The sequence below is a fragment of the Rutilus rutilus genome, assembly GCF_951802725.1.
Source record: "Rutilus rutilus genome assembly, chromosome: 19".
Lineage (NCBI taxonomy): Eukaryota > Metazoa > Chordata > Actinopteri > Cypriniformes > Leuciscidae > Rutilus > Rutilus rutilus.
The window spans coordinates 12,660,068-12,804,246 of NC_140232.1; the positions used below are offsets into that span (position 1 = coordinate 12,660,068).

The 144,179-nt window shown below is 38.0% G+C and overlaps 8 protein-coding genes across 10 annotated transcripts in view; 4 read left to right on the top strand and 4 right to left on the bottom strand.

Annotated features, from left to right (window-relative positions):
* Nucleotides 1-1,103: 1,103 nt before the first annotated feature.
* magixb (MAGI family member, X-linked b) lies at nucleotides 1,104-92,422 on the bottom strand. Of its 3 annotated transcripts, none has more exons than XM_084389156.1 (19): nucleotides 92,167-92,422; nucleotides 67,473-67,762; nucleotides 63,451-63,567; nucleotides 51,277-51,396; nucleotides 49,156-49,329; nucleotides 36,341-36,524; nucleotides 35,406-35,476; nucleotides 33,255-33,320; nucleotides 32,818-32,985; nucleotides 31,255-31,789; nucleotides 28,751-29,318; nucleotides 28,575-28,638; nucleotides 27,529-27,906; nucleotides 7,581-7,781; nucleotides 6,637-6,704; nucleotides 6,388-6,534; nucleotides 5,393-5,531; nucleotides 4,215-4,302; nucleotides 1,473-2,609 (listed from the first exon to the last, which is right to left on the bottom strand). In XM_084389156.1, exons 1-19 carry the CDS (start codon nucleotides 92,247-92,249, stop codon nucleotides 2,603-2,605), a joined length of 3,468 nt encoding a protein of 1,155 aa, XP_084245282.1. In that variant the 5' UTR covers nucleotides 92,250-92,422; the 3' UTR covers nucleotides 1,473-2,602. The 3 variants fall into 3 exon arrangements, with proteins under 3 accessions (XP_084245280.1, XP_084245282.1, XP_084245281.1); XM_084389155.1 differs by having other exon boundaries at nucleotides 2,423-2,609; nucleotides 4,199-4,302; XM_084389154.1 differs by lacking the exon at nucleotides 4,215-4,302 and having other exon boundaries at nucleotides 1,104-2,609.
* Nucleotides 92,423-94,035: 1,613 nt separating this feature from the next.
* Nucleotides 94,036-105,427, top strand: gpkow (G patch domain and KOW motifs). The gene is made up of 11 exons (XM_084389281.1): nucleotides 94,036-94,253; nucleotides 94,372-94,544; nucleotides 96,511-96,650; nucleotides 99,236-99,342; nucleotides 100,481-100,688; nucleotides 101,675-101,807; nucleotides 102,644-102,806; nucleotides 102,892-103,015; nucleotides 103,244-103,313; nucleotides 103,413-103,498; nucleotides 104,624-105,427. Exons 1-11 carry the CDS (start codon nucleotides 94,072-94,074, stop codon nucleotides 104,750-104,752), a joined length of 1,515 nt encoding a protein of 504 aa, XP_084245407.1. The 5' UTR covers nucleotides 94,036-94,071; the 3' UTR covers nucleotides 104,753-105,427.
* Nucleotides 105,428-107,203: 1,776 nt separating this feature from the next.
* Nucleotides 107,204-115,568, bottom strand: pqbp1 (polyglutamine binding protein 1). Its single transcript, XM_084389634.1, has 7 exons — nucleotides 115,461-115,568; nucleotides 115,212-115,278; nucleotides 114,994-115,105; nucleotides 114,654-114,754; nucleotides 113,935-114,162; nucleotides 113,767-113,845; nucleotides 107,204-107,566 (listed from the first exon to the last, which is right to left on the bottom strand). Exons 2-7 carry the CDS (start codon nucleotides 115,276-115,278, stop codon nucleotides 107,392-107,394), a joined length of 762 nt encoding a protein of 253 aa, XP_084245760.1. The 5' UTR covers nucleotides 115,461-115,568; the 3' UTR covers nucleotides 107,204-107,391.
* A 790-nt stretch (nucleotides 115,569-116,358) lies between these two features.
* Nucleotides 116,359-124,313, bottom strand: pold2 (polymerase (DNA directed), delta 2, regulatory subunit). The gene is made up of 11 exons (XM_084389633.1): nucleotides 124,144-124,313; nucleotides 123,779-123,994; nucleotides 123,573-123,694; nucleotides 122,577-122,700; nucleotides 121,274-121,388; nucleotides 119,307-119,505; nucleotides 119,131-119,211; nucleotides 118,703-118,860; nucleotides 118,502-118,629; nucleotides 116,705-116,806; nucleotides 116,359-116,603 (listed from the first exon to the last, which is right to left on the bottom strand). Exons 2-11 carry the CDS (start codon nucleotides 123,990-123,992, stop codon nucleotides 116,443-116,445), a joined length of 1,404 nt encoding a protein of 467 aa, XP_084245759.1. The 5' UTR covers nucleotides 123,993-123,994; nucleotides 124,144-124,313; the 3' UTR covers nucleotides 116,359-116,442.
* Nucleotides 124,314-124,727: 414 nt separating this feature from the next.
* On the bottom strand, nucleotides 124,728-132,040 carry sf3a1 (splicing factor 3a, subunit 1). The gene is made up of 16 exons (XM_084390360.1): nucleotides 131,923-132,040; nucleotides 131,711-131,800; nucleotides 130,671-130,780; nucleotides 130,356-130,554; nucleotides 129,956-130,213; nucleotides 129,783-129,857; nucleotides 128,865-129,015; nucleotides 128,162-128,358; nucleotides 127,939-128,056; nucleotides 127,542-127,849; nucleotides 126,604-126,843; nucleotides 126,287-126,494; nucleotides 125,554-125,714; nucleotides 125,360-125,461; nucleotides 125,149-125,220; nucleotides 124,728-125,034 (listed from the first exon to the last, which is right to left on the bottom strand). The coding sequence occupies exons 2-16, from the start codon at nucleotides 131,756-131,758 to the stop codon at nucleotides 124,933-124,935; spliced, it is 2,349 nt and encodes a 782-aa protein (XP_084246486.1). The 5' UTR covers nucleotides 131,759-131,800; nucleotides 131,923-132,040; the 3' UTR covers nucleotides 124,728-124,932.
* Nucleotides 132,041-132,106: 66 nt separating this feature from the next.
* LOC311279096 (coiled-coil domain-containing protein 157-like) lies at nucleotides 132,107-132,389 on the top strand (the record flags this gene model as incomplete). Its single annotated transcript, XM_084390365.1, has 1 exon — nucleotides 132,107-132,389. The coding sequence occupies exon 1, from the start codon at nucleotides 132,138-132,140 to the stop codon at nucleotides 132,387-132,389; it is 252 nt and encodes an 83-aa protein (XP_084246491.1). The 5' UTR covers nucleotides 132,107-132,137.
* Nucleotides 132,390-132,810: 421 nt separating this feature from the next.
* Nucleotides 132,811-139,839, top strand: LOC311279094 (uncharacterized protein). Its single transcript, XM_084390361.1, has 8 exons — nucleotides 132,811-132,983; nucleotides 133,154-133,609; nucleotides 134,042-134,246; nucleotides 134,316-134,393; nucleotides 136,475-136,647; nucleotides 136,811-136,987; nucleotides 137,082-137,244; nucleotides 139,231-139,839. Exons 1-8 carry the CDS (start codon nucleotides 132,825-132,827, stop codon nucleotides 139,581-139,583), a joined length of 1,764 nt encoding a protein of 587 aa, XP_084246487.1. The 5' UTR covers nucleotides 132,811-132,824; the 3' UTR covers nucleotides 139,584-139,839.
* Nucleotides 139,840-140,298: 459 nt separating this feature from the next.
* Nucleotides 140,299-144,179, top strand: part of LOC311278858 (uncharacterized protein) — an 8,326-nt gene continuing 4,445 nt past the window's right edge. The window contains exons 1-6 of the mRNA XM_084389950.1: nucleotides 140,299-140,459; nucleotides 141,217-141,385; nucleotides 142,747-142,803; nucleotides 143,017-143,157; nucleotides 143,252-143,298; nucleotides 143,422-143,483. Of these exons, the coding sequence (XP_084246076.1) occupies nucleotides 141,307-141,385; nucleotides 142,747-142,803; nucleotides 143,017-143,157; nucleotides 143,252-143,298; nucleotides 143,422-143,483 (386 nt within the window). The 5' untranslated portion in view covers nucleotides 140,299-140,459; nucleotides 141,217-141,306. The remainder of the gene's footprint in view (nucleotides 140,460-141,216; nucleotides 141,386-142,746; nucleotides 142,804-143,016; nucleotides 143,158-143,251; nucleotides 143,299-143,421; nucleotides 143,484-144,179) is intronic.

The following is a 144,179-nucleotide window of genomic DNA, read 5'->3' on the forward strand; positions in this document are numbered from 1 at the left end:
TGCTTATTTCAAGGGGGTAAAGCACAACAGTGTTGCACAAATTGTTTCGAACATGAAATCTCAGGCTATACTACTGTTCAAAAGTTTGGGGTCTGTAAGATTTTTTGATGTTTTTGATGTTTTGAAGTCTCCTATGATCAAAAGTACAGTGAAAACAGACATATTACAATTGAAAATTACTTTTCTCTATTTTAATATATTATAAAATATAATTTCTTGAAATGGCAAAGCTGAGGTTTCAGCATTATTACTCCACAAAGTCACATGATCCTTCAGAAATCTTTCTAATATGCTGATTTGCTGCTCAAGAAACATTTCTTATTATTATCAATGTTAAAAACAGTTGAGCTGCTTAATATTTTTGAGGAAACCAACATATTTTCCCCCCGTATTCTTTGATGAATAGGAAGCATTTACTTCAAAAATACATCTTTTTAGTAAACGTCTTTACTGTCACTTTAAAAGTATTATTAAAAAAACATACTGACCCTAAACTTTTGAAAGGTAGTGTACAATCATCATTCAATATTTGCTCTGTAGCTAATGAAATGTGAGCATACAGTCTCATCTTTCCATGGTTTATATGGAGCATTGTTAAAGATTAAAGAGAGTTCACACAGTGGTACAGAAGAGGAAAAACAGCTGTGCAAAAGGTAAGAACTGGACTCAAGCTACCATTAAAGATAAGAAGAATATTTGGCCATAAGCATGATCATCTTGTTGCATACGAAGTCAACATACTGTAACAGTCTGGCAGAAAAGTAAAAGATGTTGTGTTGATCACGGCAGACCTTCTTTATGGAGGACAAAGTGGAAGAGAGGAAGAGAGGAAGAGAGAAAGGCTTGAGAGAGCGAACCGGAGTGGGAGTGTTCAAAAATTACTTAAACGAGCAGAGAAAAAAAAAAATATATATTCATATTTTCCTGTAAGTGGTATTTGCCTGGGCAAAACTCGTCACCATGATGCTAGGTTGTTGTATATGGTTGCTAGGTGGTTACTAAGATGCTCAAAAACGTCCTTATCTTTTAAACTTGGCAACTTGCTATTGTGTACGTTGAATATTGCTGCATGGCACAAATTACTTGTTATTTTCCTTATTTTTAAGTCACCTTGGATAAAAGCACCTGCTAAATGAATAAATGTAAATGTATGTAAACTGCTTAATGGCCAGATCGAAAGAGATTTTTTATTACTTAGAAAAGGAACAGAACAGCTCTACTAAATTTATCGCAAACCATTCATCCATGCATGTTTATCGTTTAAAAAAGTTTTTTTTAATTTAATTTTATTTCCGCTCTTTCGGTGAAACGATAGACTTCTCTCATGTAACGTATGGCTTTCCTCAATCACTTAGTTTACTTAAACCTCTCTGCTTTCTTAAAATCGACTGCAAGCTTGCATTCAGATCTACCTCCATCCAATCAAAAATCAGAGAACCAAGTCTCCGGCCTTCATTTGTTTTTTTGTTTTTCCATAATCTGTTTCACTCAGATGTACGTCACAATACCGAAGAAAAAGATCACTTCCGTTTCATCGCGACTTTAAACACAAGTACGAGCAACAGTAAAAGAGATCATAAATCATGTTTCAGTTCCTCTACCTTTCCCTACCATTCGAATCCTCTCAGCCTCTCTAATGATTCTCTTTGAGCTGGGTTTTAGCCAGGGGCCTGGAAGTGGGGGGCCCGGGGCCCTTTGTGCGGTTTTTGAGTTATTCAGATACACAGAGAGACCAGAGATACTGGCCGCAGACATGCTACACTCAGACACACTGGCTCCTGACTCGGACTCTGTGTCGTCGGACGGCCCAGACGTGAGGAAAGAGAACGGGGCCCGATTGAACTCAGCGTCCCCTGCTGGCCCTTCCGGTGAGAGGCCAGATAAGGGTCGAAGTGTGCGGGGCTGAATGTCTGAAGGTAGCACACGGACGCCCAAATAACGCAGGCGCTTATGAAAACTAATTTCTTGCTCGCCTGGAATCCCTCGTTCAGTTTTTTTGTTCAGCTCCCACTCAAGCCCTTCCTTATTCACCATTATTTCTCTTTCCCATTCCCTGTCGCTCTTTGATTTCCTCTCCTCCTCCTCCTCCTCCTCCCATTCTTTGTCTTTCAGCCTTTCTCTCTCTCTCTCACACTCATCGTCCTCCTCATCTTCCTCCCACTGCAGTTTAGGCTCAGGAAGTCTCTGTTTATTGATGGTTTGTTTGTTCTTGCTCTCGTCCCCTTTACTCGTTCTCTCCACCCGTCTCACCCTCTCTTCGCTCTTGCTCCGTCCTGACCTGTCTTCCCTTCTCTCGTTACCTTTTTCCTTTTTTCTCCCATTTCTTTCAACACTTCCCTCCAAGTGTTCTTCACTATGCCCTCTAAGTGTGTTTCTAGGCAAGCTCTGTGACCTTTTGTCTCTCGACCTTCGCCCCCCGCCCTCGAGACCGTCAGGGCTTTCGCGGTCTCCTCCGTCACCTTCCCTTCGTACCCTCCGCCCTCGGTTTGTCTTCCCTGGTTTTTGAACGCTGGATTTGGCATCCTGTCGAGCACGGCGACGGGTTACTGAAGCCAAACCCGACTGCAGGGCCTGGGGTGAGGAGGAGACGGCTGTGACGGCATCAGGGTCTGAGAGTGAGACGTAATGGTGGAGAGAAAAGAGGAAAAATGAACACTGTAAGAATTTACTCACCTGATTATGTAACATTATTACAACAAACATTGTTAAAAAGTGTTCAGTGCTTCTGTTGCAGGCAAGATATTTGTGTGGAGAAATATTTCAGTAACTCTTGTTCAAGTAAAATGGTAAGTGAATTACGGTTTAGACAGTTATGAAAACCAATCACAACGAATGTTCCGGAACACTTCAAGTGTTTCGCTCGGGTCTTTTGTCACCCTCTTCAGCGAGGACATTGAGGTCATTCTGAATGTGCCGTGTGCTTCACTTTTAAAGCTGCGGCTGACTCATTAAAACTAAAAGCTAAGAAGCTTTTGAAATGCAAAAGAGTCTGTTTGATATGCTAATAACGATCCAATTAATTATATGCAATAACTCTGTTATTGCATGACATAACTTCACTATTAAATAATACAACAAAACCTAAATCATGTTTAGAATTACAATAAAATCAAATAACAAAATAATTGCCAAAGGTAACATCATTCTTAAAAATACAGATTCCAAAGGACACACGTTTCAACCTTTCACCACACCTTTAGTATGAGGAACAACTTTTCTACAATGGAAAGAGTCCATGGATGTTAAAGGTTGACGGAATTATCACGAACAATACGAACAAATAAGAACAATAAAGAACAATGTTTTTATTTCTTAAATGGGGGGTGATATTCATTTGGTTTCCTGCAGTTTAAATCACTTTCTCAACACTCGGAATAATCAGAATCTAAGCAGGAAGATTTCATAACCAAAATGTCTAATATAATTGGCTAATAGAATGTATAAGAGCTAAATGCATTTTAATGACTGTTCCAAATTAGATGATTTAACAATAGCCATTTGCAGTCTTTGTGTGGCAGAACTGAAATATCATTAAAGGGATGAAATAAAAGCGCAACACACCATTGATGGTTTAAATGGTTACGAGAGGGCCAACTAAGGGCTTCTGCAGAGTCAAAAGACATCTCTGTAACATGTTTTGTTTTCTCTCATTAAACAAGGAGCTGAATGCACTGGGAATGAATGAACAACATTTTAATGATGCTCCCTGACCCAAAAATTCTGTAATGAGGAATTTTCCTCCCATTGGAGCAACTGAAGCTTGAAGTACCCACTAAATGCTATGCATATTTTGCATGCTTTAATTGGCTGTCAAAATAATGTAATGTATCTTAATCATGTTCATTTGGTTAGTTTATAAGCATATAATTAATTTGATTATTGAATTTTAAATGATTGACAGCCATATGATACTAAAAAAAAAATCATGCAATCAATTGGAATTTTTTTTTATCTCTTGACAACCTTAGAATAATATAATGCAAGTTAATTAGCTTCATCTGGAATTACCAACAAACATTACAGATGTTTTTAAATCATTGCCTCGTCTGTCATACTGAATCACAAACAGGTTGACATCACAGTGACTCTTGGTGTATTATTAACATATGACAGGGAGACCGGGAAACACGGTCAAAGACGTTTAGACGACAGAGAAATATGAGACAGATGTAGAGAAACAGTAAAATGGAGGACTAACAGGAACAGCTACCAACCGCGTATTTTCTGTCCTTCCAATCACATAGAAACACGGTTCGCCCAGCTTGGAGTTGGTCATACAGAGAGAGAGACTGGAGAGCTCCACTAAAGGAGGAGGAAAAGAAAGAGGGAAAGCCGAAAGGATGAAAACAAGGAGTTAAGGGAGGAGGAGAGTGAAATAATAATAAAAAAAATGGTTCATAGGAAATAAAGGAAATGAAAGATCAAAGATGTAAATATAGAGAAAGCAATGAGATAAAAATAAGGATGAAGGGCAAATCAGACGAGATGAATCAAAATTAAAAGCAAATTAGTAGAAGCGAGTGTAAATAATTTGTTAAAAATACACAAATAATGAAAAGGGATAGTAATGAATTTAAAAAAAATTAAACCAAGGAGAATAGAAACAGGGAAAAGTCCAAATAAAAAAGCAGAGAACAGCGGTTAGTAAACTAATAGATACAGAGATTTCCATAAGAAGACAAAGACTGTTGTATAAAGACTATTGACTGATGAGCTTTTAACTTTTGAAACAGTTGGGTCATTCTAAACGTAACCCTGGGTTATCTTGATACCCTGTTTATATGCAACATGTGGTGATTCAATGACCGTCCAAAGCATGTGAATATGAGCCCTACAATTGGCTGACACCACACTGTTTCACACTGTGCAAGTTTGGCAAAAAAAAAGCGGTGCTAACCCTGCTTCTAAATGATTAATTACAAGTGTGAAATATTACTTTACCCGGGGTTAAAAGCAGGATTTAAAACAACGATAACCCAGGGTTAAGCACAGTGTGTAAAGCCCAATTCAAGTCTACACATTCTATATGCAAGTCTACATCTACACAAATATTTTTTATTTTGAATTATTATCAGTAATTTGTTTTATTATTTATTGATCATTGGTCTACTTGATAATTTTGCTTTAGCTGTTTGAAAAAGCAACAAAGAAGCCACAGAAGGCTTTGAGATAGTGATTTTACCATGGATAAGGGGATTTTACGCTAACACCGGCCCTTTACCACAGTTAAATCACTGTTACATACAGCCTCTCATGGCTTATTGCTTTATACATGATCATGTTATTTGATATCTGGTGACTTCATGACTTAATAGCAATGTGAATATGACCATCATGTTTTAGATGTTAACATTCGGGTTATGTTCAGCTGACTTCTGACATGTTGTCTTACCGTAGTCAGGGACGTATCCATTTCCTCTTTTGAACACGAGGTGTATCCTGGTTCCTCCGGTCCGGATCTGCTCCACAGCCTGACTGTGAGTCATTCCTGTTGTACTGTCTCCATTGATCTCCACCAGCTGATCGCTCACCTACAGCAAACACAATTACAATCGAAATGAGCTACAATTGTGTTTTTGACATGATTTTTTTTTTTTTACAGTGAATAAACATCAACATTTATACAAGCACTATATGCCTTAGATTAAAGTATATAAGTGCAATGAAATACATTTGGGCAATAATAATGAAAATATTTTCTAATTTGTTTTCAACATTGATAATAAAAAAAAGAAAGAAAATTGAGCACAAAATCAGCAAATTATGATTGTCAGTGTCACATGTTCAAAAGGATCACGTGTCCCTGAAGACTGGAGTAATGATGTTGAAAATTCAGCTTTGTCATCACAGGAATAAATTACAATAAATGTTTTTACTGTATTTTTGATCAAATAAATGCAGCCTTGGTGAGCATAAGAGACTGATCTTACAGACCCCAAACTTTTAAATGGTAGTGTATTATAAAATGGCTGAAAATGTAGGCCTATACTTTATTACACTTGCTGTCCCCAAAAAGTAACATTTTGCAGCCTCTAACACACACACACACACACACACACACACACACGCACGCACGCACATTATATGCACACCTGCTACACACCTGCTTATATCCATCTAAATAAGGACGTCCTTTTGACTTCTATTGTTCTTAAGGTAACTATAATTACTACAGACTACCTTAACCCAAAAATAAAAAGTTAGAATAAACCCTTTCTTATTATTTAGTCTCTTTACATTTTTCTAAAGGCGTATATATATATATATATAATATATATATATATATAATTTTATACCCAAAAGTAATTAGTAAATTGTTACTATTACGAACAAATTACAAACAAATGTGTTCTATTGTATCTATAGATCAAAGCCACACATCTGCACCTGTATTTTGTGGCTGCGTGAGGCCGGTCCTCCCTCCATCAGTCCCAGCACATAGAGTCCCATGTTATATTCACTTCCTCCTCTCAGACTAAAGCCGAATCCAGTTGGCCCCCTCTCTAATTCCACACTGTAGTACCGTGTGGCGTCCTGCTCAAAGAGGGAAAAAAATGAAAAAGGAGGGAGTTATTATTCGTCACTTTTTGCCACACAGCTTATGTACAGGTATTGTGAGGTAAAGGTATTGCCCACCTTTGGTTTTGACCTGTGAGTTTTCCTGTTCTTATAATCAGAGTCATTATCTGCTCTCTCTGAGGAATCTGACGGGAGAAAGGTATTAGGATACAATTTTGTTACACTGTTTATTTATATAATATCTATATATCTATAGTAAAAAGTAAAAAAGATTAGTATTGAACACACAAACAAACAAACAAACAAACAATAAATATTTATGTGTCTCATATTTGAGCTTTCTCAATGTAGATGTCCTCTGTCTAGATTCAATCTCTGGACATTCAACCAGCAACCAACTTCATGAGCTGCATCCTCGGATACATTTAAACAGTATTGAAATTGATATGGCATTTAGGCTATTATATATTATACTTTTATATTATACTTGTAGCCTATTTGTCCTCCACCATCTGAGGGAAGATAGGCATTAGGATAAGTTTTTGTTTTAATATTATCAACAGCTAATAGGCTCTATGCACAATCGCTTCCGCGTTTTGTCTCAGCCCGCCCAGTTACATCCGGTGCTGCGTCGGAAGCCGTTTTTGCATTCAGTGGAGATAATGGCAAATTACACTCGCTGTTTACAAGAACTTCCAGCGGTGAATATGAATGATGTTAACAATATTGTGAGGTAGTTAGCTGTCACACCCAAGAGTAAGAAAGAGAAGATCTTTAAATTATATATTTCGAGCTACATCGACAACTTTGAGGGTGAGTATTCTCTCATATCATGCGAAATCCAACTAGCCAATCGGTTTGTCGTTGGAAAATCGTTGTGTCCGTTTCTGAGAAAATGAATTTTATGAAAGTTTTGCCGCTAGTACACTTCGCTATAGAACACACTATGCGGAAGTAAAGACGCTGGCTGAGATTCTACCGGAAATACGTCAGCAACGTTCGTGCATAGAGCGTATTGAAAAAATTACACCATTTAACGTTATATGAAGTAATCCACTTACGAGCGCTGGCGCGGGGTACGATGGTCAAGCGGAGTGTGTTTCCAGCTCTCCTCAGGATCTGAGCCAGCTCTCTGTGAGGTAAATTCACCACTGATCTCCCATCCACCGCCTCCAGACGATCCCCAGGCCTGATCTGACCGCTGCGAGCCGCCGGACTGCCTCTGCGTACCGTCACAAACCTGTGAGGCAGCAGAGACGCTGCTGCAGAAGAAACAGAGAATATTCATTTAACATCAAGAGAGATGCTTGACTCTGCGAACCCTGACAACACAATATCAGGGTGTTTAGGGTGGAGCATTGTTATGTGTTGCTATTGTGTTGTAAGAAGGAGTTCTATATGGTTGCTAGGGCACTGCTTAATAGTTTCTTACTGGCACTTATCAGAGAGAATCAATAATTGAAGTCTGTCTGACATTTTTCTTTTAAATAAGCATTTTTATCAGGCTCCTATGTCAGGATCAGTAAATGCACTTTCATGGCAATGAAAAGGTTATTTGTCAGTTATTGAAATGTACTGATAAGAGTAGCATAAAAATGCTCATTTAAAAGATAAATGTCAGACAGACTTAGAGGTTTTTGCATCTGAAGTCTTCAATTATACATCTGATAGACTATAATTTCGTTGGGCAAAGCAGAGTATGAATGAGACAGACGGAAGAAAGAGAAAAGAACAAGCAGGAACTGAAGATCTTCAGATTTAAAAAAAAATAAAAATTGTGTGTTAAAAGCTGGATGGCGGAACATTTTCTTCAACTGAACGACTCCAAAATCCTTGATTTTTATCGGGTCATTTTTGACCCCATACTCAAATTTGATAACAGATCAATTCAGCTGTCAAATCAGCATTTTTCTTCAGCTTAGGATGATTGCCAAAATTAAACCTTTCCTCCCACTCAATGACTTAGAAACTATTATTCAAGCATTTATTTCATTGAGATTGGACTATTGCAACTCAACACAAAGTTCTGTCACGAAACTTTAGATGGCGCAGGCTAATAGGTCCTCAACTCAACCTGCTTGCAATCACATCATTCTCTACAGGGAACAGCTGATTGGTTCCTGATGTATCAGTAGCCAATGAGCTTGCGTGCTCAACCTTCAAATACTTGGTTAGCATTTGCCTTAGCAGTGCAGCATGCTTTCAGACACCCTCCACCTTCCCTAGCTCCACCTGTATAGATTCGGGAAATTCATGTGCGCTATATTATTCAGCAGCAGCATGTCTTACTTGCTCACAGCAGTGTGTCGTGTATGTATTGGCAGTAGCAAGTCCAGTTCTTGCTCTACAGCAGCAATAACAGCAGCAGCGTAGCAGATCTATTCCATTAAGAGCAAATATATCAACATTTTAAAACCATTAAAAACCATTACCATGCCAAACACTGAGTCACAATACAGAATTGTATTTAGGGGTCTCTCAATCTTGTCTATCCCATCTCCAGTTGGTCCAAAATGCTGCAGCCAGACTTATAATTGGCACTAGAAAGAGGGAAAGTAGCACACCCGTTTTTGGCTCCAAAGTCTTTGAATGGTTTGACACCACACTATTTATCTCTCTTACTATCAGACCAATAGGTACTTAAGGTCATCTAATACTCTGTTGCTGTCTGGAGAGATGTGCTTAAAACTTAAACTTAAGGGGGATCATGCTTCAATCTTCCTCTTCTGAGTGGTTTTTAAATATTTGCTTAAGGCGTATCTCTTTACAATGGCTTATGAGTTAGGGTTACCAGTCCTGGCACTATTGAGAGTGTAGTGATTGTTTGTATAATTTATTGATATGTGTAATTTAATTTTTCTGTCTTGTTTTGTGTAATACCTGTTTATGTATTGCTATTATTGTAATTTACTTGCCTGTGCAGCTCTTTAATCAGTTTTGCCATTATTAAATAAAGAAATAAATTAAAATGAACTAAAATCATATTGCATGATAATTATCCCCTATGTGTACGATGACAGTTAGCAAAGACTTGCAGAAAAACACACAGATAAGAATAAAGATGGATTATCTAAGGGGAAGCAGATAAAGAAACCTCTATGGAGATTTCTCTCTCTGTAGAGGAATGGGAGAGATGATGGATGGAGGGTGGAAAGAGTAAAGTGGGAGGGATTCAAATGGGACAGAGAGAAAGATTGCGAGAGAAAGATAGAGGGAAATTATTCATCAGTGTGGCAAGAAAAAAGTTACTCTCTCTCATTCAATGTCAAACTCTTTCCAGGGTGGCTTTTAAAGGCATCCATCATTAATATACGTCTGAATTAGAGATTCTGTCGCTGCTGCAGATCCTCTCAGAATGTCACCTACAGAAACCTGACGCAGCTCGCAGTCAGATTATCAATGTAGATTTAACGTAAATCCTTACAGTCGTTAATATCACAGTCATCGTGGTGCTGATATGATGTTAGGGATTACAGACAGATAAAAGATTACAGACTTCTGATCTGGAGCTAAATACAGAAATGAGACCTTTTGCAGATTTTTTTTTTTTTTTTTCAAGTGGTTTACTTGAAGTAAGGTATTAAACCAATTCACATGAGATACATTTGAATAAATTATTATAAATTTGGCAAATACTAATAATTGTTTTTATAATTTATGGTGCTTTACATTCTAGACAGTGGCGGTTATTATAAATCCATACTGTTTTCAAAGCTCTAAATCTTTTACATGCTTTAAGTGAAATCTTGAAGACAACTTTTTACATGCTTTAAATAAAACATTATGTTGTACGTTAGAAAATATGGATAACTTTAGTTCTTATGAAATTTGGCAAGGACAAAAATGCTGAAAAAATGTAATACTTTCAATATTCAATGTTAAACATTTGAAAACAAAAATGAAAAACAAATCAGAAGCAAAGCAAAAGAAAACAAAACAAGGAAACACCATTTTAATTTTTTTATAATTTTTTTAAACAATTTTTCCAAAAAATAGTGTATTTTCTTTTAAAACGTACTCAAATAATCTTTGTTTTATTTGCAACTTCGATTTTATTTTATTTTTACAGTGTAATATACAGAGCCGCGCACATGACATGCAGACAAAATAATATAAATTGTGGCCACTATTTACTAATTTGTTCACTCGTTTTAGTTAAATCATGGCCACTAATTAAGAATTCGTTCCAATGACTTTTTAGTAAATCGTGGCCATATTGAACTCATCTGTTCCCTCATTTTGATTTAACTAAAACAAGGGAACAACGTGGCCATGTTTTAGTAAAACAAGGGAACGGATAATTAAAACGAGGGAACGAATTAGTAAAACATGCTAGCGTATTAGAAAGTTGCAGCAACACAGGTGAGGTGCATCATGGGAACTTTTAAACAGTATTTTACATGAATGTGCTTTCCCTCAAACATCTAGTCCAACTCATCCAATAAATAGTCAATATTCTGACTATCACTGTATGTACTCTATCTAAACACATGCACCTACATTTGTTACAGTTGTTAGTTTGCTAAATATGTTCTCTATTAAAACCGAACCAGCTGTTGAGTCTAAACTGGAAGTTTCTTAAATCAATTAGCAGGGGTAATGTCTGTGTACACATAGAGAAATAATAATCCAAAAGTCACGTACAGACACTAAAGGGAAATGACCTTGTAAATCCACATCTTTGTCCCTAAAGTCAATCTGCCCGTCTCCATTAGCGCACGCCATTACCAAGAACAGAAACTTGTCCTGTGCCGACCTACTTAGAAACACACACACTGTTGGAGGCAAAAATATTCACATGCCCACACACATCTCTCTTTCTGTCCTGCCTCTATTTTCTCGGGGATGAACCTCTGTAAGCAGAGAGCTGAGAAACAGAAATCTTCATTGATGTTTAATGCTGACTCGCTTTAGCTCAAAGGGAAAAATTCATGCTATCCCTGAGGGGATATCTGTAAGAACTAGCATTAGCGTCTTGGATTAACATGACTTTCTATTACGTTTCTGGGCCGATGCCAGTGTAAGATCTGCCTAGGAGGTGTTGTGCATTACAGATTCTGCTTTTACTCAAAACACTAATTGACTAAGACCATAATGTTAATGACAATCCAAGTACCATTTGACTTTTAATGTTGCCTGATTGGCATGTTAAGTGTCTATGATAAGTTCTATATTCTACACATTATAATGTTACATAAACATATAAAAAGCAGTTGTAATTGAATCTTACGTGACCATTTTCCACCATCTTTGTGCACTGTACATTTAAGACTTATACGTTGATACGGGCGGTCATGTGGATTAATTGTGGATAAATGTGTTTGCTAAATGATGTTTATGTGATTATGGTTTCTCAAGTTCAATAATTAATCATTTTGACCTGACTTTTTGAGGGTTGGCAGGCATTTTAATGGTTAAATGTCTGGGCTGGTAAACCCAAAGGCTCAAATCCCATAATGGGAAATATAAGAAGAGAAAAGTGCTCGGAGTTCCCATCACTAATCTGCTTGTGAGTAAAGCACTTACTCCTGATTCCTCTGGAGGGACTGTTCCCGACATAAAAATAAGTCACTCTGGATAAGATGGCAGCAGTATGTTACGTAGAGAGCCTATATGTAATGCATTCATAATGCCTTATAATACAGCTTACAATCAGATGTTTGAATAATTATGGAAGCTTGTTTCCGCCACAAAATAAAAAAAATTAAATGATAATTGCGACTTTTTATCTCACAATTGCGAGTTTACATCCTGACTTTATTTCTCAGAATTGCAAGATACAAAGTCAGAATTGTGTGAAATAAAGTCGCAATTGCGTGTTATAAAGTCAGAATTGCGAGATATAAAGTCAGAATTGCGTGATATAAAGTCACAATTGCGTATTATAAAGTCAGAATTGCGAGATATAAAGTCAGAATTGCGAGATACAAAGTCAGAATTGCGAGATATAAAGTCACAATTGCGTATTATAAAGTCAGAATTGCGAGATATAAAGTCAGAATTGCGAGATATAAAGTCAGAATTGCGCAATGACATTTTCTCAGAATTGTGAGATATAAAGTCTAATTCTAAGGGGGAAAAAAGACGGACTTTTTTTTTTTTTTACCTCAGAATAGTTTATCTCACAATTCTGACTTTATAACACGCAATTGCGACTTTATATCATGCAATTCTGACTTTATATCTCCCAATTGCGTATTATAAAGTCAGAATTGCGTGATATAAGCTCAGAATTGCGTGATATAAAGTCGCAATTGCGAGGAAAAAAAGTCAGAATTCTGACTTTATAAGACGCAATTGCGACTTTATTTCACGCAATTCTGACTATATCTCGCAATTCTGACTTTATAACACGCAATTGCGACTTTATTTCACGCAATTCTGACTATATCTCGCAATTCTGACTTTATAACACGCAATTGCGACTTTATTTCACGCAATTCTGACTTTATATCTCGCAATTCTGACTTTATAACATGCAATTGCGACTTTATTTCACGCAATTCTGACTTTATATCTCAAAATTCGGAGAAATAAAGTCAGAATTGCGAGATGTAAACTCGCAATTGTGAGATAAAAAGTCGCAATTATCTCTTAAAATGTTTTATTCTGTGGCGGAAACAAGCTTCCATAAATAATAACCACAGATATTATAAAATAAATGATAATACTTATCAAATATATGTACAGTACCGTCCAAAAGTTTGGAGTCAGTAAGATTTTTCGGGAAAGAAATGAATACTTTCATTCAGTAAGGGTACGTTATATTGAACAAAGTGACAGTAAAGACATTTATAATGTTACAAAGGATTTATATTTCAAATAAATGCTGTTGTTTTAAACTTTCTAATCATTATAGAATCCAGAAGAATATTTATAACAGTTAAAAAATATTAAGTAAGCGCAACTGTTTTCATTATTGATTGTAAGAAATGTTTATTGAGAAGCAAATCAGCATATTAGAATTATTTTTGAATCATGTGAGACTGAAGACTGGTGTAATTATGCTGAATAAATTAACTTAAAAAATAAAATGAAATAACAGCTATTACCAAATCAAATCAAATCGTCTTAGAAATAGTAATACTATTTCACAATATTACTATTTTTGATCAAATAAATGCAGCCTTGGCAAGTATAAAAACAATTTATTTTTTATTTTTTTCAAAAACAATTTTAAATATTTCCTACTGTAATAAAAATATTGCCCATTGTAATTTTGTATCTCATATTTCCATTTTTTTGGGCATAATGCTAGGAATATTCCACAGATGTATTCAAGAGAGGAAAAAAATTAGTTGTAAATATTGTAAAATTGTAAATATGGAATTAACTTGACTTACGTGACTTTTATTAGTGAGATTTAGACAATCGCTCTTTCAACTCGTGAATTAAAAGAATTATGTTTATGTTATGGTCAAAAAAGTCTTCAAAGATTCAGTTACTGTAGAATGACTAAATGTATAAATAAATGACTGTTATTTCCTAATGTGATATTAATAAGACTTTAGTTGTTGTAAACTGCTTTGCAAATATATTTTGATGACACACACACAAAAAAAACATGTTTCTACCATAAAACGTATGCATTTCTGTTGCAGAGAAAGTAAAACTGAACTACTGTCTGACTAGCCAGCAGAGTTCATTTGTGTTCTCCACTAGACATGATTCAAATGTTATTGAAACATCTGTTATGACAAATCACTAAATTAATAAATGACAATGAATAAAGTCCTTTCAATACGAGAAAGTGTAAAGCTGAGAAAAACAGACAAGTAGAGTTATGAGTGGAGTGGAAGAGAGTCGTAATCACGGCTGTCACAGAAAATCATTAGTTTTCACACAATGCAGCATCCAGTGTGAGTCATACAGATTCAGCCTCCGGAAACACTTGAGCGCTGAATGAGAGTGCTGACGACTGACGTGTGTGTGTGTGTGTGTGTGTGTGTGTGTGTGTGTGTGTGTGTGTGTGTGTGTGTGTGTGTGTGTGTGTGTGTGTGTGTGTGTGTGTATAAAGAGCAGACCACATTTACATTGGTTCGGAATCATTGTTGCCAAGACAACGTTCGTGAAACATAAGCCACCTTTAACCTCTTAAAACTTTTTCATCTTTCATCTGTTCGACCTCTCCTGCATCTTTATTTCTTACCCTTCATCTTCTTCCCCCTCATATCAGCTGTCACTTCTTTTTCCTCTCATTTCTTTACATTACCTCTCCATCCAATACCTCCATCCCCCATCCTTTGCTACTCTCTAGAGCACAAACTCATTCAGCTGTAAACAAATTACAGTCAGGGTTCAAACATTCACTTTTTGATGTCAATGCCAATGGCGAGCGAATTGGGAAAATTGAACAACTATAAATGTTTCTTACCAGCCATTAAACTGTGTTTTTAAAGTATCTTAAATAACATATAGACTGCATCCTCGTGACAATCGGTTTATTTAGCTGTTTTTCAGTAAATATGTTATAATAAATAGCGCAAGTCATCGTCTCTTAGCAAAATGACACCAGGCACAAAAACATCAAGACATCGTGATTCATTGTTACTCATATTTGGTCATTTGGCTCACCACATGGAGTTTGTGAACATAAAAAAATAAAAAATAAAACTAGATGAGGATAACCTGCTGATGGTAAAGTCATCAGACGATGCACAAATTGCAACAGATGTTTTCTTAAGTAGATTTAAATTATGCACATCGTTTGCATCTGCGAGGGTCAAACTATCATTCATTTACAGTAATTAAATTTAAATCATGTATCATGTTGCATTTATGAATAATAAATAATGCATGCATCGGGTAATTGTTGGTTTTATAGCATTTTAAAGGTGAAGGGTGTATTTGTTATGATGAGACTTCTTGACTGAAGAGGAAGTGTGTAATTTCTGATTTGCAGACATAACTGCTTTCAAACAGGCTTCTCAAACACTCCTGCCATTGCTCATACAAACAGATTGTCCCGTCCCAAACCAAAATGAAATCATCCTACAAACTGCTTACTTATACATGTCTGAGCACATTAAACTGGGATAGGAGAAACTATTTTATCACACAGTTCAGCTTAACCTGAGATAGTTTACCCAAAAATGAAAACTAAATAATTTACTCACCCTCATGTCAAATCTATATAACATTCTTTCTTCTGTGGAACATAAATATATTTTGAAAATTGTATGTCTTTTTCTGTCCACACAACGGGAGTCAATAGTAACCAAAACTGTTTGATCACCAACATTCTTCAAAATATATTTTTTCATGTTTCACAGAAGAAAGAAAGCCAGGTTTGAAATTACATGAGGGTGAGTAAATGATTACATAATTTTGTTTTGAATGAAATATGAATAATGCTGTCAAGACCTTCTTTGATAGCTGAAAACCGTGTAATAATATTGAGCTTGAAGTATTGTTCAAGTCACGTGCTTTCCCACACTAATGCCGACAAATGGGACAGAATGTAAGACACATAGACGAGTACACTTAGTCTTGATATGCTGGAAAACACTGGACCACCTTCAAACAGGCAGTAAGTTATGGAGTTAAGCTGAACCATGTGAACAGCACAAGACACTTCTTATTCACATACATAATATTTTAACAGACCTGGCTGTAAGCTTTGAAGCCATCTGCATAAACACTAATGTACTCCAAAACAGAGATACAATTCATTTTTAGCAAATATACATATGTGAAATCTATAATGTTCCAGGAAAATAGAGCAAAAATATTGATTACTCTTTCTGCACTATACAGATTTCTGTCAAATCAAACGCTTGATTTGGCTGTAGACACGAGGCCGTAGGCAATCATAGCCGTGCTGAAATTCAGACCAACAGCATGATTGTGAGTGTGCTTTTATACACAGTAAAACAACAAAAAGTTAATATTGAGCAACTGTAGACATAACATTTAAGCAATTGTAGACAAAATTTAGATATTGCTACCCTAGTGAAAAAAAACTATACCAAAATGCATTTAAAATACATTTATTTCATACTAAGCGAAACTATATTGCACGTCTTAATATTAAGCCTAAAGTGTGTTTATTATCACTATTAGTAAGGATAGTATTATTTCTGTATAATATCCGTCTTTAAATGAAAGATATTTAAAGTGTACCTAAAGTATACTTGCATTTAGAACAGTCAAATATACTTAAGTATATCTCTAGTTGGACCTCAGCACAATTTCCGGATAACTAAAGTGGATTGAGAACAAAAAATAGTTTAAGAACACCAATTTAGTCAATTAAAAGAACAGTTGCAGGGTATTATTATTAAGTACATGGATATATACATGTATTTTTAGTATACTTAGCATAAAATTGCTTCATAATGTTAGTATATTTATTTTTCACTAGGGTAGTTAGTTTGTCTTTGCACCTAAATAGTTCCCAAAGTCAAAACAGAATAACCCGTTGAGTCGAACAAGCAATACACAGTAGTGGAGTTTCAGAGTGAATTTGTGTTTTTCAAACAAATCGACTGAGTGAATAATTCAATAGCCCCTTTCACGCATACGGTCTTTACTGGTAAAATTACCGGTAAAGTACTGATAAGAGATCATGTGTGAACAGGGCATTTTTAGAAATACCGGTTCGGACATTTTATAGTATGACAAGTAGTAACATTAGCAGTAAATTACCGGTACGATGCTGTGTGTGAACAAAGAATGAAGATTACCGGTATGAGCATGTACAAAATCAGAATGCACTGACGTAAGAAGTCTGCTTTGAGCAAATCATAAAATTCTTATGGAAATGACACAATTACTCTGCGCTGTTTACAGTAAGCTCTGCTTCTTTTTAATAGTTTTTCTATGTAAATATGCACTAGATGAACATCTTTGACTATTGTGCCGTGTTTTGCAGCTTTTTCAGTGTCACGCTCAAGACAAAGCCTTCTTTTCCATTCATCAGCGCTGCGGCTCTGCAGTTGAATACTATTATGCATGTCTCGTGTTTTTAAGAGCAAAAAACACATTCTGTGTGATAAAACACATTCTGTGTGATCATCCCCTTACGCCTGTCACTCAGAAGTCAAAAAATGTTATCAAATTGAACAGATAGTGAAACTAAAGGGGTTCTCCACGTGTGGGCGGATGAAGACAATGGCGCAACGTTTAAAGATTATTTCCGATGTCTGACATCACTGAATTTAGTTACCGGTATTTTGGTGCTGAAGTGTGAATGGTCTCTTAATGGTAAAAAGCCTGAATAGCGGTAATTTTACGGTAATTTACTGGGATTACTGTGTGAAATGGGCTCACTCATAATACAGTTACTTATTTGGTTTCTGAATGATCCAGTGTTTTGAATGAATCAGTTGAATGAATGATTCAGTGACTCACTTACTCATAGATAGTCACTTGTTGCCACCTACTGGTGTAACCTGCAGAAAGAGTTGCTGTAAAATCCAGACAGACAGTCTGTCTAGAACAAACAGATGAGCACAGTGATACAAACAGTGCGTCTTTTAAGTAACATGATGATGAAAGTTTGTAATATAATAGCAGTCTTTGTACAGTCTTCATCTCAATAATAAAAGTGCTCCACAGCTGCTGAAATGCACTGGCTGGCACTCTTACACCATTCACTTCAGAAGACCAGCGCTGCATACTAAAATACAAGAGAGAGACTGAGCGGGACAAGAGAAAGACACAGAAAGAGTGTGTGATGCTCATTATGAACTTGTGTTGCACTGCAGCAGTATAGCTTTTCCCAATACAGTATCAAATTGACTAGTTATGACTGTATAAATAGTGACAACTGTTAATAAAAATAACTAACAATGCTGTAAATAGCTATGGGTGTTTTCGATGGCATAAAACTCTATTTTACTAATTCATTTTACTTCTATAATATTTAGAATTTCAGTGCAACAATAATTTAACAACACATTTAACAACCACTTAAACACTACAAATCAAATAGAATATGTGCAGAACTTGTAAGAAACACACAAGCACTTCTGACAGAGTTAGCAAACAGCAGCTTCAACTGATTGGAAAAAAAGTCTGTCAGGAAAATACATTACTCATCAAATTCATATGAGGAATGAGCCAATAATTACAAAACGTAATTAAAGATGACAAGCCTCAGCATTCAGTTACTGCAATGATTGTCTAAAATATATCACAACTGAAGCAGATGTATGAATACGAACCGGTATGAATGAGATGAAGATAATATCTTGCTTATCTTGCTAGTTATTGAATAGAGGATATCTGCAGATGTGCAATTGATTTAGGTACAATGCAGTACTGCTGTATCTGAAGCCAAGAGCAGAGAACGCAGTGGGCTTTTGCACTGTCACAATAATAGGTGTGTGTGTTCCAGGTAAACCCTGTGTTATGAGGACAAAATGTCCCCACAAGGATGGCAATATCCAAAATCTGTGTCCTTGTGGGGACATTTTCAGTCCCCAGGAGGAAAACAGCTAATAAATCATACTCTTTTTTTTTTTTATCTAAAAAAAAAAGCAGAGTTTTAGGTTTAGGGGGTAGAATATACAGTTTGTGCAGTATAAAAATCATGATGTCTATGGAATGTCCCCATAAAACCCCAACGTGTGTTTGTGTGTGTGTTGTGATGTTTTTTTGAAAATCTAAAAAAAGCAGAACGTTTTCTGTGATAGGTAGGGTCAGGGGGTGGAAAATACAGTTTATACAGTATAAAAATCATTATGTCTATGGAATGACCCCATAAACCCCCAATGTGTGTGTGTGTGTATTTTGTGGTCTAGGGATGTTTCAGTCAGACTTTGTGAAATAAGAACTGTTTTTTGACAGCAAAAGTCACCCAAACTAATTTTGAAAGGTCAAAAACACAGAGAGATGTTACAAAACAACCATAAAATAATTTGTGTAATTAGTTTCTATACATACTGTAAAGATCAGATTTTTACACACAAAACTTTGTTTTTCTTTTAGGGGGGTTTCCAATGATTTTAATAGTGTTTATACTAGCGAAAGATATTTGTATACAGTAACAAACTGTATAAATTATTCCTCAGCATATATCCGCATATCTATACCAAAACATGTATAAACGCACTGCAGATATTATCCGTCATAACAGTTCAAATTAACAGGCCATAGAGCCTATTAAAACCACATAATAGTAAAGCACTACATGTCTCTCCCATTTAAAACACTCTGCATCAGCACTGACATTCTCACAACAGTAATATGACAGCTAGCTGTTTGTCTTTTTAAGAAATAAGGGATGAAATCAAGTAAGAGGAAAAAAATATTTACGTTTGGAGTCCTTCACACTTTTCAAGGCAGACTGCAGTCTCTCCAGCATGGCTTGGTGTGTGTGTGTGTGTGTGTGTGTGTTAATGTGTGTGTGTGGAGGCAGGGTCCCGATCCCGGATCACACTCCGTTTAAATCCCCACACATGTGAGAGCGATCACGCGGAAGGGTCATAATGAGAAAACTAATGGAGGGCATAAACAAACAACTGAAGAGAACAAAACAGAACGAGCCTCTGTATCGCTGTGCGAGCGAACTGCTTACTGTAGCGGGTTCATTTTCCTTTGGCATCTGGAGTCGGTGAATGAGATGAGCGGGAGGAAGGGAGGGAGGTGGACAGGCAGAGAAAAGGAGGGAATAAAGACAGAGAGATGGAGATAAGAGGAGGGGCGATAAGAGAGCGAACGAGATGAACGATTTAATCCTTGGACCACTGCAGAGCGGGGGTGCCGATCAGGGGAAGGGAGGGAGGGAGGGAGAGAGAGAGAGAGAGAGAGAGAGAGAGAGAGAGAGACCTACATGCACATACAGTATGTGTGTAATCTGAGTTTAGGATTGCTGATGCATGCTGGTCATGCCAATAAAAAGCATTTGAGGGATTGAAATTAATGCTGTATCAGTGCAATGAGCATATGACAACACTGGTGCAACATAAAATAGAAAATAGTTCATGTAATTATAGGGATAATTCGGCAAAAAAACATTTCCATCCTTGTGTCATTTCAAACCTGCATGACTTTTTTCTTATGTGGAACACAAAAAGGTGATTTTATAAATATATATGGGAACTACAGGAGGTTCATGAATTGCTAGAAAGCTAATAATTAATTATACCACATGTAAAATTAAAATAAATAAATGGGTCTGTATGATAATCGTGATACAGCAGACACAGTGTGATTATCAAATGAAAAGATGAAATTTTATGAAATAACTGCTTAGTCTGCAGAGCTGGGTTGTAACTGATTACATGTAAAAAATTAGCCTACTTCTAATTAGATTAGATTACGTTTTTTAAACTCTCGTAATCAGATTACAGTTATTTTTTTATTGAAAAAGAACTTCAAGTAAATATTTTATTACTAAGGAACTAAGGAGTTCAGCTGACAATTTACAGTAAACAGTAAAAGGACATTCTCAGCAGCCCCTGTGTGAAATGATACATATGATTATATTTTATAAATAATTTTGTTTCTTCAAATTTTGGTTATCAGTAATGTACATTAGAGAGTTTTATGTTACATTTGTTATTTAGTGTATGTTTATTGTATTATTATAGTGTTGTGTGTTACCCTGATGGTGTTGCAACTTTGTGTGTATGACCCTGTGTTTTATCATGGTGGTTATCAGTACATTTGATGCAGTAGATTAAATTGTCATATCATTTAATGAAATATACTGTTACAAATTGTAACGGTTGTCGGTTTTTAGTGTAAACACGATATTTGTGTACTCCATATTGCAAATCTTCCGAAGCCATGTTATAATTTAAGTGACAAATACAACAAAATTTTATTTCGTTATTCACTCACAAATAGAGATTCAGCTAAGGGAAACACTTAATTAATAACTAAACTTTAAAATCTATCCGTCCGTCAAAGTTTTTGTATGGCCACAGCACTTGAACTTTTTGTGTTTCACCTCAGAAACAAGTCATCTGGGTTTGGAAAAATCATAAAAGTGAATAACAATTTTTGTGTGAACTGTCCCTTTAAGAGATCCAATGGCAGTGGCAAAACTAGGATAACCGCTCCTATTGATTCATTGATCTGTAACTCCCATGGTTTGCTTGCTGACATCATTCTTTCTCTTTTTATAATTCACAGTGTCTTCCCTGACATTTCTTGTATCGACACCATCCCTGAATTTTATATAACTCTACAGTCATCAGCTGTACACACAAACACACACACCAGTGTTTCATCAGGCATCACAGTCTCAAGGCAAACTCTCTTTTATCTCCATACTGAGCCTTTAATTGCCAGCCATTAATGTACGGTACATGTGTAGGAACACAAATAAGCAACTCATTTTTTTTTTTTTGGGCTATTTTCCAAATGCCTGGGAGAAGGAACAGGATCAATTATATGAGCCAGACTTGATCTAGCATTGCCAATCTGAGAACAATAGCTTAACATAACTGCAAACACAAACTAACCAATAGGCTAGTGAATGTGAATGGCACTACAATCAAACTATAGAATTATAAAATGTAAAAAATTGTCATATATATTATCAAATATAATCTCATTCATAATACTGTCATAATCTCAAATATAAACTTTGACTCTAATTTAGCCTCTGAGGTTGTGTAAAACACCAAGACAGCACATTCACCTCAAAAAGATTATGAAATCAAGTCATACAGAAGAGAAGCGTCTAAGACATTGATATACATGGAAACAGCTGTGACATTGGGGACAGGCACTTTTTTAGATGCTCATGCTTTAGTGATGCCATGGCCTCAATAAAAACCAAAGGAACACTGAGCAAAATGAGGTCATTGTGGGCTTAGGTAGGGGAGAGTGGGAGGGTGAAGGAGGGGTGCGTGTATCTGGGCCTGACTGTTGGCAGGCCTCAGTGTTGGCAGGCCTCTGTCTCACTGTCAGTCAGGCAACTTAATACAGCTGCCACTAAATAAGCCCCATTATGCACCAAACACAGTTTGTGGCTGCTTTAAATGAATAACACGCAAAGTATTGAGTACTGTAAAGTATTTTTAACCAAAAACATTAAATAGCATGAAACTCCATGGAGCTTCATTAATATAGAAAGTTTGTCAATTCCCAATTACAAATACTGTTAAATAGATATTTTGAAAATATGACTACAATTTAAAATAGCTTTTTTTCTGTTTATATTTTAAAATGTAATTTATTCCTGTAGAGGCAAAGCTGAATTTTCAGCATCATTACTCCAGTCTTCAGCGTCACAGGATCCTTCAGAAATCATTCAAATTTGCTGATTTGGTGCTCAAGAAATATTTCTTATTATTATCCATGTTGAAAATAGTTGTGCTGCGTAATATTTTTGAATTATATTTGAAATAGAAATATTTTATAAAACTGTAAACGTCTTTAAAGGGATAGTTCACTTTGAAATTAATTTTTGATATGTTTTAGCTTACCTCAAGGGCATCCAAGATGTAGGTGTCTTTGTTTCCGCAGTAGTTTCAATTTTGATATTTTTAGGTCAAACCGTTCTTGTCTGTCAGTCATATAATGCATGTCAATGGTCACTGGCTCAAAACACAAGCACAGAGTCCAAATTAAAACAATTCCCCATCGTCCAAATGAAACAATTCCCCATCATAAGTACACATTGATGGCCTAAGACACGAAACGAGCGGTTTGTGTGAGAAAACGAACAGTATTTATATCGTTGTTATCGCTTGAAAACAGCACACGTCCAAATGATCTGACGGCGCGTGCGGGTATAGATATATACATAGATGTCGCCTTGGCTACTGCAGTTCATTGGAACGAAACCGTAGCCAAGCGACATCTAGTGTATATATCTATACCCGCCCGCTGGCGGGTATAGATGTATACACTAGATGTCGCCTTCGCTACTGCAGTTCATTGGAACGAAACCGTAGCCAAGGCGACATCTATGTATATATCTATACCTGCCCGCGCCGTCAGATCATTTGGACGTGTGCTGTTTTCAAGAGATAACAACGATATAAATACTGTTCGTTTTCTCACACAAACCGCTCGTTTCGTGTCTTAGGCCATCAATGTGTACTTATGATGGGGAATTGTTTCATTTGGACGTGGGGAATTGTTTTTAATTTGGACTCTGTGCTTGTGTTTTGAGACAGAGACCATAGACCTGCATTATATGACTGACAGACAAGAACGGTTTGACCTAAAAATATCAAAATTGAAACTACTGCGGAAACAAAGACACCTACATCTTGGATGCCCTTGAGGTAAGCTAAAACATATCAAAAATTTATTTCAAAGTGAACTATCCCTTTAAGATTTGTTGCATCCTAGCTGAATAACAGCATTACTATTAATTGCTTATTTTGAACAATAGTGAAAGAATTTTACAAGAACAATTTAAATAAGGAATGGGTTGAAGACACCCAAAATAATAGAGCTATGCACAAGTACACCAACTCAATCTGAGTTAAAGGTAGGGTAGGCAATGTTTTTCATACACACTTATTATACTGGTTGACACTCTCTTCACATCCTGATAGCAATCAATAATAGAAGTGGTTTACATATTGAATAGTTAACATATCTCTTCTGTGGAAGTCTCAGGACCAAAAAAATTACTGCATTAGTCCGACACATCATCAGTGCATTTCATGAGGTTATGCAGAGTTGAAGACACACGGTCACAGAGTGCCGCAAACAAACAGCAGCCTTTCACAGTTCCTCCTGAACCAAAACAATGAGCTTATGCTGCGTTCATAACATCATAATTTCCGTAATTAAGAGATGGCAACCCGTGACGTTCCACTCAGAGCTGTTCACATGCTCAGACTCGCATTTATGTGTTTCTATGTCAACACTATCAACGCCAAAATAAATCTGCAGCAGTCAGGTGGTACAAGTCCAAGCTCTGTAAGTTGTTTACGTTCATTATTATTGTAAAGTTATTTGTTTTGAGACATCAAGTAATTTAACACAGTCTCTCGTGACGCTTTGCAGACTCTTTGCTGTGTGTGTTCATGTGTTTTGGAGTAAGCGAGATTTGGAGAGCGCTCTGAAGGGAGGGTGAGATCTTATGCTTTCAAAGCTAGCTAGCTTGCTATTGCTAGCCTCTATGAAGCTGCACACTCTAGCTTTAAAGTCTTTGTTAATTATTACTGAACATAACACTTTGGGGGTGACACATCACAGCATCTCAACTGGACCCCGAACACCACATCACTTCCTGCGCTGGCTGAAAAGAGCAAGTCTCCCCCCACCCATCCTCACCACATTCTACAGGGCCACCATTCAGAGTTTGCTGACCAGCTGCATCACTGTCTTCTTTATGATGTAGAAATGGCTAAAACATGCCAATGATAATGGCAATTTGATGAGGATGTTTCTGATTGGGTGATTGTTTCATTTTGATCATTAACCTTTTAACCAATTAGTATGACATCTTGAGTGGAACTTGTCAGCTGTTGTTAATTTTCTTTGTAAGAGTAACTCAGTATGGAGATGTTTTCTGTTGCTTGTGCAGTGTTTTGTCAACGGAACAATCTAAAAAACACATTAAATAATCTATGTGCCCTGGACACTTTAACATCCTCACTGCTACCCAGACTCACCAGGATAATACATATGTCTACATGTGTACATACACTACAGACTCACCTTGCACTGAGTTGTGCTGTTTTCCCTGAATGTCTCTTTTTGCACCACTGTACTACTTGTTGTTACAAGTGAAATTCAAATGATATGCCCAGGGTATATGTACAGTTTATGTAAAGTACACTGCTCAAAAAAATTAAGGGAACACTTAAACAACACAATGTAACTCCAAGTCAATCACACTTCTGTGAAATCAAACTGTCCACTTAGGAAGCAACACTGATTGACAATCAATTTCACATGCTGTTGTGCGAATGGAATAGACGACCGGTGGAAATTATAGGCAATTAGCAAGACACCCCCAATAAAGGAGTGGTTCTGCAGGTGGTGACCACAGACCACTTCTCAGTTCCTATGCTTTCTGGCTGATGTTTTGGTCACTTTTGAATGCTGGCGGTGCTTTCACTCTAGTGGTAGCATGAGACGGAGTCTACAACCCACACAAGTGGCTCAGGTAGTGCAGCTCATCCAGAATGGCACATCAATGCGAGCTGTGGCAAGAAGGTTTGCTGTGTCTGTCAGGATAGTGTCCAGAGCATGGAGGCGCTACCAGGAGACAGGCCAGTACATCAGGAGACGTGGAGGAAGCCGTAGGAGGGCAACAACCCAGCAGCAGGACCGCTACCTCCGCCTTTGTGCAAGGAGGAGCAGGAGGAACACTGCCAGAGCCCTGCAAAATGACCTCCAGTAGGCCACAAATGTGCATGTGTCTGCTCAAACGGTCAGAAACAGACTCCATGAGGGTGGTATGAGGGCCCGACGTCCACAGGTGGGGGTTGTGCTTACAGCCCAACACCGTGCAGGACGTTTGGCATTTGCCAGAGAACACCAAGATTGGCAAATTCGCCACTGGCGCCCTGTGCTCTTCACAGATGAAAGCAGGTTCACACTGAGCACATGTGACAGACGTGACAGAGTCTGGAGACGCCATGGACAACGTTCTGCTGCCTGCTTTCATCTGTGAAGACACTATGCTGACAGACACAGCAAACCTTCTTGCCACAGCTCGCATTGATGTGCCATCCTGGATGAGCTGCACTACCTGAGCCACTTGTGTGGGTTGTAGACTCCGTCTCATGCTACCACTAGAGTGAAAGCACCGCCAGCATTCAAAAGTGACCAAAACATCAGCCAGAAAGCGTAGGAACTGAGAAGTGGTCTGTGGTCACCACCTGCAGAACCACTCCTTTATTGGGGGTGTCTTGCTAATTGCCTATAATTTCCACCGGTCGTCTATTCCATTCGCACAACAGCATGTGAAATTGATTGTCAATCAGTGTTGCTTCCTAAGTGGACAGTTTAATTTCACAGAAGTGTGATTGACTTGGAGTTACATTGTGTTGTTTAAGTGTTCCCTTAATTTTTTTGAGCAGTGTATTTGTATAGATTGTGATTATGTATAGTTAGAATATATATATAGTAAAATTATGTTTTTTCAATAGATTATCTATGTGTAGGTTTAAACTTGTTCATTTGTTTATACTTCAACTTTTTATATGTTTTTATTTGTTTAAATATGTAACAACGCGGTCCTTTGAGGACCGACATTTCATTCCACTGTGTTTACATATAGCAGAAAGACAATAAGGGCCCTATTTTAACGATCTAAGCGCATGGTCTAAATCGCACGGCGCAAGTGCACTTAGGGCGTGTCCGAATCCACTTTTGCTAGTTTAACGACGGGAAAAATGGTTGGTGCGCAAGGTCTAAAAGGGTTGTCCCTATTCTCTTAATGAGTAATGGGTGTGTTTTGGGTGTAACGTGAAATAAACCAATCAGAGTCTCATTTCCCATTCCCTTTCAAATCAGTTGTGCTCGCACCATGGTGGATTCATTGCACATAACTGAAAGCTTCTCTAGCGAGGAAACATATTTGCTTGTGTGCAAGGTTAAAGCATGCGAGCAAACCATCTATGGGACAAAGTGTACGCACGTTGTGGACCAGCCTATAGGCGCATATTACTAACGCGCTCTTTAAATAACAAAAAAAAAAAACTTTGCGCTATTGACTTTAGTCCAGGTTTCAGGTCCTTGTTTTCAGACCAGCCTGCCCATGGGCGCACAAATGGGCGCAAATGCATTTGCTATTTAAACAATGAAAATGATAACTGCGTCAGGCTGAAACTAGCAAAAAACACTTGCGTCGAGCCTGGCACAGCATTGCGCCGGGTGTATGATAGGGCCCTATATCTCACTTGACATGACTTGACTTGACTTGATTAGAGAGGACAGTTATTCAGGAGGACAAAATGATCAGTCTGGACTCAAACCTTCATCCCCTGTATGAGCAAAATACTCTTTTAAACTAAGTTAATCCTAACTTAGTTGTTCGATAAAAAGCTTGCATCAAATATATATATCTCGCATTAAATGGTGATCATTGTGCACTTGCAGGATATTGCATGGTGTTGGTCCATTACAAATACTCACCTTTGACATTTTCCACATCCTGAGAGGCGATAACAAATCCAAAGCCTTCGCCTGGCTTCCTCTTCAGCTCCACCTCATACCCTCGCAGCACAGGCTGTTCTTTCTGCTCTGTTCTTACTCTGGGACTGAGCACCGTCCCTCCTTCCTCCAAACTCATCCAATCACGTGGCTCAAGCGTGAGAGTGACAGGTACAGAATCCAGGAAGCTGGTGCTCTGGACCAATGAGGAGCGCACCAGCGCTGGAGAGGGTGGAGTAAGAGAGTTACGCGATAATGGCACAGAGTCAATAAGAGGGACTTCAGAGTCAGAGGCGGACCGAGGAGGGGGAGGAGTTAGTCGTCGCACAGAATTAGGGGAATTGGAGAAATGTGAGGTGCCTACAACGAAAGGACAGAATTATTAATATTTGATGAATGGGGATGAAGACTACACAATTGTTATGGATTTTTGGCAATCTAAAAATCCCACTTTATTTAAAACATTTTTTTACAAACAGTAGGGTTTAAAGTCTGAAAGTTGAATTGAAAAATGAACAAACATCTGATTGTCTATTTATTTGGTTTGCACCCTGACAGCATGACTCGAGCTGCATGAAATCCAAAAGTTTGAGCAAACTTTTATGCATGATGCAGGTATGCATGATATATCAGTATTGGCCGATACACGTGGCTCTTAAATAAAATAAAGGTAAAGGTATTTTATCTATTGCAGAAAAGCTTTGTATGTCTTCATTATAAAATAAAATAAAATAACAGAGCCCGTAAGGTTTTTATTCATCCAATATATATTCAAAATATAAATAACTGGTAGTGGCAACAATTTCTACATCACATCTACTGAGGATAGTGTTATGGAGAATTATTTGAAAATATTCCAAATTTATCACATGATTATTGACCTATAAATAGTGCAGAATCTAAACTATTTCTTAGACATTTTACATAATTCTTAATCCTAAAGCTTTGTTTATTTGAAAGTATAAATGGGGGAAAAAATATATTTTCAATGTGAACACTGTAATGTAATGAGTGAACATATAACTTACCCCCTCTGTAAACCAGAAGAATAACCTCCCCTTTTTTAGTGTGTTCTTGCAAAATCCTTTGGACCTTGAATAATAAACAAAAAGAATATATATATATATATATATATATATTTATAATAATTGTACACCATTACAACAACAACAAAAAAGCTGAATATCATCAGCTCTTTTTCTACCTGTGCAAAGCTGAGACTTTGTACATCTGCTCCATTGATCTTCACAATGGCATCTCCAGACTGCAGCCCATTACACTGTCTGTGGTCCCAGACTTTCTTTACAAGGGTCTGTCTGCCTCCATGACCTCCTGCCGTCACACTGAACCCCATATTGCTGCCTCTCTCGCATTTAGCCAAGGCAACAGGGACTAATTCCCCACTTCCCGCCATTCCTCCAACTCCACTGCCAATCACAGCGCTCATGGCTCCAGGTGAAGGAATGCTGTTCGGGCTGCCGCTGCTGGCACTGGCTGTGCCGTTGAAGGTGAAGTAAGGCCCGTCTGAATGGGCGCTGCTAGGTGGGGTTAGCAGTGTATTTTGTGGTTTACGGAGATGGGAGTAGCGCCTTCCTCCTCCAGGAGAGTAAGGGACGGGACCCGGACTTAGTTCTGTGTGGGGTAGGGGCAATCGAGATATGGGCGGTGGAGTACTTGATGAAAGGTCACTCTCAGAAGATTTGAAGGAGTACTGGCGGAGAGGTGGCGGAGTGGAGAGAGAGTTGTTGTTGTGGTTACGGATAAACGAGGCCCTGTGAAGATAAAAAGAGAAAGACCATGTGGTCAGGCAAAGCAACTCAGACATAATGTATCATAATCAGGGTTGGTAGGAACAGACTACATGTAACAGAGTAACAAAATATGAGTAACTGTATTCAGTTACAGTAACAACTTAAATGCTGAAAATCAGTTAGATTCAAACAGTATTTAGATTTAACAGCATTGAAACACTCTTAAGATGTGTATTACATTCCTCCAAGTAGACAGATGGCGCTGTCAAGAACAAAAACTGAAGTCTTTGAGGAACTTCAAATTTCTGTTCATAACAAAAAGGCTTTGACAGGTTAAACGTGTATCCAATAAAAACAAGATTACGGCAATATTTGGTTTGTCTGTGTTTTTATGCATTGTTACAAAAAAATTGAAATATGATACATTCTTTAGCCTTTAGCATTGCAAAGACAGCTACAAATAATGTATTTTCTACCTCATTCCATGAAAAGAATCCACCTATGATCAGTAAAAAAAAAGTTGCTTTATACACTCATTGGGTTTTGAGTAAATTGAGAAGCAGACATAAGTTAAACTAGTGTAAATTATCATGTTATCATTTAGCTTTGTGCTAAGCTTAAGTGCTATTTCTATTTCTATGCACCTGATACCAGGTGCTATTACATGATAAAGTCTGGCAAGAAAAAATCTATTTCAGATCATAGATAGATTGATAATAATAATAAAAAGAAAATCTTGACCCACAAATCAGCATATTAGAATGTTTTCTGAAGGATCCTATAACGCTGAATACTGGAGTAATGGCTGCTAAAAATTCAGGTTTAACATCAAAGTATTAAATTACTTTTTGAAATATCTAAAAAGAAAACAACTTAAAAAGTAATTTTAAATTCTAATAATATTTCACAATATTACTGTTTTTACTGTATTTTTGATCTAATACGTAAAGCTTTGATGAGCATAAAAGACTTCAAAAATTGTTTTCTAAATCTTCCCCACCCTAACCTTTTGAACAGTAATGTATGATGATTTAATACAAGGGTAATATTCCTAAAATTCTTGATCAGTAAAAATCCTTAAAGGAACACTCCACCGTTTTTTGAAATAGGGCTTATTCACCTTCTTTCCTACATTTAGATAGGTGGGCAAATGCATTTTTGTCTCAGTGCATGGATTGTTTTAGTTTGACAAGGTCGGCGATAGCTTAGCTTAGCTTAATGAATGGAATCCTTTGTTGCCAGCTAGCATGTCCTGAGTAAAAGTGATAAAAAAAATGTAAAAAACAAACAAACACCTAATTACTTCTTGTGGCCTGCGTATTCACAACAAGTACAAATCGCGATGCAGATTAACACTAGGCGATTTCCTAGGCAGATATTGACTTGGGACTATATTAGGGGGAAGCACAGGCGAAGCACTGCTACTTGGGCGCAGAGATATCACAACACATGAAATCCCACGACTTCCGTCAACATACCGGCGTGAATAGTAGCTGGCTATTTTTCCTACAGTACATGAATGGCGATGAACATGGCTGATTTTATGAGAGTAAATCATAAATCATTTATAAGAGTAAATTAAAAAAAGTAAATCACTTTTACACTCAGGACATGCTAGCTGGCAACAAAGGATTCCATTCATTAAGCTAAGCTAAGCTATCGCCGACCCTGTCAAACTAAAACAATGCATGCACTGAGACAAAAATGCATTTGCCCACCTATCTAAATGTAGGAAAGAAAGTGAATAAGCCCTATTTAAAAAAACGGTGGAGTGTTCCTTTAAAAGAAAATAATTGTACAGTTAAGAATTAGTTGCAGATTTGTTCACTTGTTTATACTTAAAACATGTAAAATAACCAATCTAACAAAGTATGTTACAAATTACATTTCACAGCATGTATTCTATAATCTAACCCTGATCATAGCAGTGACAATATAACATAAAAAATCCTTTCACCTATGTGATCCAATCGCGGACACCACCTCACTGTCACTCTGGCTGGCTAGTTCTGCACTCTGTAACCTCCTTATGCTTCTTGCAGTGCGTGGCGGTCTCAGGAATCCACTCCCATACCCGTTAGAGTACTGGTATGATGATGGAGGTCTTTGAGGTGAAGCGATTGGAGGTGAATTACCATTAGCATCCAGACTGAACCTTGATGCCCGTACTCTGAGATTCCTTGAGGATCCCCTCTCAAATTCAGACCACATGGGACCGTTGTGGTTGAGGTGTAGCTGTGCATATGGGAGAGGAGCCTGGGCTTGGGGTTGGGTGGTGGTTGGTGGAGGTAGATGTAGTGACTGGTCTTGGGAAGCGGTTAGCCTAGAACTGGGCATCTTCGGGCAGCCGTCAGAGTTATAGAGCATAGGGTAGCCCCTTCGGACTACAACATCCACAGTATGACCCACCGGTATGGCTTTTAACATTTCCACTACCTCTTTGTGGAAGAAGCCGAGCACACAGGTATCATTGATGTACACCAGAATGTCCGCTGGAAAAAAGGCAAGAGATGAAACGTGTTAAATTGCATGCAATTCACTATTTAACTAAATAAGACAGAGAGTTGGGAGCCCAAGGCTCATCGATGCAAAAGGGCAACGAAGGCTATCCCGTCTGGTCCGAGCCAACAGAAGGTCTACTATGGCAAAAATATTCATGATGGTTATGGGAGGAATTTGTCACAACACACTCTGCTGCATATGGGGCTGCGTAGCCGAAGACCAATCTGAGTGCCTATGATGACTCCTGTCCACCAACAAAAGTATCTACAATGGGCACACAAGCCTCGTAACTGGACCTTGGAGCAGTGGAAGAAGGTCGCCTGGTCCGATAAGTCCCGTTTTCTTTTACATCAGGTGGGCGGCCGTGTATGTATGTGCCATTTACTAGGATGAACTGTGGTATGGCGGCAAGCCATTGGAGGGAGTGTGATGCTCAGTTTTGATGGGAAACCCCGGGTCCGGCCATTCATGTGGACGTAAATTTTACATGTGCCACCTACCTAAATATTGTTGTAGACCAGGTACACCCCTTCATGACAATGGTGTTCCCTGGAGGAATTGGCCTCTTTCAGCAGGATAATGCACCCTGCCACACTGCACACATTGTTAGGAATGGCTTGAGGAACATAATAAAGAGTTTAAGGTGTTGTTCAGGCCACCAAATTCCCCAGATCTCAATCCAATTGAGCATCTGTGGGATGTGCAGGACCAATTTAAGATTGAACATACATATATTTCTATGTCTGCGTGTAATAGCGAAGTGAGAGAGAGCGTGTTCATAATGTCACATTTTACTTGTAAATGTGTGTCGGCAGTGAGTGATAGCTGGATTACTCCATGCAGGCCATTAGGATTAGAGGGAGATCGAGACTCTCATTCTACAGGATCACACAATCATAACAATAATCCACAGTGGGACAGAAAGTGTAATATAGAGGAAAGAGAAAGAGAGCAGCAACCTATAGATAATACATAGTCCTCTACCGCAGTGGGTGGCTGAAGAGAGATGAGGTGTTACCTGTGTTAAGTGTTGAAGGTCCGCCGGGGGTGATGCTGTAAATCTGCAGGAACTCCCTCCGCCTGCTGCCTCCCACTATGTTGAAGCCGAAGCCCCGTGGACCCTTCACCAAACGAGTGTGAACCGAGAAGCCTCTCAATTCACCCGGCTGGTCTGTAAACTCTGCTACTACAAAGCACAAAACCAGAGAAAGAAGATTGTCAGAGGTTTAAATATGATGACAGACAGATTATTTAGGAAATTAACCCATTAAGAGTAAAGAAAAGAAGCAATGATTAACATTACAGAAGATGAATGGTGAAAGGTAAAGAAAAATATGAAATTTTTCCAGAGACAAGTGAATCTAGCTTTTGTCCCGCTAGCTCAACATGATGCTAGCACTGCTAAGATCATGGGATCAAATCCAAGGGAACACACAAACTGACAAAAATGTATACCTTGAATGCACTGTAAGTAGCTTTGTAAGTCTGTAAGTGTCTGCCAAATGCATGAATTTGAAATGTCTGAAGGAAAAGAGAGGTAGAAGTACAGACAGAGGTAAGCATTTGCATGTTTGAGCACATACTGTTCAAGCGTATGTTAAACAGCAGATTCGCATGCAGCACTTTACAGCACAAAATGTAAAAACATAACCACCTAAAACAAGCATGCAATTTTGAAGCTGTAATGACATCTTGTCCTTATAACCTACAGTATTTACATTTATACCACCCTCTACAGTTAGCAATGATGTACTGCATCTTATAAACAGACTTCAAAGCAATAACTTAGTCCACTTTTAGTATTCTTTCCTTATTAAAAGAGTATAATACTGGTATTTCAGATGATTTATAGGCATTTTATTTTATTTATCATTATTTTGAGTGTGTGTGTGTGTGTGTGTGTGTGTGTGTGTGTGTGTGTGTGTGTGTGTGTGTGTGTGTGTGTGTGTGTGTGTGTGTGTGTATATATATACAGTTTATAAAATAAATGTCTAAAATGATTTATCTGGTCAGAGGGTTATCATTTGCTTGTCATGACATAAGAATTCAATTAAAGAAAAAATGACATAAAAGTAAACAATGTTACTTATTTCCAATGTTATTTCTAATCCAATCTAAAAAGGGTTTGTGTCTTCAGTTCTTTGTAATTTCATGGAAATAATGACCAGTACATTCTTCAAAATCTCATTTGTAATCACACATCATGTTATTCAAGCCTAGATAAACAGATACGTAACCTTAAATACTTAGAAGAAGATATTTTAAAAAGTTTGCATGTGCGTTTTTTTTGTTAGGTATCATATTTGATACATCAGGCCTTTATGACTCATATAGTATGATTTAGGAGAATTTAAATCTTATACCCGACAAGAACAAACACATCAATCTTATTCAGTGACCCAAACTGAGCAAAAATATGCCATTTGGTGCATTTCTTGATATTTATATGGCCAAAAAGTAAGATGAAATTCTGATAGCTTATAATAAGATTTTCTGTATGACAGTATAGAAGATTACTTACATTACTTACATCATTCTATAACTCCTGATAATATGATATATGGGGTGGGGGTGGGGGTGGGGGGGGGTGCAATGAAATACAATGATGATTGAGAGATGAACAAATTAACATTCCTCAAAAGCATCATATCTGATCCTTACATTTTTATATGATTAAAAAAAAAAATTATGAATAATCAAGTAAACCGAAGTTGCTTCAGTCCAGTAAATGATCATCTTGAGATACTACTAACAATATAGTTAGTAAGTTATTCTTACATTTAATTTATAAAATCAGTATAGATTTTACAGCAGAAAGACAAGTGTACTATGACCTAAAGAAGGGTATTTTTAGAAATATACTAAAAGGCATTTTACTTGCTAAATAGTATAATATCTTGCAAATAACTATCAATCAGATGACAGAGGTTTTCAGCAAAATCTTGATGCCTTATTGTGTATCATTATGATACAGTAGGCTTATACTTGGGTTAAGAACATGTTCAATCTTCCATACATAGATAGTTTGAAAATATACACACATTTTACTACCTGAATGATCAACTGAAGAAATAACCAGATTGGGCCAACCTTACAAACATTTTTGAACAGCTTTTTTAGAAAGGAAATATGGTTTGCTCATGGGTGACGTTTCATGCATGTTAAGCTTCAATGATGAATAAAAGTGAGATTTTTTTTAACCATTTGGCATAAAAAAATCACACTGTGACAGCCCTATATATAGACTTTATATACCCACCCAAAAGAGTGTAACCTCACTTTTTTTTTAATCAAACTGTCAAGCAAATATCCTAACTGCTGCATGAACATCTGTCTTTCAATCAGATCTATCGGTTAGTCGCCCCCAAGCACCACAGGAAGTAGTGTATTTACAAGATAATAAAAACTCTAGATAAAAAAGTGTGGACTAACACTTTTATACAGTGCATATACTAAATATTTATCATTTTAATTAATATTATCTTAAACTGTTACATGACTTAAACCCTAATGGAAACAATGCAATAGAATAGAATAGAATAGAATAGAATAGAATAGAATAGAATAGAATAGAATAGAATAGAATAGAATAGAATAGAATCTTACATTCTGACATACAGACATTCTCTCTGCTGTGAGTTCGGCGATTAAGCCAAGAGGATGGCTTTAGATGATGGCTGCAGGACAAACACATAACACAAGATGTCAGTGTTGTCATTTAAAACACCACTGTGCATGACTGGAAGCAGTTCTACACAATTAAAATATCACACTTAAAATAATTGTGTTGCTAATAAATGTATGGCAGGTTTCTAATTATATACATGACCTTGTTCTATGGACAGCACAGTAAAAAAGCAGCTAATCATGTACTTGTGCATAGTTAAGATAGCAAAAAAAGTCCATACTGTACTGCAAATTCATCTATGTCTTGGTTGAAGCCAAATTACATAGATGTCAACCAGCACAGGTTGTGTGACATTCCCTCATCCTCAAAACCAAGATCAAAGATATGCAGGGTCAATAAAAATATGACCCAACCTGCATTAAAACAGATTTACATTTAAGAGACTTTTAGTAATATCAACAAACATATTTGGGTCACACTTTATATTAGGTGTCTTTAACTACTGTATACCTGCTACTATAGTTGGCAATGTACTGAGTGTGTTCATGTTGTATTGCAAAACACTTTTTCTGCTTTTGAGCTGGGGTACAGGTAAAGTTCGGGACAGGTTTTGTGTTATGGTTAGGTTTAAGGGTGAAGAGGTAAGGAAAGGGTCACTAGTGTAATATGAAGTAGAACCCAATTTTGGGGCCACTTGTAAGCAAAAACTGTTTTGGACCCCATTGTATAGTGAACAAGAACAGAAGAAAAATTCTTCAAAACATCTTCTTTTATGTTCTGCATTTTTGGATTGATTCTATTGTAAAATCAGGGTCCTGAAGTAAAACCAGCTGTGTTTTTAGTGCTCTAAATCTTGTGGTCTATAGAGATTAACACAGTATAAATCATTCATAGTGACAATTTATCTTCTAACTCTTTGTAATAGGCATTCCCTGAGTCGCTGTACATCATCTCCCAGTTTTCCGACCCTGTCAACCGTGCTCCTCTACGAGGTCCGAGCCCATTCTCCAAGGCACTGCCGTCTCCTCCACTTGAATTTCGTGATTGGCTGGGGGATGAAGTGGGGACGGGGGCACTGCTCGCCCCAAGCGAACCACCTAAAACACCAATGAAGAGAAAACAATACTTCTGAAATAACACGGCTTACTGAAACACAAAGACTATTCTGTCTGAGAGCTTCCATTTGAACATTCATTGAATTATTATTCATAGTCATTCTCTTTTCTATTTAGTACTAAATGGGTTTATTTCTCCTATTGGACACATGAAAGCAAGAACAGCAAAATGAAACGATTATTGTGCATTACCATTATATAGGTTTCTATTTATAGTTTGCTATTTACATTTTCATTATGTCACCTGAGTTTGCGCGCGCGCGCGCATCTTCCCCAAAAAGATGGTAATATCCGAAATCCTTTTCTTTTTTGGTCACAAACAGCTTATGGTTTTTTTTGGAAAACAGCTTATAAATCATACTAAGTGTTGTTTTCTGAAAATGTAAAAAGGTGTAGTTTTAGGGGTAGGGTTAGAGGATAGGATATACAGTTTGTACAGTACAAAAATCATTATGTCTATGGAATATCCCCATAAAGCATTAAAACCCAACGTACGTGTCAGCTAAATGCATTTACCATACTATAACTGAACTGATCAAATAGTGTTTAATTCAGCAATTAGAAATGAACTCAGTAATTAGACAGAGAGCACATACTTTTTGAATTCAGGAGTTTCAAATCAGACCCATTGCCACAAGTGTATAAAATTAAGCACCCATCCACACAGTCATTTACAAACATTTGTGGAAAAAAAGGGTACTGGCCTTCAAGCGTGGTACTGTAATAGGCTGATACCTATCGCACCTTTGTGATAAGTCAGTTCATGAAATTTCATCCCTGCTAGATATTCCATGGTCAACTGCAAGTGGTATTATTTGAAAGTGGAAGCATTTAGAAACAGCAGCCACTCAGCCATGAAGCAGAAGACCACGTAAAGTCACAGGGTAGGGTCACAGAGGTGCGTAAACTTCATCAACACTCTGCCAATTCCATAGCTGAAGAGTTCCAAACTTCCACTGGCATTAATACCAGCACAAAAACTGTGCGGCGGGAGCTTCATGGAATAGGTTTCCATGGCCGAGTATCTGCATGCAAGCCTCACATCACAAGTACAATGCCAAGCGTCGGATGTAGTGGTGTAAAGCACGGGACCGCTGGACTCTGGAGCTGTGGAAACATTCCACGTTTGTTGAAACAAACGCTTCTCTGTTTGGCAGTCTGATGGGATAGTCTGGGTTTGGCGGATACCATGCAGGAGAATGTTATCTATCTTGACTGCATTGTGCCAACTGTAAAGTTTGGTGGAGGAGGGATAAAGATTTGAGGCTGTTTTTCAGATGTTAGCATGGTTCGAATTACGTTGGAGCCAGTTGGAGCTGAGCTCCCATAGAGAGAGGATGAGCTCCCATAGAGAGAGGATGAGCTCCCATGAAAGCAGTAAAATCATACACCTGTGGGGGTCTCTAAAAATCATCAGCACCATTATTTTAAATTACAAATAAAGCACTTTTTCCTTCAGACTACTGTAGCGCGACTTAAAAGATAGGACAAGATGCCAAACACATGGATCTCGCGGGATCTCGGATCGTCATCACACTACATATGCTTCGCTTTCTGCCAGGACTTTTACTGACTTTTCTCAACTCACAGAAGTGACGTCAACGTCAGGCAAGTGTTCTTTTAACATAGGCGTAATTTGCGGGTGGGACATGTCCCCACCACTTTTTGCTAAGGTCGATATTTTCCCCACCACTTTTGAAACATCTCGCGGCACTAATATACCAATACAAATAAATAAAACATCTTCAGTTAACTAGCAGAGCATTCATTTAGTTCGTTTGTTAAATAAGAGGCGATCTAGCGCTGAAATGTTTTGTTTTTGAAATCATGTGATCAAAGTAGTCGTTGCTGCTGCGATCAGTGGCGCGGATACTGTGTTCTCTTGTGGTCTTCACTCGGACGCGCGTTTCAATCCGTTGTGGAGACTCTATTCATTCCGGTGAAATTACAAAACAAAATGCACACAAACGTGTCCCTGCCTGATATACAACCACTGATAAACATAATCGGTTTTGATGAAAAAAACAACCAAAAAAACTATACGAGTGCAATACTTTTTTATTAAACATTTTTATTTATTTACATTAGTAAGCTACACCGCGCCTGCTCATAGGCTACTTCTTTTTTTTTCTTTTTTTTTAAGAGACCCCCACAAAGATGAAATCATAATTCGAACCCTGGATGTTAGCTATAGGGCCCTCACTTCCGGTGAAGGAAAATCTTAATGCTTCAACATATCTAGATATTTGGGACAATGCTATGCTTCCATCTTTGTGCGAACAGTTTCGGGAAGGCACTTTTTATTCCAGCATGACTGTGCCCCAGAGCACAAAGCAAGCTCCATAAAGACATGGTTGGATGAGTTTGGTGTGGAAGAACTTGACTGCCCCACAGAGAGCCATGACCTCAACCCCATCGAACACCCCTGGGATGAACCGGAACGGAGATTGCAAACCAGGCCTTCTCGTCCAACTTCAGTGCCTGACCTCACAAATGCTCTACCGAATGAAAGGGCAAAAAAAAATCCCACAGAAACACTCAAAAATCTTGTGGAAAGCCTTCCCAGAAGAGTGGAAGCTGTTATAGATGCAAAGGGGGACTGACTCTTAGAACGCAATGTCATTGAAGTCCCTGTAGCTGCAATTTTACATGACAGCCATCGGCACAGATCCTCAGCAAAGACCAGGAGAACCAGACAAGTCCTCTGAACCTATGACCAGCTTGGTGTCCATTCTGGCGTGATGAATCCTATCGTCAACCAAAGGAACTAGATGAAATATTTGAATGCTACCGATCCACAATCTAATTATGAATTATGCAGCCTGAATCATAATCAAACCGTGTTCGTTCATTTGCACTGACACTATGGGATGACATCGGAACTGAACTAGACGATGACATCACTGTTTTCTGCAGAACTGCTTTATAGATTTATAGAACTACTTTAATAATTGATGATCTTCACAACGGAACTGAATCAACACTGAACTGACTTCAGCTGAACAATGATATAATTTTCTTTTAGAACTGCTGTACAGCCAAAATAAACTGTTTGCATCATTGAATAATTTTCATGGTATCACTATAAAGCTGCTTTGAAACAATCTGAATTGTATAAAGCGCTATTGAAAATAAAGTTGACTTGACTTAATGGTCAGGTGTCGCAATACTTTTGTCCATATAGTGTACTTAACGACAACACTAACAGTGGTTTACTGTATCACTTACCATTCATTTATTCAAAAATATAATCACAAATTCAATACAAAAAAAAGAAATTGGCTTGAATATACCTCTACTATAAAGAGAATGTTTTTAATTTTTTAGTTAAAATATATTGCTATATTTTTGTTCATAAAATTAAAATATCAGGAATACAACTGTTCTGATATCATGATGAAGAAAAAGAATGAAACTCTTAATAATATTCTTTTTAAGTAGTTTTGAAAAATATTTTATTTCATAGTTAAGTAAGCAGTTTTGTCTTATAATATAATCTAAAAATGTTATGACATATATCAGGTTGTTAATGCCCCAAAACTTTAAGGATCTTTATCAATTATTAATTAATTTTATTTGTGGGGGGAAAAAACTTTTTTACACTGAAAAACATATTACAAAAACATGTTTAAAAAAAAAAATTATTAAGGTGAGGAAAACAGTGTTTATCACTAAAACAGTAATCAAGGGTATTCCATACATATAAAATAGGAGGTTCACTATGGTCATTAAATGTGTTTGTCATTCCTTAAATAAAACTTTGTAGAAATTTGATTAAGCTAAAAAGCAGACCCAAGTTTTCCTCATTCTACATTCTAAAGGAAATCGCTTCAGTGTCAATTGTGAAATGTACTGTGCGCAGGGTCAGCATCTAAGAGACAGAGCACTACATTGAATCCATAGAGGCAGATCGGTATGTTGATTGGCTTCAATGTCATGCTTTGATCGATGCCTCTGTCATCTATGCCACTGCCCATGGGGTGAAGACACTAGGGCTTGACAAAAGTGCACAGACAAACAAAACCCAAGTGAACTTATGAAAGAGTTGACTGGACAGTTTTGTCGGCTTGTAGTCTGAACTCTGAAATGTCTTCTGACATTTGTTGTTGCTTCATACTAGCATAAGTAGTGATGTACTGAAATGCATTGTTCACTGAAACACCAAAACTGAAAACCAAACATACATTTTGGGTAATAGCTTTCAGGTAATTGGATAATTGTATGCTGGTCAGGGTGTTGTGTTGTCTGGTGATAAATTAAAGGAACACGCTGACTTTTTGGGACTTTAGCTTATTCACCGTATCCCCCAGAGTAAGATAAGTCCATACATAGGCTACCCTTTTCATCTCTGTGCGTGCCGTAACTCTGTCTGACGCACCCACCGCTAGCCTAGCTTAGCACAAAGACTGGAGGTAAATGGCTCCAGCTAGCATACTGCTCCCAATAAGTGACAAAATAACGCCAACATTTTCCTGTTTACATGTAGTGATTTGTATAGTCACAGCGTGTACAAATAACAAGGTCACATGAGAGACAGCCATCTTCTAACCGTATACTGGGAACTATATTCTCAGAAGAACTATAGTATTGACATGTATTGACATGAGAACTATATTCTCATGTCAATACATGACATACAAGTTTTAAATAGAAATTCCATTAAAGTATATTTTACTTATATTAAAGTATATTAATGTATATAAATGTCAGTACACTTTAACCATGTTTCAAAGACAATAGAAGTACTCATGAAATTACATTTCATGTATTTTAAATATTTAAATTTAAATAACATGCAATTAAGTGTCCAAAACATTACATTTAGTTCACACTTAATTATATTCTTTTAAAGTATTATTTACGTAACAACTGCTCTTTTTAAAAGTGAGCTAAACGGTAAGCTAACTTTAAAAAAAAATGTTGTACATCTATAATGTGTAACCCACACCAACTTAAAAGCCATTGCTCGTATAGAACCGGCTTCACAGTCATCTAGAGAAAAAGCTGTTTGGCTGTAAACTGAACCTGTCTCTCATTCAACAACTCATTAATATAAAGACATCCTCTTATATCACTTGAAATACCATATTGCTAGTATACAAATGAAGGATCCCCAGCTGGGACCTGAACATCTGCAACCTGCACTCTGTATTGAGGTAATTAGCATATTCCCACTAGAATCATAAGCCCAGCTGCAAACAAACACATTCACCCTTGGCTGTGGTGTCACATACACACACTCTATCTGCTTTAACAGCGCTGATGTTTAGCAGGAGGGGGATTTCACCATGAACTCTGACATACAGATGCTATTTTAGTAACCATGATGGATATGGCCATGAATTTTTTCATTTTTATACCATATATTACGGTATATTCAATATAGTTTATGTACAGGAGAAAAAAAAAAACTTTATGGTTGATGTTTTGCAATATGTAATTAATTAGCAAAATGTAAATGATGCTTTTAACCAAAGTGACTTTCATTTAAAGTATACATTTATCTGTACAATACAGTATTCCCTGGGAATTGAACCCATGACCTTGGCATTTGAAATTGAAATGTTACATTTACCTCTAAAAGTAAAGTGTAAATCAAATTGTTAAATCTGCATCTAAAAGTTTATTCATCACACTCCTACATTTAATTTCAGCAGTGCACAAGTCTATTTGCATAAGCAGCATTGCATTGAGACTAACTTTTTAATCACAAAACAACCAGTGCTGAAATGTGGCACATAAACCTTTAAGATCGGACTGAAATGATGCGAAATATTTCGTGCCTTGTGAAAAAGACGTACACTTTAGCATAACTTTAGCACGCATTACAGAAAAAATACACTTTAAAAGAATATACTTAAGTGTATCCTAAATGTAATGTTTTCAGACACTTAATTGCATGTTATTTCCAAATAAAAATAATTAAATATACTGTCTTTAATTACACTCAAGTAGCCTTTTATTTAATTGATATTATCTGCAAGTATATACTTATAAGATTTGAAGTACACTACAAGTTCACATTAAATACAATTAATTAAGTAATTACTTGTGATATGATCTGATTAAAGGTGGTTGAGGCATGCATTCTTGAAGTGGCGTATCACTATAAACTTGATCCCAAGTTTAGGGGTGGAATGGTGTTTTAAGGTACACTATGTATATTTTAGTGGTTAAAAAAACAAAACTGCATGCATTTTGTGGATAAACATTGGTTGTGCTTTGGCTCTGTCTGACTGCGTGCGGATGAATAATGTTATCCTATACTGCTCATAAAACATTCACTACTAAGCTTAAGAGATATAGGGCCCTATCTTGCACCCAGCGCAATTGACTTTTCCCTCCACAGACGCACGTCGGTAAATTAAGAAATTAACTTGCGCTCCCGTGGGCGGTTCAGCGCAAAGAGGAGGTGTGTTCCGGCGCAAACGTTCCCTGGTGCTATTTCGCAGGTTTAGAAAACAATCCCCATACAATGTCACTTCTCTGTGTTTTACGGCCCTGACGAGAACGTCGGTCTCCTCGGCCTTGAACCACTCCTGGCGTGCGCCTGGCAAATCCGCTGTTATAATAGCAATCCGCCATGGAACAAGCGCACCTGCTCTTAAAGGGAATGTGAGATGTCGCTCTGATTGGTTTATTTCACGTTACGCCCAAACCACACCTATGAATAATGAAGCTACTTCAGATCAACCCATTTTAGATTTGCGTCGGGCGCAGGAGTCATTTATCCCGCCGGTATAATAGCAACATTGCCCAAGATCCGCCCACAAAGTTACTTGTGTTTCGCGCTTGATACTTGCGTTTCAGATCGTTAAAATAGGGCCCATAACCAGTTTAGATGAAAGGATCTCAAGCGGATTAGCTGAAGATTGGCCATCTTAACGTAACTTTTACAACATTTCAAATCCATCAGTTCTCGCCATCTCTGAAAAGCAATGCCAGTGTTGATTCTCGTTTTATTACAAGCTCTGTACAGTTTTGTTTTAGCCAGTAAATTCTCCTCTCTTCAGTGTTTTTTTTTTAAATGGGTGATTTCACTGAGGTTGGAGATTTAGCTTCGACCTTCTATCACTCCCAAACCATACATACGTCAAAGTAGCCAGAGAAACTTTTCACCTGCACCTGTCTATCATTAGTCCCTTGTTGTCATCTAATGTATTTAAACCCTCAGTCATCCTCTGTTCATTGTCTTGTTATTGTTCCTTGTGTTTTAAAAGTGATTTCATCGTTCATCTGCTTCAAGCCTCTTGAATCTGGATTATCAAGTCAAGCCAGTATACGTGACAACCTTTAAGATACTGGAAAAGTCATAAAATAAAACATACCCAGACAAACATAATCCTGGCAGTGGTGCCATCTTTTTCAAGGTGAGAGCATCCATGCCCTGTGAAGTATGTAGGTCAGAATAGTATCCTCTCAAATGTGTGGCTGGTGGGCAGATTGCAGTAAGCACAGATGGTTTATGACTAGGATCTGAGCTGTCTCTCAAAGGTCTTCGCAACTAACAGTCTTAGGAATGCTGGTGTTCTCATTTTGTTGCAAAAGAAACCGTGGCAACGCTATTTCTTCAGGGATTTCAGGGAGAACAGAGGCTGAGATTGATCCCATACTGACCTTTTGTTTGCTCTAAAGGCAACATTGATTGTACTTTGTCTATCTTCAAAACCCAACATATGTATACAAATCATGTACTTCAATCTTGCATTTGAACTAGGGAAAAAAGACATTCAAATATCAAATCTGTGGGTTTAATAACAGGATAATCCTGTGTAATGATGTGACAAGCCTCTGTGATATATTGTGTTTTGTGCCCACATAGTCCCCTCAGATCCAAATGTCAGGGAAAGGTGGAATAATAATAATAGAAGGACAAGAAAACCTGAAAAATAACAAGTCAGGCAGGTTTGTAGGCTTCTAAAGAAGAAAGAGAATATGTTAGAGTTGACATCAGAGCGGGATAACAGAGACTGAAAAAGCTGGCTGGTATTGTTTGCCTGGTAACTATTCTGCTGTCACTTTGAGCATGGAAGACAAGAGAAAAACTGGGAATTTTTGTGTCACAACAATTACAGCCACACTTTTGATCTTGTATGTATTGGCTTGATCCGCTAACTTTTTTTTAGAATGGTATCGCTTATCAAAATTTAGATTTTTACAATCAAAATGACAAAGAAATTGGCTATTTTGTGTTTGTTTAGCCCGTATCATCATAGGTTAGAGGATTTGAGTCCATTCTGAAGTATAATGATAGTACTTTATATTTCAGACCACAAATCACAGCATTCCATAACTCAATCCAGGATCACCATAATACAATGAAAAAACAGGGAGACTATGTGGTTTGATTCCTTTAAAAAAAATAAGTTCTGTCCTTTAAATTTAATTTAAAAATAAACAAGAATCGGCACACTGCCACTTCTGCTCCCAAGGATTTATCAAAAAGAACAATGTTTCGACCCAAAGGTTCTTCGTCAGGCAAGCAACAATCATAAGGTGTGTTCGACATCGGCTGCGGCTGGATGCACCCGATCGGCGAGAGTAGCCGCGTGCAGGCGGGCAGGAGCTGCAAACGGAGACGTGAAGTCGGACACATTCTGGTTCCCGTGGTGACCGCTCACGTGGTGTTTGCATACTTTACCGCAGCTGAAGTGAAATAAATGCAATATTTGCCAAATAATAGATGTTTCAGAGATTTTCATTCAATACTTTATGTACTGCTTCATACAGTGTCTGTTTGAACAAGAATAAAGTTCAACATAAGCTACTATCAATGAAGTGGAGTCTACGTTTTTTAATCAGTTTTAATTTGATAAACATGACACAATATAACATCGCAACGACATGAAAAGAGTGTTTACTTTTATAAAAAAACTGATTTGAGAGCTTTAGAGGAACTAAAGGTGTTCGAATAAACACGAAACACACGTGATCGTTGTCATGCAGTGAATCCGGCCAATCGTGGAACAGCTGTGTCGTCATCAGCCCTCCTGCAGCCCAGTGCAGCCGCTCTGGAGAAGCTGCGCTGGCTGAGTTCTCCAGCTACTCTCGAATCGCTCTCGCGGTACTTTGATGGCATACGTCACAGTCACGTGGTGTCGGCGCTGTATCAAGTCGGACAAAATTTCTAACCGGCATGCACTGCTTTAAGTCAGCCGCCGATCGGTCTGCTCAGAGCTGCATGAAGTCGAACAAGCCTATAGAAAGGTACAATTTATATCAGTGTGAACCATCACACCTGACCTCATTAGTGAACTAATTACCCAATCATCCAACACAATAACGACCTAATCAAACACAAATGTATGTGTGCAGTGTGCCAATTCTTGTTTATTTTGAGTTTGATGCTTCATTTGATCGAGCACCTGCCTAAAGTTTTTTTGGATGTGCGCACAATTTCTTTTTGAATTCTTTAAATTTAATAAAAAAAATTTAAATCATAAATTATATTGGTATATTGTCACGCAAGTTGTAATCTTGCAGTCTGAATTGAATTAGATGAGATGTTTGTACCGAAAAGTGCACCTTTCGCGTTATCAGTGAGTTGTCCTCGCAGGCTTCACAAAAAACAACAACAACATAACACACACTCTCAGGTGTTGTCACAAGAATGAAGATGAAGATGAAGGGGAGTTAAAAAAGGTTTCTATAAACAAAATGGTTCTTTAACGATAACAAACTCAGGTAATCCACAACGGTTAACAGCGTGTGTAACATGCACACACAAACAACAACAGACAAACGCAGAGTGAAGGTAAGGAACATGAGTACAGTGATAATGAGGAGATGACGAACAGGTGTGATGATCTGATGAGTGTCCATGACAACTGATGAGTGGTGGGAAAATAAAACACATGTGAAGAGCTGAAAGTCCATGAAAGTGAAACTAAAGATGAAAAAGTCCAGATAACTGTGACAGGTGTATTCCAATTCGTGTCTTGTCCAATTGCAAATGACTCTTATGAGTTGGTCTTTGAATAGTTCAAAATGATTCAGGAATTTACAAATTACCAGAGTGAATCAGCATGATGAATTCTTCACTCCTTCAATGAACTCACTAACTGAACTCCAAGTTAACGTTACTATAAGTAATGCTTAGAAATTCAGCAAGTTTTGCTTCAATGACTCATTCATATGACAAAAAAAAAAAAGACAGAAACTTGTCAAATCTGTTGGCCTACCACGGTTATTAGCCTACTACTACAGTGCTTCTATGACCAGAAATCAATCTGCATACATTTTTTTGAATTGTCCACTCTGATTTTGAGAGAAAATGTAGAATCCTGTGGATTGGATTTAAATATAGTAAAACTAATAAATTGAAAGAGTATTGTACTCTCAAAATCAAATTTGCCAATATACTTCACGAACAAACAGACAAGGGGCAGTGGATGCATATACTGTATGTATATATATGGATGTGTATGTATGTATATATATGTATATCAATGTTCAAACCTGGTCCATGACCAGGGACGGACTGGGGCTAAAAAACAGCCCTGGACTTTCTCCCAAATAGGCCCATCATCCGGCCATTCGCCTCTAGCCGTGTGGGACAGACACTAGCCAGGATGTCCTGATACTATGCCACAATACTGTAGCCTATCAGACAAGGTATTCACAGCAAGTAACATCTCAAAACCAATGATGATAATTGGGGTTGTGTTTATTAATGAAGCCTCAGCCTTCAAATAAAAACAAAAAATGTACAATGCCATAAAATACAAATAATGAAATGTCACTGGCTACAGTAACCCAAATTACACAAACTTGTAATTATAAAACATATAGTTAGGCTACTGTATACCAGGGATCTCCAACCTTTTTGTGTGCAAGGGCTACATCTAGAAGGAATTTTTATTTGTTATACTCCAATATTTATTATACATAACATGGTGAAGCTTTTTTACTTTTCACCATCATATGGGAAATAATAAAATATCTTGATATTCTGGTTCAGACTTAAAAGCGTTTAAAAAAAATCCTGAAAACGTATGAAAATTAATTTTTTTGTTTAGTTTTTTTAGTTTTTTTTTTGTTGATTTTCTATAAACCTATTGTACGTGTTATCAAAAACAGTAGCCCAAACATTTAGTATAAATATAAATGAAAAAAAGGAAAAAAAAAATTATAAACTGCCATAACTTCTAAACAAAAACATTACTGCATTACATTTAATACATTTATACATAACTGTATTAATATAACAGCATTTTTAATAGTTAATTCATAGGTTTTGGTGTGTAATGTCTTCTAACTGGTTTGTTCTCGGAACAATGTTTCGCCTGTTTTTTTGTTTGTTTTTTGTTTTTGCGTCAATATGTTGAGAATATCAGCGCTGTTTCATCTGGCTTTTTACAAGCTTAAATCACATAGTCATTTGTGGTTTATAATAGAGATAGAGAATTCTGCGCTAAATTGAAATGCTTCTCAGACCTCAGTGGATCGCGCAGCTCTGTGCAATAATGTTTGCGTGATCGAGATCAGCTTTGTCCGCGATCGCTGTTTTTTGGGCCGAGCTGATAATGCGCTGCTCAGATCAAACAAGTTTTGTTCCGCTTTTTAAGCGTTTGCCATTTGATTTTTCTCATACGCAACGCAAATGACAGCGTACAATCAAAGAGAGTTGGGTAATTTTGTAGAGACAAAAGTTCAAATTGAAACGTTTAGTTGAAAAGGTCGCAAAATTATACCATTTATTCGAAGTCTGGAACCCCGACGGCAAGTTGGGGCTATTTATAGAATGTGTTTAGCGGGCAACTCACAGGCACCACGTTGGAGACCACAGCTATTCAAATATAATGTAAGCAAATTTAAAAGTGCAGCCTTATAAAATGTCAGTGGCTATAGGCCGACACTTCTTCCTCAGTTGTTGTTTTTTACACGTAGCATAAGTGATCATATTAGTGCCCCTGCTGTTGGCTGTTAATACTGCTTTATTAGACTTTTTTTTTTTTTTTTTTGTGCCGACGGCCCTCGGTTGGACGGCCGTTCTGGACTTTTCCAGAACGCACAGATTGTCAATCCGTCCCTGTCCATGACCATTTTAGAGCAAATTGACTGTGAATCTGCAACCTAATTATTCACATGAATGAATATGTATATCTGCAATAGACATTAAAGGCATATTTCACCCAAAAATGAACATTCTGTCATCATTTACTCACTATCAAGTAAACAAACAGTTGCTTTGACTTCCATTTTTTTCCATACTATGGAAGTGAATGGGGCCCATCAACTTGAGGGTGAGTAAATGATGACAACATTTTCATTTTTGGGTGAATAAAAGTTCCCTTTAACAGATGATTTTCCCAGCATTTAGTTGATCATTATTATGATAATTCTTTATTTGGATATTACACATTGTGTTATACATAGAAACGCAAACCAGCGCATTCTCTTCTTTGAAGGTTATTTATAGCTCAGTGGTTCTCACAGTCATAGACTGCACAATGCTGTGACATTTTCTATGAAAATTCATTGATTTGTTATTGTAAGTGATAAACAGCATCATATTAACCTTTCCAAAATGGCGGACACGTCGACTTGTCTGGAGCCGTTGAATATGGCATCTACGTATACATATCTGTAGGTGTATAGGCATTCTTCCTACCTGATAGACCTGAGTCCTCCTCACTGTTGTCGCCCTCCTCGCCTGCCTTCTCCAGGTTGCTGAGGGACTTGCTACGGGTACGGAAGTTTCTCAGCAGGTTGCGGTGCTCCTGGTAGGTGATGGGAGGGCTTTCTGGACCGATGTGAACAGGACGAGGGGTTCCGTAGTAGTTCCCTAATCCAGGAAATATAAGAAGCGTGTCACTCAGGCCTTCCAGGGACAGTTATTATACTGCCTGGAAGTTATTTTGTTTATGAAGTGTTGATTTAGTGTCTTATTTTAGGGTCCATTAGTGTTGGTAGTTATATACTCTGCAAAACACTGAACCACCCTAACCTCATGGTCAAGGAAACATGTTACATTCTCTCTCTCTCTCTCTCTCGTTCAAATTATCTACCCAATCAGCACAAGAGGAGGCCTATATATACATAGCTGACTCACCTATGTTCCTCAACAGTTTTCTGCATCCCTCCTCACTATTGGCTGGTTCCTATCCCACCCAGGGATATGGTGGGAGAACTCTGGGTTCGGGCCAAATTCCGACCTCGGAGCCCTCCCTTCGGCCAAATACGCATACTCTTTACTCTATCTGAATATTTGTAAGTGTGAACTCATGAAACACAATTAAAGGATTTACATACTAGGGATTTATGGCTAGTGGTTAAAGCCATGGGTATTATTTCTTGCAGAGTGAATCAATAGCTTTATTTCAATACAAATAGCTAACAGGAGCTACAAAATCTAGCAATCAAGGTCACCTTAAAAACACGATAATCCATTATATTGTCATAGTATATTCTCTAAAAGCTTAAAAAACACCTCAAGGATGGAATACTATACAACAGGGGTGACATTATATCTTCAGATGGTACAACAGATTCTGAACTGGTCCTGATCTCCATCTGTTATTGATTGAGTAACTTGCCTTTGCAGTGGTAAGTAAATCATACCATGCCGTGTCGGCAAGGTGAGAATGGCATTTATGGCATTTTGTAAATGCGGCTGCATTTTTTATGCTAATTCGTTTTATTCGTTTAATCAGTCGGGGTAGGCGATCCTTCCCCTGAGAGCCATAACTTACATGCTAAAGGCACATGTGTCACAGAGCCCACAGTAATGATGCTGAGAGAGGAATGAGCTTGCAATTCCACACTAAACACTGAATTGCGATACATTTGCTATGAAATGCCTATTTTGGGGGGGATATCTGTGTAATGAACAATGAGCTTTTATCTATAGTATAAACTGACATTGTGTGGCTCAAAGTAGTGTAAGCATTTCTGCAATTTACTATAAAAAATGATACTACTGTGTTCAAATATAAAGACAGGAGACAGACTGAGATAAACTGAAGGGAAATTAAACTTGCTCTTATTATCAGTTTTACTTCCTCACGTGAAATATCACTCTATTTTAGATATGAGTGCCATTTTATAAGACCATTAAAATAAGGATGTTACCCAAAATAGGATATTAACCAATTTAGAAAATGTAAAATGTAATTAAACTGTTCACTTAAATTGTTATGCTGACTGTATAATATAATATAATATAATATAATATAATATAATATAATATAATATAATATAATATAATATAATATAATATAATATAATATAATATATAAAATAAAATAAAACGCTGATATCAAGAGTATATGAAGAGATATACTTGATATCGGCATGATTTCTTTTTGGCATAGAACACAAAATACATTATTTACATTTTGACAATTTTCCATTAACAACAAAAATCCAGAATCCAAAAAAGATTATAAAATAGAATAAAAGGGGTCTATATAACTTGAGTGCTATTTTCAAAAGCCATGATAACTTTGTGTGAGAAACAGGATGAATGATGATTTTAGGGTGAACTATAGCTTTGAACTTTGAGCTGTTGGATAGATGAGTATTGCCAACACAACAGTTGTGTTGATGCATTTTGATATGTGTAAATGGAGCTCCAACTGTGAATCAATAGATCAACGCTGGATAAAAAGCCCCATAGATATAACGCGTGACCTTAAAAGGAGTCCAGAGAACAATTGAAATAATGGATTTGTACTGTAACACTTTATTTTCTTATTTTCATAAATTATTCAGGTCATGAACGTGGGCTGACCTTTGAACTTTCCGCTCTCCAACAGCGCCCCCGACTCCTCCAACGAGAAGAACTCCTCGACGGACACAAAGTTATAGTCGACTCCCGTGATCTCGCCGTCTCGTGGCTGTCTAGTCGTACCTGCGGGTGACATCGTACAGAAAGGGACATGTTAAATACAGCAAGTCCAAATAAGTTACAGAATTATTGACGGATCGCTGACCCACACTTTGGCTCAATGTGTGTATGTGTGTGCGCTGCCAGATTAAGATGGCATCTTATCCCCTCTCCATCCAGCCTTGACTGACAAGTTAACAGAGCTATGAACAGCCCAGACCAATTACAGCGATCCAGCCAAGAAAATCTGACACGGCCCTCCCTCTCTCCGCAGGCTTTGAGCGGCTCCACACACTGACACAACATCAATCACGGATTCTTTATCACTCTCCTACCACACACACGCACGCACAGATCTTACCTCCTTTCCGCTTCAATATCTCTAATTAAGAGTCTGATAAGCGAAATCCCCCAGTACATCACAACATGAGCATTAGTCCCAGCACTTCACTCTTGGGGTCCTGAACTCTGCAAGTGTGTGTGTGTGTGTTTGTGTGCATATTGATATTTTCACCCGCAGCTCACACAGCCAGAGGCGTACTGGAATGATTAGACCGAATTACTAACCGCCACACCCACCACACGTCAATCACAGATAGACAAGAGGACAATCGGAGCGAGGACAGGGAAATGCAGCGTCTGTCTAATTTAAGGCTGGCCTCAAGGGTGTGTGTGGGAGCATATGCGTGTGTACAAAATTAAGCAATGCCTAATGCACATTAAATGAGTGGATTCTGGGCAAAAATACTGTTGTGAATGGTGTATAATAGGAAAGGTCTGTGCATATCACGTGTTATGCATTTGCAAACTGCATGTCGGGATGTTTGCGCAACTGCGTGTTCATTTAATAATCAGTAATATACACAATGGGTTTATTGACATTTGCATAAATCATTGTGAAGATAAGCACACTGCTGTGCGTTTAACAGATGTAAAAATCAGTGGCAGGCCGTTCGCGGTTCGGACAGTATCGAGTGGGTTTCTTCCATGCCAGTGGACATGTAACGAGATGGATAGATAGTTAATAGATGTGAGAAATGAAAGATCAAACATTGTGCTGTATACAAATGCATGCTAGAAAAGAAGCCAAACACAATTCAATATGCAAATATTATAAGGACAATAAGCTAGATAAGGACAAGCGAAGACTTCTGTCTTGTAGGTTTTTTTTTATGTGGAAATTTGCTAATAAACAGGCAATAGATTTGTTCTTTATGGAAGCTTAAAAATGAAATAAAATAATATGATGTGACCTTATTTCTCCTGATTGTGCCATTGTATCACACAACTTCAATCATACTTTCCAATAAATGTGACTTTACGTATATCTCCACATTTGTTTTGTTTTTACAAATGTACAATTTTACAATCACAATTATCTTTATTTCTTCTAATTGATAATTGATTGATATAATATTTATATTTCACAATTTCATCTTTATATCTCAAAATTGTGGCTTTTTTTCACATTTTGCACTCTCAAAACTGCATCTCTATATCTCACAATTGCAACTATTTTTCACAATTTCACAATTTAACAATTGCATTTTACACCTCAGAATTTTGTTTTTTTTTCACAATTGCACCTATATATTTCACAACTGTATTTTTATATCTCAAAGTTGTCACAGTTTTTCACAATTGTGCAATTATATCTCACAATTTTATCTTTATATCTCAAAACTGTGGCTATTTTTCACAATTGTGCCTTTATATCTCAAAACTGCACCTTTATTTATCACATTTGCAACTATTTTTACCAACTGGGACTTATATCTTACAATTGTATCTTTATACCTCAAAATTGTAGATATTTTCACAGTTGTGCATTTACTTCTCACAATTCCAACTTCATGCCACAACTGTGGCTTTGTTTCTATAAACTGCAACTTTACATCTCATAATTTGCATCTTTATTATTTCTCATAATTGCAGCTCACGAGAAAAGATAACATTTATTTAAAATGTTCTCACTGTTATGGGTAAATCCACAGGAATGATGCATGAAACAGAGCGACGAACGAACAATATCTTTATTAAACAGAAAAGGCAAAAGCACACTACACTTCCAAGACAAAGAACTGATGCAAACTAAGGGTTTAAATACACAAAGGATAGTAAATTGATGAAACAAGGGAAAACCAAACTAATGCTTCCTTAGTTTGGTTTCTTCTTGTCGTTAAATAGTGCATATTTAATCATTTGAAGCGTATTATATGTTTTGTACACAGCGATAATAGCCTGTATTTGACCAAAATTCCAGAATCGTCAGCAAGCTGACCATCGAGTCACTAGTGCAGTCAATGGTTGTCTATATCGTTTTGGCTTTAATAAGATTTTCCCAATATAGGCAAGAATAAACCTGATGTTTTCCATGATTCCTGTTCTCTCCGACAACAAAGTACTTGAATGCATCAAGCTCATAATCACAACTACAGAAGTGGGAGATTGTGCATTGATGATAGCATGTGAAGGCAGCATAAAACACACCGAAACTAAACCACCCCGACAATCACAACTACTATTATATTTTACTTAGAGGAATAAATAGTAATGAGAACACAGAAGGGAGAAGCTTGCTCCAAATATTTACAAAGGGGTGCAAATTTATATTAAAAAAGCAGAAGGCTATACTGGTGAAAATACAGTTAATCCTGTTTTCTATATAAACACTTATCCAACAATCTCTTTGTAGTTAGCACGTAGCTTACAATTACTGTCTTTTTACTTAATATAGCTGCAGTTTTGTATATCTGAATATAAATATATACAGTAGTAATGGGATGGCAATGTGGAGTTACAAATATATTCAAGTCGTTTCTGGTCACCGAAATAGACTTGGGAGGTAAACAACAGCTTGCTACTATTACAAATATGCTAAAATTGCAAACCAAACAAACCCACTGTTATTTCAAAAGTCTACAAATATCAGTAAAAATTCCCAAAGGCTCACAGGGTTGGCAGTGGTTTCACAATCCTCACAGACACTCTAGACAAGCTCAGTGTGAATAATTCTCTCAGAGCGCCAGCTAAGTGATTGAAGCACACATCAGAGACATCGAAGACACATTAGGACTCTCACCCTCCATGAATTAATGATGAGCTCATTAACTGATCGCCAGGTGTTCCTGACCCTGTGTCGTAACGGTGACCTTTCTATAAATAACCTCACGCCGACCTCAGCAAAACCAAGGTCCTTCTTATGACAGATTGAGACCTACAGCAAGAGTGACACTTAAGTTCACACTCACTCAAACAACCACGCACTCAGCAGAAGTCTTCCTTCAACACGAGTACAGGGGAATTCAGCAGGGCGTACTGACACATCTTATTTCCACTTTGGTGAAGGACCACAAATTATGCTCAAGGCACACACAAAGCAAATGAATGACAAACACATGATGCCAAAGGGAAAATTATGTAACTTGAATACATTTTTGATGATTCGGTTTAGCAGCACTGATTTATAAAAGAGTTTAAAATGTCATTTTTACTTTTTAAAACACAATCAAACTAGTTCGTTGTACATCATACACAAGCAGAGTAATATGTGCAGTGTGCAATCTATTCTCTAAAGAGACCCCCTCTTTACTTACCCATTATAAAAGCCATTTAATTTGATTCTATTGCATGAATAATTGATAAACGGCCGACCGTTTCTTAATTCCTTTAAGCGGTTTAATCCTTTATGTCCTGCGCTCCTCTTTAGCAGTGGACCATGTGAACTCTCTCTCAGCCCCGCTGCCCCAGTCGATCTCTATTGTTCAATGGCTTTGGTTTAAATGAACAGCAGCTATATATTTGCTATCTAATGTGCCCTCATTTGAAATCGATACAAAATCACTTTAAATATCTGAAAATACTTCTAAAAAACAATGTAGTCTGTGGTGGATGGAATCATAGACATAAAGTATGGTGAGAAAGAATTTACTATGTTAAAAAATAATATTAAAACTTGCTTGTATGCATACTGTTGACCTCTTTATAAACTTGAAATGAGGCATGATGGGATAAACAGCATTAAACAATCCAATCAAGTCAGAAAATACAATCATAAAGTGAATTAAATTCAAAATGAAATAGAAGTATAAAACTAAAATATTTGCTGGGGATTTAAGTATTCCACTATGCGACTGTATATTGAATGTATTATAGCAATTCTTTGCACACTGTCCTCCTCATGCCTACAGCTATATGAGACAGACATTATGTAACAGTGGTCTGATACAGTCATACACTCTCTAATACAGTCATTTGACTTGGTGAGCAGCTTTGTTGTCTACAGACTTATAAAGGAGCAGTCACGTTTACTGTTCAGCAAATTTTCACAGGTAAAATCCAATCATTTCAATAGGAATCCATGCAAACAGGAATTTATCATGTGCAGTGTTGGGGGTAATGCATTAAAAGTAACACGAGTGATGTAATCAGATTACTTTTTCAAGTAACTAGTAAAGTAACGCATTACTTTTAAATTAACAACAAAATATCTGAGTTAGTTTTTCAAAAAAGTAACGCAATGTTTTACCATGACTGACACTGACAGTTCTCCAGTCCCCATTTGTTGAGAGAAATGTGGAGTAAGTGCAGAGATGTTGTGGGCGCTGTGTAAATATGATACTAATAAGCAAGCATGATGGTTGGTTATTACCATGATATTTATTGTGGTTCTAGACTAAATCTGAGCATGTGTTTACTCATCTCACTTGCACAAAAACAGATTCCGTATCCCTCAAAATGAATAAATAGAGTGACATGCAAACTCAGAATATTAAACAAACATGCAATAATTAAATGTTAAATAACACAAATATACTTTAAGTATTCAATCTCACTTTATGAGCCAATGTCTTTGCTGCTGACCTTTGATGATCCAATTCAACCATATTACTAAGCAAAAATTACTTTAGATAAACCACATTTGTGTTTCTTTTTTAAAGTGCTAAAGTAAGAGTGTTGAACTTTTTTCTCCTGCATCCTATTCTTCTTCAATCCAGAATGGCAGCACAGCTGAAAGGTTTGTTTGAGCTGCGTCTTCTACTGTACAAGCCTGAATTTGCATTTCCTTCAGCCTGTAATGCAAATAGCAATTTTTTAGGGAGACACGCAATATTGTAACACATTACTTTTAAAAGTAACTTTCTCCGCACAGATTTCGTATCGGGTTCAAGTTGGTCCAACGAATTTGTTGCACTAACCAAAAAAGAGTGCCTTCATACATTGAAAACCATCATACATTGCAACACTTAACAATGGACATTTTGAGTGAAATTTTGCAGAAATGTCATAGTTGTGAACGCATCTTCAGGCAACATCATAATGAAAATAGAACCTAAAAAGTGACCAATTTAGAACCTAACTTTACATAGGTGCAACTCTCAGCATCACAACTGATTTAAAAAGAATTTTGATAATAGCATGATGCTAAATTAATAGGTTGCTAAATGTGATTCTATTAACACTTCCCCACCATTGACGGAATTGACGGCTTTCCATGTTTTTTACTGTTATACGCTAGGGGGCGCTATTACATATCTTCTGAAAGACTACTGAAACTCCTGATCAAAACACATGCGAAGAAGATACAAAAACAAGCAAACTCATGTAATCATATGCATATGAAAAAATAACGCGGTCATCAACACTAAACAGCATGACAACTGCCTAATGAATGAAATGTCGACCCAGGACGAGCTATAGGACTGTGCAAGCATTAGGGGTGTTGATGGGCTCAATCTACTCCATCTATGTTTTAATCCTCGTTCTGAATCTGAGCTGGATGTAGATCTGATTTTCTCAGCTTTTTGCTCAAAAAGCTTTTTATGAGACTTACCCACATTCAAGTGTTGATAAAAAAAAGAATGCATGAAGCTTTTTGTTTAAAAGAAGACGGTCTGTTCTTTCTTTTGATAAATTGCATGTTCAGATATTCATAAAACAATATATTCTGGGGGGCCATGAACATTTTCTGAAAATGGTCAAAAACGCTGGTGGTGGCTTGCAACTTTTTTTTAAACGCTGGCGGGGAAAGATTTAAGCAAACAATTACATCACAAACAAATATTGGGAAACTACATATTGAATTACAGTAGATGAAAGTATTTTTAAATGAATAATATTTAGGCAGTGGCTATTTAAAGAAACTGTGCTATTTACCATGAGTGTGAATAGTGGATACCATGTGCATGTGTGTAAACAGATACAAATAGCATCATATTTACACTTAGTGCAAATCGTGACAGATGATATTCATACAAAGTGTAAATAGAAATGATTTTCTGTTTGTACCAAGGGTAAATTATCCAAGCAATGGTGGACAGAGTTAGCGAAAATAGCCTTTGGTTGGCAATTTGCACTTAGTGTAAATAGACACTGCCTTTATATTCTTGGATATTCTTTGATCGTCTTCTCTGTAAAGAATAAATGCATTATTTTGCCTTTGAATTTTGGCAAAGAGACAGCGAGTCAACACAATTCAGTGGCAAAAAGATTACACAAACCAAATATGCTCACTATAACATAACATTTTACCTATAGTAAAACCCAACATAAGGATTTCACATTTTTTAATCTTTGTCAGCAGATTCAAGGTCAGGCTTTGACTCTGGTCATTTGCATTGATTTATTTATTAATTTTTTGACCTTAGATATCAAGGCGTGATGGTTTACGAATTCATGTCGCCCCAATTACTGTCAACATTACTGCTGCATATATTGGACAGGTAAAGTATGACTACCAAGCTGGAGGCATCCAGACTGTTTACTCTGCTATTTTCCATCTCTGTCAGATGAAACTAGAGCTCCCAGCCGGAGGCCTCGGCAGGCCTTCCTGTCTACTCTACTTAGCCGAACTAAAGCCCCTTCAGGGTCAGGCAGAGTGATTTGCACAGCTATTCTACATTGTGTGAAAAAAAAGCAAGTTCTGTCATTGTTTACTTGCCCATATGCCGTTCCAAACCTGCATGATGTTCTTTCTTATAAGTGAAGAAGCATTTTTCCATACAATGAAAGGGGATGGTTTGGGACAAGGGACAACCATCATTCACTTTCATTGTATGGAAAAGAGCAGCTTGGACATTCTGCTAAATAGCAGGTATAATGAGAAAGCCTTTGGCTCATGTGTCTGAACGACGCATTTGAGATCAGTAGAGTTGACAGAGCTGGTCTCAGAGCAGAAGAAACATATAAAAGCCAAAACTGTAACAAGCAAGAGAGTGAAAAGATGTGATATGAAAAGAAACTGCTGACAAAATAAAAAATGTGCTTATAAATGTAAACTACACCTGGCAGAACTGCATTACAATAGCTCTGCTATTATTCCTAACACCTATTTTATTGTCATTATTCCATAATATTCACTATATCACCGTGAATTAAAGTTTATTATCGAATGACTTGTATTTTGCACTGAAGTGATCTGAAGGAATCTTTATTTGGCTGTTTTTGCGAGTTAAATCTGTATTATTGAATGGGGTGTGTTGCAGTAAAATGGCTGTGAGTTATTTTTGCAGCACTACCCTTACAAAAAAGACGTTTATTCAAGTGCGCTATTAGTATTCTTCATTTGACCTAAAATAAAAAAAAAGAGAAAGTATACTTTCAGTCTACTTTTTATGTACTTCTCAGAAATATACTTAGGGTTAGGGTAAAATTACACTTAAGTATACTTGACTTATACTGACAGAAAAGTCTAACCCACGGTTTCACAGACAAGGCTAGTCTAGTCCCAGACTAAAATGCATGTTTGAGCTGTTTTAACTGAAAGCAACTTACACACACATATCTTAAAATATGTCACTGTTATTGTTTTGTCTGAAGATGCACACCAGTAATGTGTTTTTCTAAGGCACATTTATAAAAGCTACTTAAATGTCCTAGTTGAACTAAGGCCTAATCCTGACTTAATCTAAACCCATATGGTGTGAATGGGTTTCAATGAGAGTTTAAAGGGATAGTTCACCCAAAAATGAAAATGCTGTCATCATTTACTCTTCCTCAAGTTGTTCCAAACCTGTATGACTTTCTTTCTTCTGCTGAACACAAAAGAAGATATTTTGAAGAAAGTCGGTAACCAAACGACTCATGGATCCCATTGACTTCCATAGTAGGAAAAAAAAATACAATGGAAGTCAATGGGGACCAGCAACTGTTTAATTACCAACCTTCTTTAAAATATCTTCTTTTGTGTTCAGCAGAAGAAAGAAAGTCATACAGGTTTGGAACAACTTGAGGAAGAGTAAATTATGACAGCATTTTCATTTTTGGGTGAACTATCCCTTTAAGTCTTATGATGATAATGCTCATAATGATATGAAGCTGATTATAAAAAATGTGTCTCTTTAAAACAAAAGTAATGCTATGTGTTTCTTTGCATTTAAGCGATGTAAAATAATAATTCATGATTTTTATTAGAAACACAATAATATAAAACATTACTTTTGAAAGTAATTGTATCCAACATTGGTGATTACAAAGCAAATAATTGGTTTGGGCATATGTTGTGAATATAACTTTTTGTACATGCTTTAGTAATTGTATGATGTCCCATCGAATTTCAGTAACACTTTAGACAGTATAAGAATAAGAAATAGGAAAAATTAGGCGAGTGACAAATAAAAAAAAGCTACCAGGAAGTGTTAATAAGATGGCCGTCGAGTGGGCTGACTTAATTAATCGACTTTGATAACTGCAGACGTCATGGTCAGTTTCCTCTGACCAAATCCATGTCCTTTAAAGCTTTGACTGCCTTGTGATGATTATTCATAATCTGAACTCTGTTCACTATCATAATAGAATCAGCTTTTTAAAATGCAATCTGTCTGTGGCAAATTACGCTGTGAAATCAGTCTTATTGTGATAATCAGATACAGTATCTTGAATATATCATCAAAGAGGGCTAAATGTAACTTCTCCAATGATAATTTTGCCCAAATATTGCATGATTTTAACTGAAGCCTTGTTCAGACTGTCAGTCTAAATCTGATTTTTGTGCATTTCTTAGTGGAATCTGATCATATTTAGTATGTGTGAACATCAAAAAAAATCTAAAAAGATTCCAATCAGATTCACAAATAATCGGATTTGGACTGACAGTGTGAACTTTGCCATAGTGTTGTCTGCAAGTTAGTTAAAACATAACAGATGACAAACTGCACAATGGTTAAAATTATCACACATCGGCAGCTGAAACATCTGCAAACATCTCTGTTTTTACAAACGACTTGTTCTCTCCAGGACAGTGTAGAAAGTTAAGGTGAGGGCAACATTGGGAATTGAAAGTACCTAGCTTTAGGGGCACTTCCTCATTCAGCAGACTGAGATAAAGAGAAAAACTAACCAGAACAGTGTGTTTTGTGTGTTCACTGTCCTGTGTAAGTATTTGAATAATTAATGTTTGAGGGTGTCCATGTGAGAGCAGCACGTGTGAATCTTAAAGTGCGAAGCTTATGTGGAAGAGCCAAAGACAAGCTCAAAGGCATCCCTGCAGTTATTGTTTGTGTGTGTGTGACTGTGTGTGTGTGTGTCTCAGCAAGCAGAATGGCACACGACGGGCAGCGTCAAGCTCAGCATGACCTACTTCACTATAAATCACTATAAATCAGAGATTACCCCACTCAAGTCTACGCTATGTTTCAAACACACGCCCACACATGCTCAAACACATGTGCAGAGCCAGACCATGCAGCATCGTGTCCGAACTACGAGAAATGACTGAAAACTTTTCGAACAATGAAAGAGAAAAACAGAGAGCCAGCATCACCAGGACGTTCCCAAAGTAGCCACAAATGTTTTACAATGTAAACAAAGTCCCATATTGGTAACACCACACACTCTAATAAAAAAAAAAGGTACAAAAGTTGTGAAAAAGCCTTAAAAATAAACATTAGTACCTAACGTGTACATATTAGAATCTGAGAGTACAGGCAGCTCCAATCAAATTGAGTGAGGAAAGGCTAAACTCTCTGAAACTGTTTATCAAGATTCTGTTTTCAATAACATATTTCAAATCAGCAATACAATTTGACAAGATTGATATAAAAAAAATGCTTTTTTAGCTCAAATAACACTATAAATCTTAAAGTGAGTTAAAGGGTTTTTTATCTAGTGCATCATAGAATAAACAAACTCAATCAAAAAGGTGATTGGCTCTTTTAACTCAAAGGCGGGACTTATACCTATGATTTGACAAGAACACAATCACATGGCAATTCTTAACTATTTAGCGTTTTCCAAATTAGTGGCGAATTCATATTGTACAATCATATGTTTTCATCTGCATATAGCCGAGTGACTGTTAGCTTTATGGATAGGGTTAGGGGTGGACCTCCATGCTTTTTAAAAAAAAATCTTACATTTTCATATGATTCATGCTATACAAGTTCATGCGAAATCGCCATCTCATAATATCTTGTGAGATCGGTTAGTTATTTTCTATAAGTGGTCTATCTCCCTATCTCTACCTCCTTGTACCGTCTCTGGTAACAATTCCACCGTAAAAACCAGCAGAACTTCATCTACTTAACAAAAGCTTATGAATTTAATAGAGGTTAATCCAAATCTATGTCTTATCACTGCACAAAGATTAAAATGGGAAAGAAATTACTCAAAATATAATTAGGATTTTAAAGCTCAGGATAAAGGGCACAGAAAAATGAAAGCAACAGGGAGTTGAGCGGAAAAGAGGGTGTGAAAGTGAAGTGAAAAGCATGGAAATGTTATGAGGCCATATTCAACAGTTCTCTCTCACAGAGCATGGAGATTTGCCTCACTTTTGTTCAAAACATCACTGCCCATTTTAAAGGATTATATGAAGTATAAAAACGGTATAAAATTCTTTAAACACTCTTTGGCATTCCGCAGGAAAAATAACAGTATGTTGGGTTTGGAATGACATGAGGGTGTCATGTAAATAATGATGGAAAATTCTTTTTTGCTACAACTATTGCTTTGATAACTATCTTTCAACTTCCCCCTTCCTTGTCTCTCTTATCATTCTCTCGCATCCTTCCTTTCTTGTCGCAGTGAAACCAGTTGGAGCTGTCAACACCTGCTTACTATTAAATGGATCACACGCCAATTAACACTTCATCAGAAAAACTGCAGTACCTTGAGTTCGATCATCCTGCGTGCAAGATGTTAAGTGCTGTTGCGTGAAATAACAAGCTCATTTTCTAGTTTATTAGGTTGTTTAAACGTATGTGCATGTGTGTTTAACCATGAAAAATGACACATACAATCTCTGACAGCAATGAAATGAAATGAAGTACATGGAGAATTTTCCTTTAGTCTTCTGCTTCTCATATTTGTATTTTAAGAAAAAGAGATCATAAAATGTATACAAAATAAAAAAATATTAGAACTAAAACAAAAAGATTTCAATATGCACTTAAACAAATCTTCAAATCCTTCTAAAATCCCTCAATCCTTCTAAAACAAAATTATTTGAGTTAGGCTATCCACATGAATTTGATCATATATTCTACTGAATATATCATATATCATTTGTTTATTTGTCCTAAGGGATTTTAAAAGAAAAGGCTGAGACAAAGTGGAAACCTACAGGCACTATCAAAACATTGCTCTGTTTGTTTGAGCACTTAGATTTGGCATCAGCTCAACCAATAATGTGAGTTAGGGGTGGAGCTATCTGTATGTCTGACCAATGACAGAAGTGGGGGAGTGTTTGGGAAACCTGTCTGGAAATCAGTAACTTTTTTATTCTGTTTGTGGCACTAGTGACAATTGGATATAGACAGACATAAATCCTCCTCCATCCTAGCTAACAAAAACAACAGTTTGCTAACATTATTATTAAGTTATGAAAATGTTATTTCTGAGCGTTAAAAAAACATAGAAGAACATTCAACAAAAAGAAAATGTTCCATGAATTGTGTAAAGATAATGTTTTTGTGCTAACGTTTTGAGAACATCATTAAAGACCAGATAACTTTGAACGAACATTCTATGTTTCTGGAAAAACATTTGTTTTTCCCCTTGAACGTTCCCTTGTTAGATGGGATATAGGTATTTTAATCTCTAATAGAGCAACTTCTGAACAATCTTTTTGGGGGTACTCACAGGGCACGGCTCTCAAGTAGAGGTTTTCTCGGATCACCTGCTGGAGTTGACTGTCCATGGAACCCGGTGTGAAACATTTGCTCAGGTATAACCTTAGATCCTTGCATAGAGTTGAGCCTAAAAGCAGGACAGATGAGGAATTAGAAAGGGAAAGACGGACAAGCAAACAAACAAACAGAGACATTGTCATTTTGTAAACACACAGTAAGAATATCCCATAAATTAACATTTGCAAACGAGGCAATGTGCTTACCCACCTCAAAATCTGCAATTCAAAAAAACTGAAGAGCTTGCGAAAATAAACACACACAGATACATTCTGCCTATTCCCTGGAGGCAGTATTGATTAACCTTTAGATATTAGAGGTGTTTCTAATCAATCAAATGAAGCCAGGGTTGTTCTACCGTTCGGCCAGAACCGCAAAGAAATCCAACTGAAGAGTACAATGAATTCACATTTTTATGGTCAGTATAATGGTGTATCACGCTATGTAGAAACACATTCGGGTTATAATGAAAAGTGTGTGTCATACAGAGACGTTCTCCCACCTACACACACACAGCCTTGGATTAAAGTGAAAAATGTCACACACGCAGTCTTGGCACAGCTGCCCAATGCTCCACTCAACATGGCTGATCTCTTTATTTCATCTGCTGTGGTTTATGGTCTCTGATGACAGGCCACTTGGCTGTTATAGATGAACAGAGTGCCTCTCGAACCCATCAAAATGACAGACCCACCCCCACCTAACCTCTCCAAGTAATAAAACACAGCTCACAGTTCTCATAAAGGAACATAAGCCCTGCAACCACGAGCACACATACACACAGGATATACAGTATGTATGAAATGACCGCTATGACATTCTGGAAGGACACTAATGCTGGTAGGCTGTTCTCCCTGAACTTTATTTATCTAATTCAGCCAGGGCTGCATTTCCCAAAAGCATCGCGAAGACCATTGCCACCAAATGTTCTCTATGATCAACTTCGCTCACGATGCTTTTAGGAAACGCAGCCCAGATTAGTGTTGATTGCATTAGTAAGAGTTAGGGATCTGCAAAAAGTATTAAACTTCAGTATGTGCCACATTGTTTATGCTAAGAAGATGATGCCTCAAATCATGCGACTCGTTACTTTTCTGAGCATTAAGAACATGAGAATAAATCCCAAGGATTACATTAAAGGAGGGAGCTCTTTTGACTTTGGCCAGTAAGCAACCACAGAGCAACCACCCAGAACACCATATCAACCACCTAGCAACGCCCAAGCAACCACATAGCAACGCTCTAAACTGCACTCAGTGACCACATTACAATGATTTGACTACTCACCAGAACATCCCAGTACCATTCCAGGATAGCAACTACATAGCAACATTAAACAGAAACACCAATCAGAACACCTCAGCAACAGCATAGCAATCAATCAGATATGGTAACTATCCTGAATGCCCTAGTAACGCCCTAGTAACCACATGGCAATGCATTAAACACCACTGAGAACACTTTAGCAACTATATAGCACAGATCTGGCAACCGTTTTAATCTCTCTCTTTTTTATGTTTTGCAGTGCTTGGGTGTTCTGTGTGGTTGCTAGAGTGTTGCTATCCAAATTCCCAAATGGCTGCTAAGTGGTTCTGATGCCCTGTTTACACCTGGTGTTAAGATTGGCCGATTGGATCGCAAGTAGACGAGGGAGACATATACCCATTTACACGTGGTGTTTTAATCCATCTCTTTTGTCCACTTTCAACCACTTCTGTCCTGATTTCTTCAAGATGAGGGTCTATGGGCAGGTAAATGTAAGGTTTTTCTTTCGATCAAATGGATGAAATAAGCTTGTACAATTTACCTATGAATGCGACTGGAGACGACAGAAAAAAAACACGGAGAGCATCAGCTTTTGTTTCTGCTCTGACAGCCGTAAGACCATGCTGAACACCATGAGTGTGTGTTAGAAATCAGGAATGATGAGAGAACATTGTGCTTGGTATGTTTTTCATCGTCAAACCAAACTTGGGTCTTCAGCCAAAGTTTAAACCCCGTCTGGCTAGCGCGCTTCTCATAATGTTTATGCATTAGTTCAGTAGGCAGAGAGTATGCGTCTTCTGCTGCTGTTTGAACATATTCAACCACATGAGAGTTTACACTACGAAAGCAATCCGGTCAAATGCATTTTCGTCTACCTCTGGAAGTGCTCGAAAGTGGACAAGCTCAAAACTATTTAGACCATGTTTACACCTGTATTAGTTCCACTTGTGATCGGATTGATGAAAACGCATCTTAATACCAGGTGTAAACATGGACCAAGAATACTGTACTAACCACACAGAATTGTTTCAAAAGCCCTTCAGAACACCTTAGCAATCAAATAGCAATGATCTGGTAGTAACCATTCAGAACACCCTAGAAACACCATAGCAACTACCAAAAGAAGCAACCACATAGCAACATGCCAAACACTACTCTCAACACCACAGAAACCACATAACAATGATCTAACAACCACCCAGAACACCCAAGAATACCCAGAAACTACATAGCAATAGTAAACATCCCCCAGAACACCTCAGCACAGCAATCATCTAGCAACTATCCAGAACACCCTAGCAACCACTGAAAATACTGTAGCAGCCACATAGCAAAGCATTAAACACTACTGAGAACACCTCAGCGGCCATATAGCAATGATCTGGCAACCAACCAGAACACATCACACATCATGGTGGCATAAACTTTTGTATAATTGATCATCCTGTAGCAATTCAGTAAATTGCAAAAGTGCAAAATCAACATGAAACAATGGAAATGAAACTGGTCTAAATGAAAAAGAAAAGAATCCTCAAGAGTTCACCATGATCAATTCCACTGTTTGGAAGACAGAGCTGCTTTTATAAAGACTTGGATGTATTTCAGCAGGGACATATTGATCTTTTTTTTTTAAATAGAAGTGCCAGAATTAGCACAAAGCTCCATTTCTCTGTGGCCACTGTGTTTATATAGGATACACAGGCAGATCAGAAGACGATATTAATAACAAAACAGGATGCATAATTCTGCATTTCTAGGACTATGAGATATTCTCATCAGCTAATGCAACATGCAACAGTGAACTATAACCTTACTGACAAAGCTCAACTGAATACGCTGTAGTTGGTAGTTGGAGGTGTAAGGGGGGGGGGGGGGGGGGGCAGACTTGGTTTGATCAACTAATAGAGGATGGAGGAAGTGATGGTCAGGTGTGACATACAGTTAAAAAAAAAATAAATAAAAAAATAAAAAATTCACCCATGCCATGACACTGTGATACATTTCTGCGCCCCCTAAGGGTGACATACAACCCATGTGACATAAATACCACCATCCTGCAACTAGGGAACAAACTCTATATAAAGAGTTGTCAGATTTTTGCTCTGCTTCAGAAAACCATTTTTCAGTCTTCAGTGTCACATGACCCTTCAGAAATCATTCTAATATGCTGATTAGCTGCGCAAGAAACATTTGTATTACTAAGTTGAATTATTATTAATGTTGAAAACAGCTGCGGTTTTTTTTTTTTTTTTTTTTTTAGTTCAAAACAACGGCACTTTGTTTTACATAGAAATGTTTTGTAGCATTATAAACATCTTTGGGTCATCACTTAGGATCAATTTAATGTGTCCTTCCTTGGAGAATAAAAGTATTCGTTCAGTTGAATGGTAGTGCATTTGTAAATGAGAGACTGCAGGGGAAAAAAAATACAAACTATTAGGGAGTTGTGGGTGGTTGCCAGGGTGTTGATATGCAGTTGCTAAGGTGTACTGAGTGGTTGCTAGGGTATTGCTAGGGTGGTTGCTATGTTGTTCTGAGAGGTTTGTAAGTGTCATTAACCCAAAGTGTGAGCTGTAGCAGTAGTGATGCTTGTGTTAACAAGAACCACAAACAATGATAAGAAACACTATAGGAGAAACAAAAAAACATTTAGAGACCAAAAAGCCATGTTCAAACCAGTTATGTGAGAATGTAAAGTTCTAACATTACCTGGAGACACTGATTTGATGCGGATTGGATGGGGGCAGGAGTTTAGGAGCCCACGCACATCTCCTAAAGTCAGGCCCAAAACAGGAGTTCCCCCGATTTCTATGATGATATCGCCAACTGTGATCCCTCCCCCTGGTGCAGCCGTGACGAATGGGAACTCTCCATAATCGGCCCCACCTCCAATGGCAATTCCCAACTCTCCAGAGCCGCCAACCAGCGGTATGAAGGTCTCCTGCACTTTGGAGCGCCAGTGCAGCTTCTTTCCTGCAACCTTAGACATGGCCAACGAACTGACAGAGAAAAAGAGAAAGAGAGAGAGAGGATATAGACAGAGATTAAATTCATGTCAGTAGGGAATAAACATAGAAAATCTAATGCTAAACATTCAGTGTTTGGACACGTTGTAAATATCCATGGATGTAAGGTTTTCAAAAGACCACATAATCACAGAATATTCATTTTTGCATGAACCATTTCTTTAAATCTAGGGCTAAGATGAAGCAGACAGATCAGGGAGGGCAGGAGGTCAACATGTGCCCTACACAACAAGGAGTATGCCCTCATTTCTATGTGTTCTGTAAGGAGCCTCCAGGCAAATCTACAGATGCCATCTCAGTGGGAGGCACAATGAACATACACAAACCCCCTTCACCAAAACAGGTGGAGCAGCTCTTCAAGGCAAACATGCTATTTGAAGAAACCCCTCAACAAAACACCTTCAGTGGCCCCAAAAAATATTTCAGCACTAAAGGCATGCTGATAAATGTATTAATATCATTGTATTAGACATGAAAGAATCATGAAAGCAAGTGATATATTTGAAAGAAAGATAGTACAAGCATATTGCCAAGCACATTGAAAACCAGAGATATTTTCTTTAAAACTGATGACAATTTAATATGCCTAAATTGCTTGTTATTTTAAGTTTTAAGCGTATGTTCCTTTATTTTAAGTCCCATTAGATAAAAGCATTTGCTAAATGAATAAACATAAATGTAAATTTAAAGAGGATATATTAAGCTTTATGGGAAGAGAGGTGCTGCTACAATGTAAAATATTGTGCAAAATAGTGTGTTTTTGAACAATCAAGCATGAAAACCTATTCTAGTAGACCCCAAAAAACAAAATCAAAGCTTTGTAAAATGGCATAATATGGCCTCTTTAAGACCCCCAAAAAATGATTAAAAACATTTTGGATTTGAAACATCTACATAGTAAAACTTCACCTGTGTGAACTTGAAAAAGACTGTCTTCATACATAAAAAAATAAATAATCATAATCACCTTGACACTAGTTGACTAAAAGTCATTGCAAAAATGTCTCAGAAAAGTTACGTTATTTCTGAGAAAATCTCTAGCAGCATTTGTTTGCAGACGCCACTTGATTTGATACTGTATTATCTAATGCAATGCAATATTAAGTGTGGCTTAAGTGACCAAAATACTATTTTGGGCACTCTATATTGTTTTTGTTTTTCAACAAAATCCTCTAGAACTGTCCAACTGGGGCCTGTGCTCTGTAATATTAGGCTGCATATACAAAATTGATATTGCATAACGTAAACAAAGCTTACTGAAATTATGATTTACTGCTGTATTACATATAAAGATACAACTGTGTATATTCTTCATGTAGACTTTTCATGTCAATGTACCATATATAACATTATATATTAATTATACATTGCTCATTACTACTTGCAAAATGAAAACTTAAATAAGCTTAATGTAGCATGGTAATACCATAGTACTCTTTGAGCACCTTGCAGTACCATGTAAATATATTATATATGCAGTATGAAATATCCAATTTTATTATCTAAAAATAACATTTCAATAGTTCAATTTAATAATTTCAAATGATTTTCAGATTATAGAAGAGACAGTCCAATTATAGCCCCCAAAACATATAAACTTCAAATGTTTTCTAAAAAAATTATAATTAATTAATAAACGAACAAAAACAGTATTTTTCACTCAATTCTTACTTGGCAACATTGATCAATTTCAAAGGAGTTTCAGCTTTCTTTAGTAAAATTAGAATGGACAGATCCTCTGATGTAAAGGTGACAGACAGACCATAATTTAAAGAGACTAGGACTTTTTAAATCTCAGAGCTTTAACATGCAGAGATGCCCCACTAAGTGACAGTTGGCCGGGCTCGCGCGAGGGGCAGGTGCAGTCTGAGCGAGAGCGCCTTGAGACATGACAGTATTGGAGCAGCGCTGTCATTCCCTCGCTGGCCCCATCCAATCTCTTACTCTGAAGCGACTTTAAAGCGGCAGAGATGTGTAGATGTCCGGCGAGAAACAGATAGGGGAAAGAGAGAGATAATCAGAGAGGGAGATCAAGAAAGGACAGATGGCGAGGGAGCATGAGGGGCTGACAGAATGAAGGAATGAACGTGAGAGGAGGGCAAGGAGTCGGGTCACGGAGGAAAACACAGAGGTAGGTTAGTTAGAGGACTGATGCCAGATAGAGCAGGAGATAGCGATAGAAAAGAGGGGATAAGGATTAGATAAGATGGGGGAAAATATGTTTGTGACAGCCAAAGGGGATAAAGCAGATCAAGCGGTCAGTGTGAAAAAAAAAAAAAAAGAGTAAGACTACTGCCTTACAAATATTTGCAATGAAAACTGCCAAAATACCAAAGCTATTAAAGGTGATACTCTGCCAATTCCATCATGAAATTAGAGCTTCTAAAGATTGTTTGGAGATATTTGTATAAACTTTTTTTTTGTATTACACATCTGTGCTGTCCCGTTGGTGCTATGAACATGAATAATATTACAGGTAATAAGGCTTTTTGAGGTGTGCTATTACTTTTCTAATACATGTGATTTCACTTGGCAGATGATTAACCTGTTAAATAAATTATTAACCATCTCTAATACTTTTACAATCACCTAGCAACACCCTAAAATGCCCGGGACTGCAACCACCCATAACACCCTAGTAACCACCTAGCAATGCTGTAGCAACCAAGTAACCATCAATAAACCACCCAGCAACAAAGCAACCATCTAGCTACTATACCATCCAGAAGACACTATAGCAACAACCTAGCAATGCTTTAGCAACCAAATACCCACACAGAGCACTATAGCAATCACCTAGCAACACCCTAGCAACTAATAAACCACACAGAAATGTCCTAGAAACCAAGCAACCATTTGGCTACCATCCAGAAGACCATAGCAACCACCTAGCAATGCTTTAGCAACCAAATACCCACACAGACCACACTTGCAATCACCTAGCAACACGCTAGCAACTACTAAACCACACAGAAATGTCATAGAAACCAAGCAACCATCTGGCTACCATCCAGAAGACCATAGCAACCACCTAGCAATGCTTTAGCAACCAAATACCCACACAGACCACACTTGCAATCACCTAGCAACACCCTAACAACTAATTAGCCACACAGAAATGTCCTAGAAAACCATCTAACAACACATAAAAATACCCTAACACACTGTAGCAACCAAGTAACTAGGGCTGTCACCGAACAAAAACATTTTCTAGTCAACTAATAGTTGCTCATTTAGGCCATTAGTTGACTAATCGCATGTTTAAATTACTTTATTGACTTAAATATGTCAGTCACGGACTGTGTGACTTTCCCACTTCATGTAGAGTTTTTTCTTTTTCTTTTTTCGTCTTCTCGTCAACTAATGTTTGGTCGACTATTAGGAGGCAGCCTTACAAGTAACAATTTAGAAACCACCCCGAAATGCCAGAAAAAACAAACAACCATCTAGTCAGCATCCAGAAGATCCTAGCAACCACCTGGCAATGCCCTAGCAAATAAGCAACCATTTACCAAACAACCCAAAACACTATAGCAACCACTTAACAACACCCAGCAACCACACAAAACAACCTAGCAACCAACTATACTAGCATCACACGTTTTAGATGGGCCAACATCACTTGCATTTTCTTCAAAACATACAAATCTTATGATATTAAAGTAGTAACAATGACTGCAGTATTTTATCCTGTTTTTACCCCTGGTAAAAACAAACAAACTTTAAACCACTCTAGGCTAGTTTGCTTGTTTATGATGATCTAAGTTGATTTAAACTGGTTTAAACTCACAGCCTGGCCTTGCTGGTGTTCAACTGGTTTAGCTGGTCTCCCATTCTCAACCACCTCTAAAACAGTGTTGTTACGGCTGAAAATAGTTGTTTTTCCCACAGGGTCTTTTAAGATTATTTAGATTTTAGAATATAAAATGCATAAAACCCTAAAAAAAAGCACCCTGTGAGCATCTCTGCACTGTTTCTACAACATGATTTATAGCAAGGCAGCACATGAGTTAGCTTCCAGCGCCATCTTACACTTTCCTCTTAATTGTCTCTGTTACGTTATTACCACCGGGGGGTCTGAGAAAGATCAATATACCCTAATTGGTGATCGATACAATCCTAACCAGGGGTCAGATGGAGGAGCAGTCAAACAGACTGTGGCACAGTAGTCACCGCGGTTATGGCGCCCGCACGTCCCCTCAGGCTGTCCTGCCCACCAGGCTTAATGAGGCTAATTAAACAGCACGAGAAGCATCTGAGGAGATATGACTAATTGTTTCCAGTTGAGCAATTGGCCGATCGGTCATTTATCCAGCCCCACCCCCTGGAGATCCAGCAGCTGATAGGAGGAGTCTTTTCTTTAACAGCTACGGAGACAGAGATAAACTGAGCCAGGCTCCACGCAGGCTGCCATTGGCACAGGAAGAGGAGTCGTGGATATGACCTTGGAGCAGGAGAGCTCAGGTGTCCATGGATAGAGGGGCGGGATAACGCCAAGTATCTATGTACACAAAAATACATTCCCTTACAGTGATTAAATAACTTTAGGGAACATGTAGTAAGAATTAGAAGTGAAAACAGAAATTAAGAGAGTACAATCTATTGAAAGAATGGTGCTTCAGTCCCTTATAGCCTCATTTCATGTGTAGAAATGGATGTAGGATTAAATATAGCATCTAAGGTCTATAGGTAGAATTGAGTGATTTGTTACGTGAGCTGAAAGGCGTATATGTTTCAATGTCATGCATGTATACAGATGCACACATGCTGTATTTTCCCTTCTCTGTTCTTTTTCTGTCCAGCTGTGTGACCTTCTGTTGGGACAGTAACGCTGCACATGGTTTTTGCACATGAAACAGGGATGCATGCAGCTCCAATTTATAATAGGTAAAAAATAAACATATATTATAAAGGATATAATATAATATAATTTAATTTATAAATAAAGGAACATCTGACAAGGTGTTGCCTTGACATTCTAAGCTTAAAATAACCTTAATGATAGACAGATATATATACCGACAGACAGACAGACAGACAGACAGACAGATAGATAGAACTACAGACAGACAGACAGACAGATAGACAGATAGATAGGTAGATAGATAGATAGATAGATAGATAGATAGATAGATAGATAGATAGATAGATAGATAGATAGATAGATAGATAGATAGATAATGGCCCAATGCTGCCCATTTACTTGTAGCAAGATCAAGCAAATATATCCCTAGTTACAAACTCAAATGTCTAGAGGTGTCTTTGTGTTACACAAACTGTCAAGTCTGGTTGCTTTGAGACGGCTCATTCTGTCAGGCACACACACACACGCACACACACACACACACACACAGTGCTGGTTCTGGTTATACAGCTACACATCTTCACGCTCTAGAGTCTAGACTGTCAACCTTGCTCAGCAGCATTAGTTGCATCTATATTCAAAGGTGGAAACTGTGTGAGATGAAAACCCTCCTTGTCATTGCTGCAAATAAAAAGAGCATTTTGATCTATATCTAAGGGAAACAAAATACATTTGATGTATACATGTGTAAATTCATCTTCATTTAATTTTGATTATTTGTCATTAGTAATACTGGCAAATTTATTATAATATTATATTTATATATTACATATTAGTACATAATATTATAATTACAAACAAAACCATTACAATGATTTTAGAAACATAGAAAAGCTGTTTTATAACAACCGGCTGTAGTCTGAACTAAAAACTCTGCTGGCTCTATGAAGATGCTGCATATTTTACATGTAGTGTTGAAAATGCTGACCCTTAAGGTCAAGAAAGAGCTGACCACCCCATATCCGCTTTCGCATCCACCCCTCTGTTCTGCTAGGATGGCTCACCAGTGAAATTCCATACAGTCCCGGAGCAAAACAATCCGCCACATCAACCGCCATTGTTGTTTTCTCTCAAAATACATCCTATATTTCCAAATAAGACCTATTTTTGGATCAGTCTTTATTCCAGGAACACCCATGGCATCTCATTCATGAGAACATGAATAACTAATGCTATAGGCTATACATCCTGTGTGCCAATGAAACTAGTATAGAGTCATGTGGTCGGCTGCTGCGTGTCTGTTCGTGGTCAGAATGTGGAACAATGGATGTTCATCTATGAATTCATTATCGTAGTCGACCTTACCCTGGGCCGCAGAATTTTTGGAGACTGCTGAATTCATTATCACTGTAAGTGTTTAAGTGTCACGTTGTAGGTGTTCAAAGAAAAGCATTATCGGAATGCAGACTTTTCTGGAACGGTAGGAAAGCATTAAACTTTCAAAGTCAACATGAAACGGAAGCTGTGATAGTCTTTTTCTTCCCTATTATTGTGATGTATCCGAGTGAGACGAATTCTCAGACAAGAAAAAATGTAGGTGGGACTTGAATTTGTTAATCTGGTAATGATTGGATCATTAGTTTGTAATAAAAAAATAATAAATTTTGACTTTTTTTCTCTCACAATTGTGTGTTTATATCTCATAATTCTGACTTGATAACCCACAATTGCGAGTTTATATCTCACAATTCCGAGATAAAAGTCAGAATTGTAAGTGAAGTATAAACTCTAGATAAAAAGTAGCAATTTTCCATAGATGTCGCTGAAAGTTGGAAGGGAAGTTATTTTGATTTAATATTACGATGGCACATGAATATAAAAATAATGATGATGGATAAATCATTTATAGTAAATATTGCAAAATTCCATAAAAAAAAAATTCCATTTTGATTTTGTGGAGACTATAGAGCTGCAGAAAGGTAAGTCTTGGTTAGATGGAAACAGCAAGCCATTTCAAAGCACGTTCATTATTATGAACACCCAAAGGACAGAGGGAGATAAAAAATAAATATGAGTAACTTTTTTGGCCAGTGAAGATAAACAGGGGCTCCAGGCTTGTGACACTAATTAGAAGGTGACTACGGCAATAAAGGGATTTATCCGTTCAGACGGCGCTCAGAGAGAAAAAAAACTGAGATAAAATAGCAAAGATTCATAACATTTAATGATAATGTAATTAGAAAAATTTAGGCTCTTTTTACATAATTATCAAAGTAACACTGCAATGAAACTTCATTGAAATCTGTCAAAAATGGAAATTATTGATAAACATGAATTACATGATGGACAGTCACAATAGTGTCCTTATAATCTATTGTTTTGTTTTTTATCAAGATCATTCAGAGTGCTGTGTTGGTCACCCATGGGGAGATATTGCAGGCAGCTAATGCTTGCAAAAAATAAAAAAAATAGGAAAAGCATGTAAAATGCTTAAATCCTGTTAATTGGTTACCTGTCAGATCAGATGATTCCCATATCCAGTAAAAATTATATTTTTAGTAGGAAAATACTGTCACAGGGCAAAAGCTTAATCCAAAAGAAGAGAAGCGTGAGGCAGAATAAATGAATAACAAAGACTTTAAATCAACACAAAGAGCGAAGGCAATGGCATACATAACTAATATACTGTAACTTCAACGAGAGACCATGAACAGAGGAGAACTCAGGGCTTAAATACACCAAGGAAGATCATCAACAGAACAGGGAACAGGTGAGGACTAAACTGAAACCATGACAACTAATGAATGACTCGAACTCAGGTGAAACAGAGACAACGAAATCTAAGGGGCTGTTTACACGACATCGTTTTCAACTAAAAACGCAAAACTTTTTATTGGCTTTCATTTACACGACAACTGTGTTTTGGGTGCCTGAAAAAGCAATCTTTGGAAACCGGGTTTCAAAGTGCAAGTTTTTGAAAACGGTCTTCGTGAGAAAACTATGACGTCATAGGTGTATTACGTGTTCAGTCTATAGTATTTCATCTATTGGCCTGGAAGCAGAATACAGCATTTTTAGTTGTTTTCGCGGATCCGTGTGAATGGGGATCGTTTTGACAATGGTGTTGTATGTACATGGAAAACTCAAAGGAAAAACTTCTCCGTTTTAAAGGAGCTGTATGTAAGAAATGTATTTCAATTAATCATAAAATGGCCCTGATATGTCACTAGACATTAAAAAATCATGTTCATTTCAAATACTTATATCACTGACAACAGTAGTCCGGTCAGGATATTGTCATTTAAAAAGTAAAGTTGCAGCCCTCAACTGATGTTGATGTTGTCATGTTGTGTTTTGGCCTGAAGCGCCACCCTCCACCTATCTACCAATCACGAAGTCAGTAGTGTTTCGGCATCGGGGTTGCCAGCTCTGCTCTAGTTACCACAGCTACGTAGCAGTCTACGTTCCTGCTGGATCCTGCAGCCTATCTGGCAACCTCGAGTCAGGGGGGAGGGGGAGGGGATACACCGCTCTACAGTAATTTGAAAGTGATTGCAGTACCAGTTTTGGCCACAATCTTACATATGGCTCCTTTAAGCATTTCGTTGTCATGTAAACCTACCCTTAGACTAGAAACTAAATGAGACAATGTAACAGAACATGACTGACAAATACATGTAATTGCACTGCATTTTTACTGTTTAAAAATATAGAATTTACCACAATTTATCAATCTATATTTTCTATATTTAACAAGACAATACGTGTATTTTTACAGTAAAACATTGTTCAAAAATATATTTTTGCAAGCAAAATGTATAAATATATTTTAAACATAGTTATGTTTTGATTTCTTATTAGTTATCCAGTATACTTAACTAAAAATAACAATACATTTGTTACACACAGTGTTACATACAGTATTCACTCATCTTTGTTAACAATAGCTAATAAAAATACAACTGTTCATTGTTAGTTCACGTTAGCTCAGGTCTATTAAATAATATTAATGGACAGCTTTTGATTTTAATAATGCATTGGTAAATGTTGAAAATAACACTAAGATTAATAAATGTTTTATTGTTAGTTCATGTTATATAATATTAACTAAAATATATTGCTCATTGTTAGATATTACATTAATGTTAACAAATAAAACCTTATTGTAAAGTGTTACAACTATTATTATTTTGTGGCATGAGTTGTAGTTTTGATGTTTTGTTTTTGCATGGTTATGTCTCAACTAGGTTGTGTTAAACTCATGAAGACGAAGAACTTTAGTAGAATAGTCTTTTATGACAAAGCTCAGGAGATAATACAGGATACCAAACGGAACACAACATTACATTGATGAGAACATGGAGCAAACAACGGAGCTTGATAAGATAATTAACAGGACACAAGTGAATAACATGAGTTAAACAAACTGGGGGAAACTAGGTCACAGGAAACACAAAGAAACTAGGCACACATGTAACAAGTTAACGATGTGTACTGTCTGAACATGTTTAACATTTTTATTTTTTTATTTAAAGGTCATTAATGATAAACTAAGTAATTTCTCTGACCTTCTATTTACCACCTGTATTATCATGAATATATATTTTGGTATAAACATTTCAGTTAAAGATAGGGTCAATGTTGTTCCGCAAATCTTGGAGCCCGCACCTTCAAACTGCAATCTCAACAGAGACGTGCCCAAATTATGAAAGTACAGAGAAGAGGGTAAACAAAATGACTCAATTACAAGAGTGTCTAATTGAATTCCACAGTCAATCAATCAAAAAATGGGCAACGAACATTTGAAAGTGAGAGACAAAAAGAAACAGTGACTGAGATAGAATAAAGATTAAATCACCAAAGGATTGAATTTAAAAGAACATGTTGTTTATCAAAAAAAGAATTTCATAACAATACAATGTATATGCGGCAGTAATAAAAAATGTCCACCAAGAATGAAGACTAACGGTCATTAACAATAACACATCTACCAGCAACAGCAACAAACCACAGTAGGTAAAACATTAAGTTATCTGCCTCATGGCATCTATCCTAACAGAAATAAACAAGAGCTGTAAGGTGAATATTGCACCTGTTATATCTGATTAATCTTATAAACATGCAGTGACAGCATCTGCTCAACAATCTAGAACATTTATTCCAGTCAAAGCAGGAAAAGCACCTCATTCATATGAGAAACACCTTGCTCTAATAGGAATATCACTCAGCGTGAAATAGGCATCTGTGTTTGTGCGGACTGATTGTTATGCCAGCTGGGGACAAAAGTGGGAAAAGACAAAGGAAACAAATCTTTGAATTAATACTGAGCATTTCACCTTGCAGGTTTTCTCCTTTACAAAACGTGTGAGGAATCAATTTACTCAGTCATTCCACCTTGTTTGTTTTATCCTTGCTGTATTAGTGTTGTTAAGCATGAGAACTCTCTGACTGCACAATGAAATGAATTACTTCCCTTCACAGAATCCTGAGGGACCAATAGTCCAATAATGCTTTTATTGGTTTCTTGATATTTTATATAACAGTGGTCCACCTTTAATTATATATTTGAAAATCAGAAAATTTGATAGATGACTATCCAAATACACATCAACTATGCTTACCCTTGTGAAAAAGAAATATGCTTTAGTATACTTTTAAAAAGAGTACTTAATACTGGAATTATATACTTAAAAGAATATCCTGATTCTCCGAGAGTGTGCACCTTCAATGAGAAAAGCTGTTCATTCAGCTTGTTGGTTTCAGTGGGTGTTTCCCAAGAGTGAGTGTGCACACAGGCTTGTACTATCGCCCTGTGTCTTTCCGCAGCTATCTCCCTCCGCCTCAGCACCAGAGAGAGCAAATTCCCAAAACAGCTTACACGATCAGACCCTGCATCTTTTTCAAGATGTCATTCAGATCGTGTGTTTCTGGATGCGGCCAATGTTTGACTCATGTTAGGAACGCTGAAATGACGCTCAAGGATGACTCGTGTTCCCACTGCGGGAACATAACCATCCGGTGTAATGGTCGAGACTCCGTTACCTCCAAAGAGGTGGAGCCCCTTCGCTTATTCCCCGATCTACCGCTTCTTCTGCCCAGCAGAAGAGGCTTAGTTTGGTTAATAGCCTTGGTGATCTGAGCCTTAATAGCCATGGCCTCCTCGGGCCCCTCACTCCCCTATAACGCTACCCCAGTCCACCCTGCATCGGAGGGTGAGCTAATGTCCTCTGGGGATGAAGACTCGGCTGCGCTGCCTCCTTCGAGTGCGACAGCGCCAGTCAGACCCAGAGCTCAAGGCTATGCTTTCCCGGGCCGCAAGTGTCGGGCTTGAGTGGAACTCTCCACGGTGTCCCGAACCATTGCGGCTGGAGATTGGTATCTCATGGCGGCCCGTGCTGGTTCTCAGAGCCCAGACCCAGTACCTTTTAGGGCTGTAATCAACCAAAGAAAATCTTGGTCGACTAAAGTCCTGAAATGTTCGACTAAAAATCGACTAAAAATGACGTTAGGTAAAAAAAACAACTTTAAATTAATTAGCTGCGCACTGTGCGCCTTGTTGCCTTGTTGTCCGCCTAAATGAATTATAAATAAACGTAAAAAACTAGTAGGCTATTTGCAGTATTAAATCGTTTTTGACGTAATTATTTTGCACTGAAATGAGTCTGACACACGAGTCTGTCGGCTCTGACAGCGTTGCATCACGTGCACCTGCGCAATATCATAGCCTATGATTTCTGAAAATAGTACCATGTTGTCAGCTAGTGATATCATGACCATGACTAGTGATATCAAGAACTTTTGAGGAATATGTAACATAATTTAGACAATTGTTTTTGTCATATGTATTATAAGAACTGACAGACACTATAATTTCAGCTGCTCTGTGCAACTCGCTAACATAGGAGCTCAGCTTCGCGGCTGAGACATGAATAGACTATTAACTTAAAGCTTTTACTCTTAAACACAAAAGGCACGTCCACTTTAATAAAAAAAAAAAAATTATTAAACAAACCAGGTCAAGTAATAATATTCAGCAAACCTTCTAGTAGTCTACTTTCTTCAATCTGTCTCTCTCCTCCAGTGGGTTGGGCTAATCCAAAAGAAGTGAAAACAAGGGGGGTGTTCTGAAGACAGACTGTTACCTGTGAAACAGCAATTAGCAATTAGCAATTAGTGCTTTCCACCTGATGAAATGAACGTGGCAAAACCTATTTTTTTACAGTCTATGGGCAAAACTGATGAAATGAACGCGGCAAAACTGAAAAAAAAAAATTTGGTCGAGCCAGAACGTATCGACCAATTAATCGACTAATCGACTGGGAGATTACAGCCCTAGTACCTTTCTTTCCGGAAGTAAATGAAGAGGTTACCAGAGCATGGACGGCACCTTTTTCTGCCCGAAACCGTTCTGGTGCCTCTTCCTCCCTCACTACCCTCGACAGCAGAGCAGCTAAGGGTTACATGGATATCCCCCCGGTTGAGCACTCTGTGGTGATGCAGCTGTGTCCCAAGACCTCTACCTCCTGGCGGGGAAATCTGCACCTCCCCTCCCGGACGTGTAAGTTCTCATCCACTCTCGCGGACAAGGCTTACTCAGCCTGTGGAGAAGCTGCCTCCGCCCTGCATGCCATGGCGCTCCTGCAGGTCTACGAGGCCAAGGCACTCAAGGAATTGCACAAGGGTTGTTCCGAGCCAGGGGTTATGCAGGAACTGCATACAGCAACGGACATGTCCACGTTAGTGGTCCAGGGCAGTCCAGCGGTACCCACATTTTCAATAAAAGAGCAATTTCTTCCCTCACAAGAAGGCACGGATTGCAGTGAGTGATGCTCCCATGCCTTGCCACTCCTTTCCCCTCTTCCGTCGCCAGCGGGCAGCAGCGTGCGACTCAAGGACACCACCAAGCCTTCCCACGCACCCTCTGCCCCAGCTTAGAACCAGGTGAGTGTGGCACAACACATTCAGACTCCGCTTCGGGCCGCCTCAGTGCCTCCTGAGTCGATTCCCTGTGTTCCACCTCGCTGCCCCACCCTGGGTACGTCTGTGGTCCCGTTTGTCCAGCTTGCACGGTGTCTGGGAGCCTGGTGCTTCCCAGCCCGTCTCACTGGCTCATCTGTACCATTAGACTCGGCTATGCGATTCAGTTCGCCCGGAGCCCTCCCAAGTTCATGTCATGTCTCATGTCTTGTGGGCAGAGATTGATGTCCAACTAGCGAAGGACGCGATTGAGCCAGTTCCTCCAGCCATTATAAAGACAGGGTTCTACAGCCCCTACTTCATCGTACCCAAGAAAGGCAGTGGGTTATGGCCGATCTTGGACCTCGATTCTTTCTCAACACAGACCGTTCCTGCGGTTTGCGTTCGAGGGACATGCATATCAGTACAAAGTCCTGCCCTTCGGGCTGTCCCTGTCGCCCCGCGTCTTCACGAAAGTCACGGAGACAGCCATTGTTCCACTCCGAGAATGCAGTATTCTCAACTATCTCAACGACTGGCTGATTCTGGCTCAGTCTCGAGATCTCTCCCCTGTGCAGAGGATCTCTTATCTCGGTATGTAGTTGGACTAGGTCAACCAGACAGCGCAACTCACAGAGGAGCACGTCCAGTCAGTGTTGAACTGCTTGAGTACAATCATGAGCAGGACAGCGGTCCCACTGAATGTCTTTTACTGTAGATTTGAGACCCCCGATCAGACACCCCATACCCGCCCTGACCATCTCTCTACACAGCCATCAACACCTCCAGCCATCCCCCTCCCCTCCCCCCCTGCACTTCAGATCAGTGAGGATAATGTGCGTCAGATCTTCAGGAAACAGAAGAGAAGGAAAGCACCAGGCCCAGACGGTGTTTCACCAGCCTGTCTGAAAACCTGCGCTGACCAGCTGGCCTCTATCTTCTCACTGATCTTCAACAGATCACTGGAGCAGTGCAAAGTCCCTTTCTGCTTTAAACGCTCCACCATCATACCAATCCCGAAGAAACCAAAGATCACAGGACTCAATGACTACAGACCTGTTGCCTTAACATCTGTGGCCATGAAGTCATTCGAAAGACTGGTGTTAGCATATCTGAAGGACATCACTGGACCCTTGCTGGACCCCCTGCAGTTTGCCTACAGAGCAAACCGGTCTGTGGATGATGTGGTCAATATGGGACTGCATTACACCCTACAACATCTGGACAAACCAGGGACCTATGCAAGGATTCTGTTCGTGGACTTTAGTTCTGCCTTCAACACCATCGTCCCATCACTGCTCCAGACCAAACTGACCCAGCTCTCTGTCCCTAGCTCCATCTGTCAATGGATCACCAGCTTTCTGACAGACAGACAACAGCTAGTCAGAATGGGCAAAATCACGTCCGACAGCCGCACCATCAGCACCGGTGCTCCACAGGGATGTGTTCTCTCACCACTGCTCTTCTCCCTGTACACAAATGACTGCACCTCTAAAGACACCTCTGTCAAGCTCCTGAAGTTTGCGGACGACACTACTGTTATCGGACTCATCCGGAACGGTGACGAGTCTGCGTACAGACAGGAGGTGGAGCAGCTGGCTCTTTGGTGCAGTTATAACAACCTGGAGCTGAACACGCTCAAAACAGTGGAGATGATCGTGGACTTCAGGAGAAACCCCCCTGCACTCCCTTCACTCACCATCATGGACAGCACTGTGACTGCAGTAGAGTCATTCAGGTTCCTGGGCACCACCATCTCTCAGGATCTGAAGTGGGACACTCACATAGACTCTATTGTGAAGAAAGCCCAACAGAGACTGTACTTCCTGCGTCAGCTGAGGAAATTCAACCTGCCACAGGAGCTGCTCGTACAGTTCTACTCAGCTGTCATCCAGTCCATCCTCTGCACTTCCATCACCGTCTGGTTCGGCTCTGCTACCAAAACCGACCTCCGTAGACTACAGCGGATAGTTCGGACTGCTGAGCGAATCACTGGCACTACCCTTCCCACACTCAAAGTACTGCACTCATCCAGAGTGAGTAAAAGGGCTCACAAAATCACTCTGGACCCGTCACACCCAGCACACTTTCTGTTTGAACTGTTACCGTCTGGTCGACGCTACAGAGCACCGAGCACAAAAACAACCAGACACAGGAAAAGTTTCTTTCCCCAGGCCATCTACCTCATGAACACTTAAATGTTCCGCTACTGTGGAACAAACATGTGCAATACTTCCCTCAGACATTTCATTATAGCACCTTATAACTTTATATATATTTATAATTTATAATCTTTTTATTTTTATTTTATTTTTATTTTTTTCTATTTTTTATTTATACCTATGTTACTTGTCTTGTCACTTTATATTGTATGTGTACTGGAAGCTACTGTCACCAAGACAAATTACTCGTATGCGCAAGCATACTTGGCAATAAAGCTCTTTCTGATTCTGATTCTGATTCTGATTCTGAAACTTTTTCAGAGGCTCCTGGGGCATATGGCATCCGCAGCCACAGTAACGCCGCTCGGATTGCATATGAGACTGCTTCAGCACTGGCTTCACGGCCGAATCCCGAGATGGCGACTCAGAGCGGCATGTACCAGGTGCACGTCACCCCACACTGCCTACAAACCTTCATCCAGTGGTCGGACCCTCCGTTTCTACGGGCAGGTGTTCCCCTAGAACAAGTGCCAAGGCATGCTGTGGTCTTCACGGATGCCCCTGCCACCGGCTGGAGGGCCATGTCCAACAGGCATGCAGTCTCAGGTCTGTGGACGGGGCCTTAACTGCATTGGCACATCAATTGCCTCGAGTTGCTCACAGTACGCCTTGCGCTAGGCCAACTCAAAGGGCCGCTACATGGCAAGCACGTACTGTATGTTGCCACTATCATCGCACATCATGATGCAGTTGAAGGTAAGTCGTTGGAAAAGCATGACCTGATCGTCAGGTTCCTGAGGGGAGCGAGGAGACTAGTGAACCTGCAAGCACTGCCTTCGGAGGAGGCAGACCCAGCCCTGGCTTTTCTCTGTCCCGTCCACTCCTTGCGGTTATACGTGGACAGAACGCAAAGCTTTAGGACCTCAGATCAACTCTTCGTCTGTTACGGAGAAGAGAAGAGAAGAGAAAGGCTGTCTCCAAGCAGAGGATGGCCCACTGGATAGTAGATGCCATCACCTTGGCTTACAAAGCCCAAGGCGTGCCTTGCCCATTCGGGTTGTGAGCACATTCAACTAGAAGTGTTGCATCCTCCTGGGCACTGGCTCAAGGTGCCTAGCTGACAAATATATGTAGAGCTGCGGGCTGGGCAACACCTAACACGTTCGCTAGATTCTATAGCCTACGTGTAGAGCCGGTATCTTCCCGTATATTCGTCACCAGTGGCCAGTAGCACGAAGGACCCGTTCTTAGTGTCGGCTTGCAACGCCACTCCCGGCCCCATGGGCCGGATATATGCGTCTATTTGCTCCAGTAGTGTTCCCTAGAAATTGCTAACCCTGTGAATTCCTCCGTCAATCCTGTGGCAGTCAGACGTTGCGGAGCCAGGCCTACACTCGTATGCATTGTGGAACCTGTTTTGGGCTGGGTGTCCATATGTAGCGGTCCCTGCAGCAACCCCATATGTGTATTCCTCCACGACCAGCTCCTCTGCGGACGAGCCCGTGTCTTTCCCTCGACAGAGCCTGCTCTGTCGTCTCTGCTGGTGTTCTTCCCCCCTATAACTAGGCTGGAACCACCCCAGAGACTGCCATATGTCATACTATCCTGCTTGGCTAGTCCATATGTGTAACCATCAAAGTGCCTCCCTCCGGGGTAGGATGTGGCTTCCACAGCGTTACCTTCCCCAAGGGCACACTTTCCCAACATTATCCAATAAATCACACTGAGTGGGTCTTGTGGATCAGCAGTGACTGACCTTCTCTACTTAGAGCTCCTACTTTTGCCCAACACTGCGGTCAGGCCAGGAGGCTCGAGCGGAGCGCTGGAAGGGCCAGCACCCGTGGCGTTTTGGTAGATATCCCCATACATCAGAATCACTTCTGACTTACATAGTAGTGAGCTGACGAAGGGGAACGTCTCGGTTATGCATGGTAACCCTCGTTCCCCGAGGAGGGAACGGAGACGTAAGTTCCCTTATCATAATTGCTGAGCTTCCACTGTACGGCCGAGTCACAGGTCCGGCTCCTCAGCGGAAAAACAAGGATGCGACGATAATACAATTATCGCATGCCAATGTGCATTTGCTCGTTTAGTTTCACTATAAGTAGATAGGCTCTCAATTTTAAATGAAATGGAATTAGCTGAACTTGAGAGTACTCATTTGACCCACATAAGTAGGATGTAAGTACATCTTTATATGAAATTTCATATGTCTATTGTCTTAAAATACATTAACTGTAAATGTAATATCCAATAACACTCTAAAGTTAAAATTATAATCAAGTACTTTACATATGCTTTATTAAGTTATATGTACACATCAAAATAAGTGTACTAACCCAAAACACAACAAAATATTATTGAATTTAAATTAAAACTAACATTAAAAATGTTAATTAACTTAAGTGGTCTTTTATTTCATTAATATTATCTCTTTACTATATCTATTTACTATAAAAGTATTTTTTTTTAAGATTTGAAGTACACTACAAGTCCACATTCAATAAAATTAAGCACACTTCCTCTTCTTCTTATTCACAAGTCTATTCAGTGTTCATCAAAATGACTCACCGTGTCACGCTAAAGTAATAGGAGAAATTAGGACAGATATATACATCCATTTGGCATAAAAGATGTGGGTAAAGTTCATCAAACTTTGAGCTACTTCTTGCTCCTACTGCTAGCAGCTAACAGCTTTTAGCATTTAGAGGCAGCAGTTTATTTTTAACAAAATCCTGGACTACTTTAGTCTTTCCTTAACAGATTGTGTGCTACATATTGTTTTGTAAAGATTATACAATGCTATGCAGATTTTGAGAAGAGTCTTAAAGCTACAGCAGCTAAAAACTCACCATTTATGTATAGAAAGTCCATGAAAAATATTCATTAAAAACAGATTTTTGACTTTAGAAGATCGATAAGCCATGGCTTGACCTCTTGCCTGAATTAAAAGAATGCACTTTTTTTTTTTTTTTGCAGTAAGGTGGAGTATATTGTATATTTTTACTTTTTGGATTTATTATTATTTGTTATATGTTGGATTTATATTTATAAAAAGAGTGACGTCATATCACGACCGTTGCAGTGCCCGTAGAAATTTTGCGTTATTAAATATTATGATGTAATTTTTCGGATCCCCGTTACCAATTAATACCACACTTTGTTTTGTACTATTGTATGCTATGCTTTGTTTGTTACTTGTTCTGTCTTTTCAATTTCGATTTCAGAATGGATTGCTTAAACTTTTTCTCTATCAAAACAATTTCACTTCACATCAAAATACATAGTACACAACAGTCTAATGCATTACTAGGAATAATAATTTAAGCTTTGGCGTAGTCTAATATTTTTTAAAAACCTGCATTTGAGCAGTTATGTCACCCCTTCACTGTCCTAACCTGTACTTGGCTGCGCTGACCCTAATCTTACATCACCCTCCATGGAGAGACTTGCTGGAGGCCAGCCAGCACATGCATCTTAAATTACAAACGACCTCCAAACAAACCTGAGCATCCACACAGCCTATAGACCGCTGGAGAATGTCTGATAGTAACACATCTCGCATCTAATCACTCTCCCGAACCCTCAGACACGGGGTGCATTAAACTCTGTGATGCTCAATCCTGGCCAAATCTGGGCCACTGGTGTAGCCGACACACACGGACAGCCGTGACAGATTTAAAAATAAAAGATTAAATGTGAGTGGGCTGAAAAACACACAGCAAACATTCCCAAACACAGCCTAAGGACACACACACACACACACACACACACACACACACACACACACACACACACACACATGTTAGACTTAATACCCATGAAGCTCAATACAATCAGGGTAGGAAATAAATGTGCTGCTATAAATTTAATAAGGGTTTATAAATCATGTACACTACCGTTCAAAAGTTTTTATTTGAATGAAGTTTCTTATGCTCACTAAGGCTGAGTTTATTTATTCACAAATACAGATAAAAACAAATATATTATGAAATATTATTGAATTTCAAAATAATTGATTTCTATGTTAATATATATATATTTTTAAATATTCTTGTAATGACAAAGCTGAATTTTCAGCATTTTTATTCCAGTCCTCAGTGTCACATGACCCTTCAGAAATCATTCAAATATGCTGATTTGCTGCTCAAGAAACATTTATTATTATTAATCAATTTTGAAAACGGTTAATATTTTAAAACAGCTTAATATTTTTTGTGGAAACCGCAATAGATTTTTCAGGATTTTTTGATTAACAGAAAGTTCAAAAGAACAGCTTGGATTTGGAATAGAAATCTTTTGTAACATTATAAAGTATTTTCTTTCACTTTGATCAATTTAATGCATCCTTGCTTAAAGGGGTGGTTGATTATGATTTTACTTGTCTAGCTTTAGTTAGTGTGTAATGTTGCTGTTTGAGCATAAACAACATCTGCAAAGTCATGACGCTCAAAGTTCAAAGCAAAGGGAGATATATTCTTTTAAAGAAATTGCTTTTTAAGAACTACAACAAACGACTGGTAGGGAGCTTCCTCCCGGGTTAGTGACATCACAAACCCTAAAACTTACATAAACCCCGCCCCCCGGGAACATGATTTATAGATTTTCATGACAGAATATGCTAACCAATGATTAGAAGATAACTACACATAAGCTACATAAATTCATCAACTAACCATTTAGAAATGTTGTCTACGTGTTGTCACTTCTTCTTGAGTCTCTACATCTTTCTGACTTCGGTCTGAATATAAAAGGCTAAACGTTTTTGAAATTTTCAGTACATGTATGTGTGAGGTAAAAGGACACAAGCTGTTGAAGCTCCGCCCCCTGTGCCGGGAGCAGCAACTCATTTGCATTTAATGGGACAGACACAAAAACGATGCATTTTTGCTCACCCTCAAAAAGTGACGATTTTAACATGCTATATAAAATATCTGTGGGGTATTTTGAGCTAAAACTTCACATACACACTCTGGGGACATCAGAGACTTATTTTACATCTTGTGAAAAGGGCATTATACCACCCCTTTAATAAAAGTATCAATTAATGATACACATATATTATGCATATACATACTTTACATATCTTACTGACCCCATATTTTTTGAATGGTGGTGTATATTGTCAAAATTCGAGCCTGTAAAGTATTTATGTGTAAAAACAGAGAATGTGCTGACTTTTATTTACAAAAAATGATCCGTCCCAAAAAATAGATATAAACAGCAAAGTACTTCAGAGATTCAGTCATAGATCAAAAGTGACAGTGCGAAACAACATGCCTGAAAGCTTTTAATTGTATTTTTTCTATATCAAAAGTCTTTTATTGTGAGAGATAAGACATAATTGTCTCTGAATGATGTGCAGAGACTCAAAACAAAAGTATGACGGAGCGAAACGCATGCGGAGGTGGGGTGATTGTCTATAAAGATAGAGCGAGAGAAAGACCAAAGCTGTTGAGCCAAAGCGAGATGAAAAATGACCCAAACACGAAAAATGTCTTGGTAAATCGTGATATGACAAAAGACTCTAAAGCTCCATGATGACAATGACATGATATTGGAGAAAGTTAAACCACCACAAATCATAAATCCTGAGTTGCGTGTAGTAGCACTAGAAGGGCAAAAATAGGAAGGATGAGAGAAGATTGAGTTTGTATAGATGAAAGGTCAAAGGAGAAGGGATAGAAAGAGACAGAAAATGAAACAGAAAGAGTCCCAGCATGCTCAGCTAGGTCACAGTGCAGTAACCCGAGTGGGAAAGATTGTGCTGAATCAGATGCCATCGCTGAAGGTGACCCTCCATCTCTCCCTTCTGCACTCTCTCTCCTTTTTCTCCTCTTTCCCACCACCTCCTCATCCTTTCTTTAGTCCCTTGCCCCTCTCTCCCTCCTCAACCATGTCTTCCATCCCTCGTTCTTCTCCTGCTCACTTGATATTGATCCCTGCAGCAGTGCAGCCTACAGCTCAAGGCTGTGTGCGGTTTACTTGTAACAATTTCACAGCGACACGCTTATTCCGTACCTGCTATCAATATCCATATAACGAGGACCGATCCATCACCATTCAGATTTATATTTGTGTTGTTCCAAGCAACAGACATGTCAAGGTCCATTTGGCCTGGATAATGAAGCGAGGGGAACTATGGTCCAGGTATTGACTCTCGGGTTAAATAGTGGGAAGATAAAGAACGATACAATCTAGGCTATGCCACACTTCACTGACCCATGTTACGATTTAAGTGTTCAAACAGTTTGGTTCATTGATTGGTGTGTTGTGATAGTTCTACTATACTTTTTGTCCTTAGGGTACGTATACAACAAGAGTGTACTTAGTATGGAAAACTTTTTCTTCTGCATTTTTCATCAAAACAATCTACGAAAACAACCATAATCAAACACTATATTCTGCATGCCGGGCCAGTAGGTGGCGATGTCACTTTGTAAACAAACACTATGTGCCTATGGACTCAACCACAATACGCATTCACATGACGTCACCGTTTTCACAAATTCGCGTATTTGTAGTTTACATGGAGATGGCAACGGAATCGTTTTCAAAAACTTGCTCTTTGAAACCGTTTTCAAAAGTTTGTGCTTTCGGGCCCCCAAACCGCCATTTATGTGTAAATGAACTACCAAAACGCATAAAATGTTTTATGTTTTAAGTTGAAAACAGTGTTGTGCAAATGGAGTCTTGTGCCATTACATTATATGCTTAAAGGGACAGTGTGCAACAAAAATGAATATTTTGTCATCATTATCCCCTTTCCCATAGCAATCCCTGTAAATGACCATAAAATTACCAGAATTACTTTACCGGTAAATACACAAATATGCTGTTCACACAAGTAACTGAGGCTTTTTACTTTTAAAAAGAGACCATTCACACATCAGCATCAAAATATCGGTAAATTTTGTGAAGTCTGTCATCGGAAATTATCTTTAAATGCTGTGCCGCTGTCTTCATTCGCCAGCATGAGAAGTGCTTTAGTTTCACTATCTGTTCAATTTGACTTTTTTGTTTTGTTTTGTTTTTTTACATCTTAGTGACAGGCGTAAGGGGATGATCACGTTTTTGCTCTTAAAAACATGAGTCGCGCATTACAGTATCCAACTGCTGATCCGCAGCGCTGATGAATGAAAAAAGAGGCATCTCAAGCGTGACACGCTGAAAAAGATGCGAGACGCAGTGCAACGGTCAAAGATGTCCATCTAGGTCTACAGTTTTACAGCTCCAGTTTACAATACATGTGCTACATTCTTAAAAAGGTTTGGAATGAACCTTAATGTGGGTTTCATATCGGCTTAGAAGTGTTGTTGAAATTGTCATGTAGAACAACCAAGTAGGTAAGTTAAAGGCCTACCATATTGTCCTTACACATTGAATACATGTGAATGTAAAAATATTAATTGTATACATTTTAATTAAATATATTTTTAATTTTAAAATATATTTTTCAGGGTAAAAGTATTTTTTTATACAAATGCCATGACTTCATAAGACTATTGTAATAATAATACTAATATGTAAATATAATTTTTTCAAGAGTTGCACCACATGACATTTCACTAATCTTGTCATAAAAAGTTCATATGAATTAATATTTTAAGATACTTTACTGACCTTGACATACATTTATGAGTGTCTGAAAGGGTTCTTTCTATAATTTAATTTACTGTTTTAATTATTTATTTTGTTCACACCACATGACTTTGCTTTTAACTGAGTTTTGTTAATAATGCCAAATGTAGCCCCTGGTCACTCACTGCATGCTTTTGTTGTATGGAAAAGACCACCATGAAAACTCTTGAAAATATCTCCATTTCTGTTTCATGAAAACAAGAAAGTCATACAACATGCGGGTTAGAAAAATGACGACAGAATTGTCATTTTTGGATTAACTTAATTTCTAGTGTGACATCAATTCCTTTACGAACGACCTTCACAATTGCTCATATAATAAGACTGATATTCCATTAGACATCTGAGACTGAATGAGACACAGATTAGCAGATTGTCATTGCCATGCAATGCAAACAGTGAGTCAAAGAAGCAGAATTGTCTTGCAGCGCTATCCTATACAGCAAGGGTAAACTGCAGCATCCACACATATCTCTCCTTCATCCACGCCTTCCACACATCACCTTGAATATGCATGAAGAGAGGTGTGGAGTGTGCATATAATCACACAATTAACAAGCGCACACAATACATGCGCCGTGCAGAGGATCAGAATCTTCTCATTAACAGACACTCAGCTATCAGATGAACTCAAACCAGGCAACATTCAGACGGCTTCAATAAGATGATTATAAGTAATTGGTTGAAGTTGGATTGATAATTTAGCTGAAATTGAGATGGTGAGGGGGAGGCAATAGAGTTCGCACACACACGACCATATGTTCACACAAACACAAACACACACACACAGCCTGGAGTGTGAACTGAGTGTTTCTCAGTGATTCGGATGGGGAATATTGCAATTGTTGCTTTCTTCAGACTTCTCTCTCTTCCTCCCTGTCTCTTTCTCATATTAATGAATGATTCATAACTGTAGGATAACCTTGACTGCTCCCTGAGCCTACAGCAATGCACTGTTGTGAAGTCTGGGTCACAACATTCATTATTTCAGAACCAGATGAGGACAGACACACCCAAACACACACCGCAAGAACTCCAGCGTCTCTCTGCCTGTTTCTTACACGCATACACTAGTCACATAAATGATTAAAAGTTACATAAACATATTCACACATACATGCTTTCAAGAGTTGTTCAAACCTGAAATGCAAAGACAAGCATCAAGGTGATGACATGATGAAAAAATAAATAAATAAACAAGCTAAATAAATTCATATCTGCCATCTGGCAATATGCATATCTGGTTTCATCTTAATGTGCAGATGAAGGTCTAATAAGTATACTAACAAATACATTACAAATAATAAATAATAAAATGCATTATATATTTCAATTTAAGTTGAAATCAAATTAATATGTGTATGATTGAAGTAATGTGTATGCTAAATTGTCATTCATTTGAAACAATAAATAATAATTGACTTATAATACTTTGTATTATTTACAAATAAATAAATCAATAAATTGTATATTAAGTCTGATCATAAGTCAACACTTAACTATTAATAAATTTGTACTTGTATAGCCTACTTCAAAAAGTAACTATTTAAAGATAAAAAATAAATAAAAAAGGAACATTTTGTCAAGTTGAAACTGAATTGACTTGACAGCCTGAAATTTTAAAATATGCCTTTAGATAGATAGATAGATAGATAGATAGATAGATAGATAGATAGATAGATAGATCTACCTACTAGCATAATCTGTTGACAACCACAAACTCAACATATCTCTCTGTCTAATGTCTCTCCCACACCCACATTTACAGTCCAAACATTTCTTCAACACGGATATTTAGCAGAAAACACACTCACCTGCACTGCCGCTGACACACACACATTCTCTTCAAACAATTCAGCCGTTCAAAAATCATCCGTTTAAACGCGTCTATATACATTGATAAACTAGATTTGACCCCGACGGTCAAAATCCTAAAATTAATTCCTAAATGTTAATTATTCGGAAGGATGCTGCGAGATGTGTAACTTTATACGACTTCTAAACGTCTGTTTTCTACAGAGAACACTGTCTGCACGCAGATGAGACGCGCGCGCCAGACGCGTAGTGGACAGTGTGTGTTCAGCTGGGAACGGGACCAGTGATGATCCGCGAGGAAAAAAAACACAGGGACAGGGTAAAAAAAAAAAAAAAAAAAACACCGCACATCGGATCGGACAGCACGTTTGCACTTGGTTGTAGACGCTCCAAAACAACAGACACTGTCATTGGATTGTGGCTTTTGGGCCAATGATAACTTATGTCCCAAACAAACTGAATAGCTTTTTTGAATGTTCTTGGTATTAGCAGCACCAAGAGTGATTTTCATTTTTCACACAGCAACACGCCCACTTAGAATCAATGGCAGAGCCCAAATCTTACCTTCATAGTTATCTTTCTCCTCATCGTGTGTCCCGAGGCGTTTTAATCCGCGTAATTGTTATGACTTTCTGGATAAATGCGCTGATCGGTTACATTGCAGCGGTTATGCTGAGTATGGCTCCTCGCATCGCTCAATAAGCAGAACACGGCGACAGTATCGATTAGGAACTGGAGGACAGTGGCACGGATGTCCGCGGAGGCATTGCTGCGGGAAGCGATGCGTGTCACCGGTCCAGATCGCATCTAGCGCACGCTTCGATATTCCCAGGCGCAGGCAATAAGGGAAAGAACACTGTAATAAGAGTAAGAAGCGATATTGGAGGCGCTGAGGGGAGGAAAGATAAAAGGGGAAGATCCGCCCCTTGTGTAAACGAACCAGGTAGTTTGCCGGTTTTGTTAAAAGCGTGATAGGTCAAGGGAGGGAATGCGGACAGGTGAAATGTGAGGATTGAGATAATAAGTGAGTTGGGAAAGTGTGGAAGGGAATTTAAATTTTACCACACTCTCCCTGCTAAAAAAAGAAGAAGCTTAAACCAAGGTAAGATGGTTTAATTGCTGGTCTCTGAGATTGGTCAGATTGCTCTGTTTGCTGGTTTCAGATGGACTTTGGAAACTGTCCTTTAGCTAAACCGACATAAACCAGCAAAGACCAGCAAACAATCGTAGGCTGGTTTTAGAAAAAAATTTAATTAAATTTTTTTCCAGTAGGGCTCTGTCTGAATAAAGAAAAATAGTCATGGATTGGCATAGTCTATGAGAGTCGAAAATGAATGGGTCTTTTATTATTATTATTATTATTAATCTTTGATTAATCACTTTTATAAAACCTTTTACAAACCTACGCCCAGACTTAGCGGGCAAAACATAGGCTAAACAACTAGATTATTTTTTAAAATTGTATGTGCTTTTATGCTTGCATAAGTCCTGTGTATTCATTTTTGTTAAAATAATTTACATACTTAGAAGCAAAAAAAAAAACGAGTAACACAATAATATTTAATAATTTGTACTAAACAATACTTGTCTTATATTTTCACCGCTAATTTAACCCCACTTTCCACTAAATTCGGGGTCAGTGCAAGGTGAGTTTAAACAACTATATTCAGTCAGAACTATATATTTATTACTAATATAATAATATATTACTAACAAAATAATAGAACAGTTAGTTGTACGTTACCAATGTTGGACAACATTTTCTCTTAATAATTAAAACATACGAGATAAAGTCTTTAGTACCGTGTCGTATCATGGGAATTGTAGTCTTTTTAACCTTTCCGGGTATAGAGATGTTTGCCCAATAAAACTACATTTACCAGCGATTACAACACACAACAAACATGGCGTCGCCGGAGTGGCAAGAGGAGCGTCAATCACTGAAGATTAATATTGGCCAAGATGATGGAGGCAAAAAATCTGCCCCAATATCTTTCGGTTTTAGTAAAACATTGAGCAGGGCCAAATCCGGGAAAGTGGAAGAGCGAGATTTTTTAGTTGAAGTCGAAGGGAAAGAACTAAAAGGGTGAGTTGAATGCTAACGTTAGCTAGGTTAGCAAATAGTCTCAATAAAAGCAGTATGATGTTTGTTGTTTATAATCTTATCGTGTGCTTAAACTCGTGTATGTCTGTTGCTTCTACAGAACCAAACCGGTGGAGAAACCGAAGGAGCTTATTATCCCGTTGATTCACAAGAACCGGTGGTACCGACAGGATGCTGAGCGAGGGGAAAAGAGCAGCGAGGACAAGACCAAAGACCCGTCCCGGGAGGCGCAGGACACGGTGGAGTCTCAAGCCGTCAAAGAACTCATCGAAGGTGTGTTGCTCTATTATTCGTTCAGTTGGTTTTGGACGCGTTTTAAAACCTCGTGAAATGCCTTTAAGGAAGCGTTTTTGGGCACCCATAAATATAGCCTAACATTACCAAACTTACATGATTCATGGCATTTAGACTGGAATACCACGTCAGTACATTTGTAAATTAATATTTTAATAGTTTAGTGTTTACAAAATGTTGACACAGTACTGCAAAAAGTTGCATATTATGCCCTAAAAGGCTGTCCAAGTCGCTAACTAGATTTCAAAACTTTTTGTTTACTTGTGAGATGCCAAATTTATCCTACAGTTTCAGATTATGGCAATAAATCTTAAGGATTTCCCTTGTGAAAAAGAATTTTGCTTAATTGAATTGAATGTGCACTTATACTATTATACCTCAAATCTTAAAGTTAAATTAATAAAAAAATACTGTACTTGCAGATATATTAATGAAATAAAATGCCACTTAAGTGTACTGAAAGAGAGCGCACTTTCATGACTGCTTCTTAATACACCCAGGTACACCATTAAAGGGATAGTTCACTTTGAAATTAATTTTTGATATGTTTTAGCTTACCTCAAGGGCATCCAAGATGTAGGTGTCTTTGTTTCCGCAGTAGTTTCAATTTTGATATTTTTAGGTCAAACCGTTCTTGTCTGTCAGTCATATAATGCAGGTCTATGGTCACTGTCTCAAAACACAAGCACAGAGTCCAAATTAAAACAATTCCCCACGTCCAAATGAAACAATTCCCCATCATAAGTACACATTGATGGCCTAAGACACGAAACAAGCGGTTTGTGTGAGAAAACGAACAGTATTTATATTGTTGTTATCTCTTGAAAACAGCACACGTCCAAATGATCTGACGGCGTGGGCGGGTATAGATATATACACTAGATGTCGCTTGGCTACGGTTTCGTTCCAATGAACTGCAGTAGCCAAGGCGACATCTTATGTATATATCTATACCCGCCCGCGCCGTCAGATCATTTGGACGTGTGCTGTTTTCAAGAGATAACAACAATATAAATACTGTTAGTTTTCTCACACAAACCGCTTGTTTCGTGTCTTAGGCCATCAATGTGTACTTATGATGGGGAATTGTTTCATTTGGACGATGGGGAATTGTTTTAATTTGGACTCTGTGCTTGTGTTTTGAGCCAGTGACCATCGACATGCATTATATGACTGACAGACAAGAACGGTTTGACCTAAAAATATCAAAATTGAAACTACTGCGGAAACAAAGACACCTACATCTTGGATGCCCTTGAGGTAAGCTAAAACATATCAAAAATTAATTTCAAAGTGAACTATCCCTTTAATTAATTGTTTTCATAATATTTTGTCATGTTTTAAAGAAGTACACTTATTTTGATGTCTTGACTTGACTAACATAAACATACTTTAATTGTAACTGTATTTAATATTACATTTAAAAGGTAACATACTAAATTCCAAATGTGTAATTACAACAAATACTTTAAATGCACAACAAACAAGTTTCAATAGAAATTACATTAAAGCATAGCCTATTTTAGTTTACTATAAATGCTTGTCCGTACATTTAGCAGTACATTTTAACTATATTTCAAAGACAATAGAAGTAATTATGAAATTACATTTAAGAAGTACTACTTAAGTGTGTCAAAACACTCTTATGTTCAACTAATGGCATTTAATATAAATTTAAACTAGAATACAGTTTGATTTAATTGCAATTATATGTCCAAACCATTACATTCTTTTCACTCTTAAGTATATTGTGGCAATAATGTGGCTTGATGGTTATAGATCTGGGCTGGTAAGTCAAAGATTGAATGCTCTACTACTCCTTCAGTCATTGTACTAAAAATACAGTAAGTCAGGACTCAGGAGTGTTTTTTTTTTTATACGAAAGCATTTACTAAATGAAGAATGATGTATTAATGTAGTTCTGTTTGAATGTCATCTACTACAGAGTCTCAAAAACACCAGGAGAGATGGAAGAACGGACCGCAGTCGGATCCGAACCTTGCCATTCCTATCCTCATGCAGAACCAGGCTCCCGAGGGCTTTGAGGATGGTGACAAAGTCAACGTGGATATGAGACCAGAGTCGGTAGGTCCTTGATGGATAAAAAAAATAAAAAAAATAAAAGAGATGGATGGAAGGAACTGTTTTACCTAACCTGTTTAAGCCAAAGTTGAGCCCCTTTAGGCCGTGTGTCCACTAAAGCGTTTTTAGCCGGCTGAAAACGCCTAGCTGTGGGCGCTTGAGAGCGTTTTGCCAGCAAAGCATTTTTTTCAGTTGAGACGCTTTGCTTGTTATGATACGGAATATCCGCGAAAGTGTTACTAGTATCTCATTTCACACATATTTAGTGTCTGCGTTGATTCTATATTAAATTGCCGATACAATGAAACGTATTTTCTCTGGCTCTTGTTTTAAATTATTTTGTTTCGTTATTATGCTTGTTGTTGTCATCTGTTGATGTTGTACAAGCAGAATGTGGCGGTTGGTCGTGTGGTGTTAGTCCCGCCCCTCCTCCACTGTGATTGGATGGTTGGGTAAAAAGTGACAGTGATGAGTGCTGCGTTTTACCCAAAGTTGAACATTTTTCAACTCTAGGCGACCTGTAAAAAAACTCAGAGTGCTCAGCGCTAAAGCGTAAAAAAAAAAAGCTCAGCGCCTCGTTACGCTCATGGCATTTTAAAAACGTGGCGCTCCCATTGAAAACAATTGGAAAAATATGCCAGGCGCGTGAAAAACCGCTTTGGTGGACACACGGCCTTACTGTTTTCAGATAGTCTATCCAGCAATGAATGTTGGTTCTCAGTATGGTGTGTTACACATTATTACAAGGATAGTTCACCTTTTGAAGGAAAAATAAGTTATTTTGAAGAATATGGGAAACCAAACAGTTGATTCTTCAAAATATCTTCTTTTGTGTTCAGCAGAAGAAATAAATTCGTACAGGTTTGGAACTATTTGAGTGTGAGTGAATGATGACAGAATGTTCATTTTTGGGTGAACTGGCCTTTTAAATTATTAAAGACTTAAATGTTTTTGCAAATACTTTGTCTCCTCCTGAAAATCCTGCACATACGATACATTTTAGTGTCAAATTCATCATAGCAATGCTATTGAATTAATGGAAAAATCCTGTAAAGCTGGATGAAATAGATCCAGAATGAGTTATACCACAGAACGAGACTGTAGTGTGTGCACTCAAGTCTAACGACTGTAACATTAGTGTCACAATCATACAGAGTTAACATTCTGTAAATACTGCGAGTTGAGATATTCTAAGTACATTAATTTGGTTTTCTCCTTTTGTATTTTTGGTAAAGTTTGTCTAGCTAAACAAAATGGAGCTAAAACTGCTGAGTTTGCAATTTGGTTATGATTAACAGCCAAAACTTGATTCGTAAGAGAATAAGTTAATATATTTTGTCGATACACTATCATTTAAAACCGGGGTGGGATTTTTAAAAATGTTTTTGAAAAGTCTCTTTCGTTTACCAATGCTGCATTTATTTGATCAAAAATACAGTAAAACCAGTAATAATGTGAAATATATTACATTTTAAAATAACTGTTTTCTATTGTCATATATTTTAATATGTAATAGGGCTGGGCGATAAAACGATAACCATAATTATCGCAATATATTTTTCCTCTACAGAAGGTTGATAAGTCTTCTATATATTGTTTATGCATTATGCAAATAATGACTGAAAAGAGCTGCCATTTCTGTTGCGTATGAGAAATATTAAACGGCTGCTCATTTGAACAGGCCGCCACACAGAAAATGTATCAGCTCGTCTCAAAACACACCACAGCGCGGATGCATTTACTCGCTGACCGTCTTGAAATTTAAAAAAATTACCTCAGTAAAAATGGCATCATGCAAGCTAACTGTTTAAAAGAGAAATGGCTGTTATTGGCACTGCACCACTTTGTGCTCGCTGTATATGGCTGTGATCAGTTCTGTATACAGATACTGTATCTCTCTGTTTTAATTGCTAATCCGGGCCATATCAGTGTTTGAACATGCTGAGGATTTCTAATGCAGTTGTAGCTGTTGATTTGTGAAGTGTATTTTATTAAAACTCATTAGTGTTCTATGAGTGTATGTCCTGCTGCTCGAGCTGTTGTCCAGTTATGGTGCCAAATGTGGTGTCAGCACAGGGCAGTTCAAGGTCATTGCTCACGCAGTGTTCTTGTTACATTTACTGTGTGTGTGTGTGTGCGTGTGTGTGGTATAAGGGTGTGTCCTAATGAAATGAGTGATGAAGAACTCTCCTGCTGCATCCAAACAGCTTACTCTGCATAAACCTCTCTCTCTCTTTCTTACACACACCTCCAGTGTCATTTTCTCCTGCAGTGCAAGTCCATCACTTGTAGATTGTTGTGAGAGCGCCAGCTACAGCTTGATTAGGCTTTAACACGGCTCTGAGTCATTATGAGTGAATTCTACTCTGCCTGTCAAAGAGCTTTTGTTTATTCCACCGTGTAAAAAAGAAGCTGTGATATTTCATCTAATTATCAGCTTCTCTGTAGGTTGAGGTGTGTGTTTCTAATTAGTGCCTGAATGTGTTTTTGGTTGCTTTGTAAGTCTGTACGTGTTGGCTTGTGCTTGATTTCTCTGTGGAGATGTTTGAGATGTGTATTGAATATTGATCTGATTCGTTCTGATTCAGTCCACAGAGGCCGACTATGAACTTGTTCCTGTGGAGGCTTATGGGTTGGCCATGCTGAAGGGAATGGGCTGGAAGCAAGGAGAGGGAATTGGACGCACATTTAAACAGTAAGGAATTATAATTAAAGAAATTAAAACTTAAATTTTAAAAGAGGGAGCAGAAAAATTGAACCTGTTTCTCCCACATGAGCACCACGGCACAGTATGTGCCTCTAAATAGGCCACAGCTTTGACTCTTAAAGTGGTTTTTAATTTTTGTTTAATGTAAAACAAATTATATCTGTTTGTTTTTAAGTGCCCTTGACACTCAACATATTCAGATTATTAATTTCCATGCCAGAATATTCCATTTCCATTCTGTGTATTTTATTGTGTGAAAAGATTATGGTAAAACTATATCAGATTTTTAAAAAACATTTTTGCTAAAATTGTGGTTTAACTTTGTTAAAATTCTTCCAAGGTTTATCACAGGGTTAAACCCAGTACAAGCTAATAAAACATCCATCGGTCATAAAGGATTTTGACAAAAGGAACATGTTGATGTATCTTCTCCTAATATTTAAAAACTTGTCATGTTCTTGATAAGCTTATATTCAAAAGTACAGTGCAATATACCTTAATGGCCATCGCAATATTAAAAATGAAATATTTAAAAGCTGAAAATTCAACACAATTATTTCATATTATTTTTAGTGATCAATTATAGCCTAAGGAATTGGGTACTCATTCATCCCTAACTGTATATAATATACTATAATCATATATATAAATAAATATAATACATTTTCAAGGTCTCATTTTAAAGATACATTTTTATTTAAAATAATAAAATATTATCTACAGTATCTTTATAGTTTCATCACTGTTTTGTGCAATAAGCCGTTTCTAATGCACGTGATGTTTGGCTCTCTGCAAGTCTTTTCCGCTCATGTTTCCCTGTGTTGGGATTATTGTCCCAGTTGGAGACATTAATGACGCGAGATTATGATTTTATATCAAATGCAATGAAGAATTATTTCAGACCGGCTGAGGGAATCTTTGGCGCAGACTGGCCGCAGACTTTTTAATCTTTTGTGCTTACGGGCCCATCTGTCCACTTGTATGGACATGAAAACACACAGGCTGCTCTTTATGAGGGGCGGGATGCGCGCATGCGCGTGATGGAGATTCTGTTAGCTTGTGGTTTATGATTAAAATGTCCTTGTTACTCCTTGTTAATTATTTCGTTTCTTTTATTACCTGCTAGAGATGTGAAGCCTATAGAGCATCAGTTGAGGCCTAAAGGACTGGGTTTGGGTGCTGATCGCTCAGCCATCAGAGACCTGGAGCCCGGCGTCCCCAAGAGACCCCCTAAACCCGGTGATGAGAGGGGGAAAGAAGAGGAGGCGCTGGTTCTGGGGCCTGGAGGATGTGTGCAGGTTGTAGCAGGAGCGCATAAAGACCTGTACGGGAAGGTGAGTGGACTTTACTTCATCCGTATTCAGTTCTGTGACAGTAATGGAGAACCCGTGTACTGACACACTAAAGAGATGATGGAATTACATAAGATGGAGCGCTTCAAGCCAGCAAAGCATATATTATGCTTTTAAGATATTATATATAAGATTTTAATGTCCCTCTGTGGTGAAAATCAAGTTTCTCCTTAAAACTGCAGTGAACCAAAGACTCAAGTCTCAAAAATGCAGTTCGAAAATCACTGGTGTTTCTGACATCACAAACTACCTTGCAACCTTGTAAAAAAAAAAGTTTAAATATGTAATTTTGGTGATCAGAGATTACAATAAAATGATTGATTACAGGGGGACTTTAAATATTAGTGTTCTGAGAAAGTTATGAGATTCCAGATAAACTGCACACAACTGTAATTACAAATGCTGTGTCTGGAAACCTGTTTGCTTTGACCTCATATCTCGTATTAATGCTTTTGTGCTTTTAATGTGTTGTAGCCTGGAATATTTGTTATATTTAATACAGAGATGCAATACATTGTATCTCTGTGTGTTGGAGATATGATTAAAAATAAAATAAAATAAAAAAAAACAAATTTTTCCTGTAGTATAAAATGTTGTGGCACCAAGATAAGAAGCTACTATGAAGGGGGCCCTTGGGTTTGCTATAGCTTATATGTGTTCATAATCTGGACCTGTTTATATGTATAAGCTCCAATATGTATATAAAGTTGATTTATCTTTCAATAGAAACGTATCAGCAGCGATGGTTGGTGGTCAATAAAAGTTCTTAGCTCCTTCTCCTGTCAATTAATAAATATTTTAGGAAACAATTTCCAGAATTTTTTTGTGCAAAATTATAGAATAGTCTGAATATAATACTAGAATAGAATAGTCTGAGTGACATTTATTCTTGAGCTTCTCCCTGTCTGTTTTTCTTATTTTTTGCTATTTTGTCTCCTTTTCTTGTTCTCAAACCGTCTCTTCGACAGATCGAGGGAGTGGATCCAGATAACGCCAGAGTTGTAGTCAAACTTGCCATCGGCGGCAAGACCGTAACCATCAGTCAGCACTCTTTAAAACTAGTCCCTCGCAAGGAATACGACAAATACAGCAAAGACCTCAGTGAGTTTGCTCTTACATCTATAAAGAAGACTATTCATTCACAACGCATTTAACTTCTAGAATGTGACATGGTTTCTAGTGAAACTGAATGTGTGGGAAATAATGTTGTGCAGGGCATTATTTTATTTTTTTCATGATTTCATTGGATTGTAGAATTGAGCTCTGATATATTAGTTCATATTATTTTTATGTGCACTGATGAATTGTGCTTAGCTTAGCCTATAGTTTCAACAGTTGAGAATAACACAGACTGAAGAACTGGCTGACTGTGTAAAGTGCAATTTGAGCTTGTGGGAAAACAAGCTGTTTGAGTGCAAGCGTTTAAACCCAAAACATCATCAGCAAGACTTTATTTTTCTGTAATCAGAAGCTGTGTGGTCTGGGATTCTCGCAGGCAGATTTGCACACGTGAAACCGGTTTCATCATTTTAAAATTGTAAATATTGTTTTTTATGCTTTTAAAAAAGACAATTAGTTGTCTATGAATGTCCACTTGCGCTTTCTTTTCTTTAAAAAAAAGAAAAACTCTTAGGCACTTAAAGTGGAAGTGAATGAAACCAATTCATAAACATTAAAATACTCATTGTTTCAAAATTATAGCCACAAGATGTAAACAATGATTTCAGCATTAAAAATGCAGCAAACCCTAAATCTCTAAAACGGCTCTAAAAATTGATTTAAACAGCTTTACAGCTCAAATGGTTTTACAGAAAAAAGAAATGTATGCAAGTGCTTTTATAAAATGATTAGCTTCACATTTCCTCAATTGTTCACTTCCACTGTAAGTGCCCCAAAATAACATTGAATTAATCGTTTTTTTTTCTTCTGTCTCCCAGGTCGTCTTAGTAAAGCACACAAGGACAAAGAGAGAGAAAAAGAGCGGGAACAGCAGAGAGAGCAGAAGTTAAACGGCAAAGATGAGAGGGGAAAGACAGATCGAGATCGAGACCGGGAGAAAGATCAGAAGAAAAGGAAACACAGAGAATCAAGTGCAGACAGGTAAGACAGGCACTCAAGAACACCGTGTTGTGCATGTATATTATTGAATCTATATTTATGTGTGTGAACTTCCTGTTCCTGCCAGAGGGAAGCCTCCCCCGGCTAAAGAGTCGCGTCCCTCTCCTCCGGCCCCCTCATGGCTCCAACGGGACCTCCGTGTGCGATTCATAGATAAAGCATTCAAAGGAGGCAAATACTACAACTCTAAGGTACTGGACTAGTGTTGTGAGCCTGGTTTGTTTAGTACAGTGTCTGAGAGATGTTGAAGTGTCTGTATTGGTGTTTTAGGAGGGAAACACACAGGATGTGTTCTTGTTTTCATAAATACACTGAACAGAATACTTTTTTTCCGGTTATCCATAATTAAGATATTATGAAGCCATAAGATATTAGTATAAATTGATGTATTTGTATATGTATTTGTTTTGTGTGTTTAGATGAGAGTCGAGGATGTTGTGACGCCCCACACCTGTGTGTGTCGTACAGAAGACAACAGGCTGCTGGACGGTACGACACACTTTCACCTTGACCATTATAAGAGCCATTTTGACAATGATACTTTGGCCTAATAACTGGTTTTAAGTTTTAATCATTCGTTTGTTTCAGATATTAGACAGAAAATGCTGGAGACCATTGTACCCAAGAGCGACTCGGACTACATTATGGTGGTTCTGGGAGAACACAGAGGACAGGTAAATGGATTCACTTGTTTGCTCTGTGTCCCAAATCCTAGTGGGCCTCCTACTTAGACAGCATTGTAGACTCTTCTGAACTTCACACAGAATAATGTTGATAATACCCAGTGGTGTTATAAAAGTAAAACTATTCAAATCATTTTCATTATGAAGTAAAGCAAAAATTCAATATAAATATTACGTGAAGTAGCAAAACTTAATCAAAGTTTAAAATGACAAAAACTACAATATAAATCTACATAAATAAACACAAAATATAAAAAATAAAAGCTAATTCAAAATATGAATAAATAATATAACCGTATATAAATAATACAAAAATAGCTTTGCTTATACCTCATTTGGTCCAAAGGCAGGCTTGCGTGGCATTTATCACAGATGAGGCAATCCCAGAATGCACAGCAAGACGGATTTTATTTTAGTTTTATTCACTACTAAAATGAGTTAAGATTGGTAACCTAATTAAAATAAAATATTTGTGCATGCCATTTAGGGCTGTGAAACGATTAATCGCGATTAGTCGCATCCAAAATAAAAGTTTGTGTTTACATAATATATGTGTGTGTGTACTGTGTATATATTTATTTTTATTTTATATATATAAATACACACACACATGCATGTATATATTTAAGAAATATTTGCATGTATATGCTGTATATATTTATATATAATTTATATTATATATAAATAAAAAATGTCTTAAATATATACATGCATGTGTGTGTATTTATATATACAAAATAATTATATACACACACATATATATTATGTAAACAGTTTCACAGCCCTAGTATATTTTTTTGTCCTTAGTGTTGTCATTAGCTTAGCATCATGCTGAAAAATAGCCAGGAACTCACAGCGCCTTAACTATCAAAAATGAGGTACGTAGACCTGAAACCTCAAAGTGTTTCCTTAGCATCATGCTAACATGCCTTAGAAAGTAGCAGCCTAAGTAGTCTACGAGGCAGCTCACAAGAATTTGGTACAGAGCCCATAAGTTATTATCCTTATTTGATATGTATCTGTGGTCCACACATATAATCGTTAAGTCTTTCATAATTTGTCAATTACTTCTATCCATATATTTCTGCTGTAGAATCATAATGCCTTATCTTGCAGGTGGGCCGCATCCTGAAGCGGGACCGAGAGAAGTGTCAAGCCATGGTTCAGCTGGACCGGTACGAGGAGCAGCTGTTCACTCTCGACTATGACGCCATCTGTCATTATGTGGGCGGAACAGAACACTGAGAAACCAATCGGATGATACGACACACCTTTCATCATCCCAACCCTGTTTTGATTGGCTTCCCTTTATTCCTTGTGACCAACATGTCAGATACATTACATTTTTAATACAACCAAGACTTAATTTATTTTACTAGTTGTGTTGTATTTTTAAATGCATCTGATTGATGAGACCTGCGATCTTAAAGCAACATAATATCTTGTTAGTAAGAGTCTGTTGTCACGAAAAAATATTTTGCATATTTTGTGTTGTGCTTAGAAATGTGAGCGGGATCAATGACAAAAAGTGACATTTTCCTCTCTGTATAGTGATAATGAACATTTACGCAGGTCAGCCATTGTAGCATCAGTGTTTGAGTGTCTGCTGCTGATCTGGGAAGAACATGAAATTTCATTTTGGCCCAATGTAATTAAATATCTCACTGCCATTTAATTAGAATCCAAAAACTTTTGAAACTCTGCATGGTTTCTTAGTCCAGTAAAGATCTGAATTTATTAAAAGGTTAACAGTTTGTACAAAGTTATACACAAGCCACTTAGAATTTTCACTCATGTTATCTTTTTATAATAAAATATTAAAATTCCTTCAAAATGCCTTTGAATTGATATCTTGGTCTATAACATCACTCATCCTTGACCTTTACCCTATAAAGCATACCGGTACTGCATCATATTTGATACATGAATTTCTAAGACTTCTAAATTATCAACATGATTAACTTTCCTGACAAACCTGTTGTACACAACTGTACTTTTTTAAAAGATTTTTATAAAGTAAATGTAAGAATAACTTTTATATTGTTATTCATATTTCAAGCTGAATTTGCAAATTGGGTTTACTTCACTATCCATACATAATATTTTAGACAAATCATGTTAAAACGCAAGTATTAAATATACACCTGGCTTTTGAGGAACGTTTACTTGTAAATCTTTCAATCATCATTGTATTGCACTGCATTATTTGCCCCCACAATAGAAACTGCAGAGCTTTGATCATAAAACAAAGTTAAACTAAAGTTGAACTAAATTGAATTTAAATATTATCTTACTTAGACATTATTTGATGATAGACCCCCGGTTTCACTTACAAGGCTCAAGTCTAGTCCCAGACTGAAATGCATGTTTGAGCAGTTTTAACTGAAAACAACTTGCACTGATATATCTTAAAATATGTCAGTGCCCTTGTTTTGTCTCAAGATGCACACCAGTAATGTGTTTTCTAAGGCACATTTATAAAAGCTACCTAACTGAACTAAGGGCTAATCCTGGCTTAGAATCTGTCTGTGAAACCAGGCTATAGAGTGACAATGTGGCGCTATATATATATATATATATATATATATATATATATATATATATATATATATATATATATGCTTGTCAGGATTAAAGAATACACAAAAAAATAAGTATATTTGATATTAAAGTGGCATTAGCTTGGTTATCACTACTTCAGCTTTTCTTCGTGTATGCCGATGTTTTCACTCGTTTTTTAACGGTCTTTCTGCCTTCTGGCTCCAGACCTTTTCTGCTGCTTCATGCATACAGATACTGATTCTGCCATTGTCTTTTTCGCATCAGCAAACGACATTACGCTGTCATTTCAACATGGTGAAATCATAGACTGTAAAAAAATCATGAAAAAAAAATACACTGAGAGGGTGACTTGAAGTAGAAAACTATTATGAAATGTTATGCAACATGCAACAATAAAACAATATGCAAACTACAAAAATGATTTCTTAGTATTACATAGTCAACAATTGTATCAATGAAAACTCATCTTTGATCACCAAAATTACATATTTTAAAAACAAATTGACATAAAAAAATTCTTCATGCCTTAAAATCGAATGTAACTCTACACCCTTGCCTCATTTAGTAGCAGTTCAATGAATATGCAAATTAGCCCCGCCTCCACTTACTCACACCAGCTCAGAGATCCACTCCTTGATGTGATCGGTTAGAAGGTAGTTTATGACGTCAGAAACACCAGCGATTTCAAACCAGTTGGGTTTACTGCAGTTTTAAGGAGAAAGTACTCAGCAATGGTGTTGACTTATGAATTTGCACATGGTTTGTCTTAAAGTATATCAAAAACACCACAGACATATAAACAATATTAAAAGCTTGATTTTCACCACAGAGGGACTTTAAATCAAGATACATTTACCTGAGAAGCAAAATTGCTTACGATATGAAGTCTTCTTGATTTCAGAAAAAAAAAAAAAGCATCAAAAGTAACTTAACTTTAAATTAACTAAATATCTGCCAGTGGGTCTTCTTTGCTCACTGACACATTTTGTGTTTTCTTGTTTTAGACAAACTCACTTAATTGTTTTTCCTACAATTTAAGACTTTATAACTTATTCAAGACTATATAACTCATAATTTAGTCTCTATCTGTTTTAATATGCAAATCATTTCAAATGAGCACCAAACCACTTGATGCACATTCAAACAAAATGTTTATTTTGCAGGGAACGGCATCACTATGCTATGTAAAAAGACAATTGTTTATAAAATGCATGACATACAAGACATGGTATATTTACAAATGAATCTGTCCTAAGTGTAAGAAAAGAAATTACAAAAGCCTTTTAACAGTCGTAAAGGCTTTAAAGACACGCTGTTCCTGCTCAGTCGTCATCAGAATCATCATCCTCCTCCAAGCGCCTTGTGTTCTCAGCGTTGGCTCTCAGGACGGCTCCGGGACTGGGGTACGGTCTCTGCTGGAACAGGGGTCCCGCCGCTGTGGTGTCCGCTCCTGTCTTTGCCTCATTGCGTTTGGGGAGACCGGTGGACCATAAGCCCCTAAAAGCGACAGCGCAGTATATTGATCAGGAACATGTTCATTATTACAGAAACAAACTATTTTAAATCTCATCTAAACGCAATTTGAACGACTGTGTTGCGGTCTGTTGTATACTAAACATTTCAGTAAATTTAGTAGGTATCCAATGTAGGGCTCTATGTTATGTGATGCAAAAAAACATAGACAGAATATGTTCATAAAAATGGAATTTACTGTATAACGCGGAATTAAGGAATTAGGATGAATATTCAAAAGTAGGGCTGTACACTTGTTGAAATTGATATTTGGACTAATGCCTGTGAATATTAAACTGCAAAAAGCACATACTCAAGCACAAGTGGCAAATACACACAGAAACTTAAATGTCTTCCAGACAATTTGAAATAAAACGTGAAGAAACGGTGACAGAAATACTATTGTACAGTAGAATGTACTTCTCAAAGGTAATAACAAGAATAATATTACATTCATAAAACATTATTTTTAAGGAATATCACATAATTTTTCTTCAATGTTTTCATTTAAACAGTAAACCTTATTAGCCCAACACTTTGTTTGGCAAAATCCAAAAATGAAAGGAATTGTTCAAATTTACATTTTATACGATTAGCCTAGTTGTTAAAGTTTTATGCATCCATTTGATTACCACCATTTTTTATACAAAATTTGTTTACATTTTTCTAGATTCCTTGTTTTATGATTTAATACTAACAATGAATTACTGAAAAGTTGTAATTTTATTGTAATTGTTTTTAGTTAACTAATTAAATTGTTAAATTTTTTTCAACAACATCCTTTTTGACTATTGAAATTTAATTCAACCATTAAAACGAACTCCAGTAAAATTAAAACGGACCACAGAGAATTTGAGAGAAAATAAAACATGAAACTAAACAGAAAACTTGCATATGTTGCACAGAGTCAGTAAAGGGCCGTACACACCGGGACGAATATTGGCGCGCGTTATTCGCCAGCGTTTTTCAACGCGTTTTTTGTGTTCACACCCAAGCGATTTTAGCTGACGATGAGCCGAGTGAACATGCAAATTCATTCCCTGACATTAGATGGCGCTTAATGCCTTGCATCTTCCTCGTCTTATTTCTTCCCGGCAGTGTAGATGCTACTTGGCGTATATATTTTTCGCCGTTACGTATGTGTGCTCGGCAAGACCGTTTTGTGTTTGAGCGCCCCCAAGTTGTGTTTTACTGTAACTTCAGAAGCTCCAGACACGTGAGCAAAAGTGCCAATCTCATTGGATGTGGCACGTCAAACCAAAAAAACGAACCCGAGGCGTTTTTTCAAAAATGACGCTTTTACGCGTGGCGTTTTTCGCGTCGGTGTGCACACCAGGGTTCCCACACCTTAGTTAACTTCAAATTCAAGGACCTTTCAAGGACTTTCCAGGTCCAATACCCTCAAATTCAAGGACTTAATGTGGGGACACAGGGCTCGCAAAATTTCCAAATCGCTGGTGGCCCTTCGGGCAGGCAATCTTCAGATTTTGGTAGCCAAATATCAACAATTGTATATAAAAAAATCAAATTAGAATCATCAATACAAATATGCACCTGGTTCTAACTGAACTGAAATGTGTGATCAGTATGGAACATCAATCAGTCTGTGTCGGTGGCTCAGCCCCCAATGATGGTATGATAAAAAATAAAAAGGTAACACTTTAGTTTAGGGTCTAATGCTCACTATTAACTTGTTTCATTAACATGCAGATGGCAGGGTTTTATCATCACTGCGGTCCCGAATGTGAGATATGCTAGTTAGGGGTTTCGGGGGCTCCCCCAAGAAAATTTTTATTTCTCTGGGGCCGTATTCACAAAGCATTTTATCTTACCACTAGGAGTACTCCTAAATCGCACTAAAAGATTTTAGCTAGGAGTTTTCTCTTAAAAGTTATTCACAACGCCCTTCAGACCTACTCTTAATAAAGAAAAATGACAACTCCTAAACTAAGAGTGAGTCTTTGTTGCTATGGATGACGTCATTACTCATGCACGAGCTTGACTGAAGTGACCACCTTGATTGGCTGATGATTGTAACGCGGGAATGATCCCAAACACCTCCCCTACGATGATGAGTGACAGGTCTGAGAATGCGTGCGCTACACAAGTAGTGCGAAGGACGGAAGATGATGAATAACTGAATAAATAGCCTAAATGAATAAAGAGTAAGGCAAAACAAATAGCCTAGTAGCCTAATGAAACATATGGATTGATGCAATATCTTTGCAACATTATTGAATTAATCTGTCACTATATGCCTCTGCCTACGTTTGCAAAGAGAAGAACATTTTAATTTGATTCACAATGAAACGTTACAATTAGTTTACATGCAATGAGTAGCCTAGTTTTGCTTGTTGTTATTGCATCCCTAGTTATGCCTACAATGCAAAATTGTTCCCTCGCGATTGGAAGCTCCTGTAGCCGCTGCATATGCATTTCAAAACATCGCAACGTGAAATGCCACAAAAAGCGGTTTGTGAATAGGTCTTAGTGAGTTAGGAGTCCTCTCGACTTCTTTTAAGCTGTCCCAGGGTTAGGTGCTACTTTTAGGGCTAAAATGCTTCGTGAATTACTCTTAGTAAAAAAAATTAGGAGTCCTAAAGTTACGAGTGACTGACACGCCCATTATTTTTAGGAGTTGCTCCTAAATTCGCCAGTTAGGAGCTACTTTTAGCCTTAAAATTCTTTGTGAATACGGCCCCTGATCTACATATGTGCATTTTAAGATGTTTTGAAGGCCAAAAAAATTGGATAACAATAGCTTTAAAACCATGTCACGCAGCTGATTATTTTTCTCTCCTCATCAGCATCACACTCTTTTTCTCTTTGTTTTTCTCTTGCTCTGTCTCTTCCCCTCCTAAATCTGAGCTTTGACTGATATAGGCTTTTCATTTTTGTCTGTCAGTGAAGAAAGTAAACATAGGGTCAACTGATAGGTTGATTTATGAATAATTTTCTCAGACGAGTTCATTTACTGAAAGCTACTAGGAAAGCTAGGTAGCCTAACTAAGTTTATTAAATTAATTCACAATATGTACACATTCATTATGGATCGTATTCCTAGTGCAGGGCAGTAGACAGGGCTTTATAATCAAAGAGGTCCTACATTTAAGGTTGTTAGGGGGTTAAATTTTTTTTTTTTTTTTTTTGATATGTGCATTTCAAGGCGTTTGAAGGCCAAAAAAGGATAAGAAATAGCTTTAAAACCATGTCAGCGGGCAGTAGATTATTTGTCATTACCTGCTCTCACTTCTTATCCATCACTCTTTCTTTTTCTCTCAGTCTCCTCATCTTGCCCTGTCTCTTCCCCTCCTAAAGCTGAACTTTTTTAATTTACTGAAGGCTACAAATTGTATTATATTAATTCTCAACATGATTATTAATCTTGTGCCTAACATGATGAAAACGGCTTTGTTAATGTTTCTTGTCCCCTCACAATGACAGTAAACTAATTATTACATTACACGAGTCACATTACATATTAGGCCTATTTTCAGTTCAAAATGGCGAAATTTGACAAAAGTATATTAGTTTGCCTGATTATTTTTGTCATTCGTTTCACATTTATGACCAAAAAAACTGTCAAATGTGAAATGTTTAGTTTAGCTACTTACATCTTATCTCGCACTTGACCGTAAACTGAAGCGTCAGTCGCTCTGCTCAAATTTTGCTCAGCAGCTTCTGTGAACATAAGTCCCGCCTACTTTGATTTGATTGGTCATCTCAAATATTCTGACATTGACGAGCAGTGACCGACCAATGAGGCTTAGATGAACACACACACACACACACACACACACACAAACCCTGTCCTCTGTTTCTGACATGTGCTCTGCTCGGCGCCGCTGCGGATTGAAGATGAAGAACGCGCTGAATCTGATTATAACAAGACTGAAGCGAACACTATTTCAGATAGCCCGTTGGGCAGGCCGGTTATGCATTTTGGTAGCCCGACTGGAAAACACAATAGCCCCGGGACGTCGGGCTAGCGATTTTGCGAGCCCTGACACATTTGTTGTGTCCAACAACAAATGTTGAGGTACCATCGTAGTTTCTTGCGCGTGTGAACGTCATGGCAACGTACAACACAAAGTACCTCATGCAGGAAACACTTAACGTAACACGTTAATGCGCATAACTAACGTAAATCAAGCAAGCTAGTATGCATAGGCTAGAGGTCGACCGATTCATCGGTCGGCCGATTGATCGGCCGATTTTTTGCATTTTTAACATAATCGGCATCGGCCAATATCCAAGTGTATCAAGCCGATTATTAGGCAGGCGCATCTGTGGGCAGCCTAGTGTTGTTGTTGTTGTGGAACACGCGTTCGACGCATGCTGCGCCTAGAGTCATTCTCCAGCAGAGTGAGCAGACCTCATCCAGTGCTTAAGGAAGGAGCTAAGTTCCTTGGAGAAAACTCCTTTATATTTAATTAAAAACTTTTGATATGTTACTGCCAACTTAGAGAAAAAACATGAATAGGCGACATGACGTTCGGCTACTTTGAAATTGATAGCGTAGTTGAGGTTGCATTAGCACAGCAGAAGGGTTGCGATCATGTCACAATAAGTAAGCAAGAATTTACAGACAGTGAATCTGAGACTTTTATTTGTTCTGTTTGTGTGTCTTATATTTGAGAGGGTTGTCACTCAATGCAGAGAAGTAAGTAATAAAAAAAAAAAAACCAACTATATGCTAGTGAAGGACTGGCTTTGCTTTGCTAGGGTTGGGTAGCTACAGACAGACCCAGTGCTAATACGGCACTGGTGCCTTAACGACCGTTATTTACCGGACCGAATATCAACGCGCATTTCTGTGCTTCATATCAGTGCTACTGTTATGCCTGTGCTTCTCTTGGATGCTCTGAAAACGGACGTTAGAATAACAGAAACATCGCTTCGCTGCACTTGACACTAGTCAGCAGTTAACTTTAACATTCCGTTAGCTAGTAACTTAGCTGGATTAAACACGGTTAAAATGCTGGCCAAACAGTAGTGTAATGTGTGACTGTATTTCACTGTAGACTAGGGGTGGAACGGTACACGTATTCGTATTGAACCGAAACGGTATAGGCGTCACGGTTCGGTGTATACATTTCCACGGAGATTACACGCTATAAAAATAAATAAAACTCGCGTGCAAAGTAATGCGGAACTACTGTTAGATACGCGGGTTCTTTAGGGACACCTAATCTGTAGCTCCGCTTTAGCTCCGGCTGCGATGTAAAGATTGCAATGCGTTGTGTGTGTGTGTGAGAGAGAGAGAGAGAGAGAGAGAGAGAGAGAGAGAGAGAGGCGCGGGCGCGATCGAGATCGAAAAGTCGCGTGTGTTTAAAGTCGCAAAGTGTTTACTTATATTTGTGTGCAAACGCGCGCGCGTGTGTGTGTGTGAGGCGCGGGCGCGATCGAACAGTGGAAACATAAAAACATACTCCGTCATTTTGTTTATCAGGACATCATTCAAACTGCAAAGTGTTTAAGTTACTGTTAATTCAAATGTTAAGGAAAACAAATATATTAATCTGAAATGTAGCAAATTAATTTTCAATTCATTCAGGTACAATTACCAAACATATCTCAAGTTCTTTTTGTCTTTTGTACAAGTGCAGATTGGTAAAGTGTTCAATAAATGTTTTTGTTGAGAAATCTTGTCTATCTTAAGTATTTATTTGTGTTACATTTTATCTTTCAAATAGAGGTTAAAAACAAGCACATAATCGGCCAAATATCGGCCAAAATAAATCGGCAGCATTTATCGGCCATCGGCCGACCCGGATTTCAAAAGATCGGCATCGGCATCGGCCTGAAAAAAACCATATCGGTCGACCTCTAGCATAGGCTATGAAGTTTTGGCGAAATAACACATTAGCGGACCGGAGTGAATGTGGAATTTTTTCCAGAAAACTTCTTGCACAAAACAAATTCAAGCACTTTCAAGGACCCGTCTCTATGTATGTTTATTTTCAAAAACTTTCCAGGGCCTTGAAAACATTTTTTCAGATTCACAAACTTTCAAGGATTTCAAGGACCCGTGGGAACCACATTGGCGCCCTTTGTTTAGTCACGAGGCGTTAAACGTCGGCGAATATCGCGCGCAAAATTCGTCCCGGTGTGAACAGGCCTTAAGAGTAGTATCCCATTTCAAACACAGCCTTAGTGTTCATTATAAACTAGCTGGTCATTACCTTGGAGCATCCGAATAGGCGCTGGGATCCATGGGATCCATTTCCTCCTGCTGCTGTTTCCGCCCTCCTCCAAGTCCTCCTAAAAAGTTTGCATTTACTCAAGCTTACTGTAGCAATACTTTGAATTATGAATTAAATATCTAATGAGGCAGATTATGCATAAATTACCTCTCTTTGATTTGTTATACGGTGCAATGTCGTCTCTCCGCATCCTTCTATCACGGTCCCGGTCTCTGTCCCGGTCTCGATCTCTATCCCTGTCACGATCTCTATCTCTGTCCCGTCCGTCCTCCCTGTCTCTGTCCCGCTCCCGCTCTCGCTCCCTTTCTCGCTCTCGTTCCCTCTCTCTCTCTGCCTTCTCATAGTGGATGTCCACTTTGTCATGCCCAGTATCACCTAGGAAGTAAAACACAAACATTTTCAGCATATGTCTCAACAACACAAAATCCTAGTGTACTTATGCGTGTCCATCCCTGCATCCCAGTGTCCATACTATCCATCCTAAATAGTAAGTGAGATTAGAATAAGTGTGTCCCAAAGCATAGTATGTTGAAAAGAGTATGTCAAAATTTTCAAAGTGTGGATCCGTGCACGGTCTAAAGGCTATTGTTGCCCACAACCCATTGCGCTTTGGAGGAGAATTCGGTTCAGAACTACAAACACGAGTAAAAAGTGTTAAAAAACTACAAAACATGATGGATTTTAACTGTGACAAGATGATTGACAGTGTCAGGATGCGACAGAGCGCAACCGTTAAAGACGCATTTGTATGACCTGACAGTACGTCCCAAAGCTTGTCTACCCTTTTGCTTTTTTCTTCACAAAAGGAGTACATACTTTTAGGGCGTAGTATAAGTAGGCGAATTGGGACGCAGCATGTGTCTTACCTTTCTGTTTCTTAACCCCCTTGGTGATGACAGCAGAAGGGTCATTAGGAGACAGCCAGCACACTAAATCTGTTTCCACATTCCAGTAGTACGGAAGACCGCTAAGGACAAGAAAAGTGGACGATAATTACGTATTATGCAATGACTAAAAAAGTTTAAATCTGGAATTTTGCACATGTATCATGGTATCACCATGCTATTCTTGTAGGTAACTTCAAGAATCATGAATATGGTAATTGTGGTAATATGGTAATTCATTTTCTTGTACTGTTACATTAAAATGAATGTCTTGAATTCTTCCCGCTGACCAGAGAAAAACAAAATCTTATGAAATGCTTACCAAGAGGGGTCAAACACTTTGTACCAATTCGTTGGCAAATTTTCAAGCCTTGTAGCCTCATAATCAACGTTATTATCATCATAGTCTTCAGCGATGATCTCCTCTTCGGCCTCTGATGATGATGATGATGATGAGAGACAATAAATGAGAACATGAATTCATCATTCAGTAAGTTTTATAGATTACCCAGTAAGATAAATATGCATGCTGTATCTTACCTTGGTCAGACTGTTTCACGATCCCTCTTTTAGCGAGGCGTGCAAGTAAAGCTGGAGGCAGAGGCATCTAAAGACAGAGCAAATCATTTCAGTGACCAGTGTTGACGAGCCACGAGTAACTTAACGTTAAACTGCCACTATCTGGATCTGGGCTGACACACAGAGGCCCTATTTTGTAGTCAAATAATGGACAGAACATTACACCTGCAAATTAAATAAGAAATACATGACGGTGAGTGCATAATTTACCTTTATGATGACCAGAATTTTAGTTATGTAGTAAACGTTTCATTGAAAGGAGCCAAACAAGCGACGCGGACGCGGAACAATGACGTAGCAAAAATGTACCGTGACGTCATCTAAAGGAAGCGAATTAAACGCTTATCTGAAGAAAAGAAAAACAATAACAACAACGTGTATTTGAACATCTGAATACTTTTTAAATATATATGCCATTAATATGGTGTTTAAACCAGTTTAAAATATGAATGTAAATGTAATACTTAGTGGGTGTTTTTGTTTTCGACGCTAGATGGCGACAAAAAGGCTATGGATTTAATTTGTATGCCGCTAAAATGCAAAAAATAGATTTTTGAGGATGCTTTTTTGTTAGACAGATGAAAAACTGACATTTCATGGGCCACAGTACTAATGTTTTTTTTTTTTTTTTTCAGAAAATTAGCTGCTGATGTTAACCAAGTTAAAAATAAAAATTTTGAAAGGGGAAAAAAAAAAACGTTTTGTTGGTATTAATAACCATGTTGTCCGTTTCTCTGCCGTATTGGTGTCTTAAAATTAGTATCAATCTTCCCATTATGCAGGTTTCCAGCACAGTCCCCTCACTAAATAATAAACTGAACTTTCTGTGAGGCAAAATTATGTGTTTCTGAAATCTAAAGCTAAAACTATCAAACACAAATGAATTGTTTCCACATTATAAAATTAAGGACTAGGTAACATGATGTTATACTTACTACAAAAAAAACAAAAACAAAAAAATTGTGTAACTGTTTCATGCATGGTGCATAAATGTAATAAAAGGGTAGAATAAAGGTGATTTTAAATACATGCGGCAAATAACCTCAGAAACATGACGTCCATACAAGTACACTAGACCCGTACCCGTACTAGACCCGAAAAAGACAATGGTTTCATACAAAAGAGGGAGCTTTATTAACAAACAACAGAACAGAAACAAGTGAACAGTTTCCAAATGTTGATAAGCGAGTGTTTAATGGCTGATATTCATCTCATCGTCCTCATCATCCTCTGTGGAAAAAGAGGAGAAGCAGACCGGCTCGCACTCTAGAGTGCGCAGGTTCACAAGACAGGCCGTCTGTGTGCTGCAGAACTCTGGGATTGCCAACAGGAGAACATCTTGTCCTTCAGGTCCTGAGAAAGACAAAAATTACCATACAAAAAGATATCGATAAAGCATGGCCACACTGTTACATAGTTTTGTTTTTAATATTGTAAAATAGTTTTCTATTCACCTGTGACTCGTTTACATTGATAGCTTGGTGCATTCCCGCTGAAGTACACATGGGGGCATTCTTCCAATATAAAGGGATCTTTCTTATAGAACGGGTAACAACCTAAAGGGTCAACAGAACATAGAGTAATCTAGCATTAATGGTGCAATATACAAAATATATTTAACGGAATATAACAAAAATTAAGATATTAAAAACCTTAAAAATTTATATTTCCTTTTATAAATTCAAATGTTTTGAAGGTCCTGAAAAAGTATTGTTAAAGTCTGAAATACACACACACACATATACACTCACCTAAAGGATTATTAGGAACACCATACTAATACTGTGTTTGACCCCCTTTCGCCTTCAGAACTGCCTTAATTCTACGTGGCATTGATTCAACAAGGTGCTGAAAGCATTCTTTAGAAATGTTGGCCCATATTGATAGGATAGCATCTTGCAGTTGATGGAGATTTGTGGGATGCACATCCAGGGCACGAAGCTCCCGTTCCACCACATCCCAAAGATGCTCTATTGGGTTGAGATCTGGTGACTGTGGGGGCCATTTTAGTACAGTGAACTCATTGTCATGTTCAAGAAACCAATTTGAAATGATTCGAGATTTGTGACATGGTGCATTATCCTGCTGGAAGTAGCCATCAGAGGATGGGTACATGGTGGTCATAAAGGGATGGACATGGTCAGAAACAATGCTCAGGTAGGCCGTGGCATTTAAACGATGCTCAATTGGCACTAAGGGGCCTAAAGTGTACCAAGAAAACATCCCCCACACCATTACACCACCACCACCAGCCTGCACAGTGGTAACAAGGCATGATGGATCCATGTTCTCATTCTGTTTACGCCAAATTCTGACTCTACCATCTGAATGTCTCAACAGAAATCGAGACTCATCAGACCAGGCAACATTTTTCCAGTCTTCAACTGTCCAATTTTGGTGAGCTCGTGCAAATTGTAGCCTCTTTTTCCTATTTGTAGTGGAGATGAGTGGTACCCGGTGGGGTCTTCTGCTGTTGTAGCCCATCCGCCTCAAGGTTGTGCGTGTTGTGGCTTCACAAATGCTTTGCTGCATACCTCGGTTGTAACGAGTGGTTATTTCAGTCAAAGTTGCTCTTCTATCAGCTTGAATCAGTCGGCCCATTCTCCTCTGACCTTTAGCATCAACAAGGCATTTTCGGCCACAGGACTGCCGCATACTGGATATTTTTCCCTTTTCACACCATTCTTTGTAAACCTTCTTTGAAATGGTTGTGCGTGAAAATCCCAGTAACTGAGCAGATTGTGAAATACTCAGACCGGCCCGTCTGGCACCAACAACCATGCCACGCTCAAAATTGCTTAAATCACCTTTCTTTCCCATTCTGACATTCAGTTTGGAGTTCAGGAGATTGTCTTGACCAGGACCACACCCCTAAATGCATTGAAGCAACTGCCATGTGATTGGTTGATTAGATAATTGCATTAATGAGAAATTGAACAGGTGTTCCTAATAATCCTTTAGGTGAGTGTATATATGTATATATATATATATATATATATATATATATATATATATATATATATATATATATATATATATCATACATTAAAATGAATAGAGTGTTATTTTAACCTCAAGTCGTTTTACCACAGACAAAAAATTCAACTCAATCTTCAGTGTTTGCATGAATCTTTGATCATTTGAGGTACACAGATATTATGCTAAAAAAAAAATATCCCTTTAAAAAGTCAACAATCAGACCAAAAAAATGCAAATATATAAATAAAACAAAGAAAATAGTGTGTCCAGACCCAGTGTGTCCGGGGCGGTGGGAGCCAGGTGACGGAGTCTCAGTGTGCTTTCTAATATCTCCAGATGATCGTCCACACTGCTGTACTTCACAATATCACTGACGTTCTGTCCTGCTGTGCCCAAGAACCTGAGACCACAAAACATTCACCGTCAGGAGCACTTGCCACCAACACAGGATAAAAATAAAGGCAGTTACTCACTGGACGCCATCTACAACGGCTTGGAATGGGTTGCTGACCAGCTGCAGTGTGGGGAAGGGCACAGACAGAGGGAACATGCAGCGGTGCAGGGGCTGCTGGGGGAGAGTGTAGTTTGTTGGGTCATACTGTCCAGGCATAACATCCACAGGTACAGAGGCCTGAAGAGGACAAACCACACATTACTGACACTTGGAACTGAAATGAAAAGCCCCTTCATTACCAATTTAACAGTGTGACAGACTTAAAAGAATTGGAATAAATGGATAAAAGCCAGTCTAATCCCACCATGCGATCAGAAAACGACTAAGAGCTACGGGACCTTGTCCTATAAACTTGATATATGGAATAAATAGGGGAGGATACATTGACTTGTCCCAAATAAGGCCCTCAGTCATTTTGGTCCTTCACAAACACTTGCAAATACTCACCACTAACTGAACTAGAAGCTCATCCAACAGTTTGATAGCCTCCACACTCCCAGCCTGAGTCTTCTTAGTCAGATACTTTGCCTTCAAATGGAAAACAGTTTAATTGAAAAGACTTATTCACTAAATGTAATTGAATTCAATTAGCACTGCTTGGACCGCAAGTCCCATTTGCACACCTTAGTTGTTGAGTCTTTGTCCTGAGTGCTTTGACTCAACAGGTTTCCAGCTAATATGACTCTCGAGATGGATGCTGCTCCGCTCTGCTCCCCCTGGTCTCCAAGCTGACCGGTTACCATATCAACCAAAAGCTGCAATCCCATCATGCTGTCTGCTTTGCTGCCGTTCAATCCCAGGCCAGAGGCAAGGAGCACAAACCTAAAATGAAATTGGAAAGGTTATGTTTCTACCACTTTAACAGTAGCACAATATATCCGATATCTGAGATTTTTTATTTATTTATATATCGAGTTTGTACCATATATTGAAATATTTTAGAAACAATATAGGATGAGGCAATACAGTTTATATCGATATACAGTAGTTTGACATTACGAGCGTATCTGAAAAATGAATGAGCTGTAGCAGTGAAAGTGCATAATTCAATTTCCCCTAAACATGAGAAATGCTTTATATTCAGGGCTTCAAAATAACATGTAAGATATAGTTAATGCATATAGTTTAATTCGGCTTGTTCCTCTGACAGAAACTTGCTGTTTAATGCATTTGAGATGTGTTTTTCCTCCGTGCATAACTTACATTTTATAGGTATATTCTCCACCTGTAAATATTAGAAATCTTGCCATTCTTCAAATTTTTTCCCTTTTTTTAACCTCATAATTTTGGATCAAAGTGTCATAACTGGACGTTCCTGTGAGACATCAGACTTCTCTCTGGTGAAGTAAGCAGGACTTCTCCAATCATTTAATCCCTTTAAAGCTCCGCCCCTGCAAGATCACCTTCATCTGCCTCCACTATTGAGTGCTACACCCACATCTCAATATCCAATCAACAATCTATGGATAAAACTAGGGCCCTGTTTACACGTTCCCATCTAAAGGGTAAAAACGCAAAAGTCTGCGATGTACGCAGGCGCGCGGACTTGATGTTGTTGTGTGGCAGTGCTTCACATTGCCACCTAGCTGCCTGGAGTGCATACTACATCGAATTTCACACACTTTTGCGTCACCATATGATTTCCCCCCATAATGCTCGTCTAAACGCAGAATAAAAAGTGATAACGCAACGCCACTTTTGCGTTTTTTCTTCAGATCGTTTCCGTGTAAACATAGCCTAAGTCCTCATCCTACAAGTTTTCTTTTTCAAAAATCTGTTACAATTAAGAAGAAAAGATCTTTCGATACTTCCATTTCACAGTGACTTCAATACTCATCATTCATCAGTTAAAGGTAGGGTAGGAAAATTCAGAGAGGCTAGCAATAGCAAGCTAGCTTTGAAAGCATAAGATCCCACCCTCCTTTCAGAGCGTCTCCAAAGCAACAACTTCTCCAAAACACACACTGCGCCACAGCAGAGTCTGCAAAGCGCCACAAGAGACACCGTTAAATAACCTCATGTCTCAAAACACATAACCTTACAATAATAATGAATGTAAACAACTTACAGAGCTCTAGTTGTACCACCTGACTACTGCAGATTCATTTTGGTGTTGATAGTGTTGACATAGAAACACATTAATCCGAGTAGAACGTCCTGGTTTGCCATCTCTAAATTACGCTAGTTATGGTATGAACGTTGTTTTGGTTCAGGAGGAACAGTAAATGTGACTGCTGTTTGTTTGTGGCCCTCAGTATCTTTGACTTCAATTATGCATAACCTCATGCAACATGCTGATTCAGACCGAATGCAATGATTCGACAGACATTTTTTTGGTCTGGAGACTTCCACAGAAGATATATGTACACGTTTTTAATATTTAGACCACTTCTATTAATGATTGCTATCAAGATATGAAGAGAGTTTCAACCACTATAACAAAAAGTGTTTATGAAAAGCATTGCCTACCCTACCTTTAATAGTCATAATAACATTTAAGTAATTATCAGTTTATCATATTTACACCAGTGTGTCTAAAAACCAAATCTCCTGCTCTTCAGTCAGTCAGGTCAGGTGTGTGTTTCTGTACCTGTCTGAGCTGAGAGGCTGTCTGGGTGTCTGTGGAGGAAGATCAGCCATGCAGAAGTCTTCAACGGTGAATTTCCCATCATTCTTCTCTGCACCCATGATGGCAATCACACTCCCTGGAAATACCATTTCATTATAAAGCAGGAAAATTGAGAAGCATGAGAATTTTGAGACAGGTAAAGGCGGGCATACACTGTGCGATTTTCGTCCGATTTTGAGCCGAATTCTGACTCGTGCGACTCTTTTTCGGGTCGGGCCGATTTTCAGCTTTGTCGTGCGTCGTTTGTCGTGCAGTGTTCGTGCAGTGTACAGGGGGAAACGAGAGGCGATTAACCTCTCACGACCGGCAATCGGATGGTCGGATGAATTTCTGGCATGTTAGAAATTTTGGTCGGTCCTCATGACTATATCGCACAGTTGAAGCAGAGCTACGAACCGATTGCCCTAAACTCAGTGTTTTTCCCTCACTGCGCCTGCGCGAAAACAGTTTCATCTGCAGAAAAAAAAAAAAAAAAAGGGAGATCTTTAAGTTCTGTAGTTCAAAGCTACAAATTACTGTTGCTTACCTCCAGTTCGTGTTGCAAAATGGATTAACCATTACCCACTTCTTCCAAGCCACCTGCGATGTAGCCTACACTTTGCCTCTTTTATTGTTAAAAAATGTTTTTGAAATAAAGCTGTTTTTAATTTTCATTGATGAATTATTGCAGTGTTCGGACATATTATAGACTGTTAATAATTAATTATATGTATATAATTCATTGTAATCGACCTAAATGTTTTAGACAATTTTTAATGAGAAGTAAGCTTCTATGTAATATTTTATTATTCTCACAGCGCGTTGGTTTTGCGGTGATGGCATGCGCTATGAAATTGTTGCGTGGCAATTTAATTATAATAGTCTATCACTTTAATAATAAAAAGTAGCCTTCCCTAATAATAATAATAATAATGCAATAATACTAGCCTATAATAATTCAATATATAAATTGGAAATGCTAAATCTTCTTGATATTGATGCTTGTTTTGACACTATCTCTGGATAGGCTACATTATATCGTCCATAGGCGCAACCCGGCACGAGGATTTATTGCGCTTATTCGCGCATATTTCACACGTATAGTGTGAGCAGTCAAGTCGCAGCTCGACGTGCGGACCGTACAGTGTGAGCACATAAATCCTGAGCTTTGGCTTTACATCGCATGCGATCTACTCGTTCAGTGTGAGTAGGTTCCTTGCTGAAATCGCACAGACATCGCACAGTGTATGCCCGCCTTAAGTGTATCTTTCTATATGTCTCCCACCTGTTACAAACTTGGGTGTGTCAATGTTGCCCTCCAGTTTAATCCTCTGAAGTTCATCCTCCAAAATAAGCTCATCTGATTGGCTGATGTATTTGGTACGAGGCGGCTGGGGCAACAGATTGTGCTGAAGAGAGAAAAGACATGTTAAAGGGATAGTTCACCCAAAAATGAAAATTAGCCCATGATTTACTCACCCTTAAGTCATCCTTAGGTGTATATGACATTCTTCTTTCAGACATATACAATCGGAGTTATATCAAAAAATGTCCTGGCTCTTCCAAGCTTTATAATGCTAGTGAATGGGTATATTTTTTCCATGATAAAAGTCCATTCCATGATTTCTATGATAAAAGTGCTCCACATTAATAAAGGCCTTCTGAAGTAAATCGATGCGTTCGTGTAAGAAAAAAATATATTTTTAAAACTTTATCGACTAAAATAACTAGCTTCTGGCAGACGGCCGTACGCATCGATTTACGAACAAATGACGAACGCGGTTGCCCAGCCCTGTTTGAACCGCGAGAGGCATCAAAGCTTACGCTACTCCTACATCCAACGTCATACATCTTCAAGTGTTAATCTTTTGGCGAGTAGAGTGAAGAGTTACAAGTCGACTTGCGTACGGCCGTCTGCTGGAAGCAAGTTATTTTAGTTGATAATGTATATTTTTCTTACACGAATGCATTGCTTCACTTCAGAAGGCCTTTATGAACCCCCCAGAGCAGTTTCGAGCACTTTCATAATGGATGGATGTATGGAGCCTTGATGGACTTCCAAAAAAATATACCCATTCACTCCCATTATAAAGCTTGGAAGAGCCAGGACATTTTTTAATACAACTCAGATTGTATTCGTCTGAAAGAAGAATGTCATATACACCTAGGATGACTTGAGGGTGAGTAAACCATGGGCTAATTTTCATTTTTGTGTGAACTATCCCTTTAAAAAGGGAAGACTGAGGAAAAGCGAAAAATGCTTGTATCATCCAAGTTTAACCTCCTCGCTGATCTCCTTCAGGATGGAGGGCTGCAGCTCCATGTGTTTGAATATGGTGCCCACTATTATACACTGTTCACCCGTCTGCAGGTCACACAGCTTCCTGATGGGCACGACACAACCTGCCACACACACATTCACTCATGTTCAGAAGCGCTTCAGGGGGAAAACACGAGCCTGTCAGTGAGTTCACGGATGTTTCTCACCCCACTTCTGCGTGGCTCTGTCGCCGAGGATGTGTCTCATCTGCATGAGTCTGGTGGCGTAGATGTGCGCGTACTGGCGGCTGAAGCTGCGCTCGCCGAGGCGGAACCGCTCCGAGCAGCCGCTGTATGAGGGCTGGTGCCGGTCAAACACGGGCTCCGAGGACCCCGGAGGACACAGCAGCGTCTCCTTTGGCACGATCACGTCTGAGAACATGACTGGAGAAAGGTTTTGGACGCTAAATTAGCAACGGAGCAGTTTTATGTGAATAAAATATAAATGCAATATAAAACATTGTATTAAAAATCGATAGAGTTGTCAAACAAGCATATTGCTGTATGCTAACAGCACCGTAGCTTCACTTTACCGTATTCCTTGCTGTGTTGGTTTTCTACAGTAAATTGTAAATCTAGTTTGATTCGATGATAAAGTAAATAAAAAAACAACAAAATCAGATCGATCTCCTCTGTGTTGATTTTTGGTATCTCCCGCTAAATACTCGACCTCTGACCTCTATGAAAATATGACGCGAGTTCCGCTAAAATACGCTTTCATAATAAAAGCCACCGGAAATAAAAATAATCTGCGTTTGTCTTATGTACGGGACTGTTGCGTTTTTTAGACGTATTATTTAAATTTTAAATATAACATTTAATATTTCATGATTACTTAAGACCATTTTTTAAATGAATGCCCACCAAAAATACTATAATTTAAAAAGTAAGTCATTGCCAGCATTTGTGAGGAAAAAAAGACAGCATAACCAATAACATTACTTACTGAAATTTATTAGGTAAATTTTCCTAAGGTACATTTTTATGTGTTTAATATGTATCCCACAAAATGTGATGTTTCAAAGCTGAACTTCAAATTTGCAGATATTTATTTCACACAATCACTTCAATGAAAAGAAGTGCAACTAAAAACAGTCTACAAGCGGTTTTCTAGGAGACTACTACCAATATTAAATGTTCTGTTATTTAATCAATCATGCATTGAATGTTACACACATTGGTACAACATCACAAGACACCAATTACTTTGCATTACAATTTTTCTACAGAGCACAGCACAAGTTCTGTGAAGTGTACAAATGTAGCAGGATTATAAGCACAATAATGTGGAAGATTGGAACAGAACAGAAAACATGAGCGATCTACTTCTTCCTTCCTCCTCTCTCCTTAAGGGCCAGATGGATGACGGAGCCATTGTTCATGTTGTAATAAGCCAGAGAGTTGGAATCTTTGATGAAAATACCCTGGAGAATCAAACACAATATGAGATCTCGGTAATACTTTTACATTTTATATTAGCATTCACCATTTATATAATAAATACATTTTAAGATTCAAATTAAAACAAAATATTTTACCTCATACTGCAGCTTCTGCTTTCCAGCCGGCATACCAGTGGCTTCATGGATCTTAACCTTGATGACAGACACCTGAGGTACATAATGGCAATAAATTAGCTCAGATTTTCATGTCTTACACAAAATATGTATATAATTCTATAGGTCAGTGGTTAAAAATGAGTACAAATGGAGTTGGTACATATAGATACTGGACAGGCGAAGTCTTTACCTGGTCTGTGAGAGGCAGGTTGAAGTTCAGCACTTGGCCACTCAGCTTCCATTCGGTCTTGTCCTGCATGTTGGGCACTTGGACCTTGACTGCAACAGGTCCCTAAAAGAGAGCAAAGATCACATTAAAAAGATTAACAAATGACCGATGTTATCTACTAAGTGCACTCAGAGTATGTTGCAGCAGTGTTGTACCTTGGTCCTGCGCAGGAACTCCTCTTCTGGAATCAGGTTGTCCTCGGTCTTCATTTTCTTGCTGGAAGGCTCGTCCTCGTGAGGAGGAGGAGGATGAGCAGGAGGCATGGGGGCGGAAACAGAGCTGGGAGGTTGAGGCACAGGGGGAGCGGGTACAAACCCTGAAAAACAAAAACAGTTTATTCACTACAACAAAATTATTATTAATATACTTGAAAGTACACTATGTAACTTTTTTTTGTCCAAAAGTAACTATTTAAATAATGAGTCAATACATCATCAATCCTTCTTCCAAAATGAGATTCCAATCCTACCAAAATATGTACCCTGATTCACTAAGGTAAACCTATTATAAGGGTTTATATTTTAAACCTGTCGGGATGGTTTTCGGGGGAAATTGAGTACGGTAGTCTGTGTGTGTCTCATATGCGTAAAAGGAGAAAAGTTGCACTGTAGTCACTTGGACTATTTTAAACATTGTCTTTTCTAACTTTCTGGGCCGGCAAGTTTCGATCCCATAGAAGCCTATGGAGAAGTGATCCAGCTCTCAGATTTAGTCAAAAATATCTTATATAATATCTGTGTTCCGAAGATGAACGAAAGTCTTACGGGGTTGGAATAACATGAGGATGAGTAATTCCTGACAGAATTTTCATTTTTGGGTGATTTGGGAAATTTCAATTTTCATTTTACTAAGAAGCTATATAACAGATCTCTCATTTTAAAGACTCACCAGCAGGGACCACCATAGGTGGAGGTCTGGGTGCCATAATATGGGGTCCAGAGGGTGGCATGGGCACCACATTGATGCGTGGGGCGTGGAGCATGGGTGGCATGGGAGCTAGAACTTGTCCAGGGGCCAGACGCACCACAGGGGACACTGGAGGTCTGGGTATGACAGGCACAGCAGGAAGCAAAGTGGTCCGCACTGGGGGTGCCATCTGGAATATACACAAGAGCCTTTAGTTAGGACTAGCACTTTTATTATTGTGTTCGACAAGCACAGTGATCTTGCGAAACTCCTGAATGCAGAAACAGATTGAGACTCACGGTAGGTCTGGGCATGGTGTTGATTGGTGGGGAGGGTTTGGGCATGCTGGAGGCTGCTGATTGCATGGGCGGCTGAGGCATCTCATTGGGCTTGCTAGGGCCGATCTTCTCCTTGGTGTCGTCCTCCTGCACCAGACCTTTAGCTTTGTGGATGGCTTCGATCTGCTCCTGCAGGGTGATGTTAGCCTGAGCCGCCTGCTGGGTACGAGCCATACTGCCTGAGTGACCGTCCCATGTGACCTGTGGAAAAAGTGGAAGTGGTGTTAGATGAACACAACTACCTTCTGGAATTCCTCACTTTGGGGTCACACTTGTGATTCTCGGCAGTCAAAACAGTGAGAAGACAATAATAATAAATTTTTTTATGAAATTAAATTAATGTACCGTTTCAGTAATATTTTGTATTTTGAGGGGATTTCTTGGTACTAGACAATATTCACCTCTAAATTACACAATTTAGTTCTGTAAAAAATAAAAAATTAGAAAAAATTATACTTATTACAAGTGTGAACATTTTTAAAGACTATTTAGTAGGGGGTGGGAATCTTTTGGTACCTCACGATTCGATTAGAATCTATTCTTGAGGTCACGATTCGATTTAAAATCGGTTCTCAATTTTGAATCAAATTTCGATTCGATATATGCATTTTGATTGCAGTTTACCGTTCTGTGTTACCTTTCTTATTTGACTGGGGTAGAGAGTTTAATAGGTTTTGAAGAATAAAAATCCAATGTGAACCAATAAAATTTATTTAGTTTTTTTTCCAATTTTAGTCAACCCATTATTATAAAACAAATTTATGAGGCTGCTGTCCCTTTAAGAATGAATGCACGGAAATAGTTACACATCCGCATTGAGTCCTTGAGCACATACAACAGGGCATGCGCAAGGTGAATTTTGAGAAAGAAGAATCCACTTGGTGTTAATACTTTCTTACCTTTTCCTCAGGCTTCTGTATCTCCTCCTCTCCGATCTTCTTACCGATGGCCGTTTCCTCCACACCAAAGATATCGGTACGTCTCTCGGCCAGCTGCTTCAGGCTGCTCTCGATGTCCAGGCCGGGAGCGTACACCTCCTCCTCGATCCGACGCTCTCGGATGTTGCGGTCACGCTCCTCCAGCCAGCGGGGATCCAGCAGGCCGATGCGCATGTGCTCCTGCATCTTACTGGCTGGGATCTTCTCACCCGTGATGGGGGAGATGAGGTACTCGTCAGAGGAGGTCATGGGAAGCAGAGACTTAGACGCTGAAGATAAGATGAGATGGAAAGTGAGTGGATACAAAGAAATGTGTGCCATTTTAGAACGATAAAGTGTGTTTTATAAATGCGCTTACCCTTGGGGTCGTAGTCTTTGCGAATGATAACCTGGTCTGGGGTGGGGGGCAGAGGTGGTGGCATGGGATTATCAGGGGGTAGAGGAGCTTTCATGCCATCATCCTCTTCATCAGAACCCTATTGAGAGGAATAACAGATGCTAGTCAGTTAGAGTAATAGTTAACCCACTTCTACACACTCATCATCTATGGCATTATGTGAACATAACCCTGGTTGTCTCACCTCGTCCATGTCCTGCAGCTGTGTGTCCTGGTCCAGCTGAGCTGCGTGTCTGTCCTCCCTGCCTCCTCTCTCATCCTCTTCATCTTCACTCTCTACCTCCATCTCCACCTCCTCACTCTCTCCAAATTTCTCATAGCGCTCCTGGATCAGGATACGAGCGCCCAGCTCCTCAGGAGTAGTGGGAGGAGGGAAATTACCTGTAAAAAAGCATTAATAATAATAATAATGATGATGATAATTAAAAAAATAACATGAATATAATAATAATCATTAATAACAAATATTATGAAAAATCTATTTAATATGAATCAATATTTGATTAAAAATTGTATAGTATTTTTTATGGTATAGTAAATTTATATTAATTAATATCTATTAATTAATCTATAGATAATATCTATCTAACTCATTCAACAAAATATTATGGGGGCCATGAAAACTTTGTGAAAACGACCAAAAACAATAAAAACATTGATAATATAGTATTCATATCTATACAATTAATAATTATAACAATTTCTCCATCATCTTACATTAAAGGCGAGATTGTGTCTGTAATTGGCTAATTAAACCACATCTGAGATTTAAGAAATGTCTGGCTATCACCAGAATCAAGAGTATTCTTCTGATACAATAGTATTTGCGCAAACAAAAACTCAAATATCTAAAATCATGCTAATTGTCGTCAACTAAACATGCTCACCTTGCTCATTTGGTTGGAAGTCCACCGTCTCCACGACCACAAAGTCATGCCAGTCAATCTGAGCATAAGCCACCCTCTCCTTCTCTCGCTCCTCCTCTTCCTTCTTCCTCTCTCGTTCCTGGAATTTGGCCCACTCCACACGATACCTGACCTAAAATATTGGGGAAAGATGTGATATTACAGGTCAATCTGATCTGTCCTTCCCTTTTGAGATCTTACGAGTTTCAAAGCTCAGATTGATCCAACTTTATTGATACATTTTTTGGGACTAACTGAATTTAACGAACAACTACTTATGAGACATGTTAAATTTCGCAACTTCAGTTCTACTCTCTTATTCACCATAAATTCCCTCATGTGGTTTTAAATCACCGGCATCCACTCAGTTATCCTTTATCCATTTTCCACCAGAATGGTTCGCATTCTGGAGCCGGAACCTGTTCTTGGCCAGTCGAACTGGAGCCTGTCGTGAACCGTGCACGTTTCCACGGACTTGAGGAACAAGCGGTGATGTAACACTGCTACATGTTGTTTACCTGACTATAACCAGTCTAAAAATTAAACGGTGCACATTCCAGTGTTTGTGCAGACAGTGAAGCACATCTGTTTTTCGGGAGTGATTCTAGCAAACTGGCAGCTCACATAAACTCCTGGTACTCACATCTGTCCTTTTTGGAGATATACTGAACATGAAACTGTTGATTCACTCGCCCTCTCGTACATGCATTTTTATATATTTAGATATATCAATGAGACCGCCATAGACAGCTGGCTCCATTCCAGACCAGAAAGTCTTTAGGGCCGGAGTTGAACCAAACCACATTTTCTGCAGTGGAAATGCACGGAACCGTTTGAGAACGGACACAAGCCGGGAACCCACACCGGAACCATGTGACCTGGAATGGCTGTAATAATTACCTGGTCCAAGACCTCACGAGAATTCTCTGCTTCCTTCTTCAGTTTCAGCAGAAGACCTTTTGGAGGGATTAAAACCTGCAAGAAACCAATCAATTAAGTGAATTTAGTGTCCCACTTGAATAACTTTATGATTCCCAAAAAACTCTGATTAGTCCTGAATATTGCTGCCATACCTTTGTGTACTGTTCCACCAGTTTTGTAAAGTAGTTGAACAAGCTGTGCTGTGGTCGCAGGAAGTCAAACTGGTAGTTCCTCTGCTCCTTCTGCATCAGCTGCGTGAGGAACTGACGGCCATTTCGAGCGACGAACTGTGCGGTCAGCTTCACCACATCCAGGTCAAAGGCTGAGATGGAGGGAGGGTCGGCAATGAACTCAAACTCAGGTGGAGGCTCCTTGGGCACCACCGTCTCATGGATCACCTGCGCTTGAACCTAAAGGACCACAAACGAATAAACTCTTCATAAAAAATCCAGCTATGAAAGACTTTCAAATCAGACTGCTTAGATTATGACTTGACTGGTTTTATTTCAGTTACTAGTATGTGTTGTGCAAAGTCAATGACAGGATCCTGACCTTCTGAGGAAGCTGCTGTGACGCTTGCTGTTGCATGACTTTAGGCACCGCTGCAGACGGTTCCTGAGCTTTGCCCTCCTTGAACTCGTTGACCTTGTGGCGGTAGTAAGCATGGTAAGGGTCGTTGGGGTTGAGGAAGTTGAATTTTGGGTTGTTGATCTCATTCTGTCGAATCCTGGCCTCGAACTCAGGTCCATTCCTTCGAAAAAATTAAAAGGGGTTAATTCTTGATTTAAGAAATGTACAATATTGGAACTTGATATGACATGATGTTATATGACTTATGATATGACTTGTAATGATATGATTTCAAACCTGGCCACGAAGCTGGCAGTCTTGTCAACAATGTTCCGGACTTCAGGAGGCGGATAGATGATTCCCACAATGGGCTTTGTGGCTGGAGTTTCTTCTTTCTGCTCCTCGGGCTGTTATTAAAACATTACACAGTTTAACTGATCTGAGCCTTCATTAACACTTTGGTTGCAAAGACTGCCTCACAAGCCAAATATTTTTGACTATCTGCATATTCATTAGCTTAATCTACCCAAAAAGAGTCCATTTAGTTATGCAGTACTATATGCAAACATTTTAAAAAGTGTTGCATTGAATTTATGATGAATAATGTAATTTTAATTACTTAATGCAATATTAGCTGAACTATACAAAAGGAAAATATATTATTATGAGAGTTCTAACTTGACTCAAGCAGTGGTAATATAGTAAGGGTAAGTCGATTCATTCCCCTGGCCAACTTAAACTTTCACTGCATCCAAAATTGCATACTTCCCTACTATGTAGTAGGTGAAAAACATGTGACAAAAAAGTATGTCTGAATTCACAGTACTCATAAGAGAGCAAAAGTACCCAGATGACCTACTACTTCTGGCGAGACACTTCAGAATCTTGCAGGTTGTCTTAGGTCATCCCGGTACTTTTTGCCTTCTCTTTTTAAGGACTGGGAATTCAGAAATACTTCTTGTCACATAATGTTTTTCCATGATAGAGACAGTATGGCGGATGTAATACGTCAGAAATACATTCATACTATATATATATATATATATATATATATATATATATATATATATATATATATATATATATAAAATACTATATTCATACTGTCATTTTTAAGCGTTCGTGAATTACTTATTCAAAATAAGTAACGTTACCTAAGTTACTCAAGGGAGTAACGTTATGCTATTTCGGAAGCAGCCATGATGTATAAAACATGCAATATTATGGTCGATTAACATCTTTGTATGTTTATGAAGACAATTATGTTAGTAATTGAATATAAAGCAGATGGATCTACTCTGTACTGTCTCTAAAATAAATAAATAATTGGTTCATACCTTGTTATTTAGCTCCGGCTGCATGATCTGCACAGGCCCAGGCGGCATGACTGCGACACTACAGGCTCTTCTCTGGACGAATCAAGTACGCTGAGAAACATAAACAGTTATTGTCAGTCTAATGGTAATTTGTTTGACAAAACCAACGTACAGCGCTTAAAATTACTTAAGTACTATAATTTCTATGTACACTTTCATACAACTTCACTAACCTCTGGTTGCGCCAAACGCCACACAACAGAAGACGACAAATGAACGACTACTTCCGGTAGCAAGGCCAATGGTGTTTGTGGGAAATGTAGTTCAAGTGAAATGATTCCGCCTACATGCGACCATGGAAACCTGGTGTCTGTGTATATAGAGCTAATGCACATGTTCTTGCTACAAAACTAAAACGATTAAAGAAAAAACTCATATTTCGGCCACAATGACTCATCTGTTGGGCAGTCAGGACTGTATCGACAGTCTTCGGAGAGATCTTATTGATTTACAGGGAGCAGTGCTGGATGTTTTTTCTAAGACTGGACCCGTCCGTTTCCCTTCATGGAAGTTTCCAGATAAACTGTCATGTAATCTGGATTTGGTCAGTCTTTTAGAAGAATATGATTATGTGGATGGTGAGGAGGAATTCAGTCAGCACTCCCACATAGTCCTGCTAGAGTTGCTGATGGACAGGTAGTCAACTTGTTGTGAATTGTATTACGTTATTATATATATATATATATATATATATATATATATATATATATATATATTACACATTAATATTTGCATTATAACTTTAATTAATAAATAAGTATGACATACTATATAATACTTTTTAAAAAGTTTCTTATGCTGACCTAAGCTACATTTATTTGATAAAATACAGTAAAAACAGTAACACTGAAATATTCTACTGTAAATTGTTTTCTGTTAATATTTAGCATAGAATTACATTATTTAGTCATGTGATGGCAGCCATTACTCCTTCAGTGACTTATGATCCTTCAGAAATCATTCTTATATGCTGATTTGGTGCAGCTGCTTAATATTTTTGTGGGAACCGTCTATTTTTTATTTTATTTTTTTTTATCAAAATCATTATGTGCATTTGTGTGTTTGTCCCAGATTAATGCTTCTTCTCCAGAGTTTCAACGTTCATACAGAGCTGTTGCTTGATAATCCGAGAGCTTTATCATCTGGTCAAAATGAATCCTCTGTTTCCATCGGTCCTGTGGTCAAACGCTTCTGGAACAACCTACTTCAGCTCAGCAATCCACAAACACAACAGGTAAGAAACCTCTTGATAAAGACAAAACACACAAAAAACTCGGTAAAGACCTATCAACAATGATCTTTGCTTATAAACTAAATCATTAAACCGTGTAATCAGTTGTATTTCACTGAAAGCAATCAGTTAATTTGCAACCTAAAAGATTTACTAAAGGTCTCTTCTTTCAGAGCACCAGTGAACACCAACCTCCATCTCAACTGAGTTCATTCACTACCAGAACAGCAGCAAACACTCCTAATATTAATACGCACAAAACACAGAACACCTCCATTGCAAGCACCCATAAAACCACCTCAAGTACCCCAGATTCCTCTTCCCACCACAGAAGAGCGTCCGCCGCAGGCTCCTGTGTGTCTCGGTCCGCTCACACTGTGAGCTGTCAGACAGTAGAGTCGTCCCTGGTGCCCTGTGAGGCCTGTGCTTGTGTTCAGACGGTGATGAAGGAGAGCAGTGATGCTCTAGTGTCTCTGTGCCAGTCTCTGGGTTTGCCTTGCTCCATGCAGGGCTTCCTGGAAGCTGTGGAGGAAACACAGCAGCTGGGCCGCTTGTCTGCATGTGACATCTCCCAATGGGCAAGTGAGCAGCGTAAGGATATGAGCCGTGTTGGGAAGCATGTTCTGGAGGTGAGGGTCGGAGTGGTTTTGTTGGGTTTGTTGTGACTATTCACACTTTTGTCATTAATCCTGATTACACTACAATCAAAGGTTTGGAATATTACAATAGTTTTTTGAAAGAAGCCTTAGTTTTATGCTCACTTAGACTGTATTTATTTGACCAAACACGGTAATATTGTTAAATGTTATTATAATTTAAAAGAGCTGTTTTCTTTTTAAATATATATTAAAATGTAATTTGTTCCTGTGATGGTAAATTCTGAATCTTCTGCATCATTACTCCAGTCTTCAGTGTCACATGATCCTTCAGAAATCATTCTAATATGCTGATTTGGTGCTCAATTATTATTATTTCAAGTGAAAAATCTGAATAATTCCAAATTTTTGACCGGTAGTGTATTTCCTCATTTGTTTTTTATAACTATTCTTTTTCAATTGGAGGTGAGAGAAACTTTTGAGCCACTGAAAAAGAAGCTGAAAGAGACAGAGATGGAGCGAGAGAAGCTGAGAAAACAGCTATCAGAGACGGTCAGAAGAGAGAAGGAGGAGAGGAGGAAGATGGAGGAGGAGTGTGAGCGCAGAATGCAGGAGGTGAAGGTCAAGGGAGAGGAAGCAGTAAGGAGGCTAAAGGAGGAGTTAAAGAGAGGTGAGAGGTTTTTTTAAGACCCTTAACTCACATCTGAAACTTCATGTTAACAATCATTTTCTTTCACAGGTGTGACGCTATTAGAGGACAAAAATTCTGAACTCACAGCAGAGCTGAATTTGCAGACAGAAGCGAAACAAAGTCTTGGTAAGCAGGACATCATTATAAAACTACTGGCCAGCTGTTTCTACTACCACTACTGTCCACAAAAATGGGACTGTAATAAAATCCTTAAAAATATTTTCTTTTCTTTCTTTTTTCCCCTTTATTTTTGAGCTGTTCAAAATGATCATTACAATGATTTATGTTTCTCATAACTATTAGTAAATATATGGAATAATACAGGACAGGGGTTTTCAAAGTTTTGATGTTAAGGACCGCCTTCTATTATTTATATATTAACAACTATTTAATATATATATTTATTTTTATATATACTGTGTGTATATATATATATATATATATATATATATATATATATATATACAGTCACCGGCCACTTTATTAGGCAAATATCTCATTAGCAATCACATGGCAGCAATTCAAAGCATCCAGGGGCAGTTTACATGACAACGCTTTCAACTAAAAACAGAAAACTTGTCATGCATTTTGGCCGTTCATGTAACACAACAACAGCGTTTTGGGGGCCTGAAAAAACTAACTTTTGAAAATGGGTTTCAAAGTCCGCTATCATCTCAGTGTAAACTACAAAAATGTGAATTTGTGAAAACGGTGACGTCATGCACTTGCATATTACGTGTTCAGTCTTAGTTCTAACTGAGCATCAGAATGGGCAAGAAAGCTGATTTAAATGTCTTTGAACGTGGCACTGTTGTTGGTGGAGTATTTCAGAAACTGTTGATTTACTGGGATTTTTACACACAACCATCTGTAGGGTTTACAGAGACCGGTCCGAAAAAGTTAAAATATCCAGTGAGCGGCAGTTCTGTGGGCAAAAATGCCTTGTTGATGCCAGAGGTCAGAAGAGAATGGCCAGACTGGTTTGAGTTGATAGAAAGACAACAGTAGCTCAGCACCTCTGAACGCACAACACGTCGAACCTTGAGGCAGATGTGCTATAGGAGCGGAAGAACACACCGGGTGACACTCCTGAAACTGAAGCTACAATTTGCAAGGGCTCACCAAAATTGGACAATAGAAGATCTCGATTTCTGCTGCAATGTTCAGATGGTAGGGTCAGAATTTGGTGTAAACAACATGAAAGCGTGGATCCATCTGCCTTGTTTCAGCAGTTAAGGATGCTGATGGAGTAATGTTGTGGGGGATATTTTCTCAGCACACTTTGGGCCTCTTAGTACCAATTGAGCATCATTTAAAGGCCACAGGCAACCTGAGTATTGTTGCTGACCATGTCTATCCCTTTATGACCACAGTGTACCATCTTCTGATGCCTACTTCCAGCAGGATAATGCACCATGTCACAATGCTCAAATCATCTCAAACTGGTTTCTTGAACATAACAATGAGTTCACTAAACTCAAACGGCCTCCACAGTCACCAGATCTCAGTCCAACAGAGCACCGTTGGGATGTGCGGGGTCCAACCCCTAGCAACTAGCAAGGTGTACCTAATTTAGTGGCTGGTAAATGTGCATTTTCAGCATTAATAATTGGCTTTTATATCATCATTAAATTACTGAAAAAATATGCAACTATTAAAGTGATGTTAGATCTATAAATCTAAAGAAGAACATTTTTAATTTAATTCAAATGATTTGCACTATTTAAAAATAAATATGTAAAAGCAGCTTTAAACATATAGTGCCTTACAACTCAGTGAGCAAAGAGGAACTTAATACAAACTGTTATTGAAAATATGTATGTTATAAGGAAGGATAGATGACCTATAGCAAATACATATAATTTTTACAAAGAAAAGGCAGATTTGGTCTTTTAACTATTTCACACTGTTTAAAACTGTGATTGTCAATAGAATAAAATAAGTGTGATTAATCTCGAAAATAATAAAACATCTAATTCAATAAATGTGTTAAAAATATTGCATTAAACAATTTTAATATCTTGTTCTTGACAGCCCTAATATATACTTTTGTAGAATATTGTATTATTGTAGAATTTTCTCTCAGTTTTTATGAGGTATATACTTTGTGGCCCCTTGGGGTCCCTCAACCCCAGTTCGAAAAACCCAGAATCCTACACGATTGATTTTTCGAATGATATAAGGAATGGGTTACTTTTTTTCTATAGAATGCGAGAGGGCTGCACTACAGGAGCAAGTTCATCATCTGCATAATTCACTAGAGACCATGTTAAAAGAGGTGGAGGAGAGCAGGACAAACCTGGAGAAGGAGCTCAGAAGTACACAGACACTGTTAGACAAAGAAAGCGCCAAAAACCACAGTGTGCAACGCCAGCATGAGGTGAGTCAGTGTGATCACTGTGATAAATATCATAATATTAAAATCAACAAGAACAACTTTCACAATGTTACTTCCATAACATGATATTCAATGAGGAAAACAGTGTTGAGCTGGACTTGGTTTCATCTAATTCGATCATGAAACATGGTTATTTTGTGCACAGGCTCTTCAGGTGAAGCAGACAGCTCTGCGGAAGCATCTGGATGTGCTGGTTCAGCAGACTGAGGATCTACATAACAGTCTGGAAGAATGTGAGGATGAAAAAGCTGATCTTGCCAACAAACTCGCAGAGATCGTACAAGAAAAAGACACTCTTCAGGAGCAACTCACACAGCAGCAGGTAAACATCTAAAGTCAAAAATATTTGGTATGACTGAATCAGCCTGACTACATTAGGTCACACCAATTAAACCTGAGAGTTTCTTTCTCTGCAGTCCCGGTGTAGTTCACTGTGTATTGAGAAACAAAGGCAGCAGACACAGATCACAGAACTGGAGGAGAGTATGTCTCGCCTGAAAGAGATGCTGGAAGAAGCTGCTCAGAGAGAGCGGATACTGGTGGCCTTTCCTGAGCTGAATCCACACGCAGCGCCACAGAGTGAGTGAACTCTGCCCACTCCTGCCTCTTAAAGTTGGCATGAAACACAAGCTGAAATAGTCTTTTCTTCCCTATTGTGACATATATCCGAGTGAAACGGCTTCTCGAACAAGAAAAAATGTAGGACGGGACTTGATTGGATTGTTGTGGTTTGCTATTGCTTTGAGTGACAGGTTGTCCCGACCTCATGCCGGTAAACACATCATCAGAGAAGAGAAGAGATGTCACTGCAGGTGGAAGAGAAGTTATTTTGATTAAAGATTACATGGGCACATGAATAAAAAAATTAAAAAAAATTATGTACGCTAATCATTTATAATAAATACAGTATTGCAATACTCCAACATTCCATAAAAAACAAGAATTGTCCATTTCGATTTTATGGTGACTTTAAGTTAGGAAGCAATTTCTTATTCCGGACCAGATTTAATTCAGAAGGCAGTGGATATTTATACTTATTTATATATATATATATATATATATATATATATATATATATATATATATAGCATTTTTAATAGTATTAATACTAGCAAAAATGGCATGTTTACATTAGCAAATAGACCTAGATGCTACTTACATAAAGTGTAAATACAAGTACTATGCTATTTGTACTAAAGGTCAAATATCTGAACAGAGCGTGATCAGTGTGGTCTACAGAGCAAGTGAAAATAGCCTTTGCCAATAGTGTAAGTTGATAATTCCCCTTTTTTTAAATAACGGAATGACATTCGTAAGTCCATTTTCCTGCAATCAAGTTTAACGGGTTCCTGGAAGTAAAAATGTCAGCGATTTTCTCCATAGGGAATTCTTTTTAATGATAGCTTATTACCCTTAAAGAAATAAATGTTCATTAATCAAAGAAATGCAACAAGTACACTGCGCCAATAGAACCGCTCACTCCCATACACTGCAAATGATGTAACAGAGTTTGTCTCCCTACGTTCTCAATTTTTGTGTGTGTGTACCTGGTATTCCCTATGTTATGGGGACCAAATGTCCCCACAAGGATAGTAATTCCAGTAAATTTTGACTTTATGGGGACACTTGTTTTGGTCCTCATGAGGAAAACAGCTTATAAATCATACTAAATGAAGTATTTTGAAAATCTAGAAATGCAGACAGTTTTCTGTGATGGGTAGGTTTAGGGGTAGGGTAAGTGTAGAGGGAATCATCATAAAAATCATTACATCTATGGGAATTCCCCATGGAAACCAGTGTGTGTGTGTGTGTATGAACAGCTATAATCAAAATAGTTAAAAGCCATTAATTACACAATCTTGTTTTTTTTTTTTTTCACAATCTTGTTACTTACTTACCTTACTTTGTAAGGTTGTGACTCACCTCATATCTGATTGGTTTGGTTCATGGCTTATAACTTTTTAACAAAAGAGTTTTCTGTCAAAATGCCTATGGGCAAAATGAACGGGACAAAGGCTGGTGAAAAAGTGTGTGCTACTGCAGCTATGGCACAAAACAGAATATTCAGAAAGAAAAGAAAAACTCTTATGAGCCATTTCTTTAGTGAATCATGAACCATGCGAATGGTCAAAGCATGACCATTGTGCCCCAATTCCCCAAAGAAAGACTCCAGTGAGTCGACTATTTTTAGTGAATCAAAACAGTAGTAACAAATGTAATCTGATTCGTGAATGTACTTTGCAACACTTTTGTAGTTTTTCTCTTCTTTTACAGTGAATTAAACACATATAATTAAATATTTAAACAATTAATTAAACAAACATGTTTCACAGGTGCATGTTTGTCAGAAGTATTTTATAAAAATAAAAGAATGAATGAAATATGTTACCACATTTTAATATTGTTATTTGATACATAATTAAGGCCAATTATTAGATCACATTTATGTTTCCTCTCTTGAAAGACTGTAAAACCTCAACTGAAAGTCTAAAAACACCTGTTGTTAAATTTTGTGTGATTCCCACCCCTACCTGCCACTTACAGCCGGTTCTCTGTGTGTCACAGCTACAGGTGATGTGATGTGTGATATGGAGCAGCAGCTGAAGGCAAACTCAGTGAGGATCAGGGTTCTGCAGCAGGAGAACGTCTCCCTGAGCAACAGTCTAGACAGACTGAAGGACAGAGAGGAAAAACAAAGATCTTCAGACTCTGGGATAGTAGAGATGGACAGGAGCAGAGAAGCTGCAGCGATGGGACCCTTGGAGAGCTCTAGCACCTCCTCTCCCACCTCTCCTTCATCCATTCTTCATCATCAGACTCTCTGCCTCTCTCTCCATCAAGATGTGGAAGAAAGATACAAGAACATTCGTCAGGCTGCTCGCATCCGGTCTGCAGGCACACGTCGCAGGAGGAAGTGATGTCATTTAATAGACTGACACTGGTCTGGAGACTGGGATATTAATGTGACTTTTGTGTTGTTTGTTTGTATGAAATTGAAATTACAATGGACATTTGGCATTTTACGAATGTTGCACATTGAACAACAAGCAACAGTGAATGTTGTATGAACTGGATCTTCAAAGCCATGCTCTTCAGCAACTGGGTTGGAAAAATATTGTTGTTGGTTAATATTTCAACCCAAAAAGATGCTAAAAGATTCTGGCTGACTTTATCAAAATGAAATTATTATTTTTAATAATTATTAAATTATTATTATTTAGGTTTTGTCAGTATTATCACTGCTTGTGAACACACACACACACACACACACACACTTCCCTCTGCAAAAAAAGGAACCTGAAAATTGTTAAAGTAAATTGATAAATTGATTCCTTTCCTAGTAAAGCCCTCCTGCTCATATTTGTATCTTTTCTTAAAAAACAAACAAAAAAACACTAAAAAAAAACACATGATGGTCGCCGCCGCACCAAGGTGTGTATTGATAAAAGGTGAATATTGATAAAAACGAAAGTAAAAATCCTCCTGTTCGTCTTGCGTCATTATGTGTTTGAATCGGTTTGAATGGCTCGCGCGCCTTTTCTCTATTTGAATCTAAACAGTGTAAATGTAGATAAGAGGAGGGAGGGGCTGGATGGTATTTTAAGTGTAAATCTAAGTAAGTTAGGCCATTATGTTGGTCGATTTATAAGACATGCAAAATAGGAAGACATTGGAGGTATTAAAAATAAAAATTGTAACCAGCCAGACGTAAATGAAGCCGTGTTTCTGAGGCACTAACATGCATAAAATTAGGCTTTTGGATTGATGAAGCGCGTGTGTTCAACAGCATAAGTGTGAGTTTCTCTGTTTTAAAGCTATTTTGTTTCGTATTGATTTATTAATTGACTTTAGTTTATACTCTTTTAACTGTATATCAAATTTCCGTCAAATGTGGATTTTGCGCGAAACGTGAGTAGCATTTTCTACCACAATGAACAAACAGTGGCTGTTTTATTAGAATTAAATGTATGTGATCTTCTACAAATGTTGTAAAACTTGACTAGTTTGCTTACATTTTTTCCTGCAAGTCTTTTATTTTTTCATGTTTGAATATGCACGGACTTTGTGCTATAGCCTAATGTACGTGCCCTTGATTTTCTAAAACGATTATCACAGTAAGTTAGCCTACTTCATAAACAGAAAGTTATTTTAACGAATCCATTTTCTACACATAGCAGCAACGACAAAAGAGCACTATACTACCTGGCTAATTATTACTTTCTTGTTTCTGTAACTGTAACTGTTTAACTTCATGTATCTGCACAAAATATTGCATCACCATGTACAGGCATATTTAAATGGCCCAGTTTGCTATCAGTTGAGAATTACACATTGGTTTAGTTTTAAGGTATAATCTAATTTGTAATTTTTAAGTAGCCAGAGATTTGCATACACAACATCATAGTGGATTTTCTTTCTCCTTGGTGAGATCATTACGACATTATATATATATATATATATATATATATATATATATATATATATATATATATATACATTTTGCTTAATTTATTAGTTATGGGTTTTGTTATATTTTCTTGGTCCTATCAGGTCTGCTGAGTATGTAGACTCGCTTCTCCTCACTCATAAAGGCAGCAGTCTCTTTGAGGAGGATCTGAGGTCAAAGTCCATCAGATTAAAATGAAGAGAAATTCTATTAAAAGATCTAAAACCAAACAATCATCAGCAACAAGCAGGAGTCTGCATAAAAGGTCCAAAGGTAAGTTCAATTTAGGTATTACCTATTTAAACACTAAAACAGCAAAAAGACTAGCTGCCATCCCACGTTAATCTTGAGTAGTAATCTGTTCATAGCACTGATGTTCCTGAAGCAAAGGAGTACTCAACTCATTATGACCGCCGCTAGCGTAGCTAGCGAAAGCGGTCATATAGGGATTGTCAAAGTTTTTTTTTTTTTTTTTTTTTTTGTCAATCTACTGAATTTTCCGTCAACGATACCAGGGACACAGAAACACCGGGGAACATGAAATTTGGTGGGCATGTAGCCCCACTAGACTTTTACGGAAAAATTTCGTTTGGTCCCCGGGGGCCACTCCCCCCCCCCCGCGCTGGGCCCCCCCAAACCCAAAAAATTCATTTTTTCCTAAATAACTACTTGAACAGTGGAACCGAGGATGAAGAAATTTTTATGGTATGTTGGTCTTAAGGGCCCACATCAACCTAGCCCATAATCACTCATTTGTGATTTGCGCCCCTCCCATAAAAAATGAAAATGCAATATTATTCTGCTTTAATCGCCCCTATCTTCAGTGGAGATGTTCAGAACTGCACCATATTTCATGTGTATGATTAACTTGACATCCTCTGGGGGTATGCTAAGTTTCGTAGAATTTCATCCATGGGGGGGTATAAAATAAATTCATTTATGTGCACATTTAGTGACTGTACACTCATCGGCCTGTAGATGGTGCTGTTGAACGAAGGGTTGCTGGTTTAGGATGATACTGTCACACACACACATGCAGGAATACAAACAAACGCAAGCATGCACACACACTGACATCCACACGCACAGACACACACCCATACACACACATACAAATCCATATACACACACACACAGACAGACATGCACATACTACTACTTTTTTTAGGTATATACATAAACACGCAATACAGCCAAATTGCTCCACGTCATTTATTTTTGTGGAAAGCCAGTGCAGGCCTGAGCGGCGGTCATATTTTGTACCGCCATGCGGTAAATCTAGTTTTTATTTCTTATTGCGAGTTTCCTAGGTGCCAATTAAAGGCTAATCTACTGGAGGCGAAATCCAGTCATTCAATGGGAATCCATGTGATCTGGAATTTCATTTACAAAATTGCTGCATTAACCAAAAGAAAGCTGCTTGTTGCTTGCTAGTTTGAAAGTGACTTCTGTGTGAGCGGTGTTTTATGCATTGCTATACTATTGACTATAAACCTTTTTCGCTTCCAAAACTGAAATGTGAAATGTGTGCATACTGCATATGTAATATCTCATTGAATTCATATTCTTAACATTTCGAGCTGTTTATAATGTCTCCATCCTCTTTTTGTTTTTCCACATCTCGCCTGTTGAAGCGGACCCAGATTCAGAAAACACACCCCCTTGCCCAAGTCCAGTGCAAAATAAATCTGGTAAGAAACACTGCAAAACTGTAAGTTGAATAGGTGTAATTTGGGAGGGTTGGATTTACAGTGGATTGTTATTTTAGTCAGTTTTCAACTTGTAGAGAATTCATTTAACATAAAACTCAATCATGGGTCAAGTGTGGTCAGCATTATCATAGTGTTAACCATCAGTTTTTGATGGGTCATTTCTGTTTTTGTTTCTAATTTCTAATATCTCAGCAAGGGACCATGTAAGGACAATTTTAGCTCATACTCCTTCACGTCTGAATGTCACTGCTTCAGCGGATCATGGAAGTCCAGTCAGTGCTCCAACAATTAGCCAGACAAGTGTGAAAGGAAACTTAACTATAAATCAAAACTGTAAGTTTTTTTTTTTTTTACCAGCTGTGATTTGTAAAACATACATGATGTATATAATACTTAATCTAGTGAAAATAATACTATGCCTCTTTAGTTACAATGGTCTTGCAGAATCCCTCTGATGATTATCCTTTGGCTGAGGTAAGTGAGATGTCTTAAAGATTTTTATTGTTAATAATACATATTTGAAACTTCACCTCAAGAAATTGCATTTGAAAATATTAGTGGCATATAACTCCCTTTATTGCTTTCTTTCTACATTAGGATCACTCAGATGGGAGGACAAAGGATGAATATCAAAATCTTCCTTCACACAACACTGAACAGTAGGTAACTTGCAAAAAATAAATGACATTTTCAGGTGTTAGTGTCAGTTCCTGTAAAAAAATTCTTGTTAAAAGAATGGAATATTACTGATACTGGAATTAATTCAGATCTGGGGCCCGTATATGTATAAAGCCACTCAGAGTAAAAGCGTGTCCTGAAGTGTCAACATTTTTTATTAATTTTACTCTTATTCCTATTAGGGATGCACAATATATATCGGCCACTATATCTGGATAGGTTGATATATGTTAATTAGGGGCAGAGCACTGAAAATGCTTAGGCACCATAGACTGTAAAAAAACATGGACAACGCCCCTTCGCTCTCTTCCATTCATGAGAACTGAAGCCGTCAGTGTCCCGATATGGCGCTGACATCTTGGGACTTGAGTCTGCGCACAGTAGCGATCTCGGGACCAGACCTGCGCAGTAGTGAGCAGGAAGTATGTAATGCTCGTAAATTAATGAATATATTATAATTAGACCTTTTAAATGTTAAATGAGTTACTCACTCTCATGTCATTCAAAAACTCAACATTTTTTAAATGAAATTTGAGAGTCCTTGCATTAAAAGTCTGTTCACCCAAAACTCTGACCATTCAAAACGTTCATAAAGAGATCGTAAAATAAATCCATGGATTTGTTTAAATAAAGTCTTCTGAAGAAACACAATTGCTTTACATGATTTAACCCCTTAA

Excerpts from the sequence above, each read along its gene's own strand:
- magixb (XM_084389154.1), bottom strand. The coding sequence starts at position 92,249 with ATGTATATAGACGCGTTTAAACGGATGATTTTTGAACGGCTGAATTGT. Across the intron at positions 33,321-35,405 it reads GAATGTCTGTATGTCAGAAT|ACATTTCAAATTCATGCATT; the intron begins GTAAGATTCTAT and ends CTTTTCCTTCAG. Across the intron at positions 7,782-27,528 it reads GGATGTGGAAAATGTCAAAG|CAGCGTCTCTGCTGCCTCAC; the intron begins GTGAGTATTTGT and ends TTTCTTCTGCAG.
- gpkow (XM_084389281.1), top strand. The coding sequence starts at position 94,072 with ATGGCGTCGCCGGAGTGGCAAGAGGAGCGTCAATCACTGAAGATTAAT. Across the intron at positions 96,651-99,235 it reads TGGATATGAGACCAGAGTCG|TCCACAGAGGCCGACTATGA; the intron begins GTAGGTCCTTGA and ends GTTCTGATTCAG. Across the intron at positions 103,016-103,243 it reads GCAAATACTACAACTCTAAG|ATGAGAGTCGAGGATGTTGT; the intron begins GTACTGGACTAG and ends TTGTGTGTTTAG.
- pqbp1 (XM_084389634.1), bottom strand. The coding sequence starts at position 115,278 with ATGCCTCTGCCTCCAGCTTTACTTGCACGCCTCGCTAAAAGAGGGATC. Across the intron at positions 115,106-115,211 it reads CGTGAAACAGTCTGACCAAG|AGGCCGAAGAGGAGATCATC; the intron begins GTAAGATACAGC and ends CATCATCATCAG. Across the intron at positions 113,846-113,934 it reads GTATAACAAATCAAAGAGAG|GAGGACTTGGAGGAGGGCGG; the intron begins GTAATTTATGCA and ends CAAACTTTTTAG.
- pold2 (XM_084389633.1), bottom strand. The coding sequence starts at position 123,992 with ATGTTCTCAGACGTGATCGTGCCAAAGGAGACGCTGCTGTGTCCTCCG. Across the intron at positions 119,212-119,306 it reads ACAAAGACTCAACAACTAAG|GCAAAGTATCTGACTAAGAA; the intron begins GTGTGCAAATGG and ends TTCCATTTGAAG. Across the intron at positions 118,630-118,702 it reads GCCGTTGTAGATGGCGTCCA|GTTCTTGGGCACAGCAGGAC; the intron begins GTGAGTAACTGC and ends TTGTGGTCTCAG.
- sf3a1 (XM_084390360.1), bottom strand. The coding sequence starts at position 131,758 with ATGCCGCCTGGGCCTGTGCAGATCATGCAGCCGGAGCTAAATAACAAG. Across the intron at positions 125,715-126,286 it reads ACCTATGGTGGTCCCTGCTG|GGTTTGTACCCGCTCCCCCT; the intron begins GTGAGTCTTTAA and ends TTTGTTTTTCAG. Across the intron at positions 125,462-125,553 it reads AGTTCCTGCGCAGGACCAAG|GGACCTGTTGCAGTCAAGGT; the intron begins GTACAACACTGC and ends GCTCTCTTTTAG.
- LOC311279094 (XM_084390361.1), top strand. The coding sequence starts at position 132,825 with ATGCTTCTTCTCCAGAGTTTCAACGTTCATACAGAGCTGTTGCTTGAT. Across the intron at positions 134,247-134,315 it reads AAAGGAGGAGTTAAAGAGAG|GTGTGACGCTATTAGAGGAC; the intron begins GTGAGAGGTTTT and ends TTTCTTTCACAG. Across the intron at positions 134,394-136,474 it reads AGAAGCGAAACAAAGTCTTG|AATGCGAGAGGGCTGCACTA; the intron begins GTAAGCAGGACA and ends TTTTTTCTATAG.